General features: G+C 47.2%; 9 protein-coding genes across 9 annotated transcripts; 3 read left to right on the forward strand and 6 right to left on the reverse strand.

Annotated features, from left to right (window-relative positions):
* The first annotated feature begins 265 nt into the window (after positions 1-265).
* LOC131265678 (uncharacterized) lies at positions 266-4,213 on the forward strand. Its single transcript, XM_058267971.1, has 4 exons — positions 266-1,030; positions 1,144-1,835; positions 1,909-2,627; positions 2,813-4,213. The coding sequence occupies exons 1-4, from the start codon at positions 656-658 to the stop codon at positions 3,535-3,537; spliced, it is 2,511 nt and encodes an 836-aa protein (XP_058123954.1). The 5' UTR covers positions 266-655; the 3' UTR covers positions 3,538-4,213.
* Positions 4,214-4,215: 2 nt separating this feature from the next.
* Positions 4,216-5,628, reverse strand: LOC131265696 (mevalonate kinase). The gene has a single exon (XM_058267996.1). The coding sequence runs from the start codon at positions 5,626-5,628 to the stop codon at positions 4,453-4,455; it is 1,176 nt and encodes a 391-aa protein (XP_058123979.1). The 3' UTR covers positions 4,216-4,452.
* Positions 5,629-5,650: 22 nt separating this feature from the next.
* LOC131265708 (bolA-like protein 2) lies at positions 5,651-8,090 on the reverse strand. Its single transcript, XM_058268011.1, has 3 exons — positions 7,957-8,090; positions 5,845-5,939; positions 5,651-5,779 (listed from the first exon to the last, which is right to left on the reverse strand). Exons 1-3 carry the CDS (start codon positions 8,020-8,022, stop codon positions 5,680-5,682), a joined length of 261 nt encoding a protein of 86 aa, XP_058123994.1. The 5' UTR covers positions 8,023-8,090; the 3' UTR covers positions 5,651-5,679.
* On the reverse strand, positions 6,088-7,802 carry LOC131265687 (probable dolichyl pyrophosphate Man9GlcNAc2 alpha-1,3-glucosyltransferase). The gene is made up of 2 exons (XM_058267986.1): positions 6,836-7,802; positions 6,088-6,765 (listed from the first exon to the last, which is right to left on the reverse strand). Exons 1-2 carry the CDS (start codon positions 7,744-7,746, stop codon positions 6,090-6,092), a joined length of 1,587 nt encoding a protein of 528 aa, XP_058123969.1. The 5' UTR covers positions 7,747-7,802; the 3' UTR covers positions 6,088-6,089.
* A 5,342-nt stretch (positions 8,091-13,432) lies between the features above and the next one.
* LOC131261857 (mucin-12-like) lies at positions 13,433-30,156 on the forward strand. Its single transcript, XM_058263702.1, has 15 exons — positions 13,433-13,483; positions 13,636-13,977; positions 15,793-16,122; positions 16,360-16,662; positions 18,223-18,903; positions 19,276-19,335; positions 19,627-19,722; positions 20,626-20,712; positions 20,950-21,009; positions 21,409-21,468; positions 22,381-22,575; positions 24,406-25,005; positions 26,377-28,521; positions 29,191-29,838; positions 29,901-30,156. Exons 1-15 carry the CDS (start codon positions 13,433-13,435, stop codon positions 30,126-30,128), a joined length of 5,886 nt encoding a protein of 1,961 aa, XP_058119685.1. The 3' UTR covers positions 30,129-30,156.
* Positions 30,157-38,586: 8,430 nt separating this feature from the next.
* LOC131261865 (ATP-binding cassette sub-family G member 1-like) lies at positions 38,587-40,824 on the reverse strand. The gene is made up of 7 exons (XM_058263710.1): positions 40,704-40,824; positions 40,514-40,637; positions 39,867-40,438; positions 39,589-39,794; positions 39,323-39,491; positions 39,147-39,247; positions 38,587-39,084 (listed from the first exon to the last, which is right to left on the reverse strand). The coding sequence occupies exons 1-7, from the start codon at positions 40,822-40,824 to the stop codon at positions 38,587-38,589; spliced, it is 1,791 nt and encodes a 596-aa protein (XP_058119693.1).
* Positions 40,825-41,165: 341 nt separating this feature from the next.
* LOC131261870 (ATP-binding cassette sub-family G member 1-like) lies at positions 41,166-43,402 on the reverse strand. Its single transcript, XM_058263717.1, has 7 exons — positions 43,282-43,402; positions 43,092-43,215; positions 42,445-43,016; positions 42,167-42,372; positions 41,901-42,069; positions 41,729-41,829; positions 41,166-41,666 (listed from the first exon to the last, which is right to left on the reverse strand). The coding sequence occupies exons 1-7, from the start codon at positions 43,400-43,402 to the stop codon at positions 41,166-41,168; spliced, it is 1,794 nt and encodes a 597-aa protein (XP_058119700.1).
* Positions 43,403-44,032: 630 nt separating this feature from the next.
* LOC131261873 (ATP-binding cassette sub-family G member 4-like) lies at positions 44,033-46,288 on the reverse strand. The gene is made up of 7 exons (XM_058263722.1): positions 46,156-46,288; positions 45,966-46,089; positions 45,318-45,889; positions 45,040-45,245; positions 44,770-44,938; positions 44,593-44,693; positions 44,033-44,530 (listed from the first exon to the last, which is right to left on the reverse strand). The coding sequence occupies exons 1-7, from the start codon at positions 46,286-46,288 to the stop codon at positions 44,033-44,035; spliced, it is 1,803 nt and encodes a 600-aa protein (XP_058119705.1).
* A 1,469-nt stretch (positions 46,289-47,757) lies between these two features.
* On the forward strand, positions 47,758-96,241 carry LOC131265702 (out at first protein). The gene is made up of 5 exons (XM_058268004.1): positions 47,758-48,312; positions 73,870-73,983; positions 86,396-86,530; positions 88,492-88,675; positions 95,946-96,241. The coding sequence occupies exons 1-5, from the start codon at positions 48,178-48,180 to the stop codon at positions 96,239-96,241; spliced, it is 864 nt and encodes a 287-aa protein (XP_058123987.1). The 5' UTR covers positions 47,758-48,177.
* Positions 96,242-115,531: the final 19,290 nt, after the last annotated feature.

Here is a 115,531-nt window from a genome sequence, read left to right on the forward strand (position 1 = left end):
TTTTGCCATTTTATGATCATTTAAGTTAAAATCGTTAATGAAGTTTATAAATATAGAAACAAGAAAAACCGATACCGCATCGTGTATCAACAGCCCATCTCTGAGTAACCTGCGAGTAGACAAGCACCTTGGTTGGAGCACCATTCAAAACAATCCTAAATCGTACGACTGTCAGTTTGCCAGGTCACTTTGTTTTCAACAGCTGTCGCAATATCTAGGTTTCGTTTCGTGACGCTTCGCTCTCCCTTTTAATTCCCCCACAATTTCGTCAACCTGGCTTCCCGTGGCAACCTATAACCCGCCGTTTGTCGGTTTCGTGAGCTGTGACGGGGAGGTGGCGGCTGCGTTGTGCGGTGCGGCGCGCTCCCGGAGTTCGGCAAGATCGGTAAGTTGGCGTAATTGCGTCGAAGGTGCGCTGTTGTTGTGCGTGCGTCTGCATTGTGTGCTGCGAAATACGGAAGCGAGCGCCTCTAGCGGTGGAAGACGGTCCCAAGGTGCACCAGCACGAGAAGTGCGTAGAAGATAATCGTGTGTGCAACCGACACCACCACACCGCCGACGCTCCGTTCCCCGCTGCAGGTTGCAGCGCATTACACCACCTTCGACTCGGTTTGCATCATTTGCCCCCTCTGGGCTGAGCTCCGGTAGCGGTGCGATGTTCAGGGCACGCAAACAGCTCGGTAAGCGACAAACGGCGGAAAGTAGCAACGGGTTTCGTCCGAAGAAGTTCCGGACGGATCAGCAGGTGCCCACGTTCCAAGTGGGTGGTGAGGAGGGTGACGGGGTCGGAAGGGAAGGCGAAGATGGTACGGCGAACGTCGGTCGGTTCGGGCGGCGAATCGTGCGCGGTCGGACGGGTAACGTTTTGCTCGATTGCGAAATTCCTCGCTACGGGACGCCGGTCGAGCGGAAGCACTGCCGGAAGGCAGGTGACTACGTGATCGGGCACGAGCTGGGTACGAGCCCGGGCGTACCGCAGACCCAGTATCTGGCCCGAAAGCAGGGAACGGACGAGTACTACCTGTTAAAGGTTAGTGAGCGGTGGTGACAAATCGATCCTCGATGGATCACAGCCTACTGTTGTTGTTGGTGTAGTGTTTTTAAGTTTAGAACAACCGTTAATTCGTTGTAAACCCACCGTAGATACTCAGCTTTGATCCGGAAACGGAAATCGTCGATAAGGAAGCACTCCAGGGAAAGGTGCTGCTGCACAACGAGTACACGCTTCTCTCGATGCTGGACGACCTGGACGGGGTGATCCATCAGCATGGCTTCTTCAGCGACTACGCGTTCGAGGAGCGTCAGATCGAGAACGGCGACGGTACGATGCAGTCGATCTACACTGGTCGCATCCGCCGCCGTCTCATACTCGTCCTCGATTGCGTGCATGCGCACGAGTTCTGCGACCGGTCGGCCGACTTCATCAGCCTGCAGCGCTACATCACGGTCACCAAGTACACCGAGCTGGAGGCGCTGCAGCTGTTCTACGAGGTGGTGAAGGTGGTCGAGAAGCTGCACGCCCGCAACATCATCCACCGGGACCTGAAGCTGAACAACATCGTGCTGGATCGGCGCACCAAGCGCGTCGTGCTGACGAACTTTTTCCTCGGCAAGCAGCTTATTAACGAGCGGGAGGTACTGTTCGATCAGCGGGGCAGCCCGGCGTACATCTCGCCGGACGTGCTCGCCGGCAAGCCATACAAGGGCAAACCGTCGGACATCTGGGCGCTCGGCGTGATCCTGTACACAATTATCTACGGGAAGTTTCCCTTCCTGGACACCACACCGACGGCACTGTTTCGTAAGATTCGGGAGGTGGACTACGTGATTCCAGCGTAAGTAAATTCGAGATGGTTGCTGTGATCATTGGAAAATCGGTTTTAACAATGTACTGTGTGTTACTTTTAGTGGCTTCAAAACGTCGGAAGCAACAAACAATCTGATACGCTCAATGCTTACGCTTAATCCGGACGACCGCTTCTCGGCCATCGAGGTACGCATGGAACTGCATCAGATGCTGCGCAGGATGCGCCCGGCCAAGCGCGACGTCGACCAGCTTGTACCGGACCTGCCCGAACCGGGTGACTCCACTTCCGGCGATCACTCCATACCGGCGAACGAGCGGGATGTCGTTCCACCCGCTACCGGACGCTCCGTACGGTCCGCATCGGCGGTGTTCGGTGAACCAATGGACGTCGCCGGCGACTCCCCGACTCCCCCCGACACGATCGGCTCTCCGGTAACGACGGAACTGGCCACACCAAAGTATGAACTTTCCACCGAAGCGTTTTCACGCATACTCGAAACAAAAAACCAACAGCGGTTCGAATTGGGCTCGGACGGTGGGGGTTTCGCCAACCCGAAACAACTGGGAGGTGCGGGTGGCACTGGGGCCAAGAAGCTTTCCACGTCGATCCGTACGACGCCGTGTATCTATCCGTTGTTGTTTCCGTTCGTCGCAAATGGGAGTACTCCGAGTGCGGCCGGAGCACTCCAGCAAGTGAGTCGTTCGATGTCCCAGGCCCAGGGGACGCCACTAGCGGCGGGTGGTGGCGGCGGAGTCCAGCGGAATCGGTTCAACTTTAATCTAAACGTGCAATATTCGGCTCGCTCATATAACGGTACAGGTAAGTTTCTTGGTTTCATACGACCAATTTTTAATATTTAATTGATTGATTTAAATTATGTTTCGTTTTAAATTACAAAACAGTAACTAAAAGATTTGAATCGTCGGGATGAATTTTCAGTCTGATTAAAATCTCCAAATGTTGTTATTCTCATCACTAATGAGGTTGTGTTTTTATTTTCGCAGGAGCAGCCGCGTCCGGGCCTGGAATAGGAGTGGAATGGAATCAGAGCGGGACCGAAAATAGCAATACGGAATCACTATTGGAACCCAATACGCTTACTGCACCTGCCCAACCCATCCCGGTGTCTCCGCTGACAGCAACTCCCCCCGGCAGGGCCTCCTCCATGAACAACTTAAACCAATCGCAGGATCAGCTGGCGCAGATGCTCCCACCGGCGGCGCAAAGACTGTACGCCATTATGAACTACATTTCGCACGTTCGAGGGTGTACGACCGCAACGCCGTCACGTGGTGGTGCGACCGACCGTCCATCGGTCGGCACCGGAGCCGATGCCACGGCCGGGGTCGTCGGGTCGCCTGGGCTCGAGTTTAACGGCGTCATCACGCAGGAGATCGCCCACAAGATCGTGTCGTTTCTGATCGTAAACATGCGACATCACGCGTGGGTCGTGAATCGGTTCCGCTCGAACGGCAACGGAACCGGTGGCGTCGGTGATCCGGCTCAGCGGGTGAACAATCTGCTCGAGCTGCTGCGCCAGCTGGGCGTGCGGATGGAGGCTCGCAACGGGCAGATTGTGATACGGGCGGATCAGACGCGCGAGCGACATCAGTTTCTCGGCATCATGTTGCGCCTGGCGGGCATCAACGATAGCTACTTCGTGCAGTCGGCGCAACAGCAACCACCGTCGCATCCTCAGGAACTAGCTACGCATCATCCACTTGCTTAAAGCCTTACACCATGGGCACCAGATTCCGGTCCGGATCTGGTGCGCGTTTGAGAGTATTTCGCTTTTCTATTACAATTTATATTACTTCCTTCCGTAGACGCATGTAGTCACCGTAGGATGAACAAGATATGTCAAATGCTCCGGAACGTTTACCTGGGCACATCGATTGCCCCAGCCCCCGCTATATCAACACTTAAGATATAGTCGTGTGCAACGGACTCTTCAAGCCTGAAGCTAGCGAAAAATTACGAATCTAACCGAAAGTGAAGGTGAAACTGAACTGAATATTTTCATGGGAGGAGGAAAAAATGAATTTATCGGCAAACGAAACGAAACGATAGCTAAGAAAATACCTGCCAACAACCAGAACTGGGTTCAAGAGGGAAGTTTAGTCTTCGTTCGTTTGCTCCAAGATCGTCTCTTCCATGTGCTTTATTTTGCCCCCCCTTATTTTAATAATTTACCTACATTTATCTCTAGACTGAATTCCCTTGACATTTGTTTTTTCGTCCCGAAAAGTAGGCGTAGATGTTGTGGACCAAAATAAGTTATTTCCTTTACGCATGGGCCAACGAATCTGGGTGTTTAGTGCACGCGTCAATGCGTCACTGCGAATGAGATGATGAAATAAACCAAGCGGATGAAATCATTTACACAACCTTACGGGGTTTCTGTTTTTCGTTTCAGTAAGAAAATGTTCGTATACTTTATTTGAACCAACCAAAACGAATCATCAGAGTTCGTTAAAAATTATGCAAAAAAAAAGAATGCACATTTTCATATCACCAAGAAAAGGAATAGTCATTGTGCGCGTTTTACTTGAGTTTCGAGAACATTCCTCTAATCCGTCCTTATCTTTAAGCTACCCGTCACCGAAACACTGTCATTTGTTTGCTGCAAGATTCTCATCAAAGACTATTTGGCCTGGAAAGACACGCCCTGCCCATCGGCGATCGTGGTTTCGATCGTGTTGAAACCGGCATCCCGGAGCGCTTGGTCCAGCAGCCGGAACGACTCTTGCTCCCGGTAGTTCGCGGGAAGCAGGATGAACGCGCAACCACCCCCGCCGGCTCCGGTCAGTTTGCTCGCGTATCCGTGTTGCTCGGCGAGGGCAAAGATTTGCTCCAGCGCCGGATGGCTGGCACCAAGCGAGCGGAGCAGATTGTTGTTGATGGCCACAAGTGTTCCAAGCCGCTCGTACACGGTAGCGGGTTCTTGGTCCGATTCGTACCAACCGATCGCTTCCTCGACCAGCCCTCCCATAGCCTCCAGGATGGGGCCAACGGTGCGGGGGTAAAGTGCGCGTCGTTCGGCATTGATGGCGACCAACTTGGCCGTGCTGCGGCTAACGCCCGTGTCGACGATGAGAATGTGCACCGGGTGGCGCAGGGCAACGGTTTGGTGTGCGGGATCACCTCGACGGAATCGGATCAGCTTGCCATACGTCGCGATCGTGTTGTCGATGCCGGACGGTTTCCCGTGCATGATCACCTCGGAATCGAATGCCCAGCCGGACACTTTCTCACGTACGGCGTCGTCGAAGTTGACCGGCTTACGCTGGAGCATTTGCGCCAGGGCATACGCACCGGCGCCAAGGCACACCCCGAAGCTGGCGGAACTTCCCAAACCCGCCCCGATACTCATTGCCGAACCGATCGATAGCGTAAACCCTCCCGAAGTGTCGATCGATTGAACGCCCTCCGCACGCAGCACACGATTCACTATGTAAAGTGCGACACCGAGCGAAAATCGTTCCTTCGCACCCTCCGCAGACGAAGGCTGCGTGCGGACGAAGCGTGCAAAAGGAAACGGGCCCTCGGGGGCACGCATCTGTTGGAGAAACTGTTCCGGTAGAAGTGTTTCGGAGCAATCAAACTCGGCGAGGAACTCGTTGAAGGCACCCAACGTCAGGCTGCTGGTGAATGGAATCGAACGGAACTCGAAGGTCACCACCGGATCGGATTGTGGCGAACAGCGAAGGTTGGTGCGCAACCCGATCGGGCCAGCGACGGCCGGAAACCCGTAAATGACGGAATGTTCACCGTGTAGAATCACCTTTCCCGGTGCGGACACTTCAAAATCAAGCGCCATGATGATTGTTGGTTGGTTCAAACAAAGAAAACACGCTGCGGGCGGACAGTTTTATTTGCCAGCTTCACCGGCCCACTGTTCCGGGGTGTAGGTTTTCTGTGAAAATGCGTGTATGGTCTTCAGCTCTTCCTCCAGGGCAGCGTTCACGAGTCTGGGAATTAAGAAAATATTACAATTCTTGGTTTTGACTTTACGAGGGGTCTACCGGATACTAACCTGTGGCGTTGTAATAAAGCTTTGCCTTGAAACTGAGGTGAAACGACTACCACACGAAACTTGCCACCACAACCATCCGATTCATCGACCACTTCCTAAAAAGAGAAAGGCAAAACAAAACGATCTGAAACAGAACTTAAATAGAACACTTGAGGGGAATTTGTTGAAGCATCAAAGTAACCATATGCAATCTTTTCTCAATCGTCCCGACTGTTTGGAGAAATTAGTTTCTAGTATGACTTTATTTATTTTTTCATTTTATTAACTTTTGTTGACTTATTTTCGGTACTACTTTCGCCAGAAAACATCTGTCGGTAGTTAAAGTACAGGAAAAACAGTACGAAATGGCCACAGCTGTAGGCCGATATGGCAAGCGGGTAAAGGAACGGCAGATGGGCCGGAGGTGGAAGGTAAAGGAAGCCGAGCAAAAGCGCTCCTTGTCCGGCCAGCGATGCGTAGAACAGGATCGTTAACACGGCCAATTGGGTACGATCAACAGATCCACGGAGAAGGTATCCAACATGTAGCACGTCGTAGGTTGGCCGAGGGTTACTCGATGACTCGAATGCTGCCGTCAATCGGGGTAGCGTTAGGCTGACGAGGGTAAGTCCCAGATAGGCCCCCATCAGGCCGTCTTTGTGTAGCAACGGAAGCATGCTGAATGTTGAAACCTGTAGCAACCAGTAGGATGCAAGTGGTTCCGCGGGAAGCAACAGGACGACTGGGAGGGCCGCAAGAAGGATTGACTTCTCGTGCACCTGAAAGCTGAAGAGGAAGAACCCGAGTGCTGTGACGGCGAGCGAGTAGAGGAAGCTTCTCATGTTGGGGGTTTTCTGAAGCAGCAAGTGAATGCCACTTGGGAGGACGGCCAGCGCGGTGCAGAGGAGACAAATGAGGGCCATCGTGGTTACGGGAAAGTTCCTAAAAGAAGCGAGTTGCGTGTGAGTAAAAAAATATCCCCTCTTTTTCCAACGATCGTTTAATTACTTACTTTAGTTTCACCAACACATTGACCACACACCATACGTTGGATACTTTGTCCTCGAACACTCCCCGTGCGACCGGAAATATCCTATGGACCAGCTGACCAAGCGATTCGATCGATCTGAGCCACGGTAACCATAAAATCCCAAACGTAGCCAGTACCGTCACTCCTAGCAGGGAAAGCTTTTTCAACCCGGACAATAACCTCCTCCCGGTGGTCGCATTCGAATGCACGCCGGAAAAGCAATCTCGGAGAAGGTAGAAGAAGAACGGCAGGGCATGGTACAGTTCCATCTGTTTGTAGTTGAGCGCGAGGCAAAAGAGGATCGCTCCGAGGAGGGTCGCTTTCTCGCCGATGGCTACCACGGCGAGGGTACACAGGGCGAGTGAGATGTTGTTGTACTGGAAGTGCCCATTGTCGATGAGAATTTGGCCCGGGTAGAGTACGGCCAAGGCGAGCAGGAATTCTTCCCGCACGGGGATCGTTTTTGATAAACGCCTTCGGATGGCGTGAAGGGCGAAAAGCATCGCCGGAATGTATAGGAGCACGTCGGCCAGTAGGACAGTGTTCCGCATGAAGTGCTTGTGCTTCTCCGTCCCGATTCCCCTTGATGTGTGGAGGGCGACGAACGATTCTCTTTGGGTAAAACGAGCCCACGTCCCCACCAAGTAGCTGTGATAAGCGGTCAGCGGTGGGTAGTCCAACCCCCAGTAGAGTAGATCGTTATCCGTCGTGTTGCGGTACCAGTCCGTGACCGGCAGGTTCACCGTCACCTCTTGCCAGTGGCGTTGGGCCTCGTAGTCGCCGTACATCGGAGGCCGGTTTTGACCGGAGTAAGAATGCAACGAGATCGAGGCCCGAAGAAAAACTCCCGTCGCAGCGAGTGCTATCCATAGTGGCTTACTGCTTCCGTCCATTCCAAACGCTGGCGCGATATTTTCGGTGCAAACTGGACCCGAACAACACGACAACAAAACACTTCCACGCGTCCGCTGGACCCGCAGCAGTGGTTCCACGGCGGATCAATATCGCATACGATCGCGGACTTTGACAGACGTGACGAATCGCGAGCTCCGGGAGCTCGGAATGTCGTTTAGTTAGTAAGAGAAAGTTTCCGTGCAACTTACCACATGCGTTGCCTCCAGACGTTCGGTCAGCTTTTGCTGGATGTATTCTTCTGTGTATCCGGACATTATAGAGGCCGTTGATGATATGAAATGGAAAAACAGCAAGAAATAATGCGTCTGTATCGGATGTTTTACAAATCTCTGGCGTTTCTGTTTACCTTTAGAAAAGGCGCTGACAGCAAACTGGCATCAAAAGCATCAAAAACCTTGGTCACAACTGTAAATAATGGCTAAAGCAAGTAATTTCGCAATAACTTTTTAGTGGCTTGGCCAATTTTAGCGACAGACCCCTCAAATGAAAGGTCTTTTAAAGACTGATAACTCTGTGCAACAAAGACTGTTCCGTAATTCTTAGTTTATGAAATTCTGAGGCGGAGGTGCAGAAACCTTGGTTGGTATTTTCTGCTGAAATAACAAATTTGTTAATAACTTTACAACTGCTGAACCGATTTGTACATGTGACCCCTTAAATGAAAGGTCTGCTCAAGACACACAACTTTGTGTAACAATAGATCATTCTATATTTTCTAGTTTTTGAGAAAGTTTATTTTTCGAAAAGCTTCGGAAATCTGCCGGTTCGACCGGAACAAGGTACTCAATACTTCGAATAGCCATTAAGGCAAAAAATTGCCAATTTGTTAATAACTTTTGATTCTTTGATCCGATTTTCACGTTTGACCCCTCAAATGAAAGGTCTGCTCAAGCCACACAAATTTTACGATAGTTAGATTTTCCAGGCACCTTAGTTTTTGCGAAATGATTTTGTATGGGAAAATGGCCGAAACAGCCAATTTGCCAATAACTTTTGATTCTGTTGACCGATTTTTACGACAGACCCCTCAAACGAAAGGTCTTTTGCAGACCAACAACTTTGTCGAAGTAAAGACTTATCCATCGTTTCTAGTTTTGGAGAATTTAATGCTGCATTGCCATCTCGAAATTGGCCCGGTTGACTATCACTGACAGTTGAGGTTAGAAAACCTCCAAATGTCATTTTCATATAATCCCTGGAAAACCCAGTTCGAAAGTTCCCGATGCGCAATTTCTCTCTTCGAAAGAGAGATTTTGCGATGGTGCGAGAGAATTTTCAATTCTCTTTTCTCTCTCAAATTGGCGCATAGTGGTGGGTAGTTTCCTCGGAACTGAAATGAAACAGCTCCCCCTGGGAGCGGATAGCAATAGCGATCCAGATGGTTCTGGGGACCATTCACAAGCTCTATTTAGCCTTTGGATCAATTCAACCATTGATTGTACAATTGTTAAAGTAACAAAAAATACGAAAAATCGGTAAACTTAGCAGGCACGCATGATATGATGGATTGGGACTCGGATTCGAAGATCCGGATCCAGAATGGATTCAAATCGAAAGATTCGGATCCCTGTAGGAAATCAGTTTCTCCATCACTTCTCAACTCAGCTGATGGTTAACCAAGGTTAGTAGAATGACATGATCTCTGCGAGTGTTTTGTTTATAAGAACCTTACGTAATTCAAACCTGAACGTTGGATATACGATAAAGGAAATGTTTATCTATTTGAAATTTAAAAATGTAAAATTTGTAAACTGTGTGCCATTGCTCCACAAAAAACAGGATACAATTTGGACGAATTCATGTCGGGACTCATAAGCAACGTTTACGCTTATTACTTACGTTTTTTACTTTTCTGAAGTAACCTGCTACAACAATACAATTTGTTTGAAATTTGGATTTCTGCCTTTCCATTAAATTTCATTTCATTTCAGTTGCAATTGTTTGTCTTAAGGGCTATACAAAGGACCACAGCTTTTGCGAAGACAATGGGAAAGAATGTAGAAGGGTAAGGACGATAAACGGAACAGAGAAATTGTTTCCCTGTTGTACGTGGATGGTCAGTCCTCTCGTACAGGGGAGGGTTCGGTCTCGGTTGGGATTCGAACCCATTCCGTCGAGGTGGTGAGCCTCGGCACTCATGGGCCGATTTTCTAACCGGCGCTACCGCTCGGCTGTCGCAGACCCTTCAAATGCTGAATTAGTGTTTGTATTATAGATGCAAACTATGGCTCTTTATTTGAAATCAATCCTATTTTAGCCCTGGTGCTTGATGGTGTTCATAAATAAGATTAAAACACTAACCATTAAATCCGATCAATGCCTGCATTCAAGTATCGTTTTTAAGTATCGCCCACACATTCCCAAATGGTTCGACTTAATGGATATTTTTAGTTACACGAGGGTTGAGAGTTTCATTTGTAATATCCAGCTTTTCATGGACCCCCTCCGGATTCGGATAACCATCGTGCGTTGGGAATCCTCTTTAGCTAAGCTCCACGTGCGACATGAAAGCACAATCTCAGTGAGCGAACTACCCCCCCACGCCTCCCCCCCGCCCCAACCCTTTCCGCCACAAGGGATTTCAAACATCGGGCGTTATGTAGTTGGGTGGCGGGAAAAAGAGTTGAAAAAAATTCTGCGCGAATCACAAAAAGAACTCATCTAAACGGGTTCCATTATTCACAACCCGGAAACGGCTTCGGCAACTAATCCTTCGTCGTTCGTTTCCGCCCGATTGCTAAAGCGTGGAGGGTGCACGATATTGAGCGGTAGCTCAAACGGGGATTCGTAACGTTTCCGGCTGACCCTCTGGGTGATTGTTTTGCTTCTGTAAACAGTGGGTGAGAATAGTTCAAAAATGATAATTTACTAAAAATCAAATGATTTCAACAAAATATCCATTAGTCAACATCGTTAATTATTTACAATTATATAAAAAAGCAATGACAAAAGAAAATTCAAGTATGCCGTCATCCACCAATTACGTGGTGAAAAATATCTGAAGAGAAATTGTGTGAGTTTGAACAAAAATGTTTAAATAAGTTCCATGAAGCTGCTTCAACAGTATGCCTTTTTTGCTTATGGTGCGCTGCTCTCCAGCTTTTCAATTTGTTTGCCCTCTACCATCGACGCCAGCTTGGCCCAACATCCGGATTTATTCGGTGTAGCAGCTTCGTGGGCAACATTTGTGTTTGTTTGTATGTGGAGCTTCATTTTTTCCCACTCTCTACACCCCTTCCGAGGCATCCCGTTCGAATGGTAACAAACAGCCACAAAAAATGGCAATGGGTTCGAATTTCAGTGGGGGTAAAAGTAAATTTGTGATAGCAGCTTCATCGCAGCCCCGTGGCATGGACACGTAAACGATAGCCGTTCGACTCCATTGCCATTTTTCGTTTTTTGTAAAAAAAAACCTTTAAAAACAAATCATACACCATACCAGCCGGAACATGCCAGTCGGGCATCGTATCGGAATTCTAATATTATTGTGTAGGCAATGGTCATCATTCACGGTGCAGTTTTTCCTCGTTCTTTTCTGCCTGGAATGTTTCTAAAAAGTGCGGAAAAATTTACTTATAGTTTCTCTCCGATTGTTCGGAGCATCCTGTGGAAAAATACAGGATGCAATATTCGTTTCACTACAATTTGAAGAAAGACTGTTGCAAAAAATTAAGAACAATTCACTTTACAGTTTTGCGTAGCCTTTTACTTTGCAGTGTTGGTGAGAAATTTATTTTAATTTTTACTCGTCGTCTCGATCAAAAACTATCGAAATTGTGGAATAGGATGAGAATTATTTAAAATAATGCATTACAATAAGTGGGTAAATTAGATAAGCTTTGTCAAGAGAATGAGTTCATCCGATTTTTTAAAGCTATTTATAGTTCTAGTTTTAGAACCTGAATGGAGGCGCCTGGTAGTTTTCTTTTCGATGGAGACGCTTGGTTGTCCATAAACCAAGTAACTATAATAGAAAAAAGGCAATTTGTGATGCGCGTCAATATGAAAGTTTCACGTCGCTCGCTATCAATGTGATGCTATCAGGAATCATTTTCCAAACTAAATCATTCTCACCCTCAAGCAAAATGACGAAGAAATTCAGAACATTGCATGAATAATTTGTTCTTCCACCCGTCTACCCCCCACCCCACCCTCTCTACGGGGTCCTTCTTCAAGATGACAAAAGTGGCAAGTTTCATCATTAAACCATTACGCGAGGCACGAAAGGATGCTGGAGACCCAAAACGCAACCCAACGCAAAACATGTCGCCGTATTGATTTTTCGCCGACAACAAGATCCGGCGCCAGACGTTGGTAAAGAGGAATATTTCCCTACCGCTTCTAACTAGCCTCAAAAGATTCGTTTCGAAAATAGGTTCGAACGCAATTACTGGTGTTTTTTGCCGATCGTTTCCGTTAAACTGCGGAGGACCGTCTGCCACAAGTTCGTGCGAGTGTTCGCTTACTTTTTCGGATCGAAGCTCGTGGAATTTTGATGGAGTGGCACATTTTTGAAGAAAAAAGAAACAAACATTCTCCACAAGAATACTCTTTACGGTGGTATCGCATGGAAAACTCGATCGATGCAAACATTTTTGCTCTCCATCATTCCATCACCCGTTCCCATCGGGCCAACGTCAACGCCAACAGCCATTTACCGCGAACGAAAACATTTTCTTTTTATTTTTGCGCAGCGCTTCATTTTTCATTTTCCGCACACAAGCCGCCTAGAATGTCAAACACATTAATTACGTAAGTTACTCGGCTTGATGCCTGCGTGTGTGTGTGTGTGTATGGTTGGTTCTATCCTTTAACTTCTTCGTCGGCTCGCTACCGCTTACAGAATGCTGGCGACGATGAATCGAAAAGTCAATTTCAAAATGATTGATGCGCAAAGATGAGAAGAGTAAGGATGATGTGCCACAAAAGGGAAAAATTGGCTCAACAACCCACGGCAAGTATCAACTCGTAGCGGTTGAGTTATGATGTTCCATCTTTCAAGCTTAGACATTCTTGTGGCGGTGTGTTGCTTATGGGTTTTTTTGTTTGGTTTTCTTCGAAAGGTTAACGAAGCGTAACCGAGAATGGGTGACTTACTTGTATTAATCAGGTAATGATGAAGCAACGGTCTGATTGTGTAAGTAAAATTCAAACCATTTTAGAAAGGTACAAGCAATCGAAACAAATCAAGTTATCTGAAACTGAAAGCGCATTACAATCGTTCATCAATGATCGTGCCGACCAATTGCACTGGACAAATTGTGAAGTAAGGCACGTCCGACGATGTACCTTCACAATATTAGTTTAATAAAGCTTGTTAGCTAATGATGATTGCTTCCTTTCAATTGTCCAAACATGTTGCAATGAGTCGTCAGTTAACGAGTTAACGCAGATTTAACAGCCCGCGTCGATAAGCCCATGGCGAAAGCATTGTTTGCTTGTTCATCTCCCACGAGGTGCACGATAGTACCAATAAACGTTAACGAGCGACAGATCGATAGATCAACAATAATATAGCGGGATGTGCAACAAGAACACTTGTGCACAGTTTAGATCCCAAGGAAAAGTCAGGTATATAAAGACTTCCCGCGCGCTACTCGAGTTGTAAGTAGTGCACACCTTTGGCCAGGATAAGACCTCCCTCAACAAGACAGTGAAGTGAAAATGGAAAAGTGCAAAGTTGGTTTATTTCCCAGAGTGTTTGTGATGATGATGGTAAGTTGTGCTGTTAGTGAAAAGTGATTATCCGAGGAATCTTATTATAGTTGGTTCCCGAGAGAAAAATGAAATCCGACTGTGATAAAAGAAGTAAAACACATTCTGATCAAATTCTAATATGATTAAATGTCTGGTTACTTTCGAAACAGGTCATAACATGTGTAAAAGGTGGAATAAAAGATGAAATGAGGAATGGCGTATCGTTCAAGCTGACGGAATTGATAAGACGGTTGTTTCCGGTGGATGAAAAAGTGAAACAAAGTGTTTTTGATAATCTAGTTCCGAACATTGTGAAAAAAATAAAGGATTACATTTTTCCAACAACAACCACATCACAATCAACATCGATCGATCAAGAACAAACAACATCTGAACAATCAATAACTGAGCAATCAACCACACCATCGGAGTCAACCACTGAACAAACATTGGATACTACAACCAAACAATCAACACCGACCGAGGTGGACGATATCAACACAACTGAGAGGGCTGAAGGAGAGACAGAAGAGACAACGGCTGAAGGAGAGACAGAAGCCAACACAGCTGAAGGAGAAACAGAAGCCACCACAGCTGAAGAAGAGACCGAAGAGACGACGGCTGAAGGAGAGACAGAAGAGACGACGGCTGAAGGAGAAACAGAAGAGACGACGGCGGAAGGAGAAACAGAAGAGACAACGGCGGAAGGAGAGACAGAAGAGACGACGGCTGAAGGAGAGACAGAAGAGACGACGGCTGAAGGAGAGACAGAAGAGACGACGGCTGAAGGAAAGACAGAAGAGACGACGGCTGAAGGAGAGACAGAAGAGACGACGACTGAAGGAGAGACAGAAGAGACGACGGTGGAAGGAGAAACAGAAGAGACGACGGCTGAAGGAGAGACAGAAGAGACGACGGCTGAAGGAGAGACAGAAGAGACGACGGCGGAAGGAGAGACAGAAGAGACGACGGCTGAAGGAGAGACAGAAGAGACGACGGCTGAAGGAGAGACACAAGAGACGACGGCTGAAGGAGAGACAGAAGAGACGACGGCTGAAGGAGAGACAGAAGCCACCACAGCTGAAGGAGAGACAGAAGAGACGACGGCTGAAGGAGAAACAGAAGAGACGACGGCTGAAGGAGAGACAGAAGAGACGACGGCTGAAGGAGAGACAGAAGAGACGACGGCGGAAGGAGAGACAGAAGAGACGACGGCTGAAGGAGAGACAGAAGAGACGACAGCCGAAGGAGAAACAGAAGAGACGACGGCTGAAGGAGAGACAGAAGAGACGACGGCGGAAGGAGAGACAGAAGAGACGACGGCGGAAGGAGAGACAGAAGAGACGACGGCGGAAGGAGAGACAGAAGAGACGACGGCTGAAGGAGAGACAGAAGAGACGACGGCTGAAGGAGAGACAGAAGAGACGACGGCTGAAGGAGAGACAGAAGAGACGACGGCTGAAGGAGAAACAGAAGAGACGACGGCGGAAGGAGAGACAGAAGAGACGACGGCTGAAGGAGAGACAGAAGAGACGACGGCGGAAGGAGAGACAGAAGAGACGACGGCGGACGGAAAGACAGAAGAGACGATGGCGGAAGGAGAGACAGAAGAGACGACAGCTGAAGGAGAGACAGAAGAGACGACGGCTGAAGGAAAGACAGAAGAGACGACGACTGAAGGAGAGACAGAAGAGACGACGGCGGAAGGAGAGACAGAAGAGACGACGGCTGAAGGAGAGACAGAAGAGACGACGGCGGAAGGAGAAACAGAAGAGACGACGGCTGAAGGAGAGACAGAAGAGACGACGGCTGAAGGAGAGACAGAAGAGACGACGGCTGAAGGAGAGACAGAAGAGACGACGGTGGAAGGAGAAACAGAAGAGACGACGGCTGAAGGAGAGACAGAAGAGACGACGGCTGAAGGAGAGACAGAAGAGACGACGGCGGAAGGAGAGACAGAAGAGACGACGGCTGAAGGAGAGACAGAAGAGACGACGGCTGAAGGAGAGACACAAGAGACGACGGCTGAAGGAGAGACAGAAGAGACGACGGCGGAAGGAGAGACAGAAGACACGACGACGGAAGGAGAGACAGAAGAGACGACGGCTGAAGGAGAAACAGAAGAGAAGACGGCGGAAGGAGAAACAGAAGAGACAACGGCTGAAGGAGAGACAGAAGAGACGACGGCTGAAGGAAAGACAGAAGAGACGACGGCTGAAGGAGAGACAGAAGAGACGACGGCGGAAGGAGAGACAGAAGAGACGACGGCGGACGGAAAGACAGAAGAGACGATGGCGGAAGGAGAGACAGAAGAGACGACAGCTGAAGGAGAGACAGAAGCCACCACTGCTGAAGGAGAGACAGAAGAGACGACGGCTGAAGGAGAAACAGAAGAGACGACGGCGGAAGGAGAGACAGAAGAGACGACGGCTGAAGGAGAAACAGAAGAGACGAAGGCGGAAGAGGAGACAGAAGAGACGACGGCGGAAGGAGAGACAGAAGAGACGACGGCTGAAGGAGAGACAGAAGAGACGACAGTCGAAGGAGAAACAGAAGAGACGACGGCTGAAGGAGAGACAGAAGCCACCACTGCTGAAGGAGAGACAGAAGAGACGACGGCTGAAGGAGAGACAGAAGCCACCACAGCTGAAGGAGAGACAGAAGAGACGACGGCGGAAGGAGAGACAGAAGAGACGACGGCTGAAGGAGAGACAGAAGAGACGACAGCCGAAGGAGAAACAGAAGAGACGACGGCTGAAGGAGAGACAGAAGAGACGACGGCTGAAGGAGAGACAGAAGAGACGACGGCTGAAGGAGAGACAGAAGAGACGACGGCGGAAGGAGAGACAGAAGAGACGACTGCTGAAGGAGAGACAGAAGCCACCACTGCTGAAGGAGAGACAGAAGAGACGACGGCTGAAGGAGAGACAGAAGCCACCACAGCTGAAGGAGAGACAGAAGAGACGACGGCTGAAGGAGAGACAGAAGAGACGACGGCTGAAGGAGAGACAGAAGCCACCACAGCTGAAGGAGAGACAGAAGAGACGACGGCTGAAGGAGAGACAGAAGAGACGACGGCTGAAGGAGAGACAGAAGAGACGACGGCTGAAGGAGAGACAGAAGAGACGACGGCTGAAGGAGAGACAGAAGAGACGACGGCGGAAGGAGAGACAGAAGAGACGACGGCTGAAGGAGAGACAGAAGAGACGACGGCGGAAGGAGAGACAGAAGAGACGACGGCTGAAGGAGAGACAGAAGCCACCACTGCTGAAGGAGAGACAGAAGAGACGACGGCTGAAGGAGAGACAGAAGCCACCACAGCTGAAGGAGAGACAGAAGAGACGACGGCTGAAGGAGAGACAAAAGAGACGACGGCTGAAGGAGAGACAGAAGAGACGACGGCTGAAGGAGAGACAGAAGAGACAACGGCTGAAGGAGAGACAGAAGAGACGACGGCGGAAGGAGAGACAGAAGAGACGACGGCTGAAGGAGAGACAGAAGAGACGACGGCTGAAGGAGAGACAGAAGAGACGACGGCGGAAGGAGAGACAGAAGAGACGACGGCTGAAGGAGAGACAGATGAGACGACGGCGGAAGGAGAGACAGAAGAGACGACGGCTGAAGGAGAAACAGAAGAGACGACGGCGGAAGGAGAGACAGAAGAGACGACGGCGGAAGGAGGGACAGAAGCCACCACTGCTGAAGGAGAGACAGAAGAGACGACGGCTGAAGGAGAGATAGAAGAGACGACGGCTGAAGGAGAGACAGAAGAGACGACGGCTGAAGGAGAGACAGAAGAGACGACGGCGGAAGGAGAGACACAAGAGACGACGGCTGAAGGAGAGACACAAGAGACGACGGCTGAAGGAGAGACAGAAGAGACGACGGCTGAAGGAGAGACAGAAGAGACGACGGCTGAAGGAGAGACACAAGAGACGACGGCTGAAGGAGAGACAGAAGAGACGACGGCTGAAGGAGAGACAGAAGAGACGACGGCTGAAGGAGAGACAGAAGAGACGACGGCTGAAGGAGAGACAGAAGCCACCAAAGCTGAAGGAGAGACAGAAGAGACGACGGCGGAAGGAGAAACAGAAGAGACGACGGCTGAAGGAGAGACAGAAGAGACGACGGCTGAAGGAGAGACAGAAGAGACGACGGCTGAAGGAGAGACAGAAGAGACGACGGCTGAAGGAGTGACAGAAGCCACCACAGCTGAAGGAGAGACAGAAGACACGACGGCGGAAGGAGAAACAGAAGAGACGACGGCTGAAGGAGAGACAGAAGAGACGACGGCGGAAGGAGAGACAGAAGAGACGACGGCGGAAGGAGAGACAGAAGAGACGACGGCTGAAGGAGAGATAGAAGAGACGACGGCTGAAGGAGAGACAGAAGAGACGACGGCTGAAGGAGAGACAGAAGAGACGACGGCTGAAGGAGAGACAGAAGAGACGACGGCTGAAGGAGAGACAGAAGAGACGACGGCTGAAGGAGAGACAGAAGAGACGACGGCTGAAGGAGAGACAGAAGAGACGACGGCTGAAGGAGTGACAGAAGCCACCACAGCTGAAGGAGAGACAGAAGACACGACGGCTGAAGGAGAAACAGAAGAGACGACGGCTGAAGGAGAGACAGAAGAGACGACGGCGGAAGGAGAGACAGAAGAGACGACGGCTGAAGGAGAGACAGAAGAGACGACGGCGGAAGGAGAGACAGAAGAGACGACGGCTGAAGGAGAGACAGAAGAGACGACGGCGGAAGGAGAGACAGAAGAGACGACGGCTGAAGGAGAGACAGAAGAGACGACGGCTGAAGGAGAGACAGAAGAGACGAAGGCGGAAGGAGAGACAGAAGCGACGACGGCTGAAGGAGAGACAGAAGAGACGACGGCTGAAGGAGAGACAGAAGAGACGACGGCTGAAGGAGAAACAGAAGAGACGACGGCTGAAGGAGAGACAGAAGAGACGACGGCTGAAGGAGAGACAGAAGAGACGACGGCTGAAGGAGAGACAGAAGAGACGACGGCGGAAGGAGAGACAGAAGAGACGACGGCTGAAGGAGAGACAGAAGAGACGACGGCTGAAGGAGAGACAGATGAGACGACGGCTGAAGGAGAGACAGAAGAGACGACGGCTGAAGGAGAGACAGAAGAGACGACGGCGGAAGGAGAGACAGAAGCCACCACTGCTGAAGGAGAGACAGAAGAGACGACGGCTGAAGGAGAGACAGAAGAGACGACGGCTGAAGGAGAGACAGAAGAGACGACGGCTGAAGGAGAGACAGAAGAGACGACGGCTGAAGGAGAAACAGAAGAGACGACGGCTGAAGGAGAGACAGAAGAGACGACGGCGGAAGGAGAGACAGAAGAGACGACGGCGGAAGGAGAGACAGAAGAGACGACGGCGGAAGGAGAGACAGAAGAGACGACGGCGGAAGGAGAGACAGAAGAGACGACGGCTGAAGGAGAAACAGAAGAGACGACGGCTGAAGGAGAGACAGAAGAGACGACGGCGGAAGGAGAGACAGAAGAGACGACGGCTGAAGGAGAGACAGAAGAGACGACGGCGGAAGGAGAGACAGAAGAGACGACGGCTGAAGGAGAGACAGAAGAGACGATGGCGGAAGGAGAGACAGAAGCCACCACTGCTGAAGGAAAGACAGAAGAGACGACGGCTGAAGGAGAAACAGAAGAGACGACGGCTGAAGGAGAGACAGAAGAGACGACGGCTGAAGGAGAGACAGAAGAGACGACGGCGGAAGGAGAGACAGAAGAGACGACGGCTGAAGGAGAGACAGAAGAGACGACGGCGGAAGGAGAGACAGAAGAAACGACGGCTGAAGGAGAGACAGAAGAGACGACGGCTGAAGGAGAGACAGAAAAGACGACGGCGGAAGGAGAGACAGAAGCCACCACTGCTGAAGGAGAGACAGAAGAGACGACGGCGGAAGGAGAAACAGAAGAGACGACGGCTGAAGGAGAGACAGAAGAGACGACGGCGGAAGGAGAGACAGAAGAGACGACGGCGGAAGGAGAGACAGAAGAGACGACGGCGGAAGGAGAGACAGAAGAGACGACGGCTGAAGGAGAGACAGAAGAGACGACGGCTGAAGGAGAGACAGAAGAGACGACGGCGGAAGGAGAGACAGAAGAGACGACGGCTGAAGGAGAAACAGAAGAAACGACGGCTGAAGGAGAGACAGAAGAGACGACGGCGGAAGGAGAGACAGAAGCCACCATTGCTGAAGGAGAGACAGAAGAGACGACGGCTGAAGGAGAGACAGAAGAGACGACGGCGGAAGGAGGGACAGAAGCCACCACTGCTGAAGGAGAGACAGAAGAGACGACGGCTGAAGGAGAAACAGAAGAGACGACGGCGGAAGGAGAGACAGAAGAGACGACGGCTGAAGGAGAGACAGAAGAGACGACGGCTGAAGGAGAGACAGAAGAGACGACGGCTGAAGGAGAGACAGAAGAGACGACGGCTGAAGGAGAGACAGAAGAGACGACGGCTGAAGGAGAGACAGAAAAGACGACGGCGGAAGGAGAGACAGAAGAGACGACGGCTGAAGGAGAGACACAAGAGACGACGGCTGAAGGAGAGACAGAAGAGACGACGGCTGAAGGAGAGACAGAAGAGACGACGGCGGAAGGAGAGACAGAAGAGACGACGGCTGAAGGAGAGACAGAAGAGACGACGGCTGAAGGAGAGGCAGAAGAGACGACGGCGGAAGGAGAGACAGAAGAGACGACGGCTGAAGGAGAGACAGATGAGACGACGGCTGAAGGAGAGACAGAAGAGACGACGGCTGAAGGAGAAACAGAAGAGACGACGGCTGAAGGAGAGACACAAGAGACGACGGCTGAAGGAGAGACAGAAGAGACGACGGCTGAAGGAGAGACAGAAGAGACGACGGCTGAAGGAGTGACAGAAGCCACCACAGCTGAAGGAGAGACAGAAGACACGACGGCTGAAGGAGAAACAGAAGAGACGACGGCTGAAGGAGAGACAGAAGAGACGACGGCGGAAGGAGAGACAGAAGAGACGACGGCTGAAGGAGAGACAGAAGAGACGACAGCCGAAGGAGAAACAGAAGAGACGACGGCTGAAGGAGAGACAGAAGAGACGACGGCGGAAGGAGAGACAGAAGAGACGACGGCTGAAGGAGAGACAGAAGAGACGACGGCTGAAGGAGAGACAGAAGAGACGAAGGCGGAAGGAGAGACAGAAGCGACGACGGCGGAAGGAGAGACAGATGAGACGACGGCGGAAGGAGAGACAGAAGAGACGACGGCGGAAGGAGAGACAGAAGAGACGACGGCGGAAGGAGAGACAGAAGAGACGACGGCTGAAGGAGAGACAGAAGAGACGACGGCTGAAGGAGAGACAGAAGAGACGACGGCTGAAGGAGAGACAGAAGAGACGACGGCGGAAGGAGAGACAGAAGAGACGACGGCTGAAGGAGAGACAGAAGAGACGACGGCTGAAGGAGAGACAGAAGAGACGACGGCTGAAGGAGAGACAGAAGAGACGACGGCGGAAGGAGAGACAGAAGAGACGACGGCGGAAGGAGAGACAGAAGAGACGACGGCGGAAGGAGAGAAAGAAGTAACGACGGCTGAAGGAGAGACAGAAGAGACGACGGCTGAAGGAGAGACAGAAGAGACGACGGCTGAAGGAGAGACAGAAGAGACGACGGCGGAAGGAGAGACAGAAGAGACGACGGCTGAAGGAGAGACAGAAGAGACGACGGCTGAAGGAGAGACAGAAGAGACGACGGCGGAAGGAGAGACAGAAGAAACGACGGCTGAAGGAGAAACAGAAGAGACGACGGCTGAAGGAGAGACAGAAGAGACGACGGCGGAAGGAGAGACAGAAGAGACGACGGCTGAAGGAGAGACAGAAGAGACGACGGCTGAAGGAGAGACAGAAGAGACGACGGCTGAAGGAGAGACAGAAGAGACGACGGCTGAAGGAGAGACAGAAGAGACGACGGCGGAAGGAGAGACAGAAGAGACGACGGCGGAAGGAGAGACAGAAGAGACGACGGCGGAAGGAGAGACAGAAGAAACGACGGCTGAAGGAGAGATAGAAGAGACGACGGCTGAAGGAGAGACAGAAGAGACGACGGCGGAAGGAGAGACAGAAGCCACCACTGCTGAAGGAGAGACAGAAGATACGACGGCGGAAGGAGAAACAGAAGAGACGACGGCTGAAGGAGAGACAGAAGAGACGACGGCGGAAGGAGAGACAGAAGAGACGACGGCGGAAGGAGAGACAGAAGAGACGACGGCGGAAGGAGAGACAGAAGAGACGACGGCTGAAGGAGAGACAGAAGAGACGACGGCTGAAGGAGAGACAGAAGAGACGACGGCTGAAGGAGAGACAGAAGAGACGACGGCTGAAGGAGAAACAGAAGAGACGACGGCTGAAGGAGAGACAGAAGAGACGACGGCGGAAGGAGAGACAGAAGCCACCACTGCTGAAGGAGAGACAGAAGAGACGACGGCTGAAGGAGAAACAGAAGAGACGACGGCTGAAGGAGAGACAGAAGAGACGACGGCTGAAGGAGAGACAGAAGAGACGACAGCCGAAGGAGAAACAGAAGAGACGACGGCTGAAGGAGAGACAGAAGAGACGACGGCTGAAGGAGAGACAGAAGAGACGACGGCTGAAGGAGAGACAGAAGAGACGACGGCTGAAGGAGAGACAGAAGAGACGACGGCGGAAGGAGAGACAGAAGAGACGACGGCTGAAGGAGAGACAGAAGAGACGACGGCTGAAGGAGAGACAGAAGAGACGACGGCTGAAGGAGAGACAGAAGAGACGACGGCTGAAGGAGAGACAGAAGAGACGACGGCTGAAGGAGAGACAGAAGAGACGACGGCGGAAGGAGAGACAGAAGAGACGACGGCTGAAGGAGAGACAGAAGAGACGACGGCGGAAGGAGAGACAGAAGAGACGACGGCTGAAGGAGAGACAGAAGCCACCACTGCTGAAGGAGAGACAGAAGAGACGACGGCTGAAGGAGAGACAGAAGCCACCACAGCTGAAGGAGAGACAGAAGAGACGACGGCTGAAGGAGAGACAGAAGAGACGACGGCGGAAGGAGAGACAGAAGAGACGACGGCGGAAGGAGAGACAGAAGAGACGACGGCTGAAGGAGAGACAGAAGAGACGACGGCTGAAGGAAAGACAGAAGAGACGACGGCTGAAGGAGAGACAGAAGAGACGACGGCTGAAGGAGAGACAGAAGAGACGACGGCCGAAGGAGAGACAGAAGCCACCACAGCTGAAGGAGAGACAGAAGAGACGACGGCTGAAGGAGAGATAGAAGAGACGACGGCTGAAGGAGAGACAGAAGAGACCACGGCTGAAGGAGAGACAGAAGAGACGACGGCGGAAGGAGGGACAGAAGCCACCACTGCTGAAGGAGAGACAGAAGAGACGACGGCTGAAGGAGAGACAGAAGAGACGACGGCTGAAGGAGAGACACAAGAGACGACGGCTGAAGGAGAGACAGAAGAGACGACGGCTGAAGGAGAGACAGAAGAGACGACGGCTGAAGGAGAGACACAAGAGACGACGGCTGAAGGAGAGACAGAAGAGACGACGGCTGAAGGAGAGACACAAGAGACGACGGCTGAAGGAGAGACAGAAGCCACCACAGCTGAAGGAGAGACAGAAGACACGACGGCTGAAGGAGAAACAGAAGAGACGACGGCTGAAGGAGAGACAGAAGAGACGACGGCGGAAGGAGAGACAGAAGAGACGACGGCTGAAGGAGAGATAGAAGAGACGACGGCTGAAGGAGAGACAGAAGAGACGACGGCTGAAGGAGAGACAGAAGAGACGACGGCGGAAGGAGAGACAGAAGCCACCACTGCTGAAGGAGAGACAGAAGAGACGACGGCTGAAGGAGAGACAGAAGAGACGACGGCTGAAGGAGAGACAGAAGAGACGACGGCCGAAGGAGAGACAGAAGAGACGACGGCTGAAGGAGTGACAGAATCCACCACAGCTGAAGGAGAGACAGAAGAGACGACGGCTGAAGGAGAAACAGAAGAGACGACGGCTGAAGGAGAGACAGAAGAGACGACGGCGGAAGGAGAGACAGAAGAGACGACGGCTGAAGGAGAGACAGAAGAGACGACGGCGGAAGGAGAGATAGAAGAGACGACGGCTGAAGGAGAGACAGAAGAGACGACGGCTGAAGGAGAGACAGAAGAGACGACGGCTGAAGGAGAGACAGAAGAGACGACGGCTGAAGGAGAGACACAAGAGACGACGGCTGAAGGAGAGACAGAAGAGACGACGGCTGAAGGAGAGACAGAAGAGACGACGGCTGAAGGAGTGACAGAAGCCACCACAGCTGAAGGAGAGACAGAAGAGACGACGGCTGAAGGAGAAACAGAAGAGACGACGGCTGAAGGAGAGACAGAAGAGACGACGGCTGAAGGAGAGACAGAAGAGACGACGGCGGAAGGAGAGACAGAAGAGACGACGGCGGAAGGAGAGACAGAAGAGACGACGGCGGAAGGAGAGACAGAAGAAACGACGGCTGAAGGAGAGACAGAAGAGACGACGGCTGAAGGAGAGACAGAAGAGACGACGGCTGAAGGAGAGACAGAAGCCAACACAGCTGAAGGAGAGACAGAAGAGACGACGGCGGAAGGAGAGACAGAAGAGACGACGGCTGAAGGAGAGACACAAGAGACGACGGCTGAAGGAGAGACAGAAGAGACGACGGCTGAAGGAGAGACAGAAGAGACGACGGCTGAAGGAGAGACAGAAGAGACGACGGCTGAAGGAGAGACACAAGAGACGACGGCTGAAGGAGAGACAGAAGAGACGACGGCGGAAGGAGAGACAGAAGCCACCACTGCTGAAGGAGAGACAGAAGAGACGACGGCTGAAGGAGAGACAGAAGAGACGACGGCTGAAGGAGAGACAGAAGACACGACGGCTGAAGGAGAAACAGAAGAGACGACGGCTGAAGGAGAGACAGAAGAGACGACGGCGGAAGGAGAGACAGAAGAGACGACGGCTGAAGGAGAGACAGAAGAGACGACAGCCGAAGGAGAAACAGAAGAGACGACGGCGGAAGGAGAGACAGAAGAGACGACGGCGGAAGGAGAAACAGAAGAGACGACGGCGGAAGGAGAGACAGAAGAGACGACGGCTGAAGGAGAAACAGAAGAGACGACGGCTGAAGGAGAGACAGAAGAGACGACGGCGGAAGGAGAGACAGAAGCCACCACTGCTGAAGGAGAGACAGAAGAGACGACGGCTGAAGGAGAAACAGAAGAGACGACGGCTGAAGGAGAGACAGAAGAGACGACGGCTGAAGGAGAGACAGAAGAGACGACGGCGGAAGGAGAGACAGAAGAGACGACGGCGGATAGAGAGACAGAAGAGACGACGGCGGAAGGAGAGACAGAAGAAACGACGGCTGAAGGAGAGACAGAAGAGACGACGGCTGAAGGAGAGACAGAAGAGACGACGGCGGAAGGAGAGACAGAAGCCACCACTGTTGAAGGAGAGACAGAAGAGACGACGGCGGAAGGAGAAACAGAAGAGACGACGGCTGAAGGAGAGACAGAAGAGACGACGGCGGAAGGAGAGACAGAAGAGACGACGGCTGAAGGAGTGACAGAAGCCACCACTGCTGAAGGAGAGACAGAAGAGACGACGGCGGAAGGAGAAACAGAAGAGACGACGGCTGAAGGAGAGACAGAAGAGACGACGGCTGAAGGAGAGACAGAAGAGACGACGGCTGAAGGAGAAACAGAAGAGACGACGGCTGAAGGAGAGACAGAAGAGACGACGGCGGAAGGAGAGACAGAAGAGACGACGGCTGAAGGAGAGACAGAAGAGACGACGGCTGAAGGAGAGACAGAAGAGACGACGGCGGAAGGAGAGACAGAAGAGACGACGGCGGAAGGAGAGACAGAAGAGACGACGGCTGAAGGAGAGACAGAAGAGACGACGGCTGAAGGAGAGACAGAAGAGACGACGGCGGAAGGAGAGACAGAAGAGACGACGGCTGAAGGAGAAACAGAAGAGACGACGGCGGAAGGAGAGACAGAAGAGACGACGGCGGAAGGAGAGACAGAAGAGACGACGGCTGAAGGAGAGACAGAAGAGACGACGGCTGAAGGAGAGACAGAAGAGACGACGGCGGAAGGAGAGACAGAAGAGACGACGGCGGAAGGAGAGACAGAAGAGACGACGGCTGAAGGAGAGACAGAAGAGACGACGGCTGAAGGAGAGACAGAAGAGACGACGGCGGAAGGAGAGACAGAAGAGACGACGGCGGAAGGAGAGACAGAAGAGACGACGGCTGAAGGAGAAACAGAAGAGACGACGGCTGAAGGAGAGACAGAAGAGACGACGGCGGAAGGAGAGACAGAAGCCACCACTGCTGAAGGAGAGACAGAAGAGACGACGGCTGAAGGAGAAACAGAAGAGACGACGGCGGAAGGAGAAACAGAAGAGACGACGGCTGAAGGAGAGACAGAAGAGACGACGGCTGAAGGAGAGACAGAAGAGACGACGGCTGAAGGAGAAACAGAAGAGACGACGGCTGAAGGAGAGACAGAAGAGACGACGGCTGAAGGAGAGACAGAAGAGACGACGGCTGAAGGAGAGACAGAAGAGACGACGGCTGAAGGAGAGACAGAAGAGACGACGGCTGAAGGAGAAACAGAAGAGACGACGGCTGAAGGAGAGACAGAAGAGACGACGGCGGAAGGAGAGACAGAAGAGACGACGGCTGAAGGAGAGACAGAAGAGACGACGGCGGAAGGAGAGACAGAAGAGACGACGGCGGAAGGAGAGACAGAAGAGACGACGGCGGAAGGAGAGACAGAAGAGACGACGGCTGAAGGAGAGACAGAAGAGACGACGGCTGAAGGAGAAACAGAAGAGACGACGGCTGAAGGAGAGACAGAAGAGACGACGGCGGAAGGAGAGACAGAAGAGACGACGGCTGAAGGAGAGACAGAAGAGACGACGGCTGAAGGAGAGACAGAAGAGACGACGGCGGAAGGAGAGACAGAAGAGACGACGGCGGAAGGAGAGACAGAAGAGACGACGGCGGAAGGAGAGACAGAAGAGACGACGGCTGAAGGAGAGACAGAAGAGACGACGGCGGAAGGAGAGACAGAAGAGACGACGGCGGAAGGAGAGACAGAAGCCACCACTGCTGAAGGAGAGACAGAAGAGACGACGGCTGAAGGAGAAACAGAAGAGACGACGGCTGAAGGAGAGACAGAAGAGACGACGGCTGAAGGAGAGACAGAAGAGACGACGGCTGAAGGAGAAACAGAAGAGACGACGGCTGAAGGAGAGACAGAAGAGACGACGGCGGAAGGAGAGACAGAAGAGACGACGGCTGAAGGAGAGACAGAAGAGACGACGGCTGAAGGAGAGACAGAAGAGACGACGGCGGAAGGAGAGACAGAAGAGACGACGGCGGAAGGAGAGACAGAAGAGACGACGGCGGAAGGAGAGACAGAAGAGACGACGGCTGAAGGAGAGACAGAAGAGACGACGGCGGAAGGAGAGACAGAAGAGACGACGGCGGAAGGAGAGACAGAAGAGACGACGGCTGAAGGAGAAACAGAAGAGACGACGGCTGAAGGAGAGACAGAAGAGACGACGGCGGAAGGAGAGACAGAAGCCACCACTGCTGAAGGAGAGACAGAAGAGACGACGGCTGAAGGAGAAACAGAAGAGACGACGGCTGAAGGAGAGACAGAAGAGACGACGGCTGAAGGAGAGACAGAAGAGACGACGGCGGAAGGAGAGACAGAAGAGACGACGGCGGAAGGAGAGACAGAAGAGACGACGGCGGAAGGAGAGACAGAAGAAACGACGGCTGAAGGAGAGACAGAAGAGACGACGGCTGAAGGAGAGACAGAAGAGACGACGGCGGAAGGAGAGACAGAAGCCACCACTGCTGAAGGAGAGACAGAAGAGACGACGGCGGAAGGAGAAACAGAAGAGACGACGGCTGAAGGAGAGACAGAAGAGACGACGGCGGAAGGAGAGACAGAAGAGACGACGGCGGAAGGAGAGACAGAAGAGACGACGGCGGAAGGAGAGACAGAAGAGACGACGGCTGAAGGAGAGACAGAAGAGACGACGGCGGAAGGAGAGACAGAAGAGACGACGGCTGAAGGAGAAACAGAAGAGACGACGGCTGATGGAGAGACAGAAGAGACGACGGCGGAAGGAGAGACAGAAGCCACCACTGCTGAAGGAGAGACAGAAGAGACGACGGCTGAAGGAGAAACAGAAGAGACGACGGCTGAAGGAGAGACAGAAGAGACGACGGCTGAAGGAGAGACAGAAGAGACGACAGCCGAAGGAGAAACAGAAGAGACGACGGCTGAAGGAGAGACAGAAGAGACGACGGCTGAAGGAGAGACAGAAGAGACGACGGCTGAAGGAGAGACAGAAGAGACGACGGCGGAAGGAGAGACAGAAGAGACGACGGCTGAAGGAGAGACAGAAGAGACGACGGCGGAAGGAGAGACAGAAGAGACGACGGCTGAAGGAGAGACAGAAGAGACGACGGCTGAAGGAGAGACAGAAGAGACGACGGCTGAAGGAGAGACAGAAGAGACGACGGCGGAAGGAGAGACAGAAGAGACGACGGCTGAAGGAGAGACAGAAGCCACCACAGCTGAAGGAGAGACAGAAGAGACGACGGCGGAAGGAGAGACAGAAGAGACGACGGCGGAAGGAGAGACAGAAGAGACGACGGCTGAAGGAGAGACAGATGAGACGACGGCGGAAGGAGAGACAGAAGAGACGACGGCTGAAGTAGAAACAGAAGAGACGACGGCTGAAGGAGAGACAGAAGAGACGACGGCTGAAGGAGAGACAGAAGAGACGACGGCTGAAGGAGAGACAGAAGAGACGACGGCGGAAGGAGAGACAGAAGAGACGACGGCTGAAGGAGAGACAGAAGAGACGACGGCGGAAGGAGAGACAGAAGAGACGACGGCTGAAGGAGAGACAGAAGAGACGACGGCGGAAGGAGAGACAGAAGCCACCACAGCTGAAGGAGAGACAGAAGAGACGACGGCTGAAGGAGAGACAGAAGAGACGACGGCTGAAGGAGAGACAGAAGAGACGACGGCTGAAGGAGAGACAGAAGAGACGACGGCTGAGGGAGAGACAGAACAGACGACGGCTGAAGGAGAGACAGAAGCCACCACAGCTGAAGGAGAGACAGAAGAGACGACGGCTGAAGGAGAGACAGAAGAGACGACGGCGGAAGGAGAGACAGAAGAGACGACGGCTGAAGTAGAAACAGAAGAGACGACGGCTGAAGGAGAGACAGAAGAGACGACGGCTGAAGGAGAGACAGAAGAGACGACGGCTGAAGGAGAGACAGAAGAGACGACGGCGGAAGGAGAGACAGAAGAGACGACGGCTGAAGGAGAGACAGAAGAGACGACAGCCGAAGGAGAAACAGAAGAGACGACGGCTGAAGGAGAGACAGAAGAGATGACGGCTGAAGGAGAGATAGAAGAAACGACGGCGGAAGGAGAGACGGAAGAGACGACGGCTGAAGGAGAGACAGAAGCCACCACAACTGAAGGAGAGACAGCAGAGACGACGGCTGAAGGAGAGACAGAAGAGACGTCCGCTGAAGGAGAGACAGAAGAGACGATGGCTGAAGGAGAGACAGAAGAGGCGACGGCTGAAGGAGAGACAAGTACTACCGACTTGCCGTCTACGACTCCTTCGGAACCAATCGAAGAATGCCTTGATTATAATCCACCCCCGCCTGCTTTGAGACACTTGTTTGCCAAGCTGAAACCGCATTTGAACGTTTCCTCTGCAAGTGTTCCACCTGAGCGTAGAAAGTTTCCCAGCTATCGCAAGCTCGTCAAGGACATCAATAAGGTCTCTGTCAGTTCTAATTCCTTTTATAAAAAAATGGAAGGTATTGTAACAAAGTTTGAAGCTTCAATTCGAGAATCCATTGAATCTCAAATGCAGTTTTACGAATCGACTCGTATCAATATGCTTTTCGAGTTGAAAAATTTCGTTCAGAAATCGTACAACAGCTTTACCGATCTCGTCGATCGATCCCTCAAGTCCAGCGGAGTTTGTAGCACGCGAAGCCAGGAGTGCTGGGACAAGCTGCACGCCGGATTGCCCAGGTTCATGGAGGACATGAATTTGGAGATTGTAACCTGCGACGACATCTTCAATGCGAACATGGAAAATCCCCGTGGCGCTGCGGTAAGAAGGATGACAGTCCAACGGATCGGTCAGGAGTATGGCAACATTCAAACAAAGTGTCTTCGTACCCAACAACCTAGTGGCCAAACGCTCGCCTGCCTTTTGAGGACTGTAAGTACAAGATCTGAGACCCTATCAGAAGGTTTTTTAACAGTTTTTCCTGTGCGTTCTAGTTACCACATTATGTTCCAAGAAGCGCAGCCTATTTTAGCAGCCTGCAGAATGCGATCAGTCAGGGATCTAATCTCATGGGATACGTCACAACGATGGCCAAAAGCTGCTACCAAAGTGCCTATACAGCGCGCACGGAGCTGTTCAACAACGGAATGTCGAAGTTAAATCAGTGCGTGAAGGGAGAAAACTCTAGCGACGTTGCACTTCAGAGAGAACTGGACAAATGAGTCGATCGGGTGGAAGTAAACTGATATCGCTGGGATGCATAGTTTTTATGTCAATTAAATTGTGGGCGAAGAGAAGTGCAATAATTTACAAATAAATGCTTATCAAAACTATTGAACATCCAATGGGAATTGTGAATATATTACTTAAGGGCAATTTCAACACATTATTGATGACATTAAAGGAATGACGACTTGTTTTATGTGAAACAAGATAAAGTGGTGGAATCTTATTAGAAAATGTAGCCGTCTACTGTAAATTATCGTTAAACATTAATTTATATCGTGTATTTCACCTTATACTCTAATTAAAGTGGGTCATAGAAGATTCTAAGAAAATAAGTAGAACTGATTCATTAATTTCATTTCATTATTAATTGAATGTTAAGTATACTAGTCGCTGTGGGACCATCAGCAAAGACTTCAGCTTGGTTAGACAATTTTCCTTCTTCTAACCCTCTCTAACCTAATGTTTTGTACAAACCGAAACGATTACTGAGACATTATCAGGAACGGTTGTTGTTCGCCGCATTTCGCTCGAAAGCAGCAAGGCATCATGAAACGTAAGCAAGATTTTGTTTCCGAACGAACATCGCACCGACTTGTCTACCGAGGAGCGAAAGGACGCTCCAAATGTGGAAGTCTGTAGTGCGGTGTTTTACGCAGATTATCTAACTTTTCCATTAGAGCTTGTCCATTTGTCAAACAGGATGATGTAGCAATCGATTCAATAAATGGTCCATGGGGTTTGTTTGCCGGCAGATCCCCCCACGCTTCGCATGGGGAAAGGGTAAGCCAAGTGCGAAACGACATCGGAAACAGGAGCCGCTGCATAATCGTCTTCAGTCAGTTTGCCTGCAGTGGAAAGTTACTTTATGTTTACAATCGGCCGCACTTCGCCAAACACCCAGGTGAGGGCACCCGACCGTCCGACAACACAGGCAGCCTCACAGAGCAGAGGAGGATTACGAACGAGAAGCTTTTGCCACTCCGGTGAAATCGCAATTAAACCGTTTGCTTAAGCTATTTCGATTTCAATCGAAAATCCGATCCCCAAACACGACGAGGGAAGCAATTAATTGTAGCCAACACCCGATTCCCAAGGCAACCCCGTGACCCGTGTAGCTGCCTGTCCCCGGCTCGACGACGTAATTGTTCGGGGTGTTAAGGGAACTAAATGAAAGATTAGAGACAATTTTCCAACGACACTTGCGTCGCTGTGCGAAAAGGTCACGGAAGGCGTGGTAAAGGGAGTTTGATTAAAAAGAATTACAACCGGAAGGAGAGCTTAAGCTTTACCCTAAATGATTTTATCAGTGGGAGCGGACTGGAGGAGCTTTTGCACAGATACGTTTACACAGCACTCGGTGAACAAACATTCTGAAGTTAATTTGAATAGATTAGGTAACACATTAAAGTTTGTGTTAAAGGTTTGCTTACTGGAGAAAATGAGATTACACATTTTCTCGTAATTACTATGAAAATGAATTTTGTGTTCACTCGATGGCTTGTAATGGAAGTGAATGTTCTTCAAATATTCAAAGATATGCAGTAAGTGAGTCTATGCTTTCTAGTTTCAACTGTATAGAAACCACTCTGCTGTTGGATGCCGCATCCATTCTGTTTTCTTATAATAAAACCTAATTGACCCTATGTAACTAATGCTCCAGTTGGCTCCTGGTGGTTAAACGATCAAAAGAAGCTATGGACGATTAGGCTCGGGCCGGTAAGTGAACGACTTCCTAAGCCGATTGGTACTGCTGTCAGGATGGACTCGACGAGCATGTGAACTTATCCAAGGAGAAATGATTCTCCTGCCGTAAAACGCAAACACACCCAACACTCGCAGCAAGAAACTGGAGCGAGTGGACTGTTGGATAATATATTTGAACATACACATTCTGGATTTCCACCACCCGGGGCTGACCGTCCGTTAAAATCCGGCGCCAGTTGTGAAACGTGCGTGCCAAGGGTTTTGCTGCTCGGCGTTCAAGTATTCTTTACGGAATTATCCTCTCCATTCCGGGCAGCCCCTGTGTCTTTATAATTGGTCGAGTCCACTCCAAGGCCTAATCCTTTCCCGTTCGTCAGCGCTCGGTGCCTGGAGGTGAAGTTTAGTATGTTGATCTATCCCACTGTTTATCGCCCATCTGCCATAGAAATGTCCGTTCCTCGGGAGGGGAAAGCTGAATTTACTACCTCGTGGAGAACTCGTTCGAAAAGGAGCAAAAATTATCGTGGTTTTTCTGATACCCATACGCCCCACGAAGCGAGTAGACAAGCACAGGAAAAACATGAACTTCCTCGGCATCGGCTCGTCTAATTGTTAAACCTAGAGAATGGATAATTATCAGCGAACACAAGCGGATGTTTTACTTAGGGGAAGTTCTCTTTATGGTGGAGTTGGTCTTAAACGGCTTGACTCGTTCTCATTTTTTCCAGTGTCCATTTTAAACCGACAAACTCGTGCTATCGTTAGTGACCAGTAGGTGTTCGTCCATTTTTTGTGCTTTAGTAGGCCATTTCATGTCTTCGTTTCTGGATGGAATTATTCTTCTGCTGAGGCTTCGAAATGTTTTGATGAAATTTGTGGAAAACAAATGGATGGTTATCAAAATTTAATATAATTTCAATTCACTTATAGTTTCCTATTATTCAACTGTTTTTTTTTGTCTATAACCCATGAAAGCCTATTTGACTAACCTTGATATGTGCTTTAAAGTTTATTGCTTTCCACATGCACGCCTGCTCTAGAGAACGCTGACAGCTTACGGATGCTTATGCTAATGAATCTTTGACCCTTGTTCCGTTCCAATTTTATATCTTCCGTATGTGCACTTGCAAAGGAAGCCGAAAGCATCGAATGCGTGTAGTTACCGTTCCTACCCCTAAGTACGGCTTACAGCTCACAGCAACCACTTAGCGAGCCACAGGGAAACTTTCGCACGCGGTCCACTAGATAAATAATGCATCATGGGGTGACCACACGAAGCCACAGCCAGCGCACGATCGCCAGCGAGAGAAGCTTGTAAGTAAGCGACCCTTCCCGATAACGATGAAAAACGGTGCATAAATTGTGGTTGTGGCGTTGCCTTTTTCCGGGGAACATTGCCGGTGCAGCTATCTATCTTGATGCAGCTGGTTTGCGGTCGAAGATGCACAACGCGTCGATGGGCTCTTTTGGACTCTTTAGATTTCGCGCCGAGGGAAAAACGTTATAGCGACCGGGCGGCATAATAACCACCCTTGGCCACCGACATCAACGTTGGGACCAAGGCCTGGATGCACCCGAACTGCTCCCGATTGGAATCGACGCGAGCAAGGTTGGGTTCCCTTTTTTCCTCACTCCAAAATTTATACCCGGCGAAAGATAGTTTCCTGTTACACATCCGTTACACTTTGGCAAACATTCCCATTCCCCACTCGACAACCGACCAGAAGCGGTACGCTCACGGAATGCAACCGAACCCACCCCCCCTCCGGGGTTAGATAACATATGTTTTATGGAGGTTCCGTTTTTCGGGCACACGCTGCAGTTAATAGATCCGCCATTTTGGCCGCGTACGATCTCGATTGGCCACCAGATGGTGCTGCGGACGATGGATGGACGATGGGCTATCTCTGGAAGGCGGACGGAGCCAAGGGGTTCGTTAATATTCGTTCGATTGCAGAAGCACGTGTTGGGAGCGCGCGTTCGGTTGCATGAAATGTTTTCCTTCACGTTTTTCCTGACGAGCGAGTTTGCTTGCCTTTGTTGGCAGGGATGCACGTACACGTGGGGTGTTTTTCAGAACAGTCAACCTCAGCGAGATTGGAAGGTTTTGTTCCTATTAGGTTGCTCAACTTTCAATTGATTTTTAACGAAACTTCAATTACATGAAACTCATAAACGAGAAGTCAAGTGAACGTCCAGCACTCAATAAGCTCGAGTGGAAATTTGTACAATCTGTTTTCATAAAAATCATGTTGTGCATGAATTAGCACCAAATACCATAGGAAAGTTTTCATAATGAAACGCTGAAAAATCACTTCAACAGCCACTCACCATATTTGAAATTTTTGGAGCAAAATGGAAACCTTCTTTTTTTCAGCACTCATATCGAACGCAATGGAATCTACCGAGGGCTAAAAGTTGAATCGTTCCGTGGCCATTTTAATCACATCTACTATCCACAATCCACTCGGCCGGTCGTGCTCGAGACCGTTTGTAGCAACATAGACGTAGAGGTTGTATTCATCGGTTTCGGTGCATCTGAAGGGCGCGAAATTGAATTCGCATGTAATACAGTTCGTGGCTTCGAGGTAATTTCATAAATGAGACCGTTGCATCCTTGTAACGAGGAATGATTAAAATCCCTCGGCGTGAAATCTAATCCAATAAAATTTATCATTGAATAAGCGTCGAAACAGATTAATGAAACTTGGAAATAATTTTATGCAAAACCGTGGTCTCACTCAGCTTAACAGTAAGCGCAGTTTATGCAACAGAACTGCATTTTGATATTCCTATACACTATAGTGTCACAGTGTTAAGTTAAAAGTTTTTCCACTTCATTTTACTCCTCGAAACGATCTTTAACACGTTGCGTACCGCGTCACCCAAATATGGGTGACAGCAGTTTTAGTACAACAAAGTTTTTGACCCATAAATAAATGAAAATGCAACATAAAAATTATTATAATATTTTATATAAATTTTTTGGGAGGCTAAGTTTTTGCTTGGCCTTCGAAAACAATCGGTTTAACGAATATTATAAACAAATTGTAATTTCAAAAATTGTACTAAAAAGTGTGCTAAAACGCTTGGTACGCAACGTGTTAATCCTCTCATCCGTTCCCGCACGTATTACCATCAACATTTGTACGTACGCCCGAGGAGAGAATAATCAATCCCCAAGCCACATGTGCCATTAATCGTCGGAAAGCGCCATTTAATTATGGTTTCACCGGAAGTGCGTCAACCACCGGCGTTTGGCGTCGCTCACACACAAACACATACCACGGTCTTACCACACTCGGGTGACGTTGTTGTTAATTCGTTGATTATCGTCAATTATTTTCTCTAATAATGAGTAATTAGCGTACATGATTGCATGTCGTCGTCGTTGTCGTCGCCGGCATCGTATGAAGGTGCTCCACCGGTGATGGAACATTTGTCCCCGGGAGCCAGCGGAATCAATGGCCCAAATGAGTTTCCGTTTGGGACTCCGCAAATCGCATTCGTCACACGTCACCGTTGCTCCTTGTTTGCAATTACTAGAACTCTTCTGGGAGATGATGTGGGAATCGGATTCGCATCAGGTCATGTGTTAAATGTTTTGAGTATTCCTTCGAGTTGGTAAATGAAGGTGAAGGATTCTACTGAGAAAATATTCAGGAAAAAATGGCTAATGAAATAGCTACAAAGAACTTTGTGCAAATGCTAGAAAAACACATCTCAAACGCAATTTTATCTTCAGCAATTTACAAAAACCACACTCCGTATCAGCACCACAATTCCATTTATGCACATTGTGTTTCACAACATAATATTCTTATGGTATTTACTGCCACAATCCACACAAAATAACATAACATCCCTTACGTATGACATAAAAAAGTGTACTTCATACAACATTGGGAAGGAAAAGTAACTTTTCCATCTCTTCGTTACGCCTTCACATCGTTATCGTTAGTCAGTCCTTATCGAGCATCATATACGGGGTCCCGATTGCCTTTTCTCCCGCCATTCCTCCACATAGAATAGCTGTGTGTATGTGTTGGGTGGCAGGAAATTTTTTATCTGCTGTTTGGAAGTCCTGTCCCCGCTCGGTCGATGTTCACCGTGGCGATAAATTTTTAACGATCCTCACGGGAGCGAGAGGCGTCCGGAAAGTTTTGGAAATAGTTTCGACTGTGTCATTTCATTTTTCTTTCCTCGTGGTTTCATTTTAGTCCATGCTACACTACTTTTTGATGCTGGCGATAGTGTTCGAGGGATTTGGGGGATAAGGTTGTTTTCTGTTTTGTTTTCGTAGGGAAGGGCTTAGAACACTGGCAACAATTTACAGGACACGCGGAACTAGAGCCAACCTCCTTTTTCCAGCTGGTCGAGCAAAGTGGGACATTGGATTATTTATAGTTCTACGTGAAGTCACGGAACTGTCGTTTTTGCCTATCCTTTTACGTGCAACGTGACCCGGCCTGAAGTTCGTTATCAAATGGGGTGCATACGTTATCGAACCGACCACGTGCGGGCTTCTTACATGCAGCATTCGGACTGAAAATGGCATCCCAGAGCTCTTTAGGCTGGCAAGAGCAACTTTTATGATTTATTTGATTACTTTTCAATATGCTGCGCCGTAATCACTGCACTGTCTTCACCTGTGTCTGATAGAAGTTTTTCTGCAGCTTAAAAAGAATTCCTCACAACTTTTGCATCCATTATACTATCCTTCACAAATATTGTAAAGTACATATGTTTATTTTTCGAAAGAAACCAATTTCATCTCTATCTTTTAAGACTAACTTTTTCACATCCTACTCCGCACATATTTAGTTTTCAACAAATCGAATGGTTGCCTACTTTTTTGTAGGGTGTTTCGCATAAAAAAAAAGGCCGACATCGTTCGAGTCCACGAACCACCGGGCGGCTCCATTTGCTTTCTGTCCGCAATCCATGTTGCGGTGACTAATTTATCAAATCGCGTTTCATCATGGGACCGTTGCGAAGTTTGGATGCCAGTGAAACGTTTCTCCCGTGGATAGAACGTACCATGCAAAAAGTATTAAACAGTAATTACATTTTTCGTCCACATTTCAACTTTCCGACCCTTCAACCCAGGGTCAGCAGGAACAGTTTGGAAGCTGTATATGTTTCGCAAAAAATTTAAACTGCACTCGGATACAACGCAAAACCGCAGGCTGCAGTGAGTTGAGGGTGAAAACGGTGTTGACTTTTCCAATTAGGAAAATTTCGTTATTACTACTGTTCGTCGCGGTGCGAGGGTGTGGGGAAAACTTGTTCATTTGATCATATTTTGCTGTTGGCTGGGAAGAGCAGCTATGGTTTTGTGTATGGTTCGTTGTACGATCGGAAGAGAGTTTTTAAATTAATTTTCTCGAATGCCTAAACGGGATGTTAAATAAAAATCAATCTGCGTTCAATAAGGATCAAATGCTATTTGTAATTTAAAGTGTCTCATTGAACAAGCAAACTTTTCAATTTCCTCAAATTGCGTTTAGTATTTGGTATAAGGTACTAGGAAAGGATGAATCAACAATCGTTAGTCAACCGTTGGTCCAATACTACCTAAATACATTCTCGTTCCGAGCAGATTTTTCCACAGTTGAACTTTGCAAGACATTTCCGAAGTGACCTTATAACCGGTTGTTTTCTTGTGACTTGCCATTTCAACTTTCAACTAGAGATATTAGCTTGTCGTTGTCCAGCATGTTTTTCTCTTTCTATAGGAATGTTGTGTAAACTTTCACGAACTGGCGTGGATTATTGCTTTCTTCCACCTTCCGGTAATTTCAGTGTTCGATCGAATGAAAATGCTCCAGTTGCAAATTGATTTAGCCCGGTACTGGAGTGAAAGTTTCTCCTCCCCGGACAGACAAGACAGAAGTAGAAAGAGGCGGAACATCAATCAGTAGCAGCTACTTTCTATCTCTACTGGACATCGAGTGATCGATTATAGGCTATGGTATTTCATTTCTCTTGGCAATGCACGGAAGAACGAAAAGAAATAGTTGAGTAAAATATACAGTAGCCATTACTTTCAGCTTCCAGATGATGTTTATTTCTTGCGTATCTTTTCACTTGACGGTAATTCTCGTACCTAACGCTTAAATAAAAGTGCTCGAATGCATTTGGAAGGGAAGTTTTTGTTTCCTCTGATAAATGTTGTCATAAGGCGAAATGGTTCATTTTCATATATTTTCTTTAAAACAATGTGTACAAGCATACATATATGCACAGCAAAACACACCGAATGTTGTAGGGGCCGAAAACCCTACACTATGTTGCATTGGTACTCAGTATGCAGTTGCATCCGTTTGGCTTATCTACTTGTGCCGGAAAATTTATGCTGAATCGTGTGTAATTAGAGACGGAGAGACATAAATTCAATTAAAATAGCAAATAAATTACACCCTATCTCGCGTCGACTGGTGCTCAACGTGGCGATTGCTGCCAGATTTGGTGCATCATGGATGTAGTTTCTGTGTTCAGTTTCGTTGGTAATTGTTCGGATAGAATTGAGTTATCAAAATTTAAGTATTTTTTTTTTCATTTAACAAAAACAGGATTCATTTGTAAACATGTTCTAACGGAATCCAAATAATAAGAGAAACTTATCACTGTATCAATCCAACTATATTTATATTTTACATTCGTTCCATTGAACGATATTAAGAGTATTGACCGTTGAAGTTGATCTAATTTCAATACAGCAATAGCAGTTATGCAATATTGTAGTTAATCTGCTTTGATTCTTCTTCGCAAACTCAAATACACTGCCAACATAAGGCACACAATCCAGATGAAGAGAGCTAACAGATCATATTCATAGGCCAATTCTGGTAGCGATATGAAACCAAGATACTTCTTCAGCTTGCCGAAATAACAGAACATTTCTGGACACTCCAAATCAGGTCGATCATAGCCGTAGATCGCACTGAGGGAACCCTCGAACGCGTACCGCACGAACGACACATACATTACCGGACGAAGTAAAACGCTGGCATCACGCAATGGTACGTAGAAGCCTGAACACAGATATGACGGTATCAAAACCATGATGGTCCAAAAGGCGGAAGTCTGAACCGACATGAGGCTACCGAAGAGAAGACCAAGCATCTGCGAAATCCAACCGAACAGGAGGCACATTCCAGTGAACAACACGAAGCGAAACACCTCCAACGGTTGTGAGGTAAAGTAGTATACGATGACGATGTACACCAGGGATGAGATAAACTGTAGAAGAAATAAGAAGATCATGAAGTGGGTAGTACGTACGAAAAAGCATAAAAACGTACCAGCGTAGGTATCTCGATAATGATCTTGGCCCAGTAGTATGCTTTAAGCGAGTACCAATTATTTTTGCTCTCCTGGACGAGGCACGCCGACTCACGAGGATCTGTGTTGCATATAAAATGGAAAAAATTATATTTATTGGTGAAACCGACAGATAAACTGAAAGCACTCTACTTACAAACCAAAACAGCTGACGCTACACTCGAGAAGAAAATGACGTACTGGGACAAAATTATGAACGCGGTGTTAGATATGAGACGATCAGCATTGTTGCCTATATTGTAGTAAGCGATACTTATGACAAAGGCATTCACAATGTTGATTAAAACTCGCGCCTTTAGCTGAAACTGTAACGAATACATCACGTAAAATCAAAATGCCCTTTTTAGACAGGATGATCGAAGCTCTAAAGAACCCCTAATTCTCACCATTTCGGAAACCTACCGAATCTTTCGCCACGCACAAGGCGGTACGCCGCAGTAACACGCCGAGTTGCTGGAATGTTGTCAGACTGTAGCGTTCATGTGACTCATCGACGCTTTTTGTATGATCTACGATAGAGGATTGGTAGTCAAGGATGTCCTCTTCTTCATCCATCATAAGTCGTTTCAGACGATCATCCTCCTGATCAAGGCTGGCAATATCCAGGGCTTTAAAGACAGAACGACAAGCGACTCATTTGAACAATGTTCGAAATGCATAGTCAAGATCACGGGTCCTACCATAATCCGCCGGATTGTACGAAACAGGACAATGGAGACCGAAACTTGCAAAACGAGACACCATCTCATTGGTTGGACCACTGTAGACGCGGCGTCCTCTGGCCAGCACAAACAGATCGTCGATGAGCTGCAATTGTTGAGAGTTCGGCTGATGAATGACGCAAGCGATGACGCGTCCTCGGGCGGCGAGCTCTCGGACATGAGCCAACACCTGATAAGCGGAAACCGAATCTAACCCTGTTGTTGGTTCGTCCAGGAGCATCACTTTTGGATCGGATAGTAGCTCGAGTCCGATTGAGAGGCGCTTCGCTTCTCCACCAGAGATATCTCCAGTAAGTGTGTCAGCACAAGATTCCAATCCCAGAACTTCCAGTAGCTCGTGGACTTTAGTCCGCTTCTGTGCTGTACTGCTTTTACCAAGTTTGAACTCGGCCGCGTACTTTAGACTCTGCTCTACGGTGAGACTCCGCCACAGATTGACCTCTTGCTGAGTGTAGGAAACAAGTTTGCGGCTGCGACGTTCCGATAGAAGTTGTCCATCTACCGTTAATTCGCCAGTGACATTGGCTTTCCTGCCGAAAATAACATCCGTTATTTACAACACTCTAAATAACACTCACTTGTGAATATTTTCTACTGATAATTACTTAAATCCACTGAGCACATTTAACAGCGTTGATTTGCCGGCTCCGGAAGGCCCCATTATTCCTACGAGACGACCGGATCGAAAGGAACCCGAGAGGTTCTGCAGAATCGTGTAATTCGTACGATCTTGAAATAGAATGCATTACTTGAAGATCATTCACATCGGTTTCAGTAACCTGACACAACACTCACGATGCTTTTGTTTCACACTGTACGAAATATTGCGAAAGGACAGATCAAATCCACGAGAGCTACCATCCAGTTTCATCTCATCCAGTTCCTCCATCGGAATTGTTTCACTGAGTTGTACCATTATGAGACGCTAAAAACGTGTTCTTTCCTTGCGTAGCTGGAAAATTCAACTGAACGATGTTTGTTGAACTCGTTTCGAATGTGCTGGTGGTAGGATGGCATAATTTTTCTGCAGCGATAAGTCACTCGGTTGATAACACATGTCGGTTGATAAGACCTTTATCAATTTACATAAACACTTTCGCATTGTATATTGTTGGAAGCGGTACGCACCATTAGGTTCCACTGTTTGTATTCGCAGGCTAATACCATTTAATTTTTTTTCATCGTTACTATCGCACAGTATTTTCCAGTTAAATTAAATTGCTTTGTTTTCAAATTAATATCTAAAGCTGGCCATTTTTAATAGTCTGATTTGATTCTTCTTCTCAGGCTCAAATACACAGCCAGCATAAGGCACACAATCCAGACGAAGAGAGCTAACAGATCATATTCATATGCCAATTCGGGCAGCGATATGAAACCAAGAAACTTTTTCAGCTTGCCGAAATAGCAGAACACTTCAGGACACTCGGGATCAGGTCGATCATAGCCGTAGATCGCACTGATAGATCCCTCGAACGCGTACCGCACGAACGACACATACATTAGCGGACGAAGTAAAAAGTTGGCGTAACGCAACGGAATGAATAAGCCAGAGAACAGATATGCCGGTATCAAAACCATAATGGTCGAAAAGGCGGAAGTCTGAACCGACATGAGGCTACCGAAGAGAAGACCAAGCATCTGCGAAATCCAACCGAATAGAAGGCACATTCCAGTGAACAACACAAAGCGAAACACCTCCAACGGTTGTGAAGTAAAGTAGTATACGATGATGATGTACACCAAGGATGAGATAAACTGTAGAAGAAAGAGAAAAATCATGTAGTGTGTAGTACGTACGAAAAAGCATAAGAACGTACCAGCGTAGGTATCTCGATAATGATCTTGGCCCAGTAGTATGCTTTAAGCGAGTACCAATTATTTTTGCTCTCCTGGACGAAGCACGCCGACTCACGAGGATCTGTGTTATGAGATGATAAAAAGAATATTTATAGGTGAAACCGACAGATAAACTGAAAGCACTCTACTTACAAACTAAAACAGCTGACGCTACACTCGAGAAGAAAATTACGAACTGGGACAAAATTATGAACGCGGTGTTAGATATGAGACGATCAGCATTGTTGCCTATATTGTAGTAAGCGATACTTATGACAAAGGCAATCACAATGTTGATTAAAACTCGCGCCTTTAGCTGAAACTGTAACGAATACATCACGTAAAATAAATATGCCCTTTTTAGACAGGATGATCGAAGCTCTAAAGAACCCCTAATTCTCACCATTTCGGAAACCTACCGAATCTCTCGCCACGCACAAGGCTGTACGCCGTAGTAACACCCCGAGCTGCTGGAATGTTGTCAGAGTGTAGCGTTCATATGACTCATCGACACGTTTTACAGGAACTATAATAGAGGATTGATTACCAAATATGTCTTTTTCTTCATCCATCATCAGACGCTCCAGACGATCATCCTCCTGATCAAGGCTGGCAATATCCAGGGCTTTAAAGACATACCGACAAGCGACTCATTTGAACAACGTTATAAATGTATAGTCAAGATCACGGGTCCTACCATAATCCGCCGGATTGTATGAAACAGGACAATGGAGTCCGAAACTTGCAAAGCGAGGAACCATCTCATTGGTTGGACCACTGTAGACCCGGCGTCCTCTGGCCAGCACAAACAGATCGTCGATAATCTGCAATTGTTGAGAGTTCGGCTGATGAATGACGCAAGCGATGACGCGTCCTCGGGCGGCGAGCTCTCGGACATGAGCCAACACCTGATAAGCGAAAACCGAGTCTAAACCTGTTGTTGGTTCATCCAGGAGCATCACTTTTGGATCGGATAGTAACTCGAGTCCGATCGAGAGGCGCTTCGCTTCTCCACCTGAGATATCTCCAGTAAGTGTGTCAGCACAAAATTCCAATCCCAGAACTTCCAGTAGCTCGTGGACTTTAGTTTGCTTCTGTGCTGTACTGCTTTTACCAAGTTTGAACTCGGCCGCGAATTTGAGACTTTCCCCCACAGTAAGACTCCGCCACAGATTGACCTCTTGTTGAGTGTAGGAAACAAGTTTGCGGCTGCGACGTTCCGATAGAAGCTGTCCATCTACCATCAATTCGCCAGTGACATTGGCTATCCTACCGAAAATAACATCTGTTTTTTACAAAACTCAAAAAAACATTTACTTGTGAATATTTTCTACCGATAATTACGTAAACCCACTGAGCACATTTAACAGCGTTGATTTGCCGGCTCCGGAAGGCCCCATTATTCCTACGAGGCGGCCGGATCGAAAGGAACCAGAGAGGTTCTTCAGGATCGCGGAATGCGTACGATCTTGAAACAGAAAGTGATAATCGTAGATCATTCACATCGGATGTAATCACTTTACACAACGCTCACCATGCTTTTGTTTCACACTGTACGAAATATTGCGAAAGGACAGACTAAATTCACGAGAGCCACCATCCATTTTCATCGAGTGTAGTTCCTCCATCGGAATTGTTTCAATGAGTTGTGCCATTATCAGAAGATCAAAACGTGTTCTTTCCTTGCGTAGCTTGAAAATTCAACTAAACGATGTTTGTTGGGCACGTTGCGAATGCGCTGCTGGTAGGATGGAATAATTTTTGCGAAGCGATAAGTCACTCGGTTGATAACACATGTCGGTTGATAAGACCCTTATCAAATTACATAAACACTTCCCCGTTGTATATTTTTGGAAACGGTTCGCACCACTACATCCCTCTGTTTGTATTAAATAAACAATTCGCCAGCTGATAACTTTTGCTAATAACGGCTTGGTTAAGTTTTATTTTTCTTCTTTTGCACCGGATAAGCAATCGCAATCGGTAAGATAATTTAGAGACGAAGTGCATAAAAATACACTTAAATTAAGTTCATTCACAAACTTGCTGAAAACACGACGATTTCTAAGGTTCTACGGGTTTTGCAAAGCAGTTACTTGAAATAATTGATGTCACGAATATATGTTGCACATAATTTAAAAAACAATAGGCAAACAGACCGAAGATTAGGACAGCAATTACGCGATATTACATATATTTCATTGTTTCAACAGTTATTATCGCAGGGCATTATCCGGTTTCCGTTAAACTGCTTTGTTTTTCAATTAATACCAGGATGTGGACGATTAGTCTGATTTGATTCTTCTTCGCAGGCTCAAATACACTGCCAGCATAAGGCACACAATCCAGATGAAGAGAGCTAACAGATCATATTCATAGGCCAATTCTGGCAGCGATATGAAACCAAGAAACTTTTTCAGCTTGCCGAAATAGCAGAACACTTCAGGACACTCGGGATCAGGTCGATCATAGCTGTAGATCGCACTGAGGGAACCTTCGAATGCGTAACGCACGAACGACACATACATTAGCGGACGAAGTAAAAAGTTGGCGTCACGCAACGGAATGAAGAAGCCGGAGAACAGAGATGCCGGTACGACCACCATGATACTGCAAAAGACAGAAGTCTGAACCGACATGAGGCTACCCAAGAGAAGACCAAGCATCTGCGAAATCCAACCGAACAGGAGGCACATTCCAGCGAACAACACAAAGCGAAACACCTCCAACGGTTGTGAGGTAAAGTAGTATACGAGGATGATGTACACCAGGGATGAGATAAACTGTAGAAGAAATAAGAAGATCATGTAGTGCATAGTACGTAAGAAAAAACATAAACACGTACCAGTGTAGGTATCTCGATGATAATTTTGGCCCAGTAGTATGCCTTAAGCGAGTACCAATTATTTTTACTCTCCTGGACGAAGCACGCCGACTCACGAGGATCTGAAGACCAGAAAAGGGAAAATAAGAATATTTCAACGTGAAAGTAATACAACCACATACAATCGGCTGTACTTACAAACCAAAACAGCTGAAACAATGCTTGAGAAGAAAATTGCGTATAAGGATATTATGAGCACTGCGGTGTTGGACAGTAGACGATCAGCATTGTTGCCGGTGTTGTAGAAAGCGATACTGATTAGCAAAGCGACCACAACGTTGATAGCAAATCGCGCCTTTAGCTGGAACTGTAAGATACAAAAAATAAAATATGATTAAAAGTATCTGCAGCTTCACATGCCTCTAAATTTTTACGCTCGATGGACCGAGCAATGTTTCTGAAACTTACCGAATCTTTCGCCACGCACAAGGCTGTACGCCGTAGTAACACCCCGAGCTGCTGGAATGTTGTCAGGCCGTATCGTTGATAAGTCTCGTCAACGCTTTTGACGCGATTTAAAATAGAGAATTTATAGTCAAAGATGTCCTTCTCTTCATCCATCATAAGTCGTTTCAGACGGTCATCCTCCTGATCAAGGCTGGCAATATCCAGGGCTATAAAGACATACCGACAAGCGACTCATTTGAACAATGTTCGAAATGCATAATCAAGATCACGGGTCCTACCATAATCCGCCGGATTGTATGAAACAGGACAATGGAGTCCGAAACTTGCAAAGCGAGGAACCATCTCATTGGTTGGGCCACTGTAGATGCGGCGTCCTCTGGCCAGCACAAACAGATCGTCGATGAGCTGCAGTTGTTGAGAGTTCGGCTGATGGATGACGCAAGCGATGATGCGCCCTCGGGCGGCAAGCTCTCGGACATGAGCCAACACCTGATAAGCGGAAACCGAATCTAGACCTGTTGTTGGTTCGTCCAGCAGCATCACTTTTGGGTCAGATAGTAGTTCGAGTCCGATTGCGAGGCGCTTCGCTTGTCCACCTGAGATTACGTCAGTGAGTGTCGTAGCACAAGATTCCAATCCCAGAACTTCCAGCAACTCTCGAACTTTAGTTTGCTTCTGTGCTGTACTGCTTTTACCAAGCTTGAACTCGGCCGCGTACTTGAGACTTTCCTCTACGGTAAGGCTTCGCCACAGATTGACCTCTTGCTGGGTATAGGAAACAAGTTTGCGGCTGCGACGTTCCGATAAAAGCTGTCCATCTACCATCAATTCGCCAGTGACATTGGCTTTCCTACCGAAAACAACATCCAGTATTTACAACACTTAAAATACCACTCACTAGGTGAATATTTTCTACCGATAATTACTTAAATCCACTGAGCACATTTAACAGCGTTGATTTACCAGCTCCGGAAGGCCCCATTATTCCTACGAGGCGACCGGATCGAAAGGAACCCGAGAGGTTCTTCAGGATCGCGGAATGCGTACGATCTTGAAACAGAAAGCGATAATCGTAGATCATTCACATCGGATGTAATCACTTTACACAACACTCACCATGCTTTTGTTTCACACAATACGAAATATTGCGAAAGAACAGATCAAATTCACTTTCCAGAGGGCCACTATCTGGTTTTTTCAATATTAAATCCTCCATCGGAATCGTGGTTGCTTCAAAGGGCTGTTCCATCATGGAACGATTGACAATTTGTTGTTTGTCTATGCTGCTTCAGAATTCAACTGAACGATGCTGTCGAAGTGGTTTGGAAGATCGCTTGGAAATATTTTGGCAAAGCGATAATCCATCCGGGTTCAACAATTCCAGCTGATAACCCGCTTATCAAGTTGTGTAAGACCTTTGGCAATATTCATTGTGTGGGATTGCAAGAAGAAGTTTAGGCCCATCGCCAATCAAGGTCATTGGTTTCTTCCTTTTTGGTCTTCATCTCATCACATGACGGCCAATGCCGAACTTTGCACAGGAATCGTCCTGTGGGTATTTTTAAATCAGTTCAAATTTCTACCTCCATCTGTTTGTGTTTATTAGTTCTATTCTTCAGCTGATAACTTCTTGCTTCTGTTTACATGACGTTAGCATTTTTGTGATGCTTTATGTTTTTTCTTTGGATTAAGCCTGCATAATAACGTAGATTCTCATTGCCTCATGATACAGGAAGCTCCAGAATATCGTCAATCGGGTTGCGAAGTTGCGTAGAAATTACTTCCGCTTTCTGTAGTTGCAATAGGCATCACGGCATTCGAGATCCAATGTGTTATAATGTTTTTGGGATAATCATAGTTTTAACTAAATGGATACGTTATCATTCAAAAATGCATCGTTTTGATGCAGATATTTTTTAATGTTTTATTTACTTAAAACATTATAGTCCATTTTAAAAAAGTATTTGAAGGATTCATTTGTCCTCTCTCTAAGGATGTATCGTTTTTGAATCTGATAGATTTTTGGCCAACTGTAAAAAAAGACATGAGGATCGCATATGATCTGATGATAGTATTAATCTATGTGATCGCCCTCGAATCAGGACTGATACCGGAAAAAGCCTCATAGCCGTCAAAATGTAAGCTAGACAAAGTACACATTTATCATACGTTCGATGTACAGCGCGCTACTAAGATTTTCCATCGTTTCTAGTTTTTGAGGAAATTAAAATTGCGTAAAAATACATTCACAATGGCGACCGTATGTCAATTGTGACATTCACACCGAATCGGTACCGGTAAATTACCGATTTAATGACCTTCGTAGAAAAAACACTCTTCAAACTGAACCGGCAGAATGACCTAGAAAAGAACCGCCCCGATTCGAATAGAGGTCATTAAAGCGGAAAACCGACAGCGGCGTAGAGATTCCCACAAAAACTAGAAGCGATGGAAAAATAAGTTCTTAACTTCGACGAAGTTGTTGGTTGGGAAAATACCTTTCATTTGAGGGGTCTGCCGTAAAAATTGGACCAACGATTAAAAAGTTATTAACAAAATGCCTGTTACTACCATTTTTCCGAACATCCTCGCAACATTTCGCAGCTCGAACCGAAGTTGCAACAACTCGTGACGCCAGTTTGTTGTCAACCGCGGTCGAGTGCAGTCGCAAGTGAAGTTGGTGCGAAGATTTTACGCATGTTTTCCCGTCGTTTGGGATGCTCTAGTAGTAGTTTTTACGATCAGTGTTGGTTTTGGTAGAAAAAGTGTGTAAAGTACCTAGATTTTTCCTTGTTCAAGCCAATGTTGCCAACAATCTCCAATGAATAACGCCAGCAGGGAAGATTCGAGCTCCATCCGAGGAGAAGTGTGAAGAGGGCAGGATGGAGTGGTGCAGTCCACCTGTTCCATCAAATGTCCATGGTTGCGTTTTATTGCACGAAACCCGCTGTTAGGAAGATGTGAAGTGCAGGCTAGTGTCGAGATCGTGATTATTTCCCAACAACCCCAGTGTCAAATGTGTCGGTGTTATTTTATGTTTGTTATGCATTCCGTTACAACGTAAGCGGTGAGTCTTGGTTTTTGGCGGAAAGTGTATTGATTTATTCGACGGTAGAAGATACAAGAGCGGTCCTTAAAATGGCCCAATCGAGATGCAGCACAGTCGGAAAACCCAGGCTGTCTGGAGTGGGGTTTGTGTTGGGCAGTTTGTGTTGTGTCCTGCTCGTCGTTAACCTTGCGGCTACGCAGCTCATAATCAATGTACAAAATCAGGTAAGTGATTCATTGGGGACAACCTGTAGTGTAAAGAAAATTGGCGATTTGTGTTGTTTCTACTGTCCTTGCGTGAGAAGAATACACTACTCTCCGTGACAAACATTCAAAATTTCCGCAACGAACCTGTTAAATGTCGTGGAAGGGAACCAAATCTCATGTTTTGTTCTCTGTTTTGATCAGAAAAACATAATCCCGATTTTGACAGTTCCCTGCACATTGTGTTTGCCATTCCGAGAATTGTTATGTTGCGGCTGCCTATGTTGCACGACCCGGCGCAGGCATGTCCGGTTGTCGCGCGACATGTTTTCTGTTTTGCTGTTTTTTTGCTTCAATGTTTGGTATTTTGTGCGAGTAAAGCGCCGGCTGTTTCCGTTTCCGACGATTTTCCCTTCGTGATGTTTTCCGTTCGGCTCGCCGTTTTCCGCAGCCCCCCGGGTTGAGGTGGCTCCTTATGTGCTGTTCTAAGAACTGATTATTTTCGTATCTTATTTAGACAACCACTCCATCATGCCGCGCCGACCTCGGCGCACCGTTGTTGGGGGAACATTTTCCCCCATAAAGACACACACTCGTACGAGTTCCCGGTTTCCTCCTTGCAAGGAGCAATGGAGTGGCTTGGGTGCGTCCGATTGCGGGCCAAAGGCAGCCAAGAGTAAATTGTTAATTGAACCAAAATATCTCGCTGGCAGTTTTTCTGCACCATCGCCGTTGGGTTGCGTGTGTTTATGCTGAGTCGCATATTTACCCAAATATGGCCCATCGTTACGCGGAGAAGAATCGTTTTCATCTGCCGTGAAATGTTGGAGTTTTGTTTGTCGCTTCCTTTCCCCCCGCCCAGCACCATCTCTGCCCGCCTCTTGCCTTACCGGGACACTCCGGGTCGGTATGGGCCGACATTACTGCCGCGTACTGCGAGGCAACCCGAAACCGGCTTATCGATTATGCATTCGGGGGGATGAAAAATTCCACGTACGGGATGGCACGTTTTCGGTTGGCGATAAAGAATTAATGGCGGGCGAAACCTCGTCCACATTCGGGCGCGGGATGCGAACCGAACCGCCAAGGTAGGAATTATTTCTACCATTCCGTGCCCGGTATCATAATTTAAGCAAAGTTTCGCCGCGTTTTTTTGTTGGCGGGCTCTCCCCCTATCGCCGTTAGCGGCTTAAATATCTTACCGACGGGTGGACCGGTAATCGGAAGGGATTTGGAATGCTTGCAAACCGACGAAAAAAGAAAAACGATAAAAACGTACAGCGTGCAACGTACAGCGAAAAGAGGTTCCGGTCAAATTGTGGGGCAACTTCAACCGTAAGATACTTTAAGTGTGGAAGAAAAAAAAAGCTTTTATATCCTTCCCTTCGTCCGGGAAGGGAATTTTAATGGAATTTTGTAAAAAATAAGGTCTTTCCGTACGCTAAGGAAATCAGATGAGCATAACACACGTTAAAGATACTATCTGATTTAGATCCGTCTATAACCGGACGTGGTACAAGCAGGAATATAATAACATGCTTCCCCAAGTGTGGCATATTTCAATGTCGGAAACAATTGCACCGTATGCAATCTAAACATCCATCTACCCTCACGCATCCCCCTGCCTTTAAGCTCCATGCTCGGTTCCTTATGTCCGTCATATTCGCGCCTTCGGGGCGGTTTGGCAAAGCGGCATAATTAACCAAGGATAATAATAATCTGCATAATAGCCTCACATGCAGCACATGTACATCTACGTCGATTGCACAAGCCTTCCCGATGGTGGTAGAATTTATGGTCTAGCGTAGAGGAATTTATTTTTGACAGGAGCATCCACCACCGAAAAGCCATCCTGGCCACGTGTGCAGGGGTTGTAGCGGACGATGAGTTATCTGCATAAGTGCTTCGACCATCCCTGCCAGGTTGTTTACGCTGTCTCGCCGTTGTTGTGGAAATGTGCAGCAATCATCTAATTTAATGTAAACAGATGCTAGCCATTTTATCGTAGTTTAGACAGGCCAGATAAAACTAAACGAATTTTTTACAAGCATAGCATAGCGGAAAGCTTGCCCGTCATCTCCAGTACACTCGGGCAGATTGAGCATACCTGCGTCACAAAAAATACTATAAACAAAGTAATGGGAGCAAAAACTGAGTTGAGAAAAAAAGCTCGACCGATCAACGTGCTCGAAATGGGAATCCAATCAATTCGTTCGGTGCTCGGTTTACGTTGTAGAAAAAAAAAGAAAATATAACAAACCCATCACAGGTAAGGTAGATTAAATTGGACGCCCTTTATTGATGACTCGAAAGGAGTCAAAGCGTGATGTTTTTTTATAGAAAGCCATCATGTTGGGAGCATTCTATGAATTGTTTTTGGTGAAATTTTTTCTTCTATCGAAGACAATGACTGTTTTACTGAAAGATAATTTAAGTAAAACTGAAACAAATCTTTTAATTTTTTATTAAATTAAACTTACCTAAATGTGTCGAACGACCTTACAAGCCTTGTTCTCTTATTAAGTACATGGATAGTCATTCCTCTCGTACAGGCTGTCGGGAACCCCCAATATGTGGCCGATGTTTGAAAAAGAATACTGATAACACTAATGTTTCGGTATGTATTCAGTATTCCCAGACAACGTAAGCTCCGGACAACGATTTCATTCACCCACAGTTGGCTCGGGCCATTTCGCATGCAAATTAAACCATTTTCGTTTAATTTGAACGAACATATTTCATCCTTCATCGTATCGCTTCTCGGTCCACAAATGTCTCAGTTGAGTTGGTTGAAGAAGCCCGACCCATCGTTGGCCCGACGTCTGCCAACCGTAGGACGTATCGACCGTCGGATGAAGTGAAGTGTTCCGAGCGAAACTTTGATGCTCAAGACAAGCGATGAGCGATGACGAGTTTCTCTCGCCCGGCTTGCAGCCTCTACTGCTGAAGTTCAATCCATCCAATCAACACCAACTTCCTTGGGAAACTATTCCCTCCACTCGCCGTCCCCTCTCACTTCCTTCTTCCTCGGGCACCGAGGGGCCTTATTTTGTTTTAGACGCTTTCCGGCTTAACTAAGCTTCTCGTCGACGAGGTCGGTGGGTTTTTCTTTTCTTGTTCATGCCGTTGTTTACCCTGGCTTCGACCCCTTGGCAGAATCAGGTGCAACCGCTTTGTTTGCCCGAGTAACGAAACGACGTTGTCTGTGACGTGGAAAATGCGTTCGACTAACTAACGCTCCCCCGAGCATGCCGTTAACATTCTACCCTCTCCGGCTTCCCCCGTCCCGTGTCCCTCGTCGTTTTTTCCGAACCGTTTGGTGTTTGCCACAAAATGGTGGTCTTTCTTGCAGATTAGTACCGTCTGATGGGCCGCGTTCGGTAGGCGAAGGGGTGGCTTGGAACGTCTGGGGCAGGGTATCATGATTTGTTTCGTGGTTGAGACATTTACCATCGTTCGGAGGACGTGGGTCCAACGCGGAACGGGCCCTTTTTCGGTTGTGCGTGTAACTCTGGTATGTCGATTTGCCCAGATTTCCCGTAGCCCCAATCTAGGCTCGTTTGTCTTCCGTCCACTGCGGGGGCTTTCGTCTGTTGCCTTGCTGCGACGGAAGGTCCTTTGACTGTGTCGAACGTGACGTTGCCAGATTGGCCGCCAAACTCGGTGGGGGAGGGTTTGTGTGTTTTTTGTTTTTTCGAAAGGTAAAACATATCGAACAACAACCCCGCACGGAACGTGTTTGATAGCCTGTGCGTACGAAAAGCCTTCGCCTTTGGTCTACTTTTAGAAAACGAATACGGTTCGAACGATGGAAGGGTTTCACTGCACTGTGGGAGCAATTGAACAAAATGACTAAAAAAAATTGTACTTTCTTTATTTGACATGCTATAAAAGTTTTCCATTTCGCAACATGTCTCTTCTCAATTTTAAAAATAATTGAATGATGTAAGCACACATAAAGCCCATATTTCAAACGGTGTAAATCAAAGTCCACAATGTTTATGAGCGTGTGTGGAAAACGGTGATGCTAAACCGTTGGTAATTCACAACAAACCAATCGTTTCGATCCTTATCGTTTTCCACAGTTCCGACGGAAAGGTCCACGTCCCTCGGGCAATCCATTCCGCGGCGGAAGCAAATTTATATCGAGCATGTGGTCACGAAATTTAATCAGGGCATTTCCCCACAAGACGGCAAAGAATTGAAAGATCGGGGAAGTTTCGCTTTCGTCGCTCGTTCAGTGCCCCTTCGCCCTTCGCCAGACGGGCCAGGGATTGACGGGGTCGGGCGGTCCATTCTTGAGCCGTTTTTGCACCCAACCACCGCCCAGGAGCCCAGTGAACTCTGCGGCGCCATCGGCACCCGTCGGCGTTTGCGTGCGCGCGTATTGGGGTGAAAAGCGATTTTGCGTGTGAATTGTACCCAACGGCGCGCAGATGGTGGAGATTAGATTAAAGTTTGGCATTTTCATTAAAAATATATTCCTCGGCACGTACCACCACCACCACCAGGATGGGTTTGACGAACGGCATCGATCCGATGTTGTTGTGTTTGTGGGAGGCAGAAATGTGGGGCAAAACATGTGAGCGCTCGTGTTTGCCCTTCTTCCCCGGTGCCGTTTCGATAAACAGGAAGCTTTTGGGGTTTTACCAAATATTTGTACTCGGGCCTTACGGGGGAAGTCGGCGGTATCGTGGTGGTGGGAGCGAAAAGTAATGGACTGTGACCATGTAATATTAATCATTGGAACGGCCCTACAACACATACAAGATCGACATCGGCATATTTTATGCATACGAGATCGACATCGTGATAGGAGCGGTAAAAATGTAATCGCTGAAATAAAAAACCACCGAAACGTGCTAGCTCTCTTTAAATAGCTATTTCTATAAATTAACGTGATGTGCTGCAACATACGTTTTCAAAAGGGAAAACTAAGCTCTTAAACATTTGATCCGTTTGTTGAAGAATGTTAAAATTCGATGGTAAAAATTCGAGTTCATTCAGGCTTTTCAAATGTTCCAAAGAAGAGCTTTGAATATTTTATGCAATCAAAACGTTATTGAATAACAAATCTTCTGCTGTCTCAAAATGCCACTCCACATCGTGTTTGTATTTTCACGATTAAGATTTCCTAGTAGAAAGGAGTCAATCGTATCAATCGACCGAGGTGGTGGGAAGAAAAAGAAAAATGTAAGAAATATTGGTTACATTTGGCAGTGCCTGAAGCAAACAACCGGAGAAAAAAAACAATAACGGTAAAATTGAACGCGCGATAAGACGGTACAGTTGACAATAAAAAAAAAATAAGGAAAACCAAAAAGCTTCAAGCACCGAACAAATTCAGTTCCTTTCATGAGTATCATATTTTTCGCCCGCCCGTTGGAAACCGTGCCGAGACGGTTTATGCGCTGGGAAATTCATATCCCTCCGCCGGCCTAAAGCCGCGACGACATACACGCAACGCGAAGAAAATCTCGCTCCACTTGTATGCCACTCGCCCACCCAGTGTATGTGGCTGTGTCTGTGTGTCCTTGCTCAACTTAACACGTCAGCTTGTCAACGAGCTATCACGAATTTCCATCGAGGCGGGCAGGCCTTCAGATGGAGAGGTCCTCCTCCCCCTTGTATCGTCTTGTGCTGGCCAATGTGTACGGTCCTTGGCTGTACACGTTTTGGGCTTTACTTAGCATCATAGCTCACGTTGTCTGCGGTCTCGGGGAAAAGTGCGTATGCTCGGCGCGTCATGTAGCCCCGGAGCTTACAAGAAACCGTGCGTGTCTGGGTCCGCAGGCGAGCGATTCACCACCCAAAGTCCGTCCTTCTGTCGAAAGTGTGCGTGCTCGTCGTCTCACAGCGAACTCGTCACAGTGTTGTTCGAAAATTTTCCTTTTCCAATTATTCCTTTTCCAAAGTTTCTTATTTTTCAATGGAGGCGCCTGGTGGTGCTTAAATATTAGGAGGAATTTTATTTTTCGGACGTTAAAAAATAATTTAGATTTACAATTTCGCTCATAAACATCATAATGTGGCACCATAAATATGAAAAATTATTGCTGACACAGATTTTTGCATACATTACATTTTATTCTTCCCTCGACCTTCTCCCTTTTTTTTATTAGAAACCCCAAACCCGCGTCGGCCAATGCTGCACGTCGTACTGTTTCCATCGCATGATTTAGGGGATGCGAGCGTAAATTTATCGTCCTCGCTTGGCTCACTGGCTTTCACTGCCGACCGGTGCCGGATTCTGTTGATTCGGCGAACGCACGCTGCAGTGAATTTTGCTCTCACCATTCATCACCATTTCGGTTCCGCCTTTCTTATTTTTGTTCCCCCACTGTAAAAAAAAACCCCCCCCCTTTATTTCTTCGTGCAAAACTTTAGTTTTCCTTTGCCTTGGCCACGGCGAAAACATGGAGGAGATAGGCGAGCCAGCTCTGTGCGTGTGCTCATCACGCAAGGGTTTCGGCGCGAAGGTTCTTATCGAGTCCGTTTTTCGTCGGTTCCGATGTTTTGCATGTTTACGACTTTAAGGCACGGAAACACCGGAGGATGGGTGTGTGTGCGTGTGTGTGTGCGATGTGAGCGGCCCTTTTTTATTTTACATTTAATAGTGATTATGGTGCCACTTTTCCTCCATTAAGGGCGTGTCTGTACGGCGAGGCCCCTGTCATCCGGAAAATGGCCTCTCGCACGATTAGAACCCATGAATTCATGGGGAAGGCCACAATGGCGGGGGAGAAAAAAGAAAGCAAGCGAAATACAGAATGATGAAAGAAAAAAACACGACAAAATAAAAAGTAAGCCCACACTAATACGTAACGGGTCCGGGGTGGCAACCTAAACGAGACCGCCCGGGCCCGTTTTTCGCCGTCGTCGACGATTCCGCGCGTTCCACGGGGCCTGGAACAAGTTAATGTCCCGGCGAATCGTCCCGGCCAAGCTTAACGCCGCCCGGTATCTCGGATGAAATTTCCATAAACGGAAAGTGTGTCGTTTTCGTGACTTTTCACTATCGGTGCGTGTCATTTGGGTCGTTTGTGGTAGGGCATCATAGGACGGGTTGTTTGTCCGCACGGTAAAAAATATGTGTGTCTCCGTACCGTTTTCCTGGATTAAATTCTGCCTACCGCGCTCTCTGTTTTCCTTTACGATACAACGGTTTAGGCATCGATGTGGAAGCTTGTTTTGTTATTTTTTTTTTTTTTTTGTAATTCAATGTCACATTTTTCACAAATTATTTTCACGAAATGACAAACGGAAAAGGGGCAAAATAAAGGCTCCTTTCTCACTTGAGCGCTTTCTATTTCGCAAATGGAATTGTAATGCCAACTCGGATATCCACAAATCCCATTCAGGACCTTCACCCCCCCTCTCTCCCGCACTTTTTCCATCATGATTTATTATCAATTAATGTGCTCCGTATGCAAAGGGAAAATCAGTACGCCGCCGGTGGACCCAGATGACGTTTATTACGTTTTATGTGCCTCTTTGCTTTGTCATCAAATCCCCTGAGCGTCTAATTCGTACAGGACCGAATAATTTTACGACCGCTCCGATCCGACGAACCCCACACGTGAAGGCGAGCGTGTTTTCTTCCGTTTTTCACCCGTCTTTTCACGCCACCACCCGTGGAACCGTGGACGAGGAGATTTTCCGGGTGACAACGGGTAATACAATTTTATTCTTGAGCGGGGAGTTTTTTTTCCGTTGTTGTTCCCTTTTTATTTTTTGGTGCCAAAAACTTTTTTCACTTGAGCATGTGTGTCCGCACGTATGTGTGTGTGTGTGTGTGTGTGCATTTTTCTTCTCCAAAATTTACGACCATGTTCTCCGGGAGCATGAATATAAATGCCGCTATCTTTGCGCAGCTCAGCGAACACGCTACAGCAAGGCGCATGTGAATGTCGTGTTGGTATTTGTACGAATTTTTCTTATATGTCGGCCGGCTTGTGTAGGCTTGAGTACGTGTTTTTCCCATCCCATCCCCACCCCGGTTTCCGTGCTCCCAGTGGTCGGATTACCGACCGCGGGAAGGGGAGGGGCGGAAGCGAAGCGGGAAACAGATCCAAACAAAATGCGTGAATAAATATTTAGCTTCCGACCATGTTGTGCCAGCCGGGACGAATCAAACTATGAATAGCTTGTGGCTGCAGGGGGCAAAGGGAAAACGGCCGACGGCAGGGGAAAACGGCCGATGGCAGGGAAAAACCCATGCAGCCAAGAGGGGGTTGAGATTAAGTATAACGGAAAGGGAGAGGGAAGCGAAGGAAAGCATGTACGAGTCGATGGCGCAATGCTACATGTTCCGGAAGCAGGCAAATAGCGTACGGTGGAAACGGAGGAAAGGAGGAGGAGGAGGAGGAGGAAATGGTGAGAAAACGCAGCACCGAGCCGGGTTGTGCTTTTTCCGGAAGACGCTCGAGTGTGTTCTCGAGGGCCGTGATTCGCTTCGGGTTCAGATCTTGTGTGTCTTTTATGTTTTTTTTTTTCGTTTTCCGTTAAGTTGGTTTGTTCTTCGTCGTGTTTTGTTGTTCATCTTCGTTCAACAAACCGGACCCAAGCGAAGGAACTGAACCGGACACGATGCTTTCATAAATACAAGGGATCATTTTATCGCCTACCTCCTTGCGCAGTGTTTTCCACCTTCCTTTTTTTTCCCCCCCTGTCCTTATCGCTTTTCATCTCCGAATCGTGCTAGTTCGTCTATAGTTTTTCGTCGTTTTATCATAAATCATCGAAGCTGGAGCTACCAGCACTTTTCTGTCTCCTTCCGGCGAAGCTTCAACTGCTACACATCCACTGTCCAAAACAACCTCGAGCTAAGCTACACTGTCCTGCGGAGAACGAAGCACAACAATGGCCGATGGGAGAAACAAAATTTGTACTATCGCAAAAGTTTTCCCCTCCGTTCCTTTGTCCGTTTGCTTGTCGAATGGCGTCCCATTCTCTGCCGCGCGGAGTGCGATGGGACTCATAACTATTTCCATTATAACTCTCATTATTATTTTTAGTATCCTCCGACCAACCGTCCTTTCCGATGATGTAATTGGTTATTTTGAAGCAAACGAACGAAACACATCCGGCGTTTTGGAGCGTTTGGATCATCTGGGCCAGTTTTCCATTTGTGTTTTCCACCTCGTCGGTTTTTCTCATCGCCCCCACTCCCACCCATTTCTTTCGTGTTCCGGATTAAAAATTTATCTTTCCGAATCGATCTGGGCATTCGGTTGGTTCGCTAGGGAGTTGTTTTTTTTTATTCTGGCTACCGGGTTTGTTGGCGCCTTTGAGCGTTTGAAAGTATGCCAAATATGGATCTCGGAATCACGGTTCCGCTGCGGTGCGGCCTTTTATGGGTGCACATCGAAATAATCTCACTAATGGGAGCACATTCGGGTCTTCGTTCCATCCGTTGTCTACCCTTGAGCGACGTTCTATCGATTGTTTGAGAGAAAAGCGGGCCAAATTATTAAATTCCGTCTGTGTAGCAATTAATGCGAACTCTGGAGGTCGGGCGACTAGGGAGACTTTATCCCCACCGATTTTTCCGATCCGATTAAACCGTCCCGGCGTGCTCTCCGGAGACATGGAGCGCTGGGGTGGCCCTCGGAGGAAGCTTGATTAACAATCCGATTGGGCTTTGATTACAGTTTCCCCGATTTTTCCAATATTTCCCCAATATCGATCGCAATCAGCAGACCCCAGCGGTGGCGTCTTTCGAACCGGCGGTTTATTTTTTTGTTTTGTCGGAAAGGTCCCCGAAGGGAAATACCGAACATCAGAGGGAATGGGAGCGTCTGGAAAGGCATCCCGAGGTCGTTTTTCCCGCACCATACGCTTCCCTCTCGCCGACAGGCGACGGCCTTCCGAAATTGGTATTGATAAAATATTTCCTTTGGGCCAGATTTGTGCGGAATTGGTTGAATTTTTCCGGCCACTTCCCACGCCCTTTTTTCCCGCGGCGGAAGGGGAGCGAACGGTGGGGGGGGGGGGGGGGGGGAAGAAATATGAAATAGTAATGTCCGCCGGGTTCGCCTCGCCATTTGTGTTCGATTCCTTATGACAGCTGCTGTGCCAGCATAAATTAGACATGCGACGCAGCGCTACGACGCTAAGCCTTCCAGGAATTGTCGCCCGGCGAAAAAAGGTTCCAATTTGTTTTCCCCTTTCCCGGGGGCGCCGGTCGGTGGGTTTCCTTCCCTGTTCTTTTTTTCCTCCGTTCTCCGTTTTGAGTGCTCCACGAAGGGCATGTTTCCTTTCCGTTTTTTCCCCCCCGCTTCCCGAGCACACCCCTCGACCGGTGAACGGGGGGGAGGTTGGTAGTAAAATAATTCAGTAAAAGTTTGATGATCCACAATTGGCATTCGGGTTCCAAGTGCGGGAGTGGTTTCCTTCCCTACCATTTCCTCGATATTTTCCCGATGGCACGAATATGTTTTTAAAATGCCGAACACGTCCAAGGTCAACGGTTTGGCCTCCCACCCCCCCGTGGTTCTTATGGTGGATTATCGACAGCTCCTCATCGGACGGTGTTTTTTGTGCGCTGCGAACATCGAGTGGTCGATAATTCTTGCTGCCACGGGGGCGTCCGGCACGTCGATGGCCACTTTTCATGATTGAAGCGCACCCCGAGGTCAGCAGTTTTCCAACCTTCGTTTTGCTCATTTGCTTTTCCCAGCGAATGCTGATAAGTGGCGATTTGTGGGGGGGAGGATACGAGGAAAACAAATGGTTTGGTCGTTGAAAAGTTGGATAGGAATTTTCCACCAGTGAACTAAAATAGATACACTAAGGTGATCGATAATAAAATATGTTTTTCCTTGTTGAAGGAAAATCTTTCCATTTCGAACATCGTCTTATTATCGTTCGCGTTCAACCGTAGCTTCACTTTTACCATTTTCCATTACCGCATTACGCCACCCGAAAATCGACTTCCCACTGCCATAAAGCACTCCATTTTTATCGATTTATCCACTCACCGGTAGGCAACTTCCTAACCATCAATAATCGAATGAAAACAAATCCGACAAATTATGCCACTTCGGCGGCCAGCATACAAATGATTCATCACCGTTCCAGACCTCCCCCCTCCCCCGGAACCCGCGAACGGGAACCTTCCTCCTCGAGGTCCCCGGATGTTATCAAAAAATCTTAAATCAAACTGCCATTCCTTGGGCTCCTCTCGATCATTTTGCCGTTAGGTGGTGTTTTCTTTTCCGTTTTCCTTTCCATTAACGGCCTTTTGATACAATGTATATCCCGCGCCGGGTACTTTATGGGGCTTTTCGTTCACGTTTCTTCTCTCCCTTCGTCTATAAGGAATGGAATAAAACATAAAAAAAATCCATTGCCATTCAAAGTGACCTCAACACGCGCTTCAAGGATCAAAATGGGTGGAGGGGGGTGAGAAACGGTCGGAAACATTTATCATATTACAGTTTTGATGCATGGAATGCTTTTATTCTCCCATCAGAAACACTTCCGATAAGCTTACCGCAGGCAAGGGCTGCAAAACGGATGGAACTTTGGGTAAAGAAAAAAAAGAAGGGGAAGAGTAGAAGATGAAGCAGAAATCTATAGGAGTCACCGACCGGAACCGGTCACCCGTGCCATTCGTACGGTAACAAAAAGCCATATCTAATGGTTCAACGGTTGTTTGGTCCTTGACGGTGCCCGGGATTCGATGGAAATAAAACGAAACGATGGACGTTAATAGGCAACGGCGTTACACGGTGGATGCTTTCCGAAGAGGCGTGTACGTGTGCGTGTGCGTCCATTTTCCTGTGTGTGCCTTATTGCCTTCTGCCTTAACTTTCTTTGTTTTGCTATTCAGCAACAATTGAACAACCAAGTTCCGGCGAAAACGTTGGAGCACCGTTCGCTTCGGTCAATGGCCGGCTCGGGCTAGTGTGTATTGGTGATCACAAAACGGATAGGAAAGCTTCCCCCCACCTCCCCCGTGCGTCGGAGATAGACAAGGGTGTTGCTTCGTTTTGTTTTCTTCCATTTTTTTTTGCTCTAGCTTCATGTTTGTTTTTCCGCAGACAAGGGTTCGAGAAATGGGAATTAAGATTGACTGCGAACGAAGAGTTTGGCGTCTGCTTTGGAGCTTCAGACGAGGTTCGTATCGACGAACGGGGAAGGGTGTGTGTGTGTGTGTGTGCGAGGAAACAGACTTTCCTTGCTTGACAACGTTTTTATTTCTCCATTTCCCAGCGACAGCTTGTCGAGACAGCGAGGCGACGGTCCTTTTTCCTTTTTTTTCCCACCAGCCTCCTCGCCGGGGACGAATAATGCGAGCCCAAGCGGTCGCCACACCCGAGGTATGGAATGGGGGAAAAGTCATAAACAAAATAAAAGAAACCGAATAAAGGACCGACTTTCGGTCGCTCTTGTGTCGCCCTTTTGTCCAGGTCTTTCGGTGCTTTATTTTTTGGCCGAAGCGATATCGAGACTAGTTCATTTCCTTGGCCAGGTTGTCATTCGCTTTTTCCTCATTTCCGCTTCTCCGCATCCATCTAGATGAAGTGTGCTGTCTTCCACCAATGTTCAGGTATTGCTCGCTTCGTCGTGGGGTGAGTTAGGTACTTCTGAATTATTTTCAGAACATTGTTATGTTTTAAACATGCTATTTCATCGGCACGCATAAATGATGAGTATCGAGTTGAAATAATTTTGACGAACATACGCCAACACTTTCTGTTTAAAGTGCTTTAATTGGAAAACAATAGTCGCAACAACAAGGTGTCGAGTGGCTCGTTCATCAGAGCCACTGATTAAGCTGTGAAAAGTGGCTGGGGATTATGTAAATTCTAGAGCCGATTTAATTAGATCGGCATGCTAATGTAGTTTTTCGCGTTACGCGAGATTCATTTATGATAATTGGAGAACTGATAGATTCGATACCGTGGAACGTTTTGCCATTGATTCCAACCAATCGCCTCGCGGGAATTTCCGCTTCCAATTGCGTTTTCCCTAGCGGCAATTGTTATTATCAACGAAAACGTTAATACATTGTGTTTTCGATAAAAAGAAAGAAAAGAAACGATTTATTTTTACCACTGCGTACGAAACCCAACCGGATCGGGTCTTATGCATGTGCTGTGAAAATTGACTTTATTTGTCAACCTTTCCCCCGATGGAGACGCATGGTGCCCCGTTTGGTTCCGTGTGGGATAAATATTATTTGTGAGTAAATCCGGAAAGAAAAAAGGTAAGGGAAGGAACAAAAACAAAATACCCAACCAATGTTTACTGCGTTACATGAAATGCCGCGTAACGCGTGCTGGTTGAATGGCTGTAACGGTTTGGTTTGTTTGTTTCACACTCCGACTTTCTCCGCCAGCCACGTCGAGAACGAGTTTATCAGAAGGTAAAAAGCGAAGCGGACAATTTTTTTTCCTTCCATCACAAAACAGTCGTAAAAGGAGCAATTGTTAATTTGACTCGCTGGGAAAAAGGTGAACCGGTGATGGGGCGACTTAAAAGCTGGCACGAAGTCAGTCCCTGCAGATGAAGCAGTAGTTGAGACTCGAGCTCGAACTATAGCGTCCTACTGCACCCGACCTCCGAAGGCATCTTGACAACGTCTCGCAACGTCTCCGAACCCATAAATGAGCTTCGGTTGCGTGTCTGGGCAAACTGGGGTTTTACGGTTGTTTAGTTAACAGCAGCTGAACTCTGGACTGTTTCCAGTCCGGTCGCAAACGGTTTCCTGCGTCCTTTTCGTTTAGCTTCCTGCCAGCGCAATCGAAACACCATTCGCGCTCACCACGCCAAACCGCCCCATCGGTGAAGAAGGATCGCTTTGTCCAGAAGGACTTGAGAATTGGAGTTTTATGTGCCGCCCTTTTTGTTCCCCTTTCCGTTTGATTCCCTTTTTCTTCGGTACCGACGAAAGCTGGCCCTAACGAGACCGGCACTTTGGGGCTCGGGGTGCGCCAAGGTGAAGAAAGTTTCTCTTCGGGGAAATTTTCACACTTTTGTTCTTCATTCTTTCTTGCCGTCCTTTGCCACCCCCTTCGGAAGGAAGTGGAGAGCAATTGAGTGGCCGCGTGCGCACCGTTTCCAGATGCCGTAACAATGTCCGGGGGAGTATCGGTGCACGCCCGGGAATGAAGTTGGCGAAAGTTTTCCTTTCGCGTAACACCGTTTAACGTTTAGCAGAACCCCGCGTGATCTCTGCCGGGGCCGGGTATAAATTTTGCAAGAAAACTAATTTCTTCGTTGACTAATGCTTTTGGTAAAGAAAATGTTTGTTGCTGGTTTTTTTTTTGTTGTTGTTTTTTTTGGGTTTTTCTTATGCGCAGATGAAAGTTTTCTCAGGCTTTAGGGGGGTCAGCAAGGTTTAATTGGGGGCATAAATATTTAATTTTAATTTGCGTTTGTTGAAAAGTATTAACATTTTGCGCCATTAATATCCGCGGCCCAGTGGGTGGGCGGTGTTTGCCAGCTGTTTCGATTAAAAAACTTCCGAGGTGCAACAAAGTTTACTCATAAAAAGATTAAATTTATGAAATATTTATGCTGTTCCAATGGAAAGAACTGTTTGTTTGGAAAGAATTTAATTTGTTGTTGTGAAAAAAAATCCCATAAATATCCTCAATCAAAACTAACGGTCGTGAAATAGGTCAGCCGTGTGAAATGATTCGACGAAGCGCAAGAAAAAACTGAGCCCTGTTCGACAAAAATGTTTCTCATTCAACCCACGACGGACGAAAGCAGCCACCGGGTCGTCGTTTTTGCGCTGGAAGCGGGCCAAGAATAAAAATGAGGACTTCAACCTTCAAGTGACTCCGCCAGCCAGTGTGTCATACGCCCGGTGGCAAAACATTACGCCGGCCGGTCGGTGGCAGGAGAGCAACTAATTGCTTGCTGGCACGTGATGTTTCTATCCAATAAGCCTAAATCAGAAACGCTTGGGTAATTTTATACTCGTGCGTCGGTGGGGAATGTGTGTGCCGTCTCGGTGGAAGAAGGCGGCCTAAGACGGCACAGGGTGTGTGTATATGATGAGGTCCTTCGTAATGTCCTCGAAGCATAAATGTGTGTTGTGGAAAAACAGTGCCCTCGCAGGCTCGAGGCGGAAATGCGTGGCTACGACGACGATGACGACGATGCCGGCGGGGGTTTGATGGCAAAGAACAAACACAGGCCCTCCAATTGAGAGGATAATGACGAAATCGAATCATGCTCGTGCCGGTCGTACCCATTAAGGAGGCAAAAGTGCGGTGTCCTCTGGCAGTTATATAAACCCACAAGGCAAGGACGAACGCCGGGGATGACATGGCGGCCCGAAATGGTCGCCTCGGCTTACCGGTGGATCGTGCTGTTAATGGTTGTTGGGTGATTTGTCCGGATTGAGGCCCTGTGATGAGGTTGCCAGCGGGATGGGCTGGCACTCCGAGTGGTGTGTTTGTTTCTGTATTTAGTGTTTTATTGAAGGACAAATTTGGTTTTATGGAAGCCCTGTGCCCTGGGGAAGGGAAGGGGTGGATCGCAGGAAACCTCGTTCGGGCCTATTAGGATGGGCCATATTCCCCCCCCCCCCCCCCCCCAAAATGGCATAAATCTGGACGAAAGCATTATGATTGATGGAAATCGGTATGCATTTATTATGGTTTGGTAAACAACCGGGCGTCTCCATTACGTGGGGGGGTTTGTTTGTTGTAACACGAATAATGTTTCAGTGTGTGCCTGTATTCTTCTCTTACTTAATAATGTTTTTTATCGAAAAGGAGATCATTTTTATTATTCTCGCAAGATTGCTTTCTGATTTTTCTAATTTCGTTTGTAATCCGTTTTTCCTTGTTTGAAAATATATTTTTAAGTATATTACTAGATGTTATAACTTTTCTATATAAGTTTCAAGCAACTTTTTTTAAACAAAAACCTTTACCATTTTCAAAAGTTTCCACCATAATACTCGGTGTGTGGTTGAGCAGTACAAAAGATAAGGCGCCTCCATCCTTGATATAAATACACATTTCTAAATGGTTAAATTGGGGTTAACCCACGAAATGGCAAACGGTAAGGAAATGTGAGCATGAAATCAGCCTACAATAGACGGGTATTTCGTAAGCCCACTCGACCCATTCATTAAATACCCATGCGGTGGGGGGAAAAGTTTGCCAAATGGCGCCCGTTTGATGGATCAGATAGCTAATTATACAAATCAAAAACACTGCATATACACACACACACACACTTACACCATCGTCTAGTCGTACGTCGTGTGGAGGTGTTTATCGTAGCTCACGGCAGCTGTTCGAGTTTGATTTTCCACCGGGCAGCGGCATTTTCCAGCCGGAAAGCCGTGGCAGCTGTCAATTATCATTTAGCCGAACAAAAGTGCAATCAGCAGTTGCTGTTTCTGTGGTGGCCGTCGAAGCATTGCGGCTGGTGGGCCACCGTTGAAGCGTCGTTCGTTTTGTAACAGACCAGCAGAGTGTTGTGCAGTGTCTCTCCCCGTCCTCCCCTTCATCCCAGCGGAACGTGCCCTTTGAGGTACCGAAAAATTGGCAACTCGGCACTCGGGAGAGTTTCTGCGGGAGCAAAACTGCACCGTGCGATGGAACATGGAATCGATCCGGTGGCGTGGCTGTGGCTTCCGTGAAATGTCCAGGGCGTTTCGTGATCCGATCCCCGAGACCTCGGTCACGGCCCGGCTCGTCATCCGAACGCCCCGACATCATTATGCATAACGGGCCATCGTTTCGGGGCCATAACCATCGCCATTAGAGCCGGATCGGGGGAAAAGCGGTGGCCGTGCGGCGTGCACGATGGGCGATAAACATTTAGATGGCGATCAACGCTGTAAAGCGCGCCACAGTCAAACGTGCATTTTCGCCTCAGAGCGCGAGCAAAACCCGGCTGAAAGTGGGATACCCGGTGGCAAGTGGAGTTTGGCCATCGGGAAGTGGGTTAATATCGCACGGAATTGGGAAGCATATTTTATGCGATCCAGATGGTTCTGATAATGATACGATGATGTGATTTCGTAGTGCCGGTAATACCGGGCATCGTGAGCCGACGAAGAACATTCATTTACATACGTTACCGAACGTGGAGTTTCGTGTCGGATGGTCGAGGGTTTAAAAGGTTCGTTAAATGTTTGTAATGAAGCAAACGATGATGGTGTTCGGCCTTTTTCATCAATCAACCCTTAAATTTATTTTGTTTACCGTTCAGGTCGTACGTTTTTTCTACCTCGAAATCATTCGATTCATTTTCTCACTGCAATTCTGCAACCTTTTGACTCGTGCAATAACTTGTTATGGTTATTTTATAGCTCACAACAGTCTCCGCATGCGCTATCAGTAAATAGTAATGTTTCATCATCCGGTTGCATTTTGATGGGCCTAAACCAGCGGAGCCATTCGGCATTTGGATTATTTATAGACTTCACCTGGGTCGTAACTAATTTTAACCATGCTCAGCTCACGCCCAACCACACACATGTGCAACCGGACCGGAGCCGAAAGTGACGGCCCTTTTGTGAGATAACTGGCGGACGTGAGCATTGTGGCGATCGTTAGAGTTTATCTCGAGTTTATAGCTCAGCTAGCACGAGGAGCGAGACAAAATCCATTCGGCAGCACATCTTCTTGACCATAAAGGTAGCTCCGGTGCGCTTATCCTATCTATGGCCGTGTGTTTAGTGTGTTAGTGTCGGACGATGTATTGTTGATAAATAAATGGTCCGCCTTTTCGGGGCTGTTTTCCCATTGTGGGCAGTGATCATTTTATGTGCGGGCAGTAAAGGCTGGAATGGTCCGAAATAAAATGTCGGCCGTTACGCGCTACCATTTCGAAGCGGCAATAACGGATTTTGCAGATGTCATGTGTGCGTGTGTGTGTGTGTGTGTTAAAGGAAACGTGTAGCTATGGTGGACAATGAAATATGATCCTAAGACAAGATGATTCATTGTTTTACGCTCAATTACTATCACGCATCGCAAAGGTTGATATAAAAGCACGGAACGAAACGACCCGGTAATGCTCACCACTCACGTGATGTAATTCATTTTCGGCCCGCTTTTCTTCCGATGAATGATGGAACGGAAAAATCGCTGTCGGAGAACTTTGTTTGCTATTGTTCATGAACTTTCGACATGACTTTTCCTGGCCGAGTTTCCATCCGAGTGTAACGTTACGCCTACACATTTTTGATTAAATTGATTTCGGGCATACAATCATCCACATTTCACATGACTGTGCGTAATGGATTTCTACAGAAAAATAAAAATATTCCTGAAGAATGGAAGCATTTGAGCTTTCCTCGTAAAAAATCGTTGTAAGCATTGTAATGAAAGAAAATTAAGTTGCTTTTCGATTAAACTTCAGGCTTTTCGATTAAACTTCAGGCTTTCCGTACTTCAAACAAATGGTACGCGGGCGTACCTCAAGCCATGCACATTTCTTTTACGTTAGCCCACCTATTGTATCTGCTTCGGATTGCTCCGGATGCTGTTTTGAATGGATTTTGAACTTCGCGGAGCGCCGAAGCACGAAGCGGGAAGCAAAATCAACCAGGATTAATTTTTAAAAGGCACTTGCGGGAAATGAGATTTCTTCCCCGAGGCCGTGCACCGTTTCGTTATCCAGCAGCCCATCGTTCAGTCAAACCATCGACCAAAGCCGGGGCTTACGTTCCTCCTCGTGGCCGAGACGAGCGAAATTCTTCGCCTTAAAATCCACTGCGATTTCCACATCGCGTCCCGAACGTTTTTTCGGCCCCGGAAATAAATCTTCTGCTCTTTCGGCGCGGATTTATAGTTGTTCCGCAAAAGTGCTCACGTGCTCGTGCGTTAGTTTTGTTTTCGTCTTTTCTTCACGTGTGTTAACATACGACAACATACTGCCGGGTTGTTCGCCCGTTCCGTACCGGCGATGCTCGACTGCATCACAACAAACGCGAGTCTTGCATAATTTATTCACGTCAGTCACGGTTCAACCTGACACACTCCCCGGACAAGACGGCGCTGGTAAGTTGCGAGGAGTTTTCCCCGAGAGCACCTGTTTGCTTTTGGGGAACGCAGCGGAGCGTAAGACAGCTTCCCCTTGCGGTGACTTGTTCCCCCGGGGGTTGGTGTTAATCTGGTTTAGAACAACCAAGGCGTAATGCCGAACAACTAGTCGAGAGGCGGCGGGGAAGTACATTTCGGTTTCGGAAAAGTGCATAACGCACCGCTCAGGAACTAACGCTACATGGTTCGGGCTTCTTTCGATGCTGCTATTTTACGACGCATGGTAAGATTTCTTCCGCCGAGCTGACATCCAACGCAGATTGTTAGAGAACACCTTGTACCGGTTGCGTTACTTTACGACGAAGTGCTAGAAACCATCGAAAAGAGCGAGGGAAGGCAGCAATGTTCTAACCTAATTTTCCCACCTGCTGGTACCACTCGCTTTCCCGGGGTGGGAGCGTCGGAAAAGCGTCTGTCGCACGTAAAGTTCCCGATTGCATAGCGCTGTTATCCGAGCCTTTTTTTTCCGCGTGCGAACGAACGTAAACGAACGAAAGATGGTCCTGCTCGAGATTGTGTTTCGAGGGTTCGAGAGGGGGAAAAAAGGTATCCGATCATGCGAGGCGTGGGTTGCCTTTTGTGGAACGTATGACACTTGCCAATTTACATACGAGCCGGAAGGGAAATGGCAGTATAAGGAAAAGAAAGATAACGAGAGGGTCTAAGTTTAAATTCAACTTAGACGGGGGCGTTTTGTTTCTTTGGAAGCAACAACGAAAAAAGAAAACTCAACACAACAGAGCCAACTTTGGTTGGTAATTGTTAACACTCGGAAAGGGAAGGCGTATCCATGCGTGGAAACGGTTGTTAGCGCTGCACAATGCTTCCACTGGACCGTGTGGAAAGACTAGAAGGTGTGTGTGTGTGTGTGTGTTGCGGTGAATGAAGTGTAAACGGAGTGTTGAATGGCCTCCCACTTTTCGCCCGGAAGGAACAAGCTGTCACTGAAGAGCGATCCAACGCTCGCATTTCAGTTAACAGAGTGATGCAACGAGCCACATCCTGGAATGGTGCGAAGGAAAAAGGCTTTCCATAAATTCCCACTTGTGGCCATGATGTGATGCACGTGAAGTTCACGTTCACGTCGTGAACGACATGTTATGCTTCCCGGTGTTAAGATATTCCAACTTTTCCAACGAGTTTGACAGCGCTTGTCATTCTTAAATGCTTTGCTGATGTTTTCTATTTTTCACACCATATATTTTTGAACTGTCAAACAATCAAACACTCCAGCATCTTTCAATCGCGCTGACTGTTGCTTCGCGTTGAAAAATTGGCTACCCCTACTTTTCCCGGTGAACACTGAAAAGTGAGTCATCGACTGTCGACGACAGTCTTGCCGCGAATTATTCCATTTTCACTCGCTCGGTCGATTTGACCCAATCAGCAAAACGATAACGGAAGAAGAGGCAGCCGTTCGGAACAGTCGGTCGATGTCGAAACGATCCAACGTCCTGCTGCCCGGGGGTGAACCCGATAAAGAAACCATGTGTTTCTTTTTTCGTCCACGCCTACACCGGCCTACTCCTCACGATTTCTGGCGGTTGCCAGATAAATTTTCCTATCTTTCCCACCAGAAAAGGAAAGAATCAAGCAGCAGGGAGAAGCCTTCCGGTGCTAACGACGTTATCGTTTCCTACCTGATCGGGTGGAAAAACGGGGTGAGGACGAAAGAAAGAAGGGAGGGGGAGAAGGTCGCTCGACCATCATACCTTGCGGTTTCGGCTTCTGGGGAAGGAGGGGGAGACAAAAAAAGAAAGCGAGTGGTAGGCAAAAAAGCGTTTCGGAGAAAAATTGGATCCCGATAATGGCTTGAATATGTATTTTGTGGCAAATGTGAACCAGGTTCGTTTCACTCGAGCAGGGATCGCATTTTTGGTCAGCAACGAAGGGGGAGAGGAACGTCGGAAGCAGGAAAGGCTTCTGCTGGAGTCGTGCAGACATTCTGGTCGGTTTTTCCAACATTGTCAGCGGTCTCCGTTCAAAAAAAAGGGAACGAAGAAAATCCGACACGCTTCACTTGACTTTCTATCCGCTTCGTGAGCCAGATTCACTCTGGGGTGACTCTGTTGAATATGCAACGCGCCAACACGAGGTTCTGAGTCGGGACCCGCTCTAGGGAAGCTACGAGGTGCTACGTCGAGCACGTCGTTATAGGTCAGGATTTTATTTTTTCCTGTGCCCTCTCGTTCGCTAATCCGCTCCGATTGAGAGGCACTTCTTTCCTGCCGGAGGATTCCATTCCCGCCTTCCCGAGCAGCTGGGAAGAGATTAGCATAGACATAGAGTCGTGTGTAATAGAATCTCCAACCGGGGGGACGATAGGAGAGACACCTCGTTCGAAGGGACTCACGTGGAGGGCTGGGGAGTTGAGGGCTATAAATCAACGCATCAATTCGTATTCGTGCTCGGCTCCGGAATCAATCAGCATCCATCGCTCGGTCTGCGGATGACAATTTCCAATCGATGTCGATGGGGACGAACGCCATCGGATACGAATTTACGAAATAATTCCGGTGCGCGTGGGAAGTGCGCTAAGATGTATTGCTCCGATAGACGATGATTATGAGGCCGATTTTATCCGCCTCCGATCGGCCTGCGTGTGGCAGCTGCTTGAGTGCCGTAGATTTATGATGGTCGCTTAAGCTCTTTCTGCATGTTATTAATAACCGAAAAGAGATTTATTGCGACAGGAATGCCAGGAAATGATGATGATGATGATGATGAAAAGACCACCTTATTTGCGGCCAAACGAATGGCTCAATAAAACAATGCGCTGTTGCCATTGGTTTTAATTCGTGAAGGTGAAATCTTCCACTCAAAAATTGTTTAATTGTTAACTGCTTCGGTTCTAAGCTATTTGTTTTTAAAATTCAGTTTCTCTTTTTTCTATTTAGTGCCTATTTTAAAATTTTGTTTTCCGCATGAATGTATGTCAATTTTTCAAAATATGAGGATTGTAGTTTAAATTAAGATTTATCCAATAAATTGCCTTCGAAAGTAAGATTATACTAATTTATTAAACATTAAAAGTATGGTACTAGCGAATCAAGTGATGTTTATAAATTTGGTTTATAAATACGTGCAAATTTTTTAATACGCTAACATAAAAATTGGTAAAACATACATGACAATAAGCACAAGTTAGTTTGAAGAATCAATTGATTTTTGATTATTATTGTTAAAGAGTGATTATATAAGATAGGGTTTTTTTTCTCTAAATTTTGGCTAATGACAAAATTAGATGACTACGAGACAAAAACAGATGCGTTAGAGACAACAGTTAAGTTAAGTTAACAGTTAAAGAACATACCAACTGCTTGAGTGACAACGACTGTATACTAAATAGGTTATTTTTCTAACCTAAACGGATAACAACTATTTGACCCGAAACATGACAACTAAAAGCTTCATCAACGTAAACTAGCTTTATTCAATCGACCCTTCAACGCCTGCTGCCTTCTATGACAAGGTTCTGAAGTGAAGAACGTACACGGAACGCTTACTTTGATCAATTCCGGACAAACCGTCGCTTTTGCAGACAGTCCGACCACCTTATGAGGTGGTGTGTGATTAAAGCGTCACGGCGTCATCCTGCCCTTTGATTACATCCACTCACCCACCTTCCAAACAAGGAGGCGCGCGGTGTGCTGGAAACAATTTTCCCAGATTCGCGTGACTGCTGCAACCTCAGCTCGCTGACCGCCATGAATGATGGATGCACCGAACAAAACCCAACAACCCATCATTGCACCTCGTTGAAGTGTCGGAAGGAAGGGGGAGCGCTACGGGAGCGCGCTGTGACGTTTGCACTTTCCTCAAGCGCAAGCCATTTAACCCTGACCAAACAGCGAAAGTCAACCCGGAAGTTGGACTTTTCACGGCGACGGCGCCCCGATGGCCGGAAGAAGCCCTACTCCGGCTCCTCGCTGTCTGGCGGATAAACATTTTCGTTGGAAAACAAGTGGCGGTAGCAATTTTCACGCCCCTGCTCACACCTACTCACGGTGTCACGGTATTTCTTCGTGAAGGAGGTCACCCTTGTGTCACACTGTAGGGTCGTACTTTGTTAGCTCGCTGGACCTGGATCTTACCGTCACTGTTGGTGCTGATGATGATGGTCTGCTTCGTCCGTCCGTCCGTTCACTCGTTCTTCGATTCATTCGGTTGCCACTCAATTTGTCCCGTGACCATCGTAAATTGTATCAAAGCTTCCTAGTTCCGTTCCGTGTCTTTGCTTTGTTTTTCTCGCCTCTCCTTCTTGGCGGGCGAGTGTCTGTTTTTCTTCTTAACATTCATTTTCTTTGGCAGAAAACCGGACCACCGTGAGAGGACCGATCCGCAGCAACAGCATGAGAAGCATAAATATTTTCAATAAACTTAAAAGCATTCAAGAGTGAAAAGCCAACACCACACCGAGAGTCGGGGTGGGATAGACAAGGGTAAGAGGTGGTGGTTCTCAGATCGGATGCAAACCGACGTCCGTTCAGTCGCTCGGAAGCGTCAACCGTGTCCCGCATCACTCACCGCCTCCATTCGACTTTTTCCCGGCCGACGGGGGTTTTTTTTCTCCCCGACCGGAAATGACAATTCCGCTTCCGTTCTTCCTCCTTGGCCCGCCTTTCTTCCCGATGGCTTGCGAAGAAGCGGTGTCTAGGTGAAGTTGGCTCGATCAGGCACGGCTAATGATGATGTGCTGCCCAAACCCTTGCGTCTCCCTTCCGGCAAAAAGGGGTCGCTTCCGGTAGGCGCTTAGTCATCGAAAATCCCTTCCCCAGCATCCCCAGAGCCCTCTCCCCGCTGCAGCCGGTGGTGGTTTGATGGAGCTTTCCGACTTTGACCATGTCCGACGGGACCTTTTGAACGGATGATTCCACTTCCGTGAAGCCGGAGCAGAAGTATCCCGAACCGGGCGTTTTTCCCGAGAAAAGTTTTAGCCTCCTAGCGTCGAACAGAGGGTTCCTTTCGCTTACCGCACCTGGGAGAAGATCGGAAAAAAGGGAAAATTCCTATACATCCCGGTCACGGTCATCGGAATCCTCGTACCGATACCGGACCGCCGGGCTGATCTCAGGTGTCCAATAAATTTCCAGCACTCCCCGAACCCGAAAGGGTTTTTGATGTGTGTCCGTCACGGTCTCGTGTGGATAATTTCGGACCCGGGCCGTCGGTCCTTGGTTCTTCGGTCCCCGAGCCTTCCGAACTTTTGCCGCAGCATATTTGAGCAAAAGTTTTCGCCCCATGACTTTGTCTCGCTTCCATCTTTTTTTTGTTTGTTTTTGCTGTCTCACTCGGAGAGTCAATTTTGTTCTGCCTGTCGTTCGCCGGTCGTTCGTCCGTCAGGATGGTTTTTGGACATGCATAAATCATCCCCTAAACAGAAAGAACGATTTTTCATCGGAAATCCCCAGGTGGCCTACGGGCGTTTTGGTGATTTTTAATGAACGTAGAGCTTCCCGGAGGCCGTTCAATGTTTCACTCGAGTTGGTGAATGTTTTTGCACTTGTTTGATTTTACTTCCATAGTTTACAACTCACTTCAGTTTGGGCGATTAAATCAACTTGGAAAATACTAATTAACCAACCAAGTTCTTCGGCCGAAAACGTGAGAAAATTCGGTAGTAAATGAAATGTTTAATGTACCGATTCGTCCCATTTTAATACCAACGACGTGAAGGGCCTTCTCCAAAAAACTCCAAACTGTCCCATCCCCGAATGGATGGGCACGGAAAAACGATCGGTTTTCGCAATCGACGCTACAAAATGGAGGCAATTCTGTGGATGGAGGTGATAAATTTACCGGAAATCGCTTTTTTCCTCATGCCCGCGCTGCGCAGAAAAAAGGGCATTATAAATCAACGCCGGTTCCTGTAAAAGTCACTCGGCCAATGATGTTTTCGCGTCGCATCACAAAGTTTCCCCTCCCTTCCCCACCCCCCCTTTCTCCCAGACTGGGGGAGCATTTTAATTTATTTCTCAATAGGATTAGACGGCTCTAGCACCGCCACCATCGACATTCCTTAGTTCGAGGGGGGGAAATTTTCCAAAAACCCATTCCGAACGAAAGCGTTGCCCATCAAGAAACGGCCCACCTTCTCAAGCCTACCAACCTCAAACCCGTGGTAGTGGTGGGGGTTTTCGTGTGAAGAAAAACTCGTAAAGTTTCCCTAAAGCTAGGATCGACTTTGTCTCAAGTGGCACCGGATGATGATGGGTTTGGTGGTTGGTGGAAGTTTTATGCAGCATAATTAAAAATAAATGGGATTTTAGATTAATCTTCGGGGAAAAACAGCCCTTATTGTTCTACGGGGTTGTGGTAAATTTTGGTAGGTTTTCTGATTTTCAGAAGAGGACTTTTAGATTAGCTGACTGAAAGGGGGAATTTTGCAGAAGCTTCACCAATCAGACGCAACAAGACGTAAACTCTGAGATATTGTAAATCCTATTAAAATATGTATAACATTGGATCGGATTAAGAAACAACGGACTCACTTACTCAAATACTTGACTAACAAACTATCCCAATGTTGTTATTCTTTCTTCGGCAGGGAGGAGAAATCGTACAGGAGACAATAACATCCAGCGTCGGCGATGACACGTGCTCGCTGGAATTCCAACGGAGCGATGGCACACTGGTAACCAAGCTGATCGACTTCAAGAGTGTAAGTAACTGCGGCAGCATCGCATTGAAAGCATGCAGATCGGAAAACTCCCGGCAGAGAAGCAGTCAGCCACTTGCAAACGACTTACCGTCTACTGTCATTTTCACATTTCCTCCACTTTTGGACCCTTGGGAGAGGGGGGGGAGAGGTGGGGGTTTTTGCCGTGTGGGAAAAGCCTGGCCTTTTGAAGTAGCGTTCAGTTGCATCATTGCTTGTTCTTCTCGAATGACTCTGCTACAAGATCTGTTTCATTACTTAGGCAAGATGTATACATGCATGCATCCATGCCCAGCAAAAGTGGAGGTAACGAAGCATTCACCGTACATTATTTACCTCCCCCCTCCACCCTTCAGGAAGGGAAGAGTCTCAAGGATGCATGTTCATGCGAAAACCCAAACCCATCCTTGCGAAGAAACCGCAACATCGGAACAACAACCGGTTCTTACCATTCGTCGGTGATGACTTCGTTGTGAGTCATTTACTATGTCACGGCGTCGTACCAGTGCTGCTGTAAATGGAACAGAGTGGCAAGGACTGCACTGTGCACTGCACTGAAATATGCATGAACAGTGTACCGCTGGACCCGGAGGAAGCTTTGAGTTTCTGCTCCGTTCCATTATTGAACGGTTGACGCACTCGTGTACGTCCGAGTCGTGGAGTCGCTCGGCAAACGGAGGACCGCGCTTAAACTGGTTGTATAATTTCTAGTTGGACATTTCTTCAACCATTACCTCCTGTCCTTCCATTGACCCCGTCCCCCGAGTGGATTGTAATGTGCGGGGCTATAAATAAATACCACATATTTATACCACAAAGTCCACTTCTCTCGGGCTTCCAATGGAGAGTTTTCCTTTGCGAAAACGAGCTACGGTTTCCTATTTCGCCGACTACCTCATGGATCGAGATTGGTTAATGGATGTTACTCTCGATAGGAATCCGTCGATAGCAATCAACAGCGAACGGAACGAAAGAAAAAACTCCATCACGTGGTCGTTTAACGTTTAGGTTTCGGAACGAACGAACGGTACATTCTGTACAGTGTGTCCTTCGAGGTTCGTTGAAGCTCTTTGCCGTGTTCTTTTTGTTGGGAGAGTCGGGTTTCCTTTTTTTTGTTGTTGTTGCCTACAACATATCCATCGACAGATCAATATCCGCAACCATGTCAAATACTGCACCACGCTGTCGCACAAGCCCAGCTCCGTTTGGCCGCGAAAGCGTTTGGACGAACATCGGGCCGCCCGGGATGGTGTTGTTTGACAGATTCGTGATTTTTTTTGTCCCCCCCTCCGTGTGCCTCTCCCCTCTCGAAACCCTTCCACCTTGGAAAACATGAAGCCCACGATGATGTCGATGATGTTGATGATGATGATGAGTTGCCAAGTGATGGAGGCCGTGGAGTTTTGCGTTCTAGTTTCCGCCGACGGTGGATGTCTGTCGGCGGTTGCGAGATTGACATTTTAATGGCACACAGTCTGCTCGGGCAGGGATTTTGTGCCGGTCTTGTTTTTTGTTACCGCTGAGAAGCGAGCATTTTTTTCCCCTCAGCTACCTCACACAACGCGAAACACTGTTAGCGAGAAGAGAATAAAAAAATGTGGCAGACTTTTCTGTCAAACTAATTGTGTCGAGTGTGTGTGTGTGTGTGTGTGTGTGTGTGTGTGTGTGTGTGTGTGTGTGTGTGTCGGACCGGTTAGAGAGACCGGGATACCGTAACTCAATTCGCCGCACGGTTGGCCTGATATGGAGCCGGGTTTTGGTGTAGGGCCAATTTCGAGCCCCGGAGGGGGTGGGGGGATGGGACAGGGAAGGTATCACTATCTGGCCACTATGTGCCGAATGTGCATTGGATTGATATTAGTTTGTCATTATTAACGAAGGAATCCGAGAGCGGCGCTATCGGATGCTTGTTTGCGCGTTATCCTATTTCGCATGGAAATGAGGTTAGGTCAGCACGGATTGTGTATGAGATTTTGATTCAATTTGGGGCGTTGTATTGGGACAGGCTCGTAAAAGAGCTTATACGGTGTTATATCTTCAAAAACAATTGCATTGGATATTATTTATCCTGTTCGCTTTTTTTCATTTGATGGAATTTGAAAAAAAGAAAGCATTGAGAGTTATAAATGCACTTTGGAAATTTATATTCAAAAAGTATTCACTACAATATAAGAATAGGGAAGGAAAACAGCTAACATATTTGCACAACATTGAATTGCTTTTCAGCTATATGCAAAACCGTTTTCCTTGATCGAAATATTTGATATTAATCTAAGAGAAGAATTTGACGAAGGAATCCGGACAGGAACAGGAAGACAATTGGAAAATAGTTGTCTAGCACATAACTTCAAAGTGTCGGAAAACAGCCGGGGTTGGAAAAGCGCACAAATCGGCTCGGAAAGAAAAATAGTAGCTACACAGGTGAGCAGATTTCCGGAAGGGTTTGAAGCGAGGAAGAAGTAAAATGAAAAACGAAGCCGACACCAGAACCCCGTGCCTCCCGGGAAGGGGGGGAAAGACAAAGCGTTGCAGGGTATTGACGGAAAAAATATTGCCACGCTGAGGGAAAGAAAAAAACACCGACAGGGAAAAGTGCCGCCGCGCTGGCTGCAGCAACCCGTCGGGAAACCCGTGGCGGAAACGATCAATCTTGCTGTTTGATGTAGTTGTGTTCCGCAGGCCAAAGAGTTTTCTTTCACCCCTTTCCGTTGTTGGTTTCATGCGGTGCATCTCGCTCCGGCTGCCCGGCGAGTTTTCCGGGGCATCCAATGAACCGTTTCCGCCCGGCCCGGAATGCCCGCATGGTGTTTGCGTCATTTGTTGCGAACGGGCTAGGTATTTGCTATTGCCCGCTTGATCTGTATTTTTTTACCATAGGTTGCCTTTTTTCCTTTTTTCTTCCCGCTTTTCCAAGAGTGGGACAAACAGGTGCATGGGAACTATCATTCTCAGGTGTTTTTCGGAAAATCGGAAAAATCTTGTGCACTGTGAGCAAATCTGCTGCATGTGGCTTTCATCGGGTTGGAAAACGTGCACCGGACACGCGCCGGTCCCATTCGTCAACCCACTCACATCCACCCACTCCTCCGGAAACAGCCACGCTGTACCGGATGTTGTTCGAGATTGGCCAGCGAAATGGAAGGCATCGGCACACCGGATGACGCACGAAACGCCGCCGATCGATAGTGCAAACGCCGTGTGCCCTTTTCGAGCTGCTCCTAACCCTCAAAAGACCCTCCACTATTCGTGGATAATCAACCGATATTATCGGGCATGCGGGAGGGTTGCTGCCATCCGACCCGACACACACACACACACCTGTTGCATCTCGCTCATTCGTGCCTTCGCGGAATTTCCTTTCCGTGGAATCCACGAGGCAAATAAGTCAAAAGGGCTGGCGCTCGCAGTTGTGGTTCGGTCCGCCAAAAGACCGGAAGACCACGTTAGGCGTTTGTTTTCGTGCATCGTTTAATGAAGAATTCGCTCGCGGGCTCGTTGAAGGTGTGCTCTGGCGTTTGGCCTCTGACCTTTGCGCCTGACGCTGACGGCCTGACCCTAATGAAGAAAAGTGAAATGATTGACTTCCTGTGCCCGTGCTCCCGATCGAGCTCCCGGCTTTAATTGATGACCGTCTCCAGTGAAGTAGATTAGTCTTTTCTTTTTTGCACCTGTTTTAGAAGCGTGAGACGTATTGAAGCAATTCTAATCGTTTAATTTAATCACGAAAAACACAGAAAAAGTAGTTCAGTAGCATGTTTTCATTTATTTATATTTTTTTAGAAATCAATTTTGATGACATTACAGGCGTTGCCAGCCAACTTTGCCTCGAAAAAGGGTGATTTTGACCCTAACACACTTTATTTTGAAATAGCTCATCAATTTTTATCTCTAAATCATGTGGTATTGAAATAGCTCATCAACTGTTGCCTCTAACTCATCTCATTTTGTCTCTAACTCGTCTCATTTTGTCTCTAACGCATCTGGGTTGTGTCAAGCCGAAAACAATAAACATTATTATTTTTGTGTGCTTTAAAGTTATTCTTATGTATTTTTTATCAATTTTGCGTTTAATTTTTATATGTGCCAGCCAACGAAATCAACTAAGCAGGCTGCGTTAGAGACAAAATCAGATGATTTAGAGGCAAAATGAGATGAGTTAGAGGCAAAGGTCGATGAGCTATTTCAATACCACATGCTTTAGAGACAACAGTTGATGAGCTATTTCAATCATCGGTGGGTTAGAGCTAAAACATAGGTGGCAAACCCTGTATCAACGTGTTTGTTCTTGTCATAGTAATCAGCACATTCAACTTTAGAATTAAATTTTAACAAGTTTCTAATTTTTCTTTTTCTTTCTTCAATTATGGAAATATGGTACAAAACTGGCAAATTTTTCATCACGTATTGTATCTCAATCACTGTTGTTTCAAAGTTTTGTTTTTCCGTTATCACTTTTGTTTTGATTTTCGCCCCTCAAAACTGGACAGCAAGTCAATTTTCTCTATTCATTTGCTTTATTTACCACGCCACTGAACATTTTTTGACATTTCAATCGTGCACGACCTGAGGGTGTTTTCTTTTTCGTTTTGCTTGCCATAGCCCTCAATGAATTTTCCTCAAAACTCCTCCGCTTCTGCCGGTTGCTGGATAAAAGCACAACTTAAACATTCCGTCCAACCTCCATCCATACCATTCTGGCTCGCCGCGTACTCATTATTTCTCGGTGCTGGCGAAGGAGTACCAACCTTTCGGCTAGACCATGTTTCGGTGAGCACATAATGAAGATAAAAGGCAGTGGATAAAGCACTGCGATGAGCGTCGTTGTTGCTTTTTTTTTTCTCCCCCCTGAAGACCATCTTAGATGTCTGACAACTGCAAGGTGATGGTTTTGTCGCCCAGCATCATCGCGACCCCTCGCGGGAGACTGCAAGCTACCGCTAGGTAAATTGTGTGTGTGTGTGTGGGTGCGTGGGTTGGAAAGGTGAAAAAAGCTATTTTTCGCCCGGCTTGAAAGACACCGAATTTCACACCACGACCACCACCAGTCGCTTCGGCGACCGGAGACGGGAAAGTTTTAATGAATTTTCGCACCACCACCACCACCAACGCCAATCGAGATTGGAATTCCCGGCATAGCTGTGGGGCAGCCGGCGCTGTGGAGTAATATTTCTCCATTTACGGTCACCTTGGCTGGAACTCCGGTGCGCTGGAATGGTTTCGCTGATTTTCTCGGCGTGGTGGCGGTTTGTTTGTTGCGTACTTTTACGCTTTTCCACAACCTCCCCCGCTTCCTCCCCAATTTTGGCAAGACACACAACACAATAGGCCAACCGGCGTACGACCTCTTTCATTTTGTTTGTTTTGCTTGGAGAGAAGATTCTCCACTTTTCCATCTGACAGGTGAATCCGACTCCGTAAGCTAAAGTCAACTGTCTACTCCCAGCTTCAGCTTGGGGGCAGGAAGCAAGATGTTAGGGATAAAAATATCGTTCCGTTACATTCGCTACGTGATCGGTCGAGGTGAATGCTTCCGGGCATTTTCCGTAGCGGAGCTGTCTGCATATGCCGCTTCCGTGGCTATTGCGTGTGCCAGCTGCGTGGAATGTCAGCCGCCATGGAGCAATGAAGGAATTTTCAATTTGTTCATTTAAATGTAGATGTAGATGTGCGAGAGTGCGCTGCTGCACACTGCTGGCAGGACATATTTTTGCAATTTAATATAACCTGTTTGCGGATGGCTGCAGCGTTGCACGAGCGAACGCCGGAATGCTGTCGGTGTCGGAGTGGAAAGTTCATTTCGTGCTTAATATACTCCGGAATATTCCCGGTCGGATCTATGAGAATGGAATGCACCGTTGGTGTTGCTACGTTCTGCTCCTTTCTTTCGCTTCCTGCGTTTGTTTGTTTTCTTTTAGAATCGGTTTTATAATTGATTTTGCTATCGCATCTTTAACCGCATGTTCATTACCGTTCTATGACATCATTCATACTTTGGATCGTTTGCCAAAGGTCCGTTAAACACTCTAATGTAAAACAACACCGATAAATATTCGATAAGTTAATTACAGCATCCTCTCGGGTAGACCCGCATAGGAATGCACCCTTTAAAGACGACGATGGCAGCGAGCGTAATCCTTTTGTGGACCATCATTTGTTTAGTACCACTATTTACTCATCGGCTTACGACCAAACAGCATATTGCGCCTCCTAAATCAACAAGCACGGAGCATGAGTAAACTGCAGAAGCAAAGAGAGAGAGAGGAGGCGTGTTGCCTCCATTTTCCATCATTACCATCCGTGGGGCCACCAGCGGTTTCCTTTCTCGGTCTTTTTCCATCTCCCGGCGCGTTATAAGACGGAGGCAAATGTTTGCCTCGGATAATAAACCCAAATCCGGCTGTAAGCAGTTTGGCCAACACAAGCGCTAGAGACAACCGGCATCAAAATGTGGGGCAGGAGAGGTAGGTCGGGGGAAGAGGGACTTGAAAGGGAAGTAAAGAAAAGCAAAGCCATAGAACGCGGGGCAAGCCGGGGTTCCAAGGTGCGGGCGTATGGAAAACCAACCTGTTTTTGAATCCCGCATTGTAAGCCTTAGCGTCAAAAGAAGCTCGTTTGAGAAATGAAAATGAAAATCGTTCACCTTTTTTCCCCCACCCCACCAGGGAGATCGTCGGTTGGTACGGTGCCGTGGCAGGGGGGATGGGGTGGGGATAAGAAAAATGGAACTAATGTTGATGGAACCGGACACATGCCGGGTGCTACCTCTACCTTTCGGGGTTAGTCGTGGAAAAAAAACTGGGAGGCCCCGGAACAAGTCCGGTGTTAAGCTGATTCCACCGGTCGGAAATGAAACGAATCCCTGCCGGACCAACCTCACCGTACCACCCACACACCCCTCCTCTATCGTCCAGGTAAGGGTACGGGTTCGACCACCTTTTGTCTGGTGTGTGTTATCCTTGCCGACATCGTTGAGATTATCGTTGGTGAACGGAAAAAGGGGGAAAATCATGAGCGAAGAAAATTGGCGAATATCTTTTTTCATCCCCCATTCCACCCCTGACCTAGTTCCCTTTGAGGAATCTATTTGAAAACAGTCGGATCTTCCGTCTGTCCGACACAGAATAGATGATCATTTTTATTCGCTTCCATCCTCGGAAAGGTTCCGTCTGTGAATGAACGGGTCGAAGTCGAGTAGTCCCCCACATCGTCCGCTGGGTGTTTTTTTCCGGGAAAACACAACATTGCGGTCAGGTTACGAGATTTTTGTTTTCCTTTTTTCAAAATCAAAAGCTAACCGAAAAGAAACTATAAATAATCAACAACACCGAATCGATTCGTTGTAGTACTTGTAGCACCACGTAAGCACAAAACACGATGTAAAAATTCGCGTCAAGAGGGTGGAAAATGCCTGCGAAACCGGTGAAAAGCCTTCCAAAACCGATGCCGCTTGAAACCGCAAAAGCATGTTGAAGAATTTTACGGCTAACCACTTGAACAAAAAAACAGCGTATTACTTCGATTTTTAGAACCAGAGTCAGCATTATTTCCCAGCAACATCGGGGCGGCACTGAAGCTGGAACCGAACACGTTGGAGTGGGCTGGGATTAATTCGTGGAAGCTGCGAGCCGGGCTGCAAATGGGCCCGGATTAATCATGTTTCGCTTTCAGGTCAACGGGCTCATTCATGTTTCAAGCGCTTTCCTTTCAGCTGAGTGCTTTTTCTGGTTCTCGGACCTCCCCCAGCTGGACTACTTAACTAGGGCTTAAGGCTTACTAGGAGTTCATGTGTTCTATTTTTTTTTTCTTTATCGATCTCGAAGAGATTCATTTGGAAAGGTATGAAGTGCTGGTACCCTTTTACGCAGAAGGATTACTATTTGATTGAAGAGAAAAGCGGCTTGAAATAGTTTCAGGAAGGATCCTTGGGACCGTGTTTTCCACACGATTAACACATATGGCTCCGTACAATCGTAGTTTCTATTTTCTATAAAACATTGGAAAGCGGGAAAATCCACGCACAATTAACGAGCGAACGAAGGTACACGGACTGGGCACGGAAACATCGTTAACTTGGGAAAAATCAGTACGCGCGCGGCTCGAAAGTTGCTCCTTGCGGCGTTGGCCAATCCCCCGGGGGGCGGCTTTACTCGCCCGCCCGAAAGGTAACGCAATTTTCCGCCTATCCAATTTCCCGGCCGCTGAGCCGTGCAAAACCTGCTGCGAAACCAGTGGCAGAAGTAATTTGGTATTTCCCAGCAAAACCACCGCAACCACCAACCTGCACTTCTCAGTGCAAGCGAGGCGAGCTCGAAGCGAGAAGTTAGTTTCGAAAAGTTTTCCGCACCGCGAGAGCTAAACCGGGGTGAGGGGAGGGAGCCGCAGATACAGGAAGGGTTGACCTCTTTTAGCGATCGTTTTTTTTTCCTCGGCTTTTTCCCCCCTTTCTGCTGCAAACCGGATCAACATGGTACTCTCTGCGAGCTCGAACGACGCTCGAAGATGAAGCAGAAAATTAATTATTCAGCACACTATTAAACTATTATTAAGCGAAGTGAAAATTATTTTCGCTTCAGGACGCTAACTGCGGCATGTTGCGTTGATGTTGGTGCTTTGGTGTGTACTTTTCCCTCCCCCCCCCACCTCCTCCCCCACTCTCTCCAATGCGGTTCTGAGATAGTGTTGCGTTTTTGCAAACCCCTTTTCACGCCTTCCGTTCGTCGTCTGCGGGGAAATCAAATCTGTGAACAGTAAATCCTTCTGGGAGATTGTTGCCATAGTTTTTTTTGTCCATTTGAGTCACACCTGTTGGCTATTACCGGGGAAGTTATTGACGGCTTTTTGTTGCGCTTTTGGACACCCGGGAGGAAGTTGTTCGGTTGTAAGTTTTATGTTCTTTGTGGTTTGTTTCAAATTTGCGCTTCCTTTTCACAACCTTTGCATGGATATGCGAAGGAAAGCGTTACGAAGTTGTAATTGTATGTAACCACTTTGAGTGGAGGATGAATGAAAAACCGTATAATCTTTTCGAGGTAACCAAGAAAGCCCGTACCCGCCGTTAATGGATTATTCTCCGGTGTTCATTCGAGACCTCGCTTTAAAGGGAAAAGCCTTTGATCACCATCGTTTCCCGAACCGGTCTGCTATTGTATCATCCCGGTGATTAGAGCAGCTTATTCAGATTTTAATGCGGCGCTTCTATTATTATTTCGCGCGCGGGATCGCACTTTCGGTGCTGCCGCTATCTCGCCAGCACAAGAAATTCAATTAACCTCCGACCGAACATCTCAAGCCGGATTGCTGCGCGCGTTTGATGGTATACCTTCCTCGGAGCGCTGGAACGGAACGGGTATCTCACCTCGTGGGCTTCGGCGGTTGCGACCGGTGGGCCGTGTAAATATTTGGTTAGGCTTTCGTTCGTCCAATTTGCATCGATTTCGGCGCCAGGAATATATATTTACCCAAAGGTTTTGATTACTTTAGGGATGCGGCCATCGATATCCGGGCTGCGGTTTTCGGTAAGGCGGGCGAAAGGTCCGGACGGAGTCGGGGCCGGGGTAGAATTTGAACTGGCACCTGTTAATGGGGTTATCATTGGAATCTTCGGCAGAGGCGCGTGTTTTGAGGCGGTTTTTAGACGATCTCGGCTTTGATAGGCTTTACTTATCATTATTCCAAGTGGTGATTAACTCAAGGATTTCGAAGATTTTAGACTGCATGCAAGCGAAGGAATTTATAATAAATCCCATTATTTACTTCAGGGATTAGGCGACAAATTGAAAATGTTAAACTTCATAAGAGGCAGATAGCCCAATAAGCCGATTTTAATTAAATCTTGATTAGAAGAGCAGATGACTAAGACAATTTTAATGTCACGCAATGGATGTGTATGATGTAGTGATGAGAATAACAACTCTTTTCTGAAATTTGAATCAGAGTGAATAATCATCACAATGATTCGAATCTTTAAGTGTGATTTAAAGATTTTTGTGATTTAAAATGTGTAAAATGAGCCTCTAGTCGTCAAAGAGATTTTAATTCTTAACAGGGATTCGAATCCCAAAAGAGTGAACGAGTGGGTAAAAAAGTCGCTAGTCGTCATAGAGATTCGAATCCTAACGTGTGATTTGAATCCCATGTAGTGATTCGAATCCCAGTTTGGGAATCACTACATGGGATTCGAATAACAACTTGGGATTCGAATCACAACTTGGGATTCGAATCACAACTTGGGATTCGAATCTCTATGTCGACTATCGATTCTTTTACTAACTCGTTCGCTCTTTTGGGATTCGAATCCCTGTTAAGGATTCAAATCAAAGGGAGTAACAAAAACTATCTTTTAGGATTTAAATCGTTCATTCAATATTAAGATTCAACTCACTCATTCCCACTCAGAGCGCACATCACTAGTACGAAGGAAAGAAACGACAATGCTGGTATTTTTATTTTCCTAAAACGAAGGAAAATATTATATCCTTCCATTCATTCTTTCTTCTTCCATATTTTCCACAGAACGAATCACGAATAAGAAAATTATTGTTGAATAATTATTTTCAAGTTGCAGATAACACTACTTTCAACTCAAAGTTTTCCTCAAGCAGATCCATGCACATGCCCTGTGATTCAGGGAAACAGAACTCGCTGGACACAATTTCTTCCACATCGGCCTCCACCGAAACCAGCGAAACGGCATGAATAATCTCTTTCGCTGCGGCTTATATCAACGTTGCTTTTACCTTCAGCTTCGAATCCTACACTCGTGGACGCAAGATAGCATTAGCGTGCCAACACTTCACCGAAATTCCGTGACGTTCTATGCCCGAGGGTGAGGAAAATGAGCAAAAAGTGCCTGCACTCTTCATCACACGAGGAAAAATCCTACGAGGATGTCGTCCCGCCGGCATTCGTTTTGCCGTTTTGCTTGGGAAAGCTTTATGACTTGCGGGCACGAACTGTGTCCCGTTCCGTGCACTTCGGACGTTCGGTTTCTTCGATCTCTTCGATCGGTGGAGTGTTGCGATTTTCGCCTGGTTTCAACATTTCTTTTTTATCCGATGGCCATTTCCGTTGTCACCGAAGGATGCATCACCTCATTCCGGGGGAATGTTTGCGGCAACGAGTGTTTCAACGAGATGCATCGAATGAAACGTGGTCCACTCGTCGGACCCCGGGTTTCATCGTCTTCTCGACGTTAACTAATGGCCGTTTCGGAAGTCCGTCCGTCCGTTCGTTCGTTCTGTCTGACTCTTCGTTTCACTTCCCTATCTCGTGCTGGAAAAACGCTAATACTGTAGCGCCCACCCTCGGCGTGTCGGCAGGTAACGCAAACGCGTATCGAATTCGAGACGTGCTTTTTGCGTGATATATGATGACAGCATCGAAATCCGATTAAATTACGCCCCGACTTCGTGGGACCGGAGCATCCAGGCCACCGTCTCGGCAAAGGAATCGCTTTATACGTCGGTCACGAAATACGACGGAACGGAAACGGTTCCACCTGAGTGAAGGTTTTTCCAACGCAGCTGCGAAAGTTTGCCGAAATTCCCATACGCATTTCGATGAGGAATGGGAAAAATATTGCGATAACGAAACCGATCAATGTTGAGCTGGCTGGTTTTACGAATTCATGTCGGGATCGAATTTTACGTTGAATGCATTTTTCATTTTCAAAATAAGGTCGAAAAAGAAAGCTTGAACAAACTTTTCATAATAATATTGTTGAATTTACTCATTCTCTGTACTGTTGGACAACAATGTTCACCAGATTCAAGGAAAAATGTATTCTGTGAAAAGTAAAATGAATCCTCGCCAGTGACGCACATTGGACGATGGATAGTTCGGGTCCATTTTAAATGTCTTCACAAATGAAGGGAGTATTAAAAGGTGCTTATGTTGGCTTTTGTCCAACCGTTGTCAGTCACACGAATGGACAGCTTTCAATGGCTGGGCGGAAGAATCCGGTGTCAACCTTCGATCAGACGACCATGTCAACTGTACGAAAAGACCACACTTGTTTGCCACTCCATTGGTAAATCGGATTATTTCATTGTATGTGCTTCAGATTTTCTCCAACAAAGTAATGGTTTGAAACATGAAAGCTTTTATCGGAGTTCTTTATATTTCTTCTCTGAAACAAAAATCGTTTGTTGGGAAAACATCGCTTCTTCCGAGGAGTTTAAAAGTCATTCGATAAACCATTTTACAGGATTGAACGCACTGCTTGTCGAACAAACTTTAAATTGCTTGATAACGGACTAACTGAACTTAACAGTTTAACAACTTTAAACTCCCTCCCCTCTCGACTCGACATTTTACTTTTCTTTTTCCCCCCCGAAACGAGAACCACAAGGACTAGCTTATCAGTTTGCTAACGCTTCTTTGTCTTCTTTTGCCCCATCTCTCCATCGTTCCGCAGGAAGTGCAGGTGCTGAAAGCGCTCGTGCTCGGGGAGGAGGAGCGAGGCCAGAGCCAGTATCAGGTGATGTGCTTCGTGACAAAGTTCCAGAAAGGAGATTTTATCACGGCCGACGCGATGGCAAAACTGCGACAGGTAAGGAATACTCAATTTTCTTCCCTCTCCCTTCTCCACAGCGATAAGCCTCTCCCCCGGGCGGGAAAATTTCCCTCGGGGGGTAAAAACTCGAAGCCGCGGTCCGGTTCGTGGCGGAAAACCTCGTACTCCAAAAGCTGCCAACCATCGTCGTCTCGTGTCATCGCGAAAAACCGTTTGATCGGTGGTTGCGGTGGAAAGTAAGGGAGGCTGTGGCAGGAGAGGCCACCAAGCGGAACGACCTGGTTCTGTCCGCGCACTTTCGGACGGTGAAAGTAACGAAAGTGAAGTACCGAAAGCCCACCGAACGTGTTCGGGAAATACGCCACCGGTCGTGCGTTGATGTTCCTGCCCGCGTAATCCTAGCTTCGTGTCCTCTTGGGTGGAGTAATTTCCTGTAACAATCACTTCCGCTATGGCCAGCAGATGTTTCGATAGAGTTTGTTGTTCAGGTGTGTTGAATTTGTAGCCTACTGTCAATCCCAAACCGAGGTTTTTGCTGCTGGGTTTTCCTCGAAACAATCCTTCGACTGGCTTACTGAGATTTGATTTTTTTTCGTAGCACTTGTATTTGTTTTCGGAGAATCTTCGGAACATGATTGGATTGTATTTTCAGAACATATAGGCATACATAACGCAATTGCCATTCGAGTTAAACCATTTTAGTAAAAGGAAAATTTATGAAAATTCTCAATAATTCTTTCACGCATACTCCAGATTCGAAGGGATACGAACAGTTCACAATCATCTGGCAATTGCTTGTGTTCGTGCCTGCCACCTTCCCTAGCATCTTTTCGGCCATCTTTGATGTACACACGTACGGCACATATTTCTCAGCGTAAGAATGTTAAACGTTTGGCGATGGCTAAATTAAATTCTTCACCCCGACCGAGCTTTCGCAGGGCGGATAAAATGTGTACCGCGTTCGGGAAGGAAACGGAAGAAAAAAAAAAGTGTTGTCTGTGCAACCAACGTTCAAATACTTCGACAAAGTCAACCGATGGTGTTGCAGGATAAGGGAGATGGAAGAAAAAGACGCAAATGGAGTAGACAAAGCTGGCAATGAAGGCGATGAAAAACATCGCGAAAAGAAAGTTGCCTGCCATCATCATCTTTCTGGTGAGCTTCCGGCCGTTTTTTTTTCGCATCTTAAAGAATCGAAGCGAAGGAAACATTCCTTAGTTTAAGGCGAACGTGTGACTTATTAGAAAAGTTTCTGACGCAAAATGAACTTCCTGGCTTTCGGCTTGGCTGACGTTTGCCTTCCTTCGGTTTGCCTACACTTTGCCGATATTTTATTCCTTGAATTGACGTAGTTTGTTGGCTCGCTTAAGTGATGAAATAGTTTGAAATTACGCCCGGGAAGTTGATAAGTTGAAATGAAATGTGTAATATCTGTCGTATTCTATTAACCTACGTTCCTTGTCATGAGAATGCAAACTATCTCGTTGATGCGCGGAATGAAGAAAAAAGGTTTGTGATGTTCTTGATCGGTGCTTGAAATGAATTTAATGTTTTTATTACGATTTCGACGGAATGATTCCCATTTCTCCACAACCTCCGGTTGAACATACAATCCATTTCCTGACAAAATAGGTCGCTTGCTTGCTTATGAATTTAATTTTCCTCGAATGGATGCTCTCTCTGGAGACGGGAGCGTGGAGAGACAGCTCCGGAATGCTACTTCAGCAATCGGATACATTTTTGCAGCGGGATAAAAAATTCCATTATCCAAAGAGACCGAGTACTCGCAGCAGATTCCGGTACAATTGAATATAATTTATTCTGTTTCAGCTCTCTGGTCACGTGTCTTCCGCACTCCGCACTCGGCCATCGACCACCGTCGCCCGCGCTTCGGGTTTTCATTTATCCACCATCGTGACTCGCTTCTGGTTTTGTTTTAAGCTCAAACCCCCTCATCCATTCCGTTTCATAACTCTCCCGGTTCGTTTCTTCCGCAGAAAAATCCCAGCACGATCCGGACGCCCGAGGAGGACCGAGGGAGGGAAAACTACACGATGACCGGGTGGATACTGCTGGACCGTGCCACGCCAATTTCCCGTCACGTGGCGCCGCTCTGTGCGGAAGCGCAGGAGTCGACGTACGTGCGAGACGTCGACCTGAAGGCTTGGGCCGAACTGCCAGGTAAGGGAAGCAGGGGAATGCTAAACTTTTGCCCGAAGAAACGGGAAAAAATGAGGAAAATGTATCCGGCCGCCTCGAGGACAATGTCTAACTGGGGCGCTTAGCTTTTGCGACAGAAAGGATTTTCCAATGGATCGGAAAAATATCACCCATTCTAAATGAGCGAAAAACTCGACCCGATACCGACTAAGCCTCGGGCCAGACGAGCGGGATTATTATGGCTGTTTTCCTGGCCAAGATAATTAAGATAATAGTTGGCAACCCGTCGTCTCCACCGGGAGTTGACGATAGCATCCTCCGGAGCGTCCGGATTCGATGACAAATGCAACGCTTGAGCTCGCTTTTCACCAGCGTTACACGCCTGGCGTTCGGGAAAATCGTTACGCCCGGCGGCAGCAAACGGTTCGCAATAATAATATACTCGTTATCCTAACGAATGTTTTCCTGAACCGCCACCCTTGCCTACCTTCAACACCACTCACACCGGCGCCACAACTCGTAATCGATACAACTATTGTCCGGGCTGGCGATAGAGAGACTCAGCGCGCCATCAAATTTCCCCCGAGGATACGTAGAGGAAAACCCGGAGCACCCGGTTGTCGTCTGCGTTGCCGATGAAAATCACAAACTGGAAATATTTAAATTGGAATTTTATTTAGTTCCCAATGAAAACTCCCCCAACCCAGTGCCGGAAAGGACGGTCGCCGGTGGAGCTGGAGAAAAACAAAATAGCGAAGCAAAGGAAAAAAAAACGATGGGAAAAACCAAAACCAGCTCCCTTGCAGAAACGTGCCGCCCGTGCCGGTGGCGGTGGTCCGGGCTCGGAAAACGCTATTATCCTTCTACGTGGATAACCCCTTTTTACAACGATTTACAACCACTCACTCCGACAATCCGCTCCGTTCCGGGTTTTCGGACGCCAGTTTTCCATTTGTGCGAGGCTTTCCGCTCGAAAGATCAGCTCCGGCGGGCGCCTTTTTCCCTTTGGCACGGTTTCGGGTTAAGTTGATTTAAGGAAAGTTTTTATTTTCCTTTCCCCGTTTCCACCCGCCCTGCGCGCTCATCTTCCGCCGTTTTAACCCCGCCTTTTCGAACGGCAAGTTTTGGGGTTTGTCTAGCATTTATTTTGTCATTACCAGACGATCCAACCGGCAGCCGGTCAGCACGGGTGATCTTGGCCGCCCCTCTCCCGGAAAAGCCCCGAGAATGTGGGCGAACGAGGCCGACTTTACGCCTCGGTTGACCCTTCTTCACCCGAAGGTAATTACCGGAGCGAACCGGGCCGAAGTGCGCGCTTGGTCAGTGAATTATCTACGACCGCAAGGAGGAGAAAGTGGGCTTATTTTGCAAATTTGCCTCCATTCGAGTGCGAAAGGGTCCTTAACAAACCCGTCCCGTGCCGTAATGGGTTGGTTGGTCGAAGGAAATGGTGCTGCGAAAAGCGAAAAGCTTAAGATGTTCCTGGGACGATCCGGGAAAACGACAGCTCTGTCGTTGTAAGTCCGTTTTACTCTGGTACCAGTTTATAAATAATCCTTTTGGTGGTTCCACTTCACGCTACTTGCCCGTTCCACATCGATTTTCTATGGTGTTTCCCCCCTTTAAACTGTTTAGATGTATTTTAACGTTCCCGAATTATCATTTGTGTGTTCTTCACACTTACGTAGTAAATGTGTTGTTCCATTTGATTTTAATTAAACCAAACACTTTGAAATTAATATTTCTATTTACCGCTCCACACTTTCACTTCGATTATTTCCAATGAAATTTAACTCGCATTGCAATCAGTTATTGGCATTTTCATCTTTATTCTTTTGATGTCATCAAATCAATCACATTGTTTAACCATCTGTTGAATTTGTTTACACATTCTTCGAAAATAAATTGGCGGAACAGTATGTTTGCCTGGCGCATTTTATGTTTTATTGTACTTCCACATAAAAATTCATCGAATCAAATCGTTCAACCCCCCTGGCGCTACCATGACGTCCACCGTGGGTTGGTTGTTCGCCGTTGTCCCGTTGTTGTCTGTATTCAAACAGCGTTTCCACTGCTCGAACCATCGCCAACACCGGTTGCATACGGCAACGATCCGGGCGGGATACTCGTAATTCCCGGTGCTTATCACGTTGCACCCGGCTGAAGGATTATTGGCATTCCGTTCTCCGTTTGCCGGGGAGGAACAGAAGATTGTGCACTGTTTGAACGGGCAGTCGTGGGGAAAAGTCCATAAATTCTTCAGACTGCATCATCTGCCCGAGCTACCGACTCGGCGTTAGTGGCCGGTTGCACATGGAGCAATCGACCCGTCACGGACGGGTTGATACAAGGGACATCTTTATTGTCTCTCCTTTCCGGAGGAAAGTTTAACATTCATGCTAAGTGAATACGACATGCCCGAGAGGGGGGAGGTTTGTTCGTTATGCATTTTTTATCGTTCACTTTTGTAGTTTGTTCGATTTCTTACCATGTTTGCAACAAAGGATGCACCGAACGTTTGTTGACCGGGAAAATTGTCATACCACTACTTGAATATTTTATTTTATTTCATCTCTATCTCCTTCGATGTTCGATGAATCTTTCCGAAGCTAAATTGCAAATCTCCCGAAATGAGGATGAATGTAATTGCGCGATGGATTAGCCTAACGATAAGCTCCCAAATTCGAACCAACCCCAATGCAAAACAATTTCAAATACGAATGGTGTGGTGCGTTTATTTTCGGATCTATCCTCCCGAACCGGGTCCGACATTTCATTGGCATAATCCGGTGAATCTAGTGGTGCCATTTTCCATCCACCGCACCAAACTCTCTCTCTCTCTTTCGGCAAAAGCGGATCGGATATTGAGTCTGGGAGCAAGTTTAAAAAAATAACAATCTCCCCGTGAATGGACGTGTCCGTTTGACTGTGACGTACGGTCCTTGCTCCTGCCGGGGCGGAATTTTTGGTTCCGAACCAGTCTGCAGTCTGGAGTCCGCAACGACTCAATGCTGGGGATACATTTCGAATTTCCGTTTATCATATTTTATGAGCATTTCCAGGGTTGCTTTTTCCGGCAAAGTATATTTCACGCCGGCACGGTGGGATAACGATATCGAATTGTTGGGTCAAATAGTTTTGTTCTATTTAGTTGCATGGTCTTTAATACCGTTAACTCCATGAGAAAAATTGAAAGCGTGGATTTGTGGAAAAATAAACAGAATGCGAATGCGATTAATAATGTGTGCGTAGCTTCGTGTTTAAGCTTAGAAATAAATTTCATTTATGTTGGGAATATTAAAAGACACTATAAACCCACGATCATTGTGGAAAATGCACCGATGTTCAATACCAAACACGAATAATCCTTTGCGCCATTTCTCGCCAAAGTGAAGCCCGTTTGCGAAACACTTCCGGTGCCGCCGGGCTTTAGTCTGTTCGGTTTTGTGCCACGGCAACGAAACATCAAAGCACGCGTGGAAAACCGTTAGATCTCTCCAAATCCGTACACATACACATAATTTTCCCGGAGAACAAACGAACGCATGCGGCATCATTAATGCTTCCCTCCTATTGATCGAACGTTCGATCGATCGATCGCAAGGAAGGAGGCTACGAGGCCAAACCTATGCCACCCCCTAACCTCGCACCCAACCACATCACACCACGTGTTCCCCCCCCCCCCATCCACTCCCTCCCCGTTCCAGTCGAAAAACCGAATTTAAAAGGTAATAATTTATTTATTTTATGCCCACAGTTTATGAAATTTATTGATTCCATGTATCGTCCTTTTATTGCCGTTGTCCGGACGCTTTCTCTTTCTCTATTGCTTCCCCCTTCCGTCGCATCCCCACCGCACTCTCCCCTCCCCAGGCAGTATTGGTTTTTGAACCTCGTGTGCAATTTCCTGTTGCCTCACACGAGCATACATTTGTGTCCCGCAACCGTCCGCATGTACGTCCACTTTTTATTTCTTCCGTCCCATTTTGTCGGTATTTAAAGAAAGGATTCTGCTTCGTTCCGGCGCCTCCGGGAGTGGTTCGGTGCTGCTGCTGCTTCTTGTCGCCTTCTAGGCCGCAGGCGAACGAACGAAATAACTTTTATTTCACAGCTTATTCTCCGTTTCGATCCGTTCCTTACTCTGCATTAAGTTTTAACCTCCTGCTCCTAACGCCGGATCGGGAAGGAGTGGGAAAATGATGTTATGTATTCCTGTGGATGGGCTATTCTGGGCAAAGTACCAAACGGCCGGACCGTCGGAAGCATCACATACTCACACACATAGATTATGCTCACATAAACTAAGCATCCCGACGCCCTCCGGGGAAGGAAAAGCTCCACTCGAATGGAGAAAATAATAAAACTGATATCGAATTAGTACGTTCGTGCTCCGGTTTTCTGCTGCAGCACCAAATGTCAATCGTCATCGTTTTTCCGGTTTGTTTTTTCTCTTCTTTGCTACATACACACGTGTTAGCAACGCCCCTGGATGACGAAGCAATGCCTTGGAAACCACCGGACGAACGTACCTATCGCCTTAGGAACCTCTTCCGGTTCCGCCTTGGTTTCATGTTTTTCTTTCCAATCCAATCTCGATGGCGAATGGCGAAAATCCTAAACACAATTTACGAACTCCTCACGAACAAAATTTGGTGGAAGGCGCACAATTCGGGACGAAAATGAACCGGTTCCGGTGCGAGTGATCTTTCGGGTTTGCGTTTCCGCGGGGCGCCTAGCGAGAAATTGCTCGTTCACAAGCTGATTGACAATTGTTGCTCACGGCAAGAAGGATGTATTTCTGCCCGAGAACCTTTGAGCGCACACGCTTTCGCCATTCTAATGGAGATTGGAGTTTTTCCATCTCTATTATTCGGTAGGGAGGTTTTCTTTCCCTCGCCGTGATGGAAAACATCCCGTCACGACGGTGGGAAAAAAATGTGTGTACTGTGTAAATTTGTCTACAATAAATCATAATGACAGCTCATCAGGCATGATTGATTGCATTTTTCACATACCCCCACCTGATGGGGTGAAATAAAGAGTTTTCCATTTTATCTAGGGAAAGGCTCAGTCAGTGCTTGGTTTGTTTATGTTTATCGGTTTGAGGGAAATTTTGGTTTAATGTCGTGGTTTACTATTCGAAAATTTAAATTTTCTTTTTCTAAAAAGGTCGCTTTTCAACTTTTCTGAAATTCTCACTCTCTCTCCTAACTCTTTTTATCAAGAGGTTTAAATTTAACCGAATGTTTAATACACCGCCCTTTAAAAACCCAACATTGGGAAGGAGGAAAATCCGGTCCATTATTTACACTTCCACGTCGAAACCCATTAAATGGTTTACGTTCTTCGTTCGAACGGGTTTTCCATCGAAAGACTGACGTACATCAGGATGTCGGACCAACATGACCAACGTCGAAAGTTCACCCTTGCCACAAGGCACACCCAGAGAAACCAAACACATCGCTCGGGTAGCTTTTCCAGCCAGGCACAGGACATTACTTTCTCCCGCCGTCCGGGAAATCCTCGGGTCGTTAATGGGCAGCGCGTGGGAAATGGTTCCGCTATCGATTTCCAATCCCGGTTCCATAATTGATTAGCTCGAAAATGGCGGGTCAAGCTCGGTTTCTTCACACGGTTGCGCCAGCAAACACCCATTACTGGCCCCCGGTCGTTCGTGCTCGGTGGGAATCAGCCATGGAAAATCGTCCCACGCACGCACACACACACACACACACCGAGCCTCGGCACGTAATGGAGATTTATACAATGGCGTTCCTTCACGACCAAAGTTGGCGCAAAGGCAGGGAAATCCGTGTACAGACTGGTGTCGCTCGTGAACCTCGCCAGAATCCTCGCAGACTGACATAAATAATTCAGCGCTGAGAAACTGACAGCTGCCCGTCGACGCCCGACCCAACCCCCCCTCCCCCACGCAGGTTCTCGCATGTACAAGACTAATCCCGGACCGAAAACAACCGCCCCTCTATCGATTGAGTGATGTCCGCCGATTCGCACACGGCGGCCAAGAGGTGTATAATGAGATGTAAGCCTCATTTTCCGGGCTAGGTATTGCGTTTCGCGCCGAGCGCCGGCTGCCACAACTTGGAGGCGAATTTAATGAAGCCATTTTCGGGTGTCTTAGTCTCGGGTTCCAGGTCGGCGTCAGCTGCACTTAGTTGGGAGGATCCATTTTCCGTATGTTAGCGTTCCGCCTATTATGCAGAAGCCGAATGTCTACCGAGGATGTCTACAGTGGGTTCGATTACTAACCAGAACCGGAAGCTCACAAAATGTCTAGAGAACCTAAGCGAAACGAAACATTTAAAGCTAAAATGATTAACTGTCAAACGCTTCCTAACCTCACTTTTAAATGCCGTTTCTATGGCAACGCCGAATGGTTCATAAGCGTAACTTTGTTTAGCACTAAATATCCCGAGTTGGTTAATTATTTAGTTGAACTTTTGAAATTTTAAAAACCTTTTTGTTTAACTGTTCTGTTGCGTTTGTGAAATGTTTTAAGTTTTCGACATTCAGAGATGCCTGATTAAATATATTCTAATGCGTTAGAGCTCAATTGAAGCCAAATTAGAGAATTAGGCTGTTACCATGGTGAACAACGTAGCGTATAGTGTATGAATAAATAGTGTTTATAAAATTTCAGTACCGTCCAACTAGAATGGTTGAAAATTACCAAACGATGCAAGTTTCCACCAATTCTTTTCACCTTCAGATAAATAAAAAGTTGAGTTCTTCTGATGGTTTCGAAATGAGATTAGTTTCCTAATTTCTCACAAGTAATTCCGCCAACAATCACTCACTTAGGTCTAAGGTCCAGCACACGGGAGTAGTTGGAAATGAAGTGTCCTTTCGTGTTGTCTTCACTTCCCGCCCCTCCCGTGCTCAGGCAACGGTTTAATGAAGATGGATACTGATTAAACCCGCACCGAACGGATGCGAGCGTCGTCTTGGAGGGGTCTCTGCATCGTAGTTCCGTGCGCCCAACCAACCGTGGACCTGGGAGGGATTTCCGCAGTCGTTAAATTAGGAAGCGCGCGGATCCAGATCCGATGTTTCGTGGATAATTTTCCCCCTGCAGAAGCGCGTTACATTGTACCGGTCCGATGCTGTGTTGTGAGGACCATTACCCCTGGAGGGGATCAATTTCGAGGTGGTAACAACACCCCGTCAGCTCGGCCAAGCAAGAGCAAGAACACGCCACCGATTGTCCGTTCCATTTTCAATTACTACACCAGTGTTTCCATTCCTCTTTCTCATCCCGCCCGCATCGCAGGTTCATCAATTTCGATCCTGGAGTCCGCGGTGAAGCTGTTCCCGTCGGCCAACACCGTCACCGAGCCGTCGCGCTGCAGCGAAGTCAGCGCCATCTGGGCGCCGTGCGTCTGCACGCTCGAGCTGTGCATCGGTTGGTACCCGTGCGGCCTGAAGTACTGCAAGGGGCGGCCGGAGAGCGCGCTGCAGAATGGGGCGGCCGGTGGAAGCTACCGGTGCGGGATCAAGACGTGCCGCAAGTGCCACCAGTACTCGTACTACGTCCGCGAGAAGCAGCAGTGCCTGTGGGACGAATGACCGAAAATGGGCCACCGCACCGCACTGCCACCAGCACCATCACCAACGCAACTAGCCGCCACGACGATCGATTACGATAATCGCCACCAATATCGGGACCATCGGATGCAACAGAACCAACCCACGGCCTACAGCTACACGACCAGTCTGCTGGAAATGCTCCTCCTCTCGACGATGCTATCGCCGGTGGCCGGCGCTCTGTGGACCAGCGAGACCCGGTTCAGTTCCGCCATCCTGTTTTCCACACCGCCATCAACCATTAGCAACATCAGCAGCGTCTCCCTTACAGCCCACCGTCGAGTGCAGTCTCCGGTCGATGTCAACGTCGATGCAACCGGGAACCGGTGGAGCGTAAAACACAAATCTCTACCACCCCCACCACCACCACCGTCATCAACAGCGTCCCGCCGCTCTGCCGTCGACGGTGAACCCAAAACAATCGGTAAATTTAATTTCACTTCACGAACGGCACCAACACCGAGGCGGACACATCGAATCACATCGTTGTCCTCGTCGTCGTCGCCGTCGTCGTTTACTGCAGGCGCCCGGCTCGAGGGTCACTTGCCGTTTAATGAAATTATTTTATAGCACAAATAGGTTTAATGAGTTGGACGGCTGGCCGGTGTCGGTGGTTTCTCGCCACTGGGAATGGAAAAACGGAACGCACTTTTTTTTACATTCATCCCTGTTTCACAACTAATTATGCACACCACGCACACACACATCCGCGGACCACCGGATTTCGGACAGCAGAGGTGTCAAGCGATAGTGGGGGCAAGTGGAAACTTGACCGGGGGTTCCCACACCCGTCGGGAAAATGTTTCGACCGGCTTCGTCGAACAGCACAAATAGGATAAAGGCCGGATCGGCGCTTTAGTTCTTCGAGCAAAAGGTAAATCGAATCGAAGGCGAAATCGAGGGGCAGGAAGAAGAAAGTCGGGAGGAAAACCTACCTGGCACCTTTGGACGGAAGATTTGCCACATGAAAGGAAGCCCGAAGTGCACAGCAAAAAGAGAAAAAAAGGTAAAAACAACAACATTAAAACACTCAAACGAAATGGAATGGACGGAACCATAAAGAAACCCATAAAGAACTCGAAAGCGAGGAAGGTTTTCCGTACTTCTTTGACGTTCGAGTTGGTTTCGGTGCCCGTTCAGGTTGACTACATTCCTAATGGGTGGGAAGTGGGGGATTTTTTCGGGAGACTTCCCGTTTTTCCCCCGGGAGAAAAATCCCCCGGGAGATTTTCCCGTTTTTTACTTCCGACAAACCATTACTTTCAACATCCCCTCTTCGGTGGTGCTTCTTAAAGCTTTTCCCACCTGGATTGGACGTGGGGAGGGGGGAGCGAGTTCTGGGGCATTAGCTTCGCCACCGATGGAATTATTTCAAACCCCTCCCCCCTCCGCTCCAGTTTCCCCTTCCTCCTAGATTTCATTGCTTTCGTTTCGTTTTTCTTTCATCATTCCCGCGCGCGTTCGCCAAAAGAAAGTTGGAAACGGGGTGTTTCCTTTTATCTACCTGCTCTAATCTCTCTCACTCTCGGTCTCCTCGCGCCGGCAATATTATTTTCCTTAATTGTTTCGTCTGTGTCGTGCGGTGAAAGGTGCGATGGTACGCGCAAGATTGGCCCCGAACTGGAAGAGAAAAAAAAAACGAATGAAACGAACGCACGGTGGAGACGCCCAGTGTTTTACACTCTTGTTTTTTTGTTTCCGGTGCGTTTCGGAACGAGCGTGACCGTGGATGGGGTGGGTGCGAAAATTGAACGAACAAAGGAAATGGAAATCTCAACGGACTCTTAAAGCAAACGGGCCACCAGTGCCCGGGTTCGGCCATTGATAGCTGGGGCGTTGTGGAGGTTTTTTGTTCCCTTCCTCTCTCTCGTGTTCGGTTTGAAACCATCCAATTGTTCCAGTTCGGATGAGGGCAGAAGCATAAAGCATTTTTTTCTTCCCCTTCTTCGTGTCGTGCTGGAATTGGAAACTTTTAATATTTCATTGCACTTCAACCAACCGACGACGAAGTACGCCTCGGTTGGGTTTCTTCCTGTTATTTACAACTCAGAGGAAAGGTTTGCGAATAACACACAGAAATCCCTTGCACCGGATTTGGTTGTTTTGTTTTTTCTCTCTCTCGAGTGTCCCCTCGACGACGAATGTCCAACCACTCGGCAAGCCGTTTGGCGATTCAATTTGAATTTCATAAAAATGTTGATTTGTTTCGTTTACCTCTGTTCTCGGGAGCTTTCAACATTACCCCCTTTCACCCTCGCCCTGCTTAATCCCCGTGTTCCCTCGCGTGGAAACAATTTTAGTATTCATAAATTACCTTTTCTTTCCCCCCTGGCACCGGGTTTTTTTCCTTTTCCGCCTTGACCACTTCATCGCGTCATATTTGGTTTCCGGTGCTCCAGGTTGTTTTCCCAAAGGACCACCGATGTTTGTTTGTTTTTTTTCCGTTGGATGCCATTAGTCTTGCGACAAACTGTGCGACAAGTGGAAGAAACTCATCATGCATTTGAATGCGACACAAAATAGCATAAATCGTGGGAAACGGGACCCTGGAAAAGGGTAAAAGATGAATGAAGTTTTAAAAGTATTATTCCTACTTGAGCCCGTACTGGGACAAAGCAGAAAGGTTACTCGCGTTCTGCAATTGTAATCATAAGTTTCAATATGGCAACAGCAGAGTCCATGTTTATGTTTTATTAAACTCCACGTTCTTTTGGTATTCATATATTTTGATATCATATTTTTCATAAAAGAATAGTTTTCAATAGAATCCTTCTCTTTTTTCACGTTTATCTTTCTTTTCTCGATTCCCGGAGATAAACCAAAACAAGCTCACTGGAACCCATTTCCCAGAACCGAAATTAAATTGGCAACCGGCCGAGAGTCTGGCCTGGTTTTTAAAGGGTAGCTGCATATAATAATATTCATTCTTTGACAACTAGAAAGAGGTTTCGTTGCCCCGTTGTCAGCGAGCACAAAGGAGGAAATCGGACGCGAAAAAATAACAACCGGAAACGGTCGCTCCAGATGGAATCAACCAAAAACGAAAAAGGAGAACCAACTAACCACCGGGGAAAGTGATTTTTCTGCTTTTTCGTTTTTCTTCCCGGTGCCACTTGACACCGGGAAAGGAGGGGGAGAAAGGGGTTCGCGGAAAATGTGTCCATGCGTGCGGGAATGTTGGCCATCGTGGCGCCATCGTGCTGTTTTGTCGGGAAGACAGTGTACTTACCGGGGGCCCCCTTAACCCGGACAAAGAACCAAACAGAGCCACCAAGACACACACACACACACAGACCGGGGTGAAGAAAAGGTGGAAATCAAGCGCCAACCGCTAGAGGCAGGGCCAACTCTCTCTCTCTTTCCTCTCCTCTGGAAGTGTGCCAGCCCCGAAAAAAGGCCCTGGCATCCTTTCGCCAATGTCATCATGCTGCCACATTTAGCCCGCCGGGAGCTTTGTTTGAATACATAATTTGTTTATGCAGCAGAAGCAGCAGCAGCAGCATCGGTGAAGTCGGAAGCCAACCACCGGTGCGATCTTCACCCGGGAGGTTCGGGGCTTCTGGGACTTCTGTAGTAAGTTCATTTCCGGGACGTTCTTGTTTTTCCATGCCGTGTTTTTTTGGCGTTTCTTCCCACCTTCCCACTGAGCCAGTGTCATTTGCTCCAAGCTTCGTAGACACTCTTGGTTCCCGGCTCTTCCCAGACCGATGCCATTGCCTTCCGGAAACGGTTGTTTGTCCTGTGCCTGGCCTTGCCTTCCTTCCTTCCGCTGCTGTGTCCACAAAACACTCCACGAGAAGACACCGACTTCCATTCCATTTCGAGTGATGTGTACCTGCTTATTTGCGGTGCCATTGGTTCCCGCTCGTTTCCCTTCCCCCGGAGCCGCTAGTTTCCACCGTTGTATTTTCCTTTACCCCTCTCCACCGGGCCGTTCGTTTCGGGTTTGCGAGAGAAGTGTTTGCTAATAAAAGATAGCGAACGTAGATAGAAAGAAGCGAGCGGGCAGAGGTAAAAAGACTCCCGGTTCGTTTGCAGGCGGGTGAAAATCAGGCGAGTAATTTTCGCATTTGTAAATACATGTTCGTCCCCCGCTTGTCGCACAAACTCTCGGCGATGCTCCGGGTGCTTGTTCTGGGTAAAAACAGCATGAAGTATGTTTTCTTGCATCTAAAATTCGTGTTTTGTTGTTCGTTTATGCTCTCTTTCCGGGTGGCTTTGCACTTCGCCTGCCTTTCGTTCGTGTGCTTATTTATTCTGCTCGGTTCGACGTCCGTTTGGTCGGCGGGAACGTTGCATAAGTGGGAGATGACGGAGATCCCGACCCGTCTGTACAGATGAAACCAGCGCCATCCGGCACTCTGCGCCGGGCGGTGGAAATGCTATACATAACAATAAATAATAAACAGTAATGGGAACACGGGTGGTGGGGCCGTATGTAAAAGAGAACGAAAGTGAATCCCAGTACTAGTAGAAACCAAGCAAAAGAACATTTAAAAAGAAATCGTAGGGTAACAAAGGACGAAAAGTAAAACGGTGTAAAGTATTTCATGAAAAAAAGAAGTTTATTTTAACCATATTGAAACACTCCACTTCGGATAAGTTGCTCTATCTTTCCTTAGCATCAATTGTATTACTCATAGACACGCATTCGTATTCCTTTTTTAGCCAATTTTAAGCACTTTTTAGTATTTTCACAATTGTTGATAGTCTAAATTTTCAATTACAAAAACAATCAATTCGAGTATTTCTTTGTATATGATATAAATTAGGACAATGTTTGTTGATTTTCACCCCCCTTTTCTTGCCAACCCAGCATTAAGTCTCAGTGCCATCAACTCTCAGTGGATGGGGTGTATAGAATAAAAGACTCAAATTAGCAATCGTAGAAATTCCACTGGGGAGCGAACTATTTGCATAAGCCTAACGACGGACTAACGTTTAGAAACCGAATAGAAAAAAAGCTAAATAGCATTGAAAAAGCGACCGAAAGCAAAACACTCTTCTCGGGTCGAACATCCACCGTTTCCTTCTCTGGATAATTTGGCAGAAAAACAAAAAGTGGTACTAGTGGTAGTAGTAGTAGTAGTAGTAGTGGCAATAGTGCTAGAAGCAGTCATGTACAGAAGCAAAGACAAAACAATAAAAAAAACCCCCCTCCGATCTGCTCGAGCGGTTCGGGGTATGTTCGGAAAAAGAGAAGAAGAAATATAATAGATTCATCAAAAAAAGAAAAAAAAGAAACGTCAACATAATACGTGGCCTTAGCTTTCCTCTGATACTTCCTTCTGTAAAACGTAAGCGACGAAAAGTGTACGACGCAAATCTAGATGTACTTCAAAGCAAGAAAAAGATACGCAAACAGCATTAAACAATACAAACGGTGCAGTGGGAGTTGATTAGACGAACAATATACAGAGAAGAAAAAACACAGAACAGAAAGATAAGGGAAGTTATTTAAAATAGAGTATCGAGAACCCCCAACAGTGTAGTGTGATTGTTATCGAGGTTAAAGAAAAAACTCATTAAAACTAAAACCCAACATGCAAACAATACACATCGAACCGGCCCGACTAGAACTGACAGGAAGCGCGCTTCGGTAAAGTAAAGGGAAAGTAATTAAACCTTGCCATGGGAACAAAAGAAGCTCATCCCTCATTCCCGAAAACGTAAACCACCTGGAAGTTAATACGAACCGACGACCCCGAATGAGGGACGGAAAAGAATGACTCCAGTGTGGGGGGGTGGTGTGTAGTGTGCTTGCCAGGAAAATGTGTGTGCGTAATGCGACCCTTTTTCCGACCCCGAGGTCTCAAAGCCGCGCGAGCACCGTCGGAAGATGTACTACCGACTGTTTATTTTGCGTCAAAGTTGAAGTAAGTAATTTTTCATGTTTCCTCTACACGGTAGACGCTTTCCCAACGCTCGCTCCATCTTACCCTCTGCCTTTCGGGAAGTTTTCCCCTAATGTAACGTAAGTTGCGCCCGCTGCAAACATGAGCTGCCCCGGGTTTGGAAGCTTCCGGAGCTAGGAAATCGTTAAGTTTCCGAGTCTCTCGTAAGTCAATCAAACACGCCCGAGAAGGACGCCGTGCCGCGCTGGCCCATTAGTGAGTTACGGGGTGGGTTGGTGGGCGTTAGTTTCCCAAAGTGTAATTACGCCACGAAGCCCTGGAGCTGGAGCCTGGACGCTCCGGGAAGATCCAAACACACACACACACCCTTGCCGGTTTGCCCCGGCCGACCACTTAAGCGGTTCCATTTTAGTGCACCCTCGTCACCGCGATGAACTTAATGGTTCAAGCTACTCCGTGACCGCTTGTCGGTGTTTGGGCGATTTTCCGCCACGATGGTCAGGCAGTTTTTTTTAATTCTGCCGAACGTTTCTTTATCCACTTCCCCGAATTGATGCATCGTAAACTGCTTGACGTACCTTAATCAAATAAGCCAAACGAATAGGAAGATACACTGCCTGTTTGCGATACAATGTTGGTAAACAATAATTACATTCAGTCTATTCCTTCCTCCACCTGCTTTCTTGTACAAATAACACCCCTCCAACACTATCTCACTCTATCAGCATTCCCTACTGTTTTACAACGAGTCTTTGTGATAAGCTCCATCGTTTGCAAAAAAACAAACTCTCCCTTCTATTCCACACGTTGAAAGCATTTAAAGCATGGTTCGAATAAAACGGAAAACAATTTAAAAAAAAGACATGTAAAACAACAATCCGCACTAAAAATTCCAGTCACCTTTTGGGCGAACCGATCCAGAACCGGTTCGGCAATGAAGGCAAACGCAATCGAAGCTGACGTGAAAACAATACACACAAATCTAGCTTGTAATGTACCCATATATGCAAATATAAAGAGAAAAAAAACGAATGCGACTAAGGAAGCGGGAAATGAATATGAAGAATATATAAATAGAAGTATATATATAGTATATATATTTTGTACGAGACTATAGAAAACGACCGAGAACGCTGGAGGGTGCGGCTTCTTTCCCACGCAGACGAAAAGGGGTGATTTGCAGCGTCAAAGTCATACTAAAACAGAAAAACAATCCTGTGTAATATAACTCTACTAAGATCGAAATATACCTACATTAAAATCGCAATGCCGTAAGGGATTTCATACAGCAATTATTGATGACATAGTGAGTAATGTATCGAGTAAGTTAAAATTATTCCAGTTATGTTATGGGAAACTGATGAATAGGAATTGTTTAGTCGAAAATTGCTTTATCATTTTATTTTTACTATGTTGAGATTCTTAGAACTCAAGAAGTTATTTTGCCAGAAGCGTTTAGAACGTTTGGCGGCATAATTTACAGACAGTATAATGTGCCCTACACTGTTTCCCCTTAAATGAGAAGTCAATTAAGTTTAGACGCACCTCAAATAATTAAGCACAAATTACAAAGCAAACAATAGTGCGCGCTCGGGATGGGAAAAGCCTGGTTACAAAGTGCGTCAACGCAGAAAAGCAAACAACTACCACAGGGTGATTTGTTGGCTTTCTGATGCGCTCATTAGATCGAGCTCGCCTGCAGGCACTTCATGAACACGTGAATGGGAGTGTTTTTGGGGTGGATCGATGAGTACGCTCATTAATTATACGGACTACGGCTTGACAAAAACTGACTCTCGGTGGAGAGAAACCCGCCCCGTCACCGTACCATTCGGATGCCATTGGCGTGGGACGATGAACCAAAGCCATTAAAAATCCCACCGAGCGATCTAACACTACCCAGTCCCTCCCCCCCCCCCGCCTCGATGGATGGGGAAGGCGTGGGAAAAACTCGTGCAACCGTTACAAATTTAATAAGCCCCATCAATAATAAACAAACTTCAATTAACGAACTTTTGAATAAATCACAAACCATTACGTGACGCTCGACTGGCGTTGGGGAGGGGGTTGCGCTTCGAGGGTATGGATGATGTGGAGTGAAGGGAAGGGGGAGGCTTTCCGGTGATGTGGTTTTCCGGATGCTGCTGCCAAAATCCGGTAAATTGAATCGCTTGCAATCGCTCATCGGAAATGTCATCATTTGCACCTCACCTCACAACAGCGGAAGGGCTGGAAGGGTGAAGGGTTTGTGCAAGCAAAGGGCAAAGCTTCGAAGCATCACCAACACTACTGTCAACCTACCCCAGGGCCTACTGTGTTTGGTTGGAACATTGTTTGTCGAAAAGCTTCCGAGTGGTAAGTAGCCTTTTTATTCATTTAATTTATCGACACGTGTTTGTTCTTCGTTATCAGTTGAAATTGACTGAAAAAAGGTAAAAGTAAGTAACTTAACTTAAGCGAAAAATTTAAATAATGTTTATTAATCAACAAAATGGTTTCTGCCGGTATAATTTCAGTGTTTTATTTTTATTTACATTAAATTTCAAAACACTCAAACTTTGTAAGAACGTGAAATTAAAAGAGTAGAGTTTGTCACTATGTTTTTTTAGTTCAAATAAACCAATCACATTTTTCTTCATTCTTTCACAAAAAAATCGTTCATTATTGTTTGCTCTGCGCCAAACATTCGCACGTGCCCCTTTTATTTGCACAACTGCAGAAGAATAAATCGTTGACGGTTGCGAAACATTTCCGATGGCCAGTTTTGCAACTCCACGCGCTCCCATTCGGCCATTCGGTGGCGCATTATCGTGTTTCGCATGTTTGTTTGTTTTTTCATGTTTGGCCTCTCGTGCCCTTTCAAAACAAATGTTTGCCGCAGTTCGCAGCGGTTCCATAAATCTTTCGCACCCGAATTCAATTGCATCGGACCGGAAGTAAAACGAAAACGAATGGTAATAATGTAATGCACTGACAAATAGGAGTACACGTGTGTTGCTTTTCGGTTTTTCTTTTTTTTTTTTGTGGGAAATGATTTGCTTGCGAACGGAATGGCATCATTCTTTAGTCGAATTGAGGAACGAGTGATTATCTTAAAGTATTTAAAATTTAGTATTTAAAGAAGCTTCCAAAGTGTAAATTTCAAACCAACGGAACATGATATAAATGCTTGGTCATATGCCGGATACCAAACGAAACCAAAGTCGTCACCCATGGTTGGATTCGAGCAAGACGAATCTTCCTACCAACCGGACTTCCTCGTCGGGCTTACGATCTTGATCCCGCTCCGTTTTCGAGTTATAATCTTTTCCTGCCCGGAGACGTATTTCTTGAAAATTATGGGAAAACTTCGACCTCGACCACTCGTCCGCCCCCTCGGGTGGGCAGGAAGACCCACAAAAACCACGCCCACAAACCTAAGGCCAAGGAAAAGCCACAAAATGTTGTTGCTAAAACTTCTCTCCCTCTCGGAGTCGGGGTTTTCCCCTCTACGCTCGCTTTAACTTTTGCTTTGCGGAAATCGACACCCAACGACGGGGAAGCATTGTTCTAAAAGTCCGAACGGAAATCGACCTGATCCTGTGATCACACACACACACACACAGACATACAATCCTTACGTGCCAAAAACGGAAACGATGGAACAGATTAGCCTTTAAAACACTGCAAACGTTCGTCCTTCCGTTTTTCGCAGGGACATTTCCTCCCGGACCTCGGGGAAAGACGAGGATAAGTTGTAGTCATAAAATAAAACATAGGTTTTTAATCAGCACACACACACACATAGACACCGGTAGATACCGGAGTTCTTCGAGGTGCTGTCGTGTCGCCTTACTGATGTGAAGTATTTGAGGTCTCAAGCCTTCCGAAAGCTAGTTAGTCGTTGTGGTCGGCGTCCCGGTGCGAACTTTTTCCTCCTCATCCCCCTCTTTCTCCCCTTCATCCTCTCCCTACGTTCATCCATATCGTTGGAGTTAAATTAAATTTTCATCGATCTCGTCGTCCTGGACATCCCGGAGTTCGCTCGCCTTTTGGGAGTGTCGGAGACGATCTGCTTGCAAAACCCGGCTTCGGCGCCTCCAGGTTCAATTCAATCCGGTTGCCACAAGGACCGCAAGGACGCATACCAATTATGTGCACCCACCTCTACCAGCCCGGCTGCCCCGAGGGAAAGCTTTGAAGCATTTTCTTGCGTTTGTGTACACGAAAAGTCACCATGCACCCAAATGGGGATGAGATCCAGGATGAAAAACTTGCCTTCCTGACTTCCTTCGCCCTCGGAACCCGATGCGATACTGCATCGGGGAAGCTTCTAAGCACTTCTTTTAAGCCGTCATGATTTTCCCTACCATGCGGTTGTGCTGGCGCTGGAAAACTCTACGCTTTCAATACCACTCTCCCTCCGAGGTGCAGCTTTCCATACGAGTGTGGTTTTTAACTTGCAAATACGTGGGATTTTCTTATGCCACAGATCTAATCCTTAGCGTATTTTGATTTATATACAGTGGTTTAGCTAGCGAAAGCAACTCCAAAAAATAGCTGTTTAATGTTCTGTTTTCCTTTCCTTCCTTTTTTTGTTCGGTAGTCAGGAAGGAAAAGAAAAATGAAACTACTTATAAATTTGTATTTCACTTTCAATTTGTACCATCACAAATCTATTTCTCAAACTATTTGCAATCGAATTCAACTTCTTTTCTTTCCCATCCGGCCGTGTATTGAAAATCCAATCCGAATCGAAGCAAAACCCTTCGCTTTGAGAAAGGAAGTCCGATCGTCTGCCTTGTCCACCTTGGCTTGACTTTCGCCGGGAAATTCCTCACATGCTAGCGGTAAAGGGGGAGGGGAGGGAAATGGCGGAAGCACACAAAAGCACGAAAGATAGCAGCGATGCACATGGAAAAACCCACCCCGAAGAAACCTATTTCCTATGCAATCGGAAACGCAAAGCAGACATTCTGTAAAGGGCCATAAATAAAAGTTTATTGGTCGTTTCCTAGACCGGCTGGACGCTGGGTGCCCGGAAAAACCACCCCCTGGAACAAGCGGGCCCATTCGACAGATGCTTGGCAGTAGTTTCGTTTCCGGAGGAAAATTCCTCACACAACGCACACATGCACGGCTGCCTAGTGTTCCGCACTGGATGAAGTACGCTGTATCCGGAACGGCGCGCTTCTGTGCCATATAGGGAAAACAGTTTCTCTGGTGCTGAGGGAGGGGGGAAAACACTCCCACACGCCCATACACACCGTTCAGGCACGTCTGGGTTAGCTTTTCCCAGTGCCAGAGCTTCACGCAACACGCCAAAGACCCGGACTCGGACAGTGTTTTTCCCACCATGTTTCCCTTTTTGCAGCTTTTCGCCGCGAATTTTTCAAATAAAAAAATCACACACACACACACACCATGGTGCTGACCGGTTCGTGTTGTCGAGGTTGCTCTGCAGTCTGGCGGTCGGTCCGGTTCTTAGTTGCCGGCTGTTGAAAGCGACCGAACGGAAAGTTGTACAGACAGACTAAAGTTTTGCTTCATAAACTGAAGTGTCGTTATGAAAGTTATCCCTACGGCTTGGCGTGTTCCGCCCGGTTCGAGGGCTGTGTGTGTCTCTTTTTTTCCCTCTTCTGCATTTCGCAAATCGAACCGGTAAGGGGTTCGAGGGAACGGGCAACCCAACGAGTGGTTGGCATTGGCAGGAAAATTGTTGGCCGACGAACCGGAAGGAAACCGGTGGCCAGCCCCCCGACTCGGTCGGTGGCGCTGTTTGGGGTCAACATTTTTCTCTAATTGTTTTGGATTTGTTTTTGTTTCAGCGCAGAGAAAAGCGGGTTGTTGTTGTCCGTTTTCCTACACCGAAATTCGCAACCATTTGTTCACTTGTCGCTTGGTTTGCGGCACAAAACATGCAATTGCAAGGGTTTGTGAAAAAAAACCTAAACAAAGTTTTCCAAGTACTCGACCGAACTCGAATTAGAATATTGAAGGGAGTAATTGACTTAAAGATGGAACTGTTTCTGCGAGTGTCAGTTGCTAATTCGTTCATTTCAAGCGAGAACTGGCTTGTTCTAGATGTACGATTATAATAACAAGAGCATGTTTAACATGTTTAATTTTATTTTGCAGATCCGAACATCTAGTTAACACTAGAATATATTGCTTTGGAATCTTGCCCGAATGTTTTATAGTGGTCTTTATGACCATTCTTTTTAACACGCTGTAACTTTATCATTTTTGAAGATTTTCTTGATCCGTGTTCAGCTACTTTTTAGTATATTTGTTGACTATATTTTTGCGTTTGTTTTTTAAATTTTGGATACACCTTTCCATCTTTCAGCTACATCAGTGTACAGCAGAAAGGATCGACAAACAGTTCAATGCATTGTAAAGTGCCACTTAATTCGATGCGTTTTGGTTTCAAGAAAATTCAAATGAGATAAAATAAAACTCCATAAAGGTATAGCTCATCCACTTTAACAACCTCAAATAAGCGCTCGTTTGGAAAAGCGAATTTCCTTGATTAAAAAAAAGCCCCATTAATGCTATTCAGCCAAAGCCCAACCCGTAACGCAATGAGACTCTTCACCTTTTCAACAAGACCGGCGCTCGTCTCGTTTGCATTTCCTTCTTGACATAAGCACAACACTTTGCAAATTAACCTCTGGTTCGAACGAAAAATTCACCTTTCCGAGACGCATCAAGTGGATGTGTGAAACGTTTTCCTATTCCCACGCGCGTTTGGTGCCCATGAATGATGTGCCCTCCTTCAAACAAACACCACCGAATGCCGTTGAGCTAAGGTCTCTGGACGGAAAGGCGACTGCGATGATCAGCGTGAGCTTGCAAATTGTTGATGAGAGCAGCCAGTTCCTCCCGGGGGCTCAAGCTGCTGTTCAAACATGTAATCATATCGCTATCCACCGAAAGCCACAGCGTTGTGCAATCGATCATTGGAAAATGTTTCGAAAGCCTGATCTGGCCTTTTCGGAAAAAGGCACCGTCTCCTTTCCATAAACGAACATTCAAGAGGGCCTTTATTTGGGCAACAATCACAATTCGCAATTTCAAGTGCTCCGGGAAAACGGGTTTGAATCCGGATGCATCCGGTTCTAGCTCACCCGAGGGGTTTTCCACCAAAATAGGATCCGTGTTTTACCGGAGTGGAAAATCGAGAGCTTTTCGTACAGCTGATGATTATTTAGGTCGGTTGTGGGGTTCTTTTTCCGAACGCGTCTGAAAGGCGAAGCATTCAAATAAAAACTGTCGTACGAGAGCCACCTGACGAGGAAACGGGGGAGTTGCGGCGGTCTTTTCCCAGATGGCCGCAGGATGCAGTGGAAAATTCAGCTCAACCACAAAACACACCCAGGGTGGACGAACTTCACGTGCTTTTTTCCCTCCCAACCCAAACGCTTCCACCATATGTGTGTCATTCGAATGGTTCTTGAGCATTTTCTTTGCCTCGGCTCGGGGTGTCCTTTTCATTACGGGGAAAAACGGCGCCCGATGGTGATGACAGCGTTGCGGTCGGTGTGCGGTCGCTTACTGGCACTTGCGTTTTCTGGCAGCGCGTACTCGTCATCGTCGTACGAATGTCGTTTACCACACGATGCATGTGTCGACCCGCTTTCCACAGTCGGAAAAACCTGGACACACTCGGAAGAGTCCCGATTTTATGGTGACACGCATCGAGACACTCTCGAATGTTCGCGGCGTGAAAATGGAGCGCGTCTGAGCCGGGAAAGCGTGTTTGTCTTTCGGGCAGGCTTAGCAATTCGTGTTGGCGTTAAAGCTGGGATTCGAAATACGAGCGCTTGGTAAATCTCAGCAAAGTCAAGTGACAGCTGGACGAAAGTTCAAAGAAACAAAGTTTTGCTGATCCTTTGGTTCTGGGAAGTGCCGGGAAAATGCTGTTAACAAGCGAGCTGGATTACGTATTCGGAAAAATTCGACACCTTCCCGGAAATAGCGCTTGTTACGTGCTAAAGCGTGTATATTCTTTCGAATGGAAGTGGGTGGAAAAATCCTGGAAAAACGGATATTTAAAATAATACTAGAAATGATTTCAGAGAACATAAATATTATTGAATTTTGAGGGAATTTCCCTTCATTGTTAAATATACCCTTGATATGTTTAACAAGAAATAAAATAGAACGTTGTTGAGAAATATCCCTTATATTTCTATCCAAAGTACATTTCTGATATTCTTATCAGCTTTCATTGTATACAAAACCCTCTTCTACCGTCCTCTAACATACTCCTGACGTGTTTTCCGATGGAAGAAGTCCAAATTAACCGGAAATGGCAGCTGAGTCTTTTCAGTACTCAGACGCGCGTTAATCAACTGCACCGACGGGGAACGGTGTCCGCTTCATTCTTGTCACCCGGTTTTCCCTCCCAACCTCCGACCTCCATCAAGACCTTCATCACTCGGTTTCGGTTTCGGTCGCTCCCTTATCGATGCGTTCCGATCGCCCCCGATCGACTCCCGAGTGGCATTTTCCGACCAATCACTTCACCCACCCCACCACTTTGGAAACGCGCGTTTTAATAAAAGTCATATCCGTTCCGGGTGCGGGTGCGGAGTGTGGCATAAAGCGCCAGCCCGGAAATTGCTCATCTGCCGAGATGGCATTTGATTGAAAAGCCACCACCACCGTCGTCTACCGCTTCATCAGCGTTTTTCCCCGGCACGGGTATGGAAGCGTGAGGTTCCAGGGTTTCAGATGAAAAGGCACAGATGGTTGTCGACAGCCGGGATCAGAAGCAGAAGGGGGACCATTTTCCTATGGGTTCACTTTTCAATTGGCTTCCGAAATCGCTTTCCATTGACGTGTACGTTGATTCAGTGTGAGATATTACCTTTGCAAAGTATTCCTAGAAGTTTGAAAAATGTTATATTTGGATGTTCTCTCCCCGACATAAAGGAAGGTACACAAACAAATCAGATATATTCAAACAGACTGTGTAATTCGTAGGGCAAACATGTTTGTGCATTGTTTTCAACCCTTGAGATTTAGTACCATGTGATTGAACCGTTTTCCCGGAAGGCATAAACCCAGCGACCGAGTCTTGCTTCAAACAAGCATCACGAGGAGCCTAAATCAAGTCATCCACCACGTTACTATGACAACCGCAGCTTCAGCGGCTTCCAACCACTCGACGCCTTCTTTGATCAGCTGCCAGCGACCCAACGGTTTTTCCCGCTCCTCTTTTTCCACCCCAAAAACACGGCCTTTCACGAAAAAACCACACCGTTCCATAAACTGCCGGAAAGGGGTTCGCCATGGGGCTCACGCGTGAAGGTGACGAAATTATAACCGAACGTTACGACGTCGGTTCCGAACCGGGATGGTTGCATCCGGGACTGAGCGGAGGGTGTGGTAGGGGAGGACATTCAAGTTGGAGCTTTAGATAGACGTCCTCATTCCCGCCACCAAAAACCCCCAGGAGAAATCTCCCGACAAGGCTCATTTTCCGAACCGTCCGTTTTGCCTTCCTCGAGGAAGTAACGGTTGACAAAGATAAGAACACTTGAGAGGATAAACAGAAGTACAGATAGGCCGCAGTTTTTGGAGAAGGGGAAGCGTGTGTTGGTGCGAGCGGGTGTGTGTGTGTGCTTGAAGGGAACAGATAAAATATCATAAAATTCGGTTACTTGTTGACGGTGTGTGTTCGTGTGTGTGGGGGGTGGTAATGGTTGGCGAGAACGAGGAAACCACCTTCAAGGGAGGCGGAAAAGCGACTCATGGAACTCGACCTCGGCCTAACAGCCCTTCGGCAACGCAGTATCGTAAAAGTTTAAACTCTTGCGACGAAATTTGTTTGCCTTTCGGAACGCCCATACCACGGCTTTCCACCTGGCGCACCGAAACGGGACGTGTCTGCCCCGTCCCATACACACACACACACACACACACACACACTCTAACGTGAAGGTTGGATGTCAAACCACCTTATGGTTTTCCCCGACAGCCTTTTGGCAGCCCCGACCGAGCACACGCCACGACTTCCGAGCCTTTATCCACCGAGTCCAAGATGGAGGACTGCGAGCAAAGAACTTTAGGGGGAGGAAGGAACGACGGGGCGGGCGGATCTTACGAGCTGCGACCTGGGCGCACGTGTGTCGCGTTCGGAAAGCCCCGGTCCTGGGAGTGTTCATTAAAATTTATAAATTGACTGTATGTTGTCTGAATTTATAAGCCAGCTCCGGCGAGACATCGAGGACGGGTTTTTTGGCGCACGAACGAGGAACAGTTTTGTCGCAGCCGGTGTTTTAGGTAAAATTTTCTTAACATCTCTTTTTCCCCCCGTGGACCGGGTTCACGCCACCATCGAGGGCGGGACGATAAAGCAACCTTCGCTGGACCCAAAAGCTGGAAACGAGAAGCACTTTGGCTCGCCGTTCTTTAGCTCGAGGGCAAGCGGTAACGATGGGGGGAGGGGGAGACAAGGAACTCCCTCGGATCACTTCCAAAAATGAAGTGACACCGACTCCAACGGCGAACGGTAAATAGGTTCATAATAAAACGATCCATTTTCCCACAACACACATGCTGGCGATCAAAGTGTCCACGTAAGAAAATGAAGCCTACCGAAAGACGTACTTTTCCTTTTTTCCACCAAAACCCTGAAGCCCTTCTTCCCGGATCGCTAGCTGTACACCTAATCAAACAGACAACAGAACCGCTTAATTGGTTCGTTCGAAAGTGGACAGTTTGCGTCCAGCACAAGGAGCGCATCAAGCCGGAATGCAGTAATTGCACTTAACCCTCTCCGGAAAACACGGACGACTGTTGCATTCTCAAGGACGAACAGAAACCCCGTTTTTCCCCTCAACAAAGCAGTCGGGTCTGGGACGGAAAGGAACGGTTTTCCAGATCGCTTTTCTTGTTGGTTCCTTCACTCTGGGAAAAAGGGTTTTTTTGTGGAACTCTTCTCCGCACGCTCTCTCGATAATGACCGGCCGTGTCGCCCTCGTTCGTCGCTATGCTGGTTCTAATTACAGCGATTCTATTTTATTGCCCATCGTTTGTCCGCCTTCTCCTATTCCTGGACTCGCATCCGTTTCTTCCACTGGTTATTGATTTTGGTTTAAACGTTTCGATTGCGCTAGATTGTTGCCAAGTGCAGAAACTAATGATTTTTGTTTGGCGGAAAATTAAATTAAGAATCCAATTGAAAACTTTTACACCGAGATGGGAGAACCGGAACATCTGATCTCATTTGAAGAACGTGTTGAGATAGAAGAGAAGTGTTGAATTAAAAATTGAAAAGGAACAAAGACAATTTATGAAGATTTGTGTAAGAAAAGGAAAGGAAACACGAAATGAACAAATTAAATGTAAGCTTGGAAAAAACTTTTCTGATATTCCGTATTCGAAAACAGACAAGTATAGAAGAGCGTCAATGAGCCCTATCCGAAAAATACTGTCCAAAAACAAACCCAAAAACCACTTCATCCTTCAGTTCTTTACGTAAAAAACCCGGATTTTGTTTTGTTTTTCATTCGAAAAAAAACGATCGCAACGCGGGTCATGCGTTTCGAAGAACAATGGGAACGTAAATAAAGAACCCGACCGACCGAAGGGCTCACTCATTGCATCATGCTGGCGATTGGGCGTCCACTTCCCCCCACATTGCATTGCAATGCATTTTACTCCCTTTCACGAAGGAACAAAAAAAACACCCAGGATCGTTTTCCCGCTTCACAATGCGATTGTTCGTTCGCAATTTCATTGCACCCGCCATTTTAATGTACCTTGCCGGAAGGTTTGCCCAAAGAAATCCATTGCGCAAACTGGAAGCGTAATTTGTGCCGCATCGGGGTAGGGTTTTCTCTTTTTATCGGCATTTGATTCTTCATTCGGACCAAATTTTGGCACATTTTACCCGAGACACAAAGGATAAATAAAGCACAAACATTAAACAACTAAAGAGGACTGGAACTAGCACCCTAAACTACGTTAAAAGACCAGATAACGCAGAAAACAACAACCATGTGGTCGCTTATAATGGAAACGCTTTTCCTACGAGAAGAAACCCTTTTTATTTCGAGGAAAAGAATATTTATTCCTGCATTGTAAATAATCTTCTTTTAAATTTCCTTTGTACCACATGCTTTCATTGTAATGAACATCTCTTTATTCTCGTTAACAATACGGCCATACGGCGTGTTGAATATACTTTTCATACACATCTGCTTCGAAAACGTATATCACTTTCAATACCCCTTAATCAACGATTGAAAAACTTTCAACGACGTTCCACTTTTGTTACGAAACCATCAGTGAAAGTTACCCCAAACTAGCTTGGCGATCACGAGAAACAACTGCATCGACTGCATCCTGAATGGAAAATCTAAATATCCCGCACTTGGGCGAAAGGTTATCCTCGAAAGCAGCACCTCCATTGTTCCGGAGGAGTTTTTCCTTTGTACTTTCCTTCTTCCTGTTAATCTTCATCCATTATTCCAACATCCATTTCGTTCATTCTCGCCTAGAACGAAAAACCCGACGAAAGGATGTTGTTCCAGGATGGGTGTGTTTTATTTTATTTTAACCTTTCACCTACCTACCGGTTTTCCCAGCCCCTCCGGGGTCTGCCTTACAACTGCACGAACGCAGAAGCTTTTCACCTCACTTTTTGGCCCCGGTTCAACGTGTTGGCAAACGTGCCGCAGGACGGGCGGTGCTGTTTCTTCCTTCGCCCTCTCGAAGCACGAAAGAATACAGGAAGATATTCCGCCGTACCGAGCTTTTCCTCGAAGTTCGCTGTATCCTTCCCGGTTTAACCCTGGCATGCTGCGGGGTTCACGAATTTATTGTCAGAATTGAATGCGGGAAGTGAGTTTATTTTCCACCATTTCTTTTATGCTTTGCTTTATTTGCTTCCTCTTCTGTTGTGCAAACGATGTTGTATGGTTGGGGAAACCAACTCCCCAACCTTCACCTTGCGATCGTTTTCCCCCCCACGTTTTTCCCGTGAAGAACGTTCACTCGACTGATTCACTTTTCGTCTCGCGACTTTCCTTCCACGTGTTTCCTCTCTGTTGTCCTGTTGCTTCCCGGAGCAATTTCGTTCACTTTTTTTTCTTCTGATTTTACTTCTTTTTCCTCGTACTTTGTAACTTGTTTTCCCATACATTCGATTCGCTATTCTTACCGAAAAACTTATTGCGTTAGCTTCATTCGCGCACCGAACTTCATAATACTTTCGGCACGAATCAACTTTCCGGCTGACTCGCACACAAACACACACACACGAGTGGCAACGAGGCAAAGGAACTTTGGAGAAAAGTTTACCTTCCCATGAGATGGCAGATGGGGAAAGGGGGAAAAGTCGAAGTCAGGTGCCTTCGAGGCAGTTATCGTTGAACAAATGGAAGGCTCAAACTTCTTTCCGTCATTCCCTGGTGAGAATAAT

The sequence above is a fragment of the Anopheles coustani genome, chromosome 2 (assembly GCF_943734705.1).
Source record: "Anopheles coustani chromosome 2, idAnoCousDA_361_x.2, whole genome shotgun sequence".
Classification (NCBI taxonomy): domain Eukaryota; kingdom Metazoa; phylum Arthropoda; class Insecta; order Diptera; family Culicidae; genus Anopheles; species Anopheles coustani.

What these genes read in the sequence shown, in the direction of transcription:
- LOC131261865 (XM_058263710.1), bottom strand. Translation starts at nt 40,824, where the DNA reads ATGGTACAACTCAGTGAAACAATTCCGATGGAGGAACTGGATGAGATG. An exon ending in CAGTGTGAAACAAAAGCATC is followed by an intron (nt 40,638 to 40,703) that starts GTGAGTGTTGTG and finishes TTCTATTTCAAG; the next exon opens with ATCGTACGAATTACACGATT. An exon ending in TGTGCGTGGCGAAAGATTCG is followed by an intron (nt 39,492 to 39,588) that starts GTAGGTTTCCGA and finishes TATTCGTTACAG; the next exon opens with TTTCAGCTAAAGGCGCGAGT.
- LOC131261873 (XM_058263722.1), bottom strand. Translation starts at nt 46,288, where the DNA reads ATGGAACAGCCCTTTGAAGCAACCACGATTCCGATGGAGGATTTAATA. An exon ending in AATGTGCTCAGTGGATTTAA is followed by an intron (nt 45,890 to 45,965) that starts GTAATTATCGGT and finishes TGTTTTCGGTAG; the next exon opens with GAAAGCCAATGTCACTGGCG. An exon ending in TCATCGAGATACCTACACTG is followed by an intron (nt 44,531 to 44,592) that starts GTACGTGTTTAT and finishes TTTCTTCTACAG; the next exon opens with TTTATCTCATCCCTGGTGTA.
- LOC131265708 (XM_058268011.1), bottom strand. Translation starts at nt 8,022, where the DNA reads ATGTCCGGATACACAGAAGAATACATCCAGCAAAAGCTGACCGAACGT. An exon ending in GTCTGGAGGCAACGCATGTG is followed by an intron (nt 5,940 to 7,956) that starts GTAAGTTGCACG and finishes TTCTCTTTTTAG; the next exon opens with GAAGTGGTCGATGAATCGGA. An exon ending in GCTTTATTACAACGCCACAG is followed by an intron (nt 5,780 to 5,844) that starts GTTAGTATCCGG and finishes CTTAATTCCCAG; the next exon opens with ACTCGTGAACGCTGCCCTGG.
- LOC131265702 (XM_058268004.1), top strand. Translation starts at nt 48,178, where the DNA reads ATGGCCCAATCGAGATGCAGCACAGTCGGAAAACCCAGGCTGTCTGGA. An exon ending in TAATCAATGTACAAAATCAG is followed by an intron (nt 48,313 to 73,869) that starts GTAAGTGATTCA and finishes TTTCTTCGGCAG; the next exon opens with GGAGGAGAAATCGTACAGGA. An exon ending in CGATGGCAAAACTGCGACAG is followed by an intron (nt 86,531 to 88,491) that starts GTAAGGAATACT and finishes TTTCTTCCGCAG; the next exon opens with AAAAATCCCAGCACGATCCG.
- LOC131265696 (XM_058267996.1), bottom strand. Translation starts at nt 5,628, where the DNA reads ATGGCGCTTGATTTTGAAGTGTCCGCACCGGGAAAGGTGATTCTACAC.
- LOC131265678 (XM_058267971.1), top strand. Translation starts at nt 656, where the DNA reads ATGTTCAGGGCACGCAAACAGCTCGGTAAGCGACAAACGGCGGAAAGT. An exon ending in ACGAGTACTACCTGTTAAAG is followed by an intron (nt 1,031 to 1,143) that starts GTTAGTGAGCGG and finishes AACCCACCGTAG; the next exon opens with ATACTCAGCTTTGATCCGGA. An exon ending in GTGGACTACGTGATTCCAGC is followed by an intron (nt 1,836 to 1,908) that starts GTAAGTAAATTC and finishes TGTTACTTTTAG; the next exon opens with TGGCTTCAAAACGTCGGAAG.
- LOC131261870 (XM_058263717.1), bottom strand. Translation starts at nt 43,402, where the DNA reads ATGGCACAACTCATTGAAACAATTCCGATGGAGGAACTACACTCGATG. An exon ending in TGTGCGTGGCGAGAGATTCG is followed by an intron (nt 42,070 to 42,166) that starts GTAGGTTTCCGA and finishes TATTCGTTACAG; the next exon opens with TTTCAGCTAAAGGCGCGAGT. An exon ending in TTATCGAGATACCTACGCTG is followed by an intron (nt 41,667 to 41,728) that starts GTACGTTCTTAT and finishes TTTCTTCTACAG; the next exon opens with TTTATCTCATCCTTGGTGTA.
- LOC131265687 (XM_058267986.1), bottom strand. Translation starts at nt 7,746, where the DNA reads ATGGACGGAAGCAGTAAGCCACTATGGATAGCACTCGCTGCGACGGGA. An exon ending in AATGTGTTGGTGAAACTAAA is followed by an intron (nt 6,766 to 6,835) that starts GTAAGTAATTAA and finishes CGCTTCTTTTAG; the next exon opens with GAACTTTCCCGTAACCACGA.
- LOC131261857 (XM_058263702.1), top strand. Translation starts at nt 13,433, where the DNA reads ATGGAAAAGTGCAAAGTTGGTTTATTTCCCAGAGTGTTTGTGATGATG. An exon ending in ATATCAACACAACTGAGAGG is followed by an intron (nt 13,978 to 15,792) that starts GCTGAAGGAGAG and finishes ACGACAGCTGAA; the next exon opens with GGAGAGACAGAAGCCACCAC. An exon ending in CTGAAGGAGAGACAGAAGAG is followed by an intron (nt 19,723 to 20,625) that starts ACGACGGCTGAA and finishes ACGACGGCTGAA; the next exon opens with GGAGAGACAGAAGAGACGAC.